General features: G+C 44.6%; 3 protein-coding genes across 8 annotated transcripts; all 3 read right to left on the bottom strand.

The window, feature by feature from the left end:
• Positions 1–5,406: 5,406 nt before the first annotated feature.
• Positions 5,407–45,234, bottom strand: LOC308046275 (ral guanine nucleotide dissociation stimulator-like 1; the record flags this gene model as incomplete). The annotated part of the gene is made up of 19 exons (XM_080354003.1): positions 5,407–5,525; positions 5,706–5,820; positions 6,495–6,647; positions 7,135–7,273; positions 7,693–7,782; positions 8,016–8,137; positions 8,612–8,644; positions 8,946–9,032; positions 9,360–9,444; positions 9,778–9,881; positions 10,306–10,521; positions 11,173–11,297; positions 12,448–12,632; positions 13,077–13,154; positions 13,977–14,185; positions 14,829–14,939; positions 15,569–16,066; positions 33,295–33,539; positions 45,063–45,234. 19 exons carry the CDS (start codon positions 45,232–45,234, stop codon positions 5,407–5,409), a joined length of 2,886 nt encoding a protein of 961 aa, XP_080210129.1.
• Positions 45,235–52,391: 7,157 nt separating this feature from the next.
• Positions 52,392–84,947, bottom strand: TXNDC11 (thioredoxin domain containing 11). Its single transcript, XM_080354289.1, has 13 exons — positions 84,779–84,947; positions 81,134–81,208; positions 80,644–80,860; positions 79,720–79,817; positions 77,728–77,857; positions 69,733–69,826; positions 67,595–67,707; positions 66,239–66,439; positions 61,789–62,572; positions 58,371–58,516; positions 57,465–57,574; positions 56,269–56,349; positions 52,392–53,495 (listed from the first exon to the last, which is right to left on the bottom strand). Exons 1-13 carry the CDS (start codon positions 84,922–84,924, stop codon positions 52,868–52,870), a joined length of 2,823 nt encoding a protein of 940 aa, XP_080210415.1. The 5' UTR covers positions 84,925–84,947; the 3' UTR covers positions 52,392–52,867.
• A 410-nt stretch (positions 84,948–85,357) lies between these two features.
• Positions 85,358–118,696, bottom strand: ZC3H7A (zinc finger CCCH-type containing 7A). 6 transcript variants are annotated; one of them, XM_080353749.1, is made up of 23 exons: positions 118,561–118,696; positions 111,572–111,675; positions 110,502–110,541; positions 109,486–109,683; positions 108,827–108,985; positions 106,583–106,663; positions 106,455–106,496; positions 105,641–105,668; positions 104,855–105,135; positions 103,727–103,934; positions 102,729–102,793; positions 101,276–101,468; positions 99,405–99,566; positions 97,837–98,033; positions 97,523–97,620; positions 96,313–96,494; positions 93,434–93,510; positions 92,754–92,887; positions 91,305–91,410; positions 90,704–90,812; positions 88,676–88,809; positions 88,159–88,322; positions 85,358–87,282 (listed from the first exon to the last, which is right to left on the bottom strand). In XM_080353749.1, the coding sequence occupies exons 2-23, from the start codon at positions 111,637–111,639 to the stop codon at positions 87,093–87,095; spliced, it is 2,916 nt and encodes a 971-aa protein (XP_080209875.1). In that variant the 5' UTR covers positions 111,640–111,675; positions 118,561–118,696; the 3' UTR covers positions 85,358–87,092. The 6 variants fall into 6 exon arrangements, 5 of the variants coding, with proteins under 5 accessions (XP_080209875.1, XP_080209872.1, XP_080209871.1 ...); XM_080353746.1 differs by having other exon boundaries at positions 103,727–103,931; positions 118,561–118,672; XM_080353745.1 differs by having other exon boundaries at positions 111,572–111,672; positions 118,561–118,571.
• Positions 118,697–125,702: the final 7,006 nt, after the last annotated feature.

Genomic DNA, 125,702 nt, shown 5'->3' with positions numbered 1-125,702 from the left:
AGGGGATCGCGTACAGGGGTTCTCTTGAACACGTTGCTCAGCTTTCTCAGCTCTGCTTTGCGTTTGCCGAGTGATTTTTATCAGAATGTTTTCACGACTGCTTTTGCAGACCATCCGATAGCCTGTTTGGAGTGGGTTTGCTTAGGAGAAAGGCAGGAAGGTTTTGAAGAACAAATGGTATTAAATAAACTCCTGTTTTATTTCCCTGGTTCTTCATGTGTGCTGAAGCAAGTTCCAGTGGCTCTGCTGATTGCTTTTTTTTGAGCTGGTATATCGTAAATAAATTTAGCAGCAGGGACCTCTGTTGCCTGAGCTAAGAGATATTGTTTGGGTGGTAACAGCTGTAGCTTCCACCTGTCCTGGTCACCTGGGGAGTGACACCTGAGAGGATCTGGGCTGTGCTGGTTGGAGATGCTGGAGTTACACAGCCCAACAGCAACGAGAGGGTTTATTTCGAGCAAGGTGGGATGTGGAGGCCGGGAGAACAATTTGGTGCTTAGAGAAGACGGGGCAAAGGCAGCGGCTGCCCACATGGGACCATGATGGTTGGACGATCCAGATACCTTTCAGCCAGCAGCAGGGACTTCAGCCCTGAGAAAGCAGGTGGTGATTTGGGGCTTGAGACTTCTGCATCACCAATGGTCAGATGGTAACTTGGGAACCCACTTGCAGGATGCCTTTGCATGTGTGTCCTTTAAGTTGTCAGGGCCAGACTTTGGAGATGCTGGATCATCCTCCAGATTCCAGAAACACCTTTTTTCCCACCAGAAACAGGCCTTTCTGAACAGCAGCTTTGTTGTCAAAGAAGGAGGTGGTCATGCTAAATGGTAGCTCACGGAGTCTAGGTGCTGCAACATCACATGGAGGGTTTTTCTAGGTTGCAGATGCTCAGCCACGGGATATTTTTGGGCAGCTCGTCCCAGCTGAGCTGTGAATCTGGGGCTGGTTCTCCAGCCTCCCTACCTGCGTGGTCCAGAGGGCAGGGCCAAATCAGGATGATCCCCAGCCATTTCGGGGCCACTGTGATCACTTCTGAACCCTCTTGTTTCAGATGGTGAACAGGGAACTGGAGAAGACGCTTGTTATTGAGGACGATGTCCGCTTTGAGCACCAGTTCAAGAGGAAGCTCATGAAGCTGATGGATGACACTGAACAAGCCCAGCTAGACTGGGAGCTGATGTAAGTCACTGGCCCTCGGGAAGCTCTGGGCACGCAGGGGACATGAGCAGCAGAGATGGAGGGTGACGTTGGAGCGCAGGGGAAGGTGGCAGAGGCTTCTCGGCGGCTCTTCCCGTCAGGACGGATCTGGTCCTGGGCCAGACTGGTGCTGGGGTGCCCCAGCTGTGCTGGGTACCGCTGGTGCGCTTTGTGGGCAGTGTTGGTCATCTGGAGACGCTGCTGTGACAGAGGAACTGCCACAGCTCAGTGCTGAGGCTCGGACTGTGTCATCTCAGCTGCCTTACCAAGTCTTTCGCATCTGTACCGCCCGCTGGGGTAAGATTTGGATGTCTGAGAGTGGTACAGGGTAGAAATGTGTGAGCCTGGTCAGGGATTGCTTCTTGGATGCGCCCTTTGTCCTTCTCTGCTTGACATGGGCAGTTGTGCGCTCCTAACTGCTGCAGATTCTCATTTCGGTTCCAATTTCTGTGGTCTTTCCCCCCTTTAAGCTACATTGGCCGGAAAAGGATGCAGGTGCAGGAGCCTGAGAAAGCAGTTCCCAACGTCATGAACCTGGTGGAAGCTCATTACTCGTTCTGGACCCTGGGCTACGCGATCTCCTTCCAGGGGGCTCAGAAGCTCATTGGAGCGGAGCCTTTCGGCAGGATGCTGCGGGTAGAGGAATTTCTGCCAGTCATGGACAACAAGCACCCGGTGTAAGTAGGTCGGATGTCTTCATTACTCGGGTTCACGTGAGCTTGGTCTTGCTGAATGATTAAGATCTGGTTCGTAGATTTGTGTAGTGTATATCATATGTGTTGATAGAAAACTATCGCTGGCTTCCCCTCTGCAAGTCGCAAAACTTGCCCGATCTGCACGGGCAGCGTCCACGCCGCGTGGTGAGTGTGGCGAGCGGCTGTGCCGTGGGGGCATCGCTCTCTGACAGCTCCTCTCCTTCCCTCCTCAGCTCTGGCTTTCCGAGCGGCAACCCGAAGCCGTGTGAAGCGTGGTGGAGCTCGGCGATGCTCCAGATGGCGGCAAGGCGCTCGGCGTGGCCTTCAGAAGCGGGACGTGTGCGGAGCGGGAGCGGCCAGCGCGGTGCCGGTGTCAGTGTGGCAGGAGCAGCGCGTGTGTCAGCACAGCTCTGGTTTCCCGGCCCTTCCTCTCCTGACCTGTCGTGATCCCACAGGAGCAGTTTCTCCATGAAACGGCCCTGGTATTCCTCACGGTTCTCCCCGCTGGGGCTGGAGAGGGAAGGGACAGACACGCCGCGGAGTTATGTTTGACTTTGATTTCCCTAAGTAGGGCAGTAGCAATTTATTAAAAACTACTTGACGCCACGGGTGGGGTTTTGGCTTTTGTTTGTTCGTTTGTTTTGTTTTGGGGTGTGTGGGGTTTTTTTTGTTGACTTAGGAAGCGAGTTATTAATAGTACAAGGGGTTTGACGGTTTCAGGGGCGGGAGGGAAAAAAATTAAGGATTAAAATGTAATGAATTAGATGAATGTGTCCATTTCATGGCCTCAGTCGAGCCGACCGTTCTTCCACCTGTACGTGTGTGTGTAGGTGCAGTGATCTATTTATTTCCGTCTGCAAGACCCGGTGGCTGCCCAGCGGTTCCACAGCTCTGACAGGTGCTGGTTCTCTGTCTGCGCTTTCAGCTCCTGGGCTGGTGTTGTCCGGGCTTGCCCTGCTCAGAACTGACTGTGTTTTGGAAAGGCAGGAGCCAGTGCAAACCCGTCTGCGCTGTTCTGCTCTGCTCCCCTGTCCTGTGCAGCGGCTCGTGGCTCCGCTCGGGCAGGGCCGTCCCTGCGCAGCCTCTGACGGGTGTTGCACCCGCAGCCCCAACGCGGAGCCGCCTCGTGTGGGGTCACGTGTGAGGCTGTAGCTCTGGAGAACGAGACGCTGTCAGCAGAGCTGAACAGGGACGTTCGCTCAGCTGCTTCAGGAGTTATGGTGTTCTCCTTTTAGTGTGGGGTTTGTCCTCTGCTGTGGAGCACGAGGGCGAAGCCCCCGGAGCCCCGGCTGGTGGAGACCCCGCAGTGAGGGGTGACAGACCCGGAGCCAGGAGCAGTTTCCCCAGGGGGAGCAGCAAGTCGAGCTGCTCACACCAAGGTCACAGGCGGGGTTGGTGCACATCACCGTTTCTAAGGCTGTCACCATCTCCTGACAGCTCTCTCTGTGCTGCTACAACAGGAGAAGCGCTGTTGTACCCTCAGTATTCAATGTGGAATTCCTGGTGCGCAAATAGGTTGTGTTTATCTGAGAGAAATGGATTCAGGTTGTGTTGCTGTGTGCTGTCTCCCTGGGTAGTTTCAGTACAACCAGAAACAAGAGGCAGCTTAAATTCGGGGTCGGCTTTTTGCCAGGAGCAAAAATGCTGTGATGGAGACAATGGGGAAAAGGTGGAAACTCTCACAGAGTCTCAGAGAGGGAAAGAGATTAACGCAGACACTGATGAGTGGGAAAGGTCGACATATTCATTATTGAAACATTAAAGGTTACATAGAGAGTAAATGTTACATAAAGATCAAATATTTAAATACATTAACTCCAGACACAAATTAGTGGTAGAGAGTTTATCTATTTATTAGAGAAACATTAAATATTATACAAAGCTCAAACATGATATAAAGATCAAACATTAAAATATACTAACTCCAGACAAGAACTGGTGGAAAAACATTTGCATATTTATTATATAAATATTAAATATTAAGTAAAGACTAAATAGAATGCAAAATAAAACATTAATATATATCAGCTCCAGACAAAAATGGGTGGAAAAACGTTGAAGTATTTATTATATAAATATTAAATAAAGATGATGTATTATCTAAAGCTCAAATATTAATATCTATTAACTCCAGATCAAAAACTGGTGGAAAAAAGTTTACATACTTCTATAGAAACATTAAATAATATATAAAGATGAAACATGATATAAAGATCAAATATCGAACTATATTAACTCCAGACAAAAATTAGTGGAAAAACGTTTACGTATTTATTATAGAAATGCTACATATATATAAAGACTAAGTATTACATAAGGATCGAATATTAAAATATTTTAACACCAGACAAGAATTGGTGGGAAAAAAGTTCACATATTTATTATATAAATAAAGATTATGTGGTATATAAAAGCTCAAATCTTAACATCTATTAATTCAAGAGAAGAATTAGTGGAAAAAAGTGACGTATTTATTATAGAAATGTTACATATATAAAAAGACTAAATATTACATAAGGATCGAATATTAAAATATTTTAATGCCAGACAAGAATTGGTGGGAAAACTTCAAGTATTTATTATATAAATATTAAATAAAGATGATGTATTATATAAAGCTCAATTATTAATATATATTAACGCCAGAAAAAAAAGGTAGAAAAAAGTTTATATTTTTATATATAAACTATATATATAAAATATGAAGCTGAAACACTATATACAGATCAAACATTAAAATATATTCACTCCAGACAAAAACTGGTTGAAAAAAGTTGATATATTTATCATATAAATATTAAATATTATACAAAGATCAAATATTATATAAAGATGAAATAATGTATCAACTCCAGAAAAAAATTATTGGGGAAGGTCTATGTACATATTAAATAAATATTAAATGTTAGTATATTAAAATATTAAATAAATATTAAATATTATATAAAGCTCAAGTATTATCTAAAGATAAAACTTTTAAATATATGAACTCCAGAGTAAAACTCGTGGAAAAAATGTTTATATACTTATTACATAAATATTAAATACTATACAAAGCTCAACTATTCTATAAAGATCAAGTATTAAAATCTATTAACTTCAGACAAAACTATTGGGGAAAGTCTATGTACATATTAAATAAAGATTAAATATTAGTACATTAAATTAAAATAAATAAGAATATTCTATAAAGCTAAGCTATTTAAATATAGTAACTCCAAGCAGAAATTAGTGGAAAAAAAGTTATATAGTATTGAATGTTTCTACAGCAGTATGTAAAGATTAAATATGATAAAAACATCAAGTATTAAAATACATTAACTGCAGAAAAAAATGGAAACAAGTTAATATACTTGTTATATAAATATTAAATATTATACAAAGCTCAAACCTTATATACAGGTCACATATTAAAATATATAACTCCAGACTAAAACTGGGGGAAAAGAAGTTTACGTACTTATCATATAAATAGTAAATCTACAAAGCTCAAAGACGATACAGAGCTCAACCATTAACATCGATGACGCGCAGGCTCCTCCTGTGCTGCAGCTTTCCTCCTCAGGATGAAATCGAAGTTGCCCTGGGTGTTCATGGCGTAGAACACGTTCGCCTTGGGTGGGATCGCCAGCTCTGCAAGAGAGGGAGCAGAGCGAGCGTTACCTGGCGCACTGCTCAGCGCGAGGGGTTTGTTCTCACCGGCAGCTGTGACAACGTGTCCACGGCGTTTCTGACGTCGCTTCGCGTGTTACTCTGGCCGTCAAAACGCAGCAGAGCCGTTCAAGCAGCAGCAGCAGAGTTCTGCTTCCCCACCTTTGTCCTCGGAGATGATCTGTACCAGCTCGTAATCCTCAGCCGAGCCGCACTGCAGGTTGTGCTTCTCCAGGGCTCTCTGGATGACAGCAGGAGCCTTCTCTTGGTTAGTCAGCTGCAAACAGAGAGTTGCAAGGAGTCGGTTACTAAGTCCTAGATTCTGCCAGATACTAAAACATGCTCTTTGGGACACCTGGTGGTTGATTTAGTTGAAGACAACAGACACTGTTCTAGAAATGGAGCAGGAAATCATAGCCTCTGCTCTCCAGAGCACCCACTTGCAGAGGTGAGACCTTGTTCTCAGCAGCCAGCGAATCCACAGCAATAGCTGCCCCAGCTGCTGTCTGCAGGCATCCATTAACCCACAGTCTCCTGTGCTAAACACTTTCTTGATGTCCTGCAAGGATTCTGGGCCTTGTAGCTGGGTTTGCTGGGAAAGGGGCACCTTCTGTCACAGCTCACACACCCCAGTGCTGAGCTGGACACACAACAGCCGGCGCTGGCAGAAGAGCAGGGGCAGCAAAGCCGGCACTTGCTCAGAGTGCTTCACTTGGCATTGTTGATCAAATACAAGCTTCGATTTCAAGACCAGAAACCTTGAGAGATGCTCTTTGCAAACCTCTCACTCATCCCCTGCTCCACATGTTTTGATTTCTAACATTTGTCACTTTCCCTGTCAAGGAGATTTCATAAGTGAATAGGTGTTTCCAAAACTAAAAGCACCATGTAAGTCACCTGGGGTGAAAACATCACCCACAGTAACAGCGTTTTGCTGTTCCCACCACTCACCAGGATGCTCTTGTAGATGTTGCCACTTCTGTCCTCTTCTGCGCTGGTCCGGATGATGCAGCTCTCTCCGTTCTGGCGGTTGTAAAGTGGCAGGGCTGGAGGCGCTTCTTTAGAGGTAACGGGAGTCACAGAGTCGGGGCACTTCTTGGAGCACTTGTCATCAGACGGCAGCAAGGCGGGAGACGAGATCAAACACATTTATTACCATTTAACTGAAAAGATCCAAAGGCTAAAGATGACACTCTTCAGCACAACAGCCTTAACAAGGGCTTCAGCAACCCAGTTAAGGCAGTTTAGGTCAACAGAGCAGAGTCTGTAGGACAAAGCTCCCTGGGAACGGAACCCAGCCCAGACAAGGCTTGGTCTGGGCAGCTCCTGGCAGCTCAAACCCCAGGGCTGGCGAGCTCTGACCTCACCTGCTTCTCCCTTGCTCAGCTGCTCCGCCTGCCCCACAATTAGGCTGGGCTGATGCAGATGAGCTTTCCCCCAAAACTGCCTTTCCCAGAGCTCAGGTCCCTCCATTCCACTGCACGCAACGCTCTAGTCAAGACCCACAGGCTTGGGCAAGCGCCTGGGGCCGCCGGCAGCGTCAGCAGCCTCGCACGGGCTGTTGGTGCTGAACACAGGGCCCAGGCCCTACCTTGTGCTGAGGCTCCTCGGCAGTGTCGCTGGGAGGGACGATGGTGACGGTGCTGTCCCCAGAGCTCCCACCTGGAGCAGGTTTGGGCTGCGCGTTGACGGATGCGCTGTGGGCGCTCACCCTCAAGCCCAGCAACGGCCTAGGGGAGAAAAGAAAGCACAACAGAGCTGGGCTGAGCAAAGCTGTCACTTGCTTCAACAACCTGACCTGGTGGTGTGTTCTCCTATCTCGAGTGGCCTATTGTTTGTGCGTGTAGATCAAATTAGACTCTATCCTTATTTACTCTGTTTTGCTACTGCAGATTTGAATTGAATATCTAATCCAGCACTAAAATTGTTCCTTTGTCTGACACCTTAGGGTTATTTCTAATGTCTTTAGTCAATAATCCTCATGACTTCTTACACCAATAGAAAGAGACAACAGAAATACGTGTTTCTAGCTGGTGGTGTCTCCTTACAGCACTGCAGTGCTCTGGATCCCCAGCCAGGTTTGTCAGCTGGTGGTTGATTTATTCCAGTTCATATTCACACACCAAACCCCCCTCCCCGTTGCACTCACAGTCTGAATCTCTTCACCACACTCTTCTGAGCTTTGCCCGATGCGATGCTCTTGTCAGCGGCTGCTTCAATTTCCCGTGACAGATGGAAACTGCAGAACAGGCAATACCATTGTTAAATATCTCAGAGTGGCCATAGTTGAGCAGCCCTGGGTCATGCCCACGTCCCAGAGGGTCGCATCCCCACAAGGAGGAGGCAGCTCTGTGCGTGTGTGTTTCCACTCTCCGGGAGCAGCTCCTGGCAGCGCAGAGCTCAGGGCTGAGAGAACCTGAACCTGCCTGCGGGGCAAGAAAAGCTGCTTCGCCAGCCGGGCTGAGACCCTACCTCTCCTCATCACTTAAGTGCCGCTGCCTCCTAAACCACTGCACGAATTTCTCATCTCGTGTCATGCAATAGCTGTTACATGAGGACTGCAAGAGCTTAATTTGGGCGATTACGTCAAATTCCTAAGAAAACAAATAATAGAAAAGGAATTCTAATTAGAAAAATAAAGCCAGTCTCGTTAATACACTGAACGCACACAGCAACAGGTCCAGGACAAACTGAGTTTGACCCGCAGGTCGGTTTACGTTGAAGAAGCGACTATTTCAAGAACCGCTGTTTCAAACAATGCAGCTCTGCAGCTCACCCTTCCCGCTCCCCCCTGCGTGGCCAGAGCAGCGCCCAGAGAGGAATCCCGCTCTGTACGGAGCTGGTTCTCAGGCACTAAGCAAGGGAAATAACTAGAGGTGCCTGTGATGACAGCAGAGCCTGATCCTCCCCGGCTCTGCACGTCGTGCGCTCACACTCACACTTACAATCTGCGGTAACATGAGCGGCTGCTGGATACGCCCGAGCAAAGACAACAGGCCTCGCCAAGAGAACGCTCCAGCAGAGCGCGTCAGCAACTGACCATCACAGAACAGTCACCGGCCACTCACCCTTCGCCGCTTCTCAAAGTTGATCAGGCCGCCCTGTTGGAAGGACAGAGAAGGGATCAGAGGAGAAGAGCACGGGCTCGGTTGGAGTTGATCACAAACAGGATGAAGTAGCGACACCAAGGGAAAGGCCAGAGCTGCCCTGACCAAAGGCTTCTACAAAGACCTGTTTCCAGCTCTAGGATAAACCACGGCACTCATGTCCCCGAGTCTATTTTTCAAATAGATTCCTCTAGTTTTAAGAACTGCACTAGAACCCAGTGGAAGATGCAGGACCAGACACAGTGTCTGGAAGGGAGGGAGGATATTTAGGATTCCAAACATTGCCCCAAATTACCTCGAGATAGTCCTGAAGGGCTGTGTCCAGCATGACCAGGTCTGTGAGGAAGGTACCCAGGTAAGGTACCGTGCCTTGGGTGACTCCCTGCAAACGGGCAGAGCAATGGGGGATTAATTGACTGAGAAATAACAATAAAACAAGTGCTCTTGTAAATGATGCTTTCATGACATCACCCTCAGTATCTTAGCCAGTGGTTCGTCTCTGTACAGAGCGGTATAAAGGCAAAGTGCCCATTCGTAACTCATCTGCGTCAAATCTCGCTGTGCGGCACCTCTCGCCCCAGCAGAAAAGCCCGGGATTTACAGACCCGTCTTCCCCAAAGCAGCGCATACGGGAGTTCATTGGTTAGGAACAGGGCTGAGCTCGGCTTTGGGCGAGATCACAAGCCTGGCAACTCAAGCTCATTCCCACCTTCATCAGCAGCTCCCTGCTCGTCGCAAAGTTGTCGCAGTCGGAGAATATTTCTGAAAGCTCTTCGAACAGCAGCATTATGTCCCTGTACAGGAAAAGATGAAATCATTTAAGTTGTTTGTAAGCACTCTGAATCAGATCACGGTACTATTTTTTCCTCATGAATTGTTAGCAGTTGGGCACATAAAAGATAAAAGCACCAAAACACATCCCGTGACACGCTGCACATCTACCAGGAACCTTCCTGGGATCTTCTGGGGCTCCCAGGCCCTATTTGACACAAAGAAATGCCGCAGGGATGCTGACCCTGCTGAGGGTTCTCAATCACGCTGCAGGTATGAGATTCTTGGAAGAAGGTGGATCAATGGGTACAAAGAAAGAGCACGGAGCTTTTTGCCTTAGTCTGGGGCAGCCTTACTTTGGAACGCAGGCCCAGGTCTTCTTCAGGCGATAAACAGAGGTGGACTGCAGTGCGGAAACAATGGCCTTCAGAGACGAAAAGCTGTTCAGGATCCTACATTGCTGTGAAAGGAGCGGTTAGAAACACAGGAGCATTAATCGTCAGCATCACCAATAGTCAGTGCTCTTCTGTCTGCCCCGTGTCCTGCTTGCTGCACATTCTCCCTGCTAAGCGGGCAGCTCCACAAAGACTGAGCCTCAAAAATATCACTCCCCGCTCCAGCCACCAAACACCTGATGGGCTTTGGCATTTACATCTTGTTTTCCTCACTTTTGTCTCTTTGTGGCGATGCTGCCCAAACTACAACAGTGAGGAGAGGAAGAGCAACGCTGCATGTGCTGTGACAGGGACAGTCAGTCAAAACCAGGGAGAACGAGAGCTCAGCTGCTCCCTGGCCTGGGCCCAACGCCAACAACCCCCCTCTCCCCTCCCAGCTCCACGGCACCCGCACAAGGAACGTTAAACAGCCGTGAATAAACGCTTTACACGGGCGATACGGATCCACTTCTCCAAGATCTTCGCTTGTTGCCGTGGCTTTAATTCTCTGGTCTGTAGGACGGTGCTGACCACGCAGTTGGCGACGGCGTTGAACTGCGAGATGGTGGCTCTGATGCTCTGTGCCAGGTGTTTGTTCTCTTGCTTATCCCTGCGGGACCAGATGCAGCCCAGGCAGTGGTGGGGCACAACGTTCTTGAAGAGTGTCTAGAGGGAAACACAGGTGTCCAAGTCAGCCTGGATCGCTATTGCCCACAGGAAGAAATGCATGTTCACAGTACAAACTGGATCTGAATCTAATATGGTATTAAAAGGGAAATATTGATTTTCTCTTAGTTTAAAATATACACTTTGGTATAACTCTTCAGGCCTGATGCCCTAAAAGAACTGCCAGCTACACAGTCCTGGCAAAATAAGAGACACCTTTCTATCACTTACATTACCAAGGGGAAAGATTTCTATATAATGATATTTTTGAAAGAGACTGATACAAAGAAACCAAATCTGAGCACTACAGTTAAAAGTACTTATACATCTTCAGGTGAGGTAGCCTAAAATAGAGTCAAAATACGCTATTTCTGAGGGGTCAAATATTAAACTTTGCAAAAGAGGCCACACAGTCTACATTCACACTGTAAAAAAGAAGACAAAAACCTTCAGAAGAACTGAAGGAAAAGCCCAATGAATGAAGCAAGTTTGGATAACCAAGCAGAGCTGTGCTCTGTGTCCCAGCAACAGAGCGGTTCTGGAACGCTAGACTTACATTGATCTAAGTTAAAAAATAAACAGACAAACAAACAATTAGAAGCCCAGAACTATTTCCCCGAGCAGTTCAAGTAATACGTGTGACCTACATACCGCGTCCATGTATGTCAGCTGTTCTGCCACCAGGTCTTCTTGGAACAATGAGAATTCTTCTGCACCGCTCATGTCCCGTTCCTCTTCGTCATCCAGGTCGCAGGGAGAAAGGCTGTGGAACGCGTCTGGCCAGCGTGGAAACACGAGTCAGTGAATTTATACAGAACACAATTAATCAAAGCAGATATTTGAAAAATCACTACATCTAATAGCAGAACATGCAAAGGGACCTGCCTGGTGTAACGGCCGAGCTGTGCTGCACATTTTAGTGAGAAAGATAAGGACCGGAAGATTAAATTGGCAAAGAGAAGGTAGAAGAAAAAGAAACAGGGAGAACTGAGCTGTTCAGGGTCTCTTAGCTGAGAAGTGCCTTAACCCATTCACTAGCCATTCTTTGGGAATAAAAAACCCACCACCCCCCCACAACAATTCCTTATTAACACTGCAGAATTTTGATAATCTACTTGCCAGCATTTATGCTTTCTATAGTCTGAAAAACAGCTGAACTGCAAAGAGACAGGACTGCAATTATACCCCCAAAATATTACGCTGAGAACGCCCTTCTGTCCAGATTTCAAGGGAAGAGGAGGAGAAGGGAGACAGACCAGTTGGAAAGTTAAAACATGCTTTGCTAGTAGTACTGATGAGGAGAGAAAGTAATGCAAAATATACAAAACCAATCGTGGCTCCAGCAGCTGCAGGACAAGCACCCGGACGCCCTGGGCTGGACTCGGCAGTAAACCAGAGCTGGATTCAGGGCTGCAGGGCCTGGAACCAGGCCTAGGATCGCAGGCAGGCTCCTCTTCAGATGCCGGCCATGGACGAGGAGAGCGAGACCCTGGTGATCTCCCAGTTCTAGATGCTGCACAATGTGGATGGCGTGCAAAACCTACCGAGCCGGTCACTTTGGGTCACCAGTTCTGGCCACCCCTCCCAGCAAGTCCGCCCCTCTCACGGGATGTACAGAATTGACCAGCAGCCTCGGCTGCCGCAGCACTAAGTCTAAACCTGGGCCTTTTCTGCACGCCAGTCCTACCGTTATGCGCTCCAGAGCCAACAGGGTCTGAAAAACACGCAGCCAACGTGAGAATCATGCACGTAGAAGAACTTAGTCCCTCCACTAAAGCTGGAAGTTGATTCCAGTTCCAACTCACATACTACGTGAGCTCTTACGACCTTTCGGCTCACGGCACTGGAAGCTTTGTGCCCTGGATAAGGGGATGTGTCAGGGTTGTCGCTGGGAGAACACACAGACAGCAGAGGAAGGTACTTTACCATCATTCTCCAGTTCTTCTTTCTGGAACTGCTCCAGGAGGTTCTGCGCCCTCTTCTCTGGGTCGGAGCCGGGCATGTTCTTCTTCAGGTAACTCAGCACCTTCAGCAGACACACGTAGTCAGGCGGCTCTTGGAAATCCTCGGCACATTGGTCGAGCCAGGCTTGTAAAATCGATGCAATCGCACTGTGAGCAAATTCAGAGAGAGCACATGGGTTGTATGCAGCAGGTATTGATGCAATCCTATGGATCTGTACCTAATACAACAACAGGAACGCTGAGCCATGCATCCCCCACGTGAAGGCAATATGGAGATTTCCGTGAGCATAAAATTTAATTTGTTCTTTTTATGCAAGAAATATTATTAAGATAATACTTCATAGGAAACTAAAGGCTGCTTCTTCAATTACACCTTGAGAAACCAGCGCGGTCATTCAAAAAAGTAAAAGATTTGCTCTGTGTTGTATTATTGGATGTGTTATGAGACAGCTGATACTCGGCCTTTACACAAGCTCCTTGAAGCACACAGGGCTGTGATTTGTCAAAGGAAACAACAGCTCTGCTGCCCACGTCCCGCTCCAGCACCGAACCCTGACTGGGGCTCGCTGGGCGCTGCAAAACCGAACTTACGTCCTGAGCACTGTGCTGGATTCGGGCGAATTCTGGTTTCCACGCTCCTCAGAGCCCGAGATCTCCAGGTTTCCGTATCTGAAAAAATGAGATGGCTGCTTAGAGGAACCGCTACTGAGCAAAAGCAAAATCCCAAATAGCGTAATCCATATGCAGTTGGCATAAACATATACAATTGGCATGAAGACAAGGGCTTCATGCTGGACAATTCCACGGTGGCTGGGGACGCTGAGGCGGAGATGAAGGCTTTGCACATGTCCCCGTGCACTGCAAAGCAAACTCAGACTAAACCAGGCAAACCCGTGGTGCCTCTGACAGGAGCGGCGCAGCCACAGCCATAGGGAGCTCAGCTGGGGACACGGAGCCTCGAGAGACCTGCGAGGAGAGCCCTGGCGGCAGCTGGAACAGCTCCTTCCAAACCACACCTTGCACCTCCTTACGTACGGGTGAGGAGGAGTTCATGGGACATCTGAGTGTGAACATTTTAATGGCTGCTCAGAAAACACCACAAACCCATCAAACCCAGAACTGACTGCAAGACGGAACAAGAAGGAATCTATTCCAGGTGTGACTTTACGGCCCACACATATTCTGGTCTTTTTTTAAGGGAAAAGCTGTATTGATTTTCTTGTGTCGGTCCCACTTTGGTTCCTTAGCGCTCAGACCACGCACACTTTCCCCACTCGGCGCTTAAGCTTTAATGAGAGTTGGGATGTGGGCAGCGTGCATTTACACATGCTGTGTTTATGCTGAAATCCCGAACTTTGCGGGATTCTTGACCTCTGTCCATCAGGTTATTAACTCCATGTCCACTAAAAGTAGGGGAAGAAATTCCTGTCAACGTCCCCCTGTCGTGTATAACAAATGATGGCTCAGTTTCCATTCTGTCCCGCCTCTTACCTGTCCAGGAGCAGCTCCAGGACTGTGCTGGTGGAAGCAAAGGCCCTGTACGTTGAGAGGAAGATGTTGATGTATGTAAAATCCTTATCTGCAAATGCCGTTGGAAGCGTCTCCACCAGCTTTTCCAAAGTTCCAGCTTTCAGGGCCCTGCTTTTGCACGTCTCGTCCGGGCTGACAGTGTGTTCTGCAGGTAACCGGTCCCCTTCAGCCTACAAGCGGAAACAAAGACAAAGCACAAAACTCAGACAGAAGCCAGAGCCCCGACACAGCCTGCACAATGAAACACAGATTCCATTCCACCTTTTTACAGGAATAGTCCATCTCTAGTTACTAAACAATTTTGTCAGTTTTGGCTTTCCGAATACCAAATGCTGTATCAAATACTGGAGGACAATGAAGACGTTTCTTATTTAAACAGGCAAGTGCTTCCAGTGCTTAAGCTGTAATCTCATGGTTGGCTTTTAAACTGACCCTTCTCTCCTAACAGGGCCAACCATTCAAAAACCCCGGATGCTTTCTTAGCATCAAGAAGTTTAAGAAAGGTTTATTAGACTTCTTGCAGCATGAAAGATCTAAGTTCCTTCACTTACTGGTACCTCTACAAGAAGTTACTAAGCAAGATTTCAAGCTCCTCAGTATTTAAAGGAATTGGTAATAAAGCCCAGCTCCCTCAAATTGAACAAAACTTTATATTACTTTCAACATGGGTTCTATGATATTTTCACAACATAACATGGAAGTTCTACCCACTTGCTGACCCTCTGGCTCAAACTGCCACAGCTGCACTGATTGCAATGAAGTGAGGACACTTGAATCAGCTGGGGACCTGGCCACCACGCCAGCTCTACTTACCCCGAGCCATCTTGCTCCTTCACTGTCAGGCTGCTGGATCTGCGCTCTTCTCAGGGGGTCACAGTCAACAGCGCCTTCTTGTGCTTTTTCAGCTCCATCCTCAGTTGTGCTCTGCCAGGAAAAGGGCAAAGAGAAACAAGTCAGAGAGAAAGGAACATGGTCCCTCACAAGCGCAGGCTGCAGACACCAGCATGCCGACACCAGCATCTCAAAACACCTCAACAACACCCACTTAAGTCGCCACTTTTTAGCTGCCTTTAGTTACCTGGGGTTTTTGGACTTTTAACTGAAAGCACAGAGGAGCTGAGAGCACAAATTACTGCACAAGCCCACGAAAGAGGTAAGAATTAAACCAGAGAGTCCAGATCTCCTGAACCCCAGCACTAACAGCCGCTGTATTAACATGCTGATACATGTTGAGGAGCAAAGCACTAGAGAACTGAAAACAGACGTAACAATTAACTTTAGAAATACATATACTGGTCCCCCTGCAACCACATAATGTTTTTTCGTCATACATGCCACTTGAATAATTAAAGTTTCAGGGCTTTACTAACTACCACAGCCTTAAGCACAGCAACAACTCAATTAGAAAGGATTTCAGTGCAGTGCAATCAAATCCTGATTTGGGGAAGCTGGGGTTTGGGGTTTTGGGGGGCTGCTTTTCTGTTTGTTTTTATCTCCTTTATCTCTAAAATATCCCCTAGTCAGATAGAACTGTCTGCACACCAGTGACTTGCCTCTTGAACGCTCTGTGGAACCTCCACATCTTCCCCAGGTTGGTTCCTCACATTGTCTTCCAGGCTCTGTGGAGTCTTCATGTCTTCTTCAGCTGGCTTGCTTGGAGTCTCCTCTATGCACTCCGCAGTCTCCACGTGTTCCTCTCTTATCTTGCTTGGACTCTCCTCGTTGTGCTCTGGAGTCTCCATGTCTCCCTCTGTTATCTCGCTTAGAGTGTTCTCAATGCACTTTGGAGTCTCTGCGTCTTCCTCTGTTGTCTTGCTTGTAGTCTCGTCATCTTCCTCTCTTGTCTTGCTTAGAGTGTGCTCAGTGTGCTCCGGACTCTCCTCAATGCCCTCTGGAGTCTCCACATCTTCCTTGGTTGGCTTGGTCACAGTCTCCTCAAGGCTGTGCAGAGACTCCACATCTTCCTCGCGTGTCTTCCTCCTGGGTGTCCTCCTCCTTGGTCTCCTCCAGCATCTCCAAACAGACAGGTTCCGAAAGGGGAAGTTCCGAGCCTGTTAGAAAACAACGGAAAGGCACTTTTGAATTGCAGATAGCAACACATTTACTTTTAATGTCCTTGCAAAAGTACCAGGACAAGATCATATGAACCCTGATCTTTAGGCACTATTACAATGCAAAAAATAGATCGTATGACAGAATAATAGAATCATTTTGGTTGGAAGAGATCATCGAGTGCAACCATTAACGCACCCCTCCCACTGCCCCATGTCCCTCAGAACCTCATCTACGTGCCTTTTAAACCCCTCTAGGGATGGTGACTCCACCACTGCCCTGGGCAGCCTGTTCCAATGTTGAATAACCCTTTCACAGAATCACAGAATGTCTGGGATGGGACGGGACCTCGAAAACTCGTCCAGTGCAATCCCCCCATGGAGCAGGAACACCCAGATGAGGTTACACAGGAAGGTGTCCAGGCAGGTCTTGAATGCCTCCAGAGCAGGAGATTCCACAACCTCCCTGGGCAGCCTGGGCCAGGCTCCGGCACCCTCACTGATAAGAAGTTTCTTCTCAAATTTAAGTGGAACCTCTTGTGTTCCAGTTTGTACCCATTACCCCTTGTCCTGTCACTGGTTGGCACCAGGAAGAGCCTGGCTCCATCCTCCTGACACTCCCCCTTTATATATCTGTAAACATTAATGAGGTCACCCCTCAGTCTCCTCTTGTCCAGCTCCAGAGCCCCAGCTCCCTCAGCCTTTCCTCACACGGGAGATGCTCCACTCCCTTCAGCATCTTGGTGGCTGCGCTGGACTCTCTCCAGCAGTTCCCTGTCCTGCTGGAACTGAGGGGCTACAACTGGACACAAGATTCCAGGTGTGGTCTCCCCAGGGCAGAGCAGAGGGGCAGGAGAACCTCTCTGACCTACTGACCACCCCCTTCTAACCCACCCCAGGTACCATTGGCTTCCTGGCCACAAGGGCCCAGTGCTGGCTCACGGTCACCCTGCTGTCCCCAGGACCCCCAGGTCCCTTTCCCCTACGCTGCTCTATAACAGGTCATTCCCCAACTTATACTGGAACCTGGGGTTGTTCCTGCCCACATTCAAGACTCTACACTCGCCCTTGTTCTATTTCAATAAATGTTTCCCTGCCCAACTCTCCAGCCTGTCCAGGTCTCTGATGGCAGCACAGCTTCCAGTGTCAGCCACTCCTCCCAGCTTGGTGTCATCAGCAAACTTGCTGACAGTCACTCTGTTCCCTCGTCCAAATCATTGATGAATATATTGAATAACACCGGCCCCAGCACTGCCCCCTGAGGCACTGCACTGGATACAGGCCCCAACTGGACTCTGCCCCATTGACCACGACTCTCTGGCTTCTTCCCTTCAGCCAGTTCACAGTCACCTCACTACCCGATCATCCAGACCGCACTCCCTCCCATTTCCCAACAGCCAACCTGAGCCTCCCCCGGCACAACTGGCGGCCGTTTCCTCCCGCCCCGTCACTTGTCACTCGCAGTGTCACCAACACCCTTCTCTCGGCACTCGGAGCTGCCCCCCCCCGCCCCGTGTCCCCCGCAGCCCCGTGGGAGGGCGGGCGGCGGGGCCCGGCTCGCTCATACCCGTCCGCAGCAGGGCCCGCAGCTGATCCCGCACATGGCGCTGTGTCCGCGTCCGCAGGCAGCGCTGCTGCCGGCTCCGCCAGTCCCGCGCTCCCGCTCTCTCTCTCTCGCACCGACCGCTCGCCCCGACGGCAACGGCGGCAACGGCTCCGGCGGCACCGCGGCGCCCGGACGCGGCCTCGCGGCAGCACGTGCCGCCCGCCGCCGGCCAATCGCAGCTCGCCGTCGCTCCGGGCACGCCCCCTTGCCCCGCCCCCAGCCCGCCTGCGGTCCAAGCCCTTGCTCAGCCGGACAAAGCGCTGGGAACGGGACAGACGGACCGAGCCGGGAGCGTGCGGATCAAACTGTCCGTGGAACACAACTTGTGCTGCGGCAGAGCGGGGGACGAGCGCTCCGGAGCTGCTTCACACACGCACCACATGCTTGGATTTTACTGCTGGCCCTTGCAAACGCAAACCAGACCCGCACTGTCTGACCAACACCCCCTGCAGTTCATTCATTTGTTGCCCTCGAGCAAGTTCCGCCAGATACACGTAAACAGTCCACGGGCTACAAGCACAACTGCAGCCGGGCTGTGGCTCCTATATACATCCCAAATGGAATATTCCATCCCAAAGGAATCCCAAATACAGCATCCTAGATACAGCATCCCAGATTCAGCATCCCAGATACAGCATCCCAGATACCCCACCCTAGATACAGTATCCCACATACAGTATCCTAGATACAGCATCCCAGATACAGCATACTAGGTACATCATCCTATATATAGCATCCTAGATACAGGATCTAAGATACAGTATCCCAGATACATCATCCTAGATACAGCATCCTAGATACAGCATCCTAGATACAGCATCCTATATACAGCATCCTTGATACATCATCCTGGATACAGCGTCTGAGATACAGAAGCCCAGATACAGCAACCTAGATACAGCATCCCAGATACAGCATCCTAGATATAGCATCCTTCCTACATCATCCTGGATAGAGCATCTGAGATACAGAATCCCAGATACAGCATCCTAGATACATCATCCTAGATACAGCATCACAGATAGAGCATCCTAGATACAGCATCCCAGATAAAGGATCCCAGATACAGCATCCTGGATACAGCATCCTTGATACATCATCCTGGATACAGCATCTGCCATACACAATCCCAGATGCAGCAACATAGATACAGCATCCCAGATACAGTATCTTAGATACCACATCGCAGATATAGCATCCCAGGTACAGCATCACAGAGCATCCTAGATACAGCATCCCAGATACAGCATCCTAAATACAGCATCCCAGATACAGCATCCCAGATATAGCATCCCAGACACAGTATCCTACATACAGCATCCTAGATACAGCATCTCAGATAGAGCATACTAGGTACATCATGCTATATATAGCATTCTAGATAGATGATCTAAGATCGAGCATTCCAGATACAACGTCCTAGGTATAGCATCCTAGATACAGTATCCTAGACACAGCATCACAGATACAGCATCCCAGATACACAGTCCTAGATACAGCATCCCTGATACAGCATCCTAGATACAACATCCTTGATACAGCATCCTCAATACACCCTATGAGATACAGCATCCCAGACAGAGCAACTGAGATACAGCATCCCCAATACAACATCCCAGATACAGCATCCCAGATACATCATGCTAGATACTGCATCCCAGATAAGGCATTCCAAATACAGCATCCTAGATACAGCATCCCAGATACAGCAACCTCGAAACAGCATCGTAGATACAGCATCCTAGATACAGCATCCTAGATACAGCATCCCAGGTACAACATTCCAGATACAGCATTCAATATACGTCATCCGAGATACAGCATCCTAGATACAGCATCCCAGATACAGCATCCTTGATACTGCATCCTACATACAGCATCCTAGATACATCATCCAAGATACAGCATCCTTGATAAATTCTCCTAGATACAGCATCCCAGATACAGCATCCCAGATACGCCATCCTAGATACAGCATCCTAGATACACTATCCTAGATACACCGTCCTAGATACAGCATCCCTGATACAGCATCCTAGATACAGCATCCTTGATACATCATCCTGGATACAGCGTCTGAGATACAGCATCTCAGATACAGCATCACAGATAGAGCATCCTAGATACAGCATTCCAGATTCAGCATCCCAGATACAGCATCCCAGATAAAGGATCCCAGATACAGCATCCCAGATACAGCATCCTAGATACAGCATCCCAGATACAGTATCCTTGATTCAGCATCCTAGATACAGCACCCCAGATACAGCATCCTAGATACTGCATCCTACATACAGTATCTGTCCTGGTTTTGTTAAACACAAGTTTCTTTTTCAGTGAATTTTGCCTGTCAGCTAAAGCTTCATATTAACTGCATTTTCCTGGAGAACCAGACACATGTTTTGGTAAAACCTAGCAATGAAATGCAAACTTATTGATAAGCATGGATGGACATCTCGCGAGAGGGGCGACGAGGAACAACTGACCAACTGTGTATAACATTCCATTCACGTGAATACTTCATATAAAATAGGAGATCACGAGGATCTCGTCCCTTTTTTCCCTATGGCCGACATTAGGAGAGGACCTTGCTAGTCGTCCCTGCGAACTGAGGTCTAGTGAGAGACTGAATCCAGCTCTGGTTGGCTGTGGAGTCTAATCCAGGACTTTGGGTGCCAGCTCTGCAGTTGCTGAGACTTTCAAGATTGGGTTTTGTATATTTTGTATTATTTTCTCTATTCTTATTAGTAGCATTAGTAAAACATCTTTAATTTTTTCAACTCTCTTCTCTCTGTCCTTCTTTTTCTCTCCCGATCGCCTGTCTTGAGTGGAAGGGGGGAGAGGGAGGGGCAAAAGGGGGAAGTGGGGGAGAAGAGGGGGTTAACAATACATCTGCCAGGGTTTTATTGTCACCCCGCAATCTTAACCCTCGACAGTATCCCAGATACATCATCCTAGATATAGCATCCTACATACAGCATCCTAGATACATCATCCTAGATACAGCATCCTTGATAAATTCTACTAGATACGGCATCATAGATACAGCATCCCAGATACAGTATCCCAGGTTCTGCATACTAGATACATCTTACTAGATACAGCATCCCAGATACAGCATTCCAGATACAGCATTCCAGATATAGCATCCCAGATACAGCATCCTAGGTACAGCAACCCATATACAGCATCCTAGATACAGCATCCCAGATACAGCAACCCAGATATAGCATCCCAGATACAGCATCCTAGATACAGCATCCTAGATACAGAATCCCTAATACAGCATCCCATATACAGCATGCCAGATACAGGATCCCAGATACAGCATCCCAGATACAGCATCCTAGATACAGCATCCCAGATACAGCATCCTTGATACATCATCCCAGATATAGCATCCCAGGTACAGCACCACAGAGCATCCTGGATACAGCATCCCAGACACAGCATCACAGATACAGCATCCTAAATACAGCATCCCAGATACAACATCCCAGATATAGCATCCCAGATTCAGCATCCCAGACACACTATCCTACATACAGCATCCTAGATACAGCATCCCAGATACAGCATACTAGGTCCATCATCCTATACATAGCATCCTAGATAGAGGATCTAAGATAGAGCATCCCAGATACAACATCCTAGATATAGCATCCTAGATACAGTATCCTAGACACAGCATCACAGATACAGCATCCCAGGTATAGCATTCCAGATACACCATCCTAGATACAGCATCCCTCATACAGCATCCTGGATACAGCATCTGAGATACAGCATCCCAGATACAGCAACCTAGATACAGCATCCCCAACACAACATCCCGGATACAGCATCCCAGATACATCATGCTAGACACTGCATCTCAGATAAGGCATCCGAAATACAGCATCCCAGATACTGCATACTCAATACAGCATCCTAGATACAGCATCCTAGGTACAACATCCTAGATACATCATCCTAGATACAGCATCCTTGATACATTATCCTAGATACAGCATCCCAGATACATCATCCCGGATTCAGCATCCAAGATACAGCATTCCAAATACAGCATCCTAGATACAGCATCCCAGATACAGCATCCCAGATACAGCGTTCCAGATACAGTATCCTAGATACAGCATCCCAGATACAGCATCCTTGATACAGCATCTTAGACACAGCATCCTAGATACATCATCCTAGATGCAGCATCCTTGATACATCATCCTAGATACACCATCCTAGATACAGCATCCCAGATGCAACATCCCAGATACAGCATCCTAGATACAGCATTTCAGATACATTATCCCAGATACAGCATCCCAGATACAGTATTCTAAATACAGCATCCTAGATACCGCATCCCAGATACCACATCCCAGATACAGCATCCCAGATACAGTATTCCAGATACAGCATCCTAGATACAGCATCCCAGATACAGCATCCCAGATAAACCATACTAGATACAGCATCCTAGATACATCATCCTAGATACAGCATCCCAGATACAGCATCCTAGATACAGCATTCCAGATACAGCATCCCAGATATAGCATCCCAGATACAGCATCCTAGGTACAGCAACCCATATACAGCATCCTAGATACAGCATCCCAGATACAGCAACCCAGACATAGCATCCCAGATACAGCATCCTAGATACAGCATCCCACATACAGTATCCTTGATTCAGCATCCCAGATACAGCATCCCACATACAGCATCCCAGATACAGCATCCCAGATAAACCATACTAGATACAGCATCCTAGATACAGCATCCCAGATACAGCATCCCAGATACAGCAGCCTTGATACATCATCCTGGATACAGCATCTGAGATACAGAATCCCAGATACAGCATCCTAGATACAGCATCCCAGATACTGATACGGGGACTAAACAGTTAACTAATTAACACTTTAAAAAACTAACACTTGACACTTAAAGTACTAAGCCTACCCCACATCACTCAACACACTTAGAGAGCCGACCCTTTAACCCACATCACTATTGCCCAGCCTTGCTTAGCTCTGTGTAACTTATTGTACAGAAAGCAGGATGTCACTGACGCCCTGCAAGGACAATAATCCTTGGTGCATGCTTGGGTGAACTGGATTACAGAAACTGAGGCACAGGACAGGAGATACGCCAGTTTAACCCACTCAGCAGTCTGAGTCCCAACCAACTCATCACCAAAGGTGACCGTGTACAGAGAAAGAGGACCCGGGGTCACGATCACTGTGCAGCTGCAATCAGGAGGATCCAGAGCTGGAGACTGTGGAAATGGTCTCCTGAAATCATTGCAATAAGAACCGCCTTCTCGGGGACAGGTTCTGAATATGTACAGGCGTTCCTAGAACTGTCATGAATATGCAACATTTTACTGCATTTAACCAAGCCAACCATCAACGCTTACAGGCAAGACACAATCTCTATGACAAGCACACAAGTTTTCGCCCTCAGCTGTAGATCAGGGACAAGCTTGCGCAGAGACGCCCTGTTGCTCTTTCGCGTTAAGGCATGATCTGTTTCGTTTCTCTTGTAGATCGGCTGCTGAGCTCCTTTCCTTGGGCCACTGTGAAGCATTTGCCACAGGTGAGAAGTAGCTAGGAGCAGCATCCAGTTCTGCCTACGACTGTCTTTGCTCCTTTACTAGCAGAGCTCCCGTGCATCTGTGCGCGTGAGAAATGCAGGACTGGGCAACGTCGTGCGACACGCGGAGCTTTGCCAACAAACGGCGCAGCTGTGCACTCACTCCAGCTTAAGCACGAATGGAGCCTGCATCAAGGCACACGCAAGTGGACAGACAAACGTTTGTAGACACACGTGCTTTCACGCACACGGTCGTCCAAGTACAGGGACGTATCAGCAGGTACCCTCCAAAAGAATATTCTCGTGCAGCCACGTATGCGTGATGCAGTACGCCAGCCATCAACGGACGTGTTTACCCTCAAGCACGTCAGTACGTTTCGCGTACGTCTTTCTCTCCATAGATGGGGGTGGGCGTGTGCATGTGTGTGTCCAGGCGTTTGCTTAAGCTTCAGTGTGTGAAAAGGTAGGTGCTTTTCTCTAGCTGCGTTCGCGCGCACGAGGTGGTGGGCGCACATACCTGGGAGCTTGTGGAAAGGTTTCTGCTTGGTTTTCAGTGGGGAATCGTGTGTGTTCACGTGGACAAACAGAAGGCGTAGCAACTAGGTTCCAGCGCAGAAAACGCAAGTTTTCCGATGCTCTCTCTTTCTCTCCCTATACCGAGTCGTGTATAGAAACCGCTAAGCCTGCGATCGGCAAGTAAGCTACCACGAAGCATGCCATACGGAGAAAATACCAACAGATCCTCGGTCCACACATTGTTTCTGATACGTGCTTGAACGCAAATACCTTCGTGCTGCTGTGCCATAAAAGACGTCCGTCAGAATAGGTGATTGCGCGCACCGGTGCAATTGCTTTGTTCTACATTCAGTCCTGGTATGCGGGGCTTTCAGAACTGGCTCTGTGGAGTCGTCTGCGGAAATGCCGCTGTCGGAACATGCACACTCGATTGTTTACCAAAATATAGGCAGACACGTTTTACCACGTTGTTCAGCATGCAGAGAGCTACGTCTGTTCCGAAGAGACAACGGAAACGCGTGTGCACGCACAGAAGAAAAACCCAACCAGGTGCCTTTGTGTGAACATGAAACAGCCGTCTGTACACTCGCAGACACGGGAACATGCATCGATGCAGTCACACAGCCACCAGCTTTTGAGCACAGGCTCTGCTGGTTTTCACACTTTTCAGGCACAATCCCAAAAGCCGCGCACAATGCAGTTCATTCGCTAAATGTCGATGAGACTTTGGAGAATAAAGAACAGGTCTCTTGTGGCCCAAAGCAGTGAGTCCTTGGCTGTTTTGGCCGTTTCAGTCGGGGTCTCAGGCAGAGAGGTGGGAGCAGGGCTGGGAGGTGCAGAGGGTTGCCCTTGATGTTGCTTGAGATGCTGCCCCAGATGAGGATGGACTGGACAGAGAGGGAGGGAGGCGCCGGGAAGGGTGGCTGTCCGGCACTGAGCGCGTCTGTCAAGGAGGGCTGCTGTGGTGCCAGAGGCTGCGGGGCTGGAGCAGTGCTCCTGTGCCTCTCACTACTTACCCGCCCCTTCCCCCCTGGCCTCTCCCTCTGTGTATTTTTTCATTCCCTGTTCCTCTCTTCCTCTCCATGATTGTGCTCTGCTGGCTGTCCCTCCTTTCTCTTTTCTCCAAGTCCCTGTCTCTCTTTGTCAACCGACCTTTTGTCGTTGCCCCAATTTCCTGCTCCCTGTGCCTCTTTTTTTCTGTCTCTCTCTGTCCTTCAGCCCATCGCAGCTTTTTCCTTCTCTGTCTCTTTGTCCTGATCTACAGCCCTCTCTGTTTATCACAGTCTGTCTGGGCTGTTCCTTGTTCGTTGTCACTCTCTGCCTGGTACGTCTCCCTCCCTGTGCTTGCTTGCTTCCTTCCTTCCTTCCTTCCTTCCTTCCTTCCTTCCTTCCTTCCTTCCTTCCTTCCTTCTGTGTGTCCTTCCGTCCTTCTCTCCTCTTCACTCTCACTGTGGTTTTACGTCCTGCGTCCCACCATCCCTGTTCTTCTTCCTGTTCGTCTCCTCTCTCCCTGTCCCTCAAAGCTGCTCCCTGACTGGTTTGCCCACCTCTTCCTCCTGACACTTCTCTCTCTGTCTCCATCCCTCTGTTCTGCTCACCTTCCCTGGTTTTCTTTCTCATTGTTGTTATTCTTGTCTGTCACTCTGTCCTGTTCCCTGCCCCGTCATTTCTTGCTATATCCTCCTGTCCTGCACCCCGCCCCTATGCCCACCTCTCTTCTTTTTACTCCTCCTCTGCCTCGCTGCCCACCCCAGGTGTTTTTCCCATCTTGTTCCTGGTCTCAACTGTTATTTTTCTTTCTCTCTCCTGCTCCCTCTCACTCTTTCTGCATCTCTTCCTCTTTCCCTGCTGCTTCTTTCTCCATGGCCAGATCCTTGCTTGCCTCTTGCTTTCTGTCCTTTTTTTCTTTTCTGTCTTTCTGTCCTCTTATAGGTCTGATCCTTTCTCACTGTACCCCCTGCCCAGCTGCTGCCCCTTCTTTCCTCTCTCTCCCGCTCTGGTTTTCCTTTCTCCATCTCTGTCCCCCTGCCCACCACAGTTGTGTTTTATCCTCCAGTTCTGTCCTGCCCACTGTTCTTTGCTCTTCCTCTGTCACTCTGTCCTGCTCCCTGTGTGTAGTTCTGGGGCTCCCCTGGGGGGACAGGGTCACCGCCAGCCCGGCTGGGAGGTGAAGCCGGAGACAAAAGAGACAAAAGGAATTCTATAAGAAGGTACCAGCCAATGAGCAATTGCCAACACTTGCATGTAGAGCGCGTGGACTGTGCATGCAGCCAATCACGTTACTGTATGGAGCGTGCAATATATCATTGCAAGGCGCGTGGACAGGGCAGCTCTAGTATAAAGCTGGCTCGGTCCAACAATAAAGCTGAACTCTGTGAACATCATATTGGTGTGTCAGGTTCCATCTCTCCCGTGCCAGCAACATTTTGGTGAAGCAATGTGATACTTCATATGGAAGACGACCCCGAAGTGAAGAAGCGAGAGGGCCGGCAGTGCCGGCCAAGGTAAGCTGGGCGCTCAAAGAGAAGCAGAAAGTAGGCCTATGGCGAATCAGGCAGCGCGGGAAACGTGGCATCCGTGGAAGAAAAAGTGATAGTTTAAAATATTCCGCAGCTGGCTGCACAAACAGAAAGAAACTTGGAGTGAGATGCCGTCGAGCATCTCCTACAATTTCACAACGGAAGGGGTGTGCTCGAGCTACGGACAAGCTTTTTTCTCCCGGTACATGGGGGAGACAGGGACTGAGCTGTGGGAGGCTGTCACGGGAGGGAGTCGGAGCGTGGCGGGAGGTCAGGCAGCTGGTGGAGGATGTCCCAGGGGAGCCGGAACTGTGTGCCGCTCCCCGCCCCACTGCGAGCTGCCCCAGCTCTGAGAACTCTGAAAAGCCAACGCTGCTGGTTTGCCCCGTATCAGACTTGGAGTTTTGGGGAGGCAGTGAGCCGCTTGCACCCTCTGTGCCCTTTGAGCCATTACCTGACGACGAACGGCAGCAACCAGCAAGTTACAACAACCCCGAACAAGTTAATCCAGCTGATGTTCCTTTACCAAAAGAGCCCATGGGTCACCACGATGGACAACAAAATCACCGTGACTTCTGGGATGAGGGACACTTGCAGAGCCTGAAGGACTTGCTGGGACAGCAGGAGGTGCAGATGCAAGAAGTGTTAGAGGCAATTAAGCGGTTAGATGGGGGTAAAGTGCGAGTAAAACTTCACAGTTAATAGCATACAAAAAGGCATCAGATGCAATTAAGGACGGGTTGGAGGCAATTGGCAGGGATTGTGAAAAACGGGGAAAACAGGATCGGGAGGGGGTGGATTTGGACCTCACTCCTGAGGAGCTCCAAATAAAAAAGCAGCGAATACAAAAATGGGCAAAGCAGTGTGTAAAAGACAGGATGTGGTCAATAAGGGAAGCAGACGAATATTTGCGAGCATAATATGGAAAAGGGCTAGAGACTGGGTCAGCGGATATGCGTCGACTCACTGATCCACAAGGAAACACAAGGGAATTGTACAGCAGTGACAGTGATGACGATCCGGGTGCTGCTCCTGTGCGTCAGGGTAGAGATATTCCTCGAGATCACTCATAATGCAGGGCAGCGCTGGCACGGGGTAATCAGGGACGCAACCATTGAAGGGGGTTATGTTACTTGGCAGTATTACAGCAATGCTGGTGTATGTAGATAATAGGGGTGTCACAGAGGCCCCCCGAGGTTACTTTAAGGGACAACAGGGTCCAAAACAACTTGTATTAAACCGGTGAGAAACATGGTTAACACTCCAAAAGTGACTTGAATACAGGTTCGGATATCAGTTGAGGAAAATTATTAAGGGTCAGCAACTAACACAACAGGAGGTCCACAGAGTGCATGCACGTGGCTTCACCAGAACAATGCCGGAGCCGCCCTGAGTCCGGGCAGAGCCCACACTTGCCTGAGCACGGTGTGGGGTTATTTTAAAGGGACACACGTACTCGTGTTGAGTACGGAAAGTGTACACTCGTGATTCTGCGAGGGGAAATTTATAATACACTCGCAATCCTGTGAGGAGAAATACACATGCAAATGTGCACGGAATATTACACGTGCTTATGTGGAAGCACAGGAGGAAAATACACTCGCAATTCTGTGAGGATTAATTTATACACGTGCTCGTATTGACCACGGAACGTACGCGTGCAAATGTGCACGGAAAGTATAAATACACGTGCAAATGTGCACAGAAAGCAGATACACTCGCAATCCCGCGAGGGTTAATTTTACTCACACCGTGGCGCAAGGCAAGCGGAGTCTCCGTCCCGGGGGCAGCGGCTCCCGGCGGCAGCGGCTCAGCTCGTGCTCCAAGAGATCCGCGCAAGGGGCGGAGTCTCCACGGGAATCCCGTTTTTATAGGCTGATCAGATCTGACTGTGGGCATTCCAGAAGCTTCTCTGCACCCCACACTGGCTGTGGGTGCCCCTGAAGCCTCCAAACATCCCCCACACTGGCCGCGGGCGCCCAGCGGCTCCCTGGCACCTCTGCGCTCCCTTCTCCCTTCTCCTGTCTCTTAATGGCCCTGGCCAGGGGCTCTGGGGCCAAACAGAAGCAGCTGTCAGGCTCAAGCAGCAGAGAGAGGGAGATGTGTCTGCTCCTTCCATAGCGAAGGAGGGAGGGGGACAGAGGGAGTTTTGCATTCTGCCACAAGGGGACAACGGCAGTGGTCTCCTTTAGACTGGAAAACAAGCAGCTGCAGTGCAGTAATGCAATATGGTATGGATAATAAACATGTGATGCAGCTAATAAATTCCTTTTTCAAGGGGCAAGTACTAACTCCGACGGATGTTCGGGCATTGATGGAGTTATTACTTCCCCCAACGGGGTATTTGATGTTCTTGGAGTAGTGGCAGGGGAAGGTGGAATTGGCAGTATTAGAAAATGTTAGTTTACCAGCTGATGATCCATTGCGATGAGCCAGCATGGACCAATTACTCGGTCGTGGACAATATGCGGATGGTGCCACTCAGGCAGCGCTTCATCCAAGGATTTTACATCAAACGCAAGGGCTTGCCCTGGCGGCAGTGAAAGAATTACCAAATATAGGTACCCCTGTGCCACCCTATTCTACGATAAAGTAGGGTCCTGGGGAACCCTATATGAAGTTTGTGGACCATTTAAAAGAAGCTATAGATGCTTCTCCTAACCTGACTCCAGAGGCAAATCTGCTGTGGGGAAAGATTTGGCCGTGATTAGACCTCAGAAGCTTACTACGAAAGCAGAGGTAGCAACCCTTCACAGTGCAATGAAATTGGTAGCGGACTTGCGGTGGATAAGAAACGTTGTGGGAATTACAAATACAGATTTGCAACCATTGTTTAGTCTCCTTCGTGAGGGACGAGACCCCCAAGAACCACGGTGCCTTACACCAGCAGCACAAAAAGTGCTTGCGCAAATTGCAAGAAAAATTTCACAGAACACGGCTCAGCGGATGAGATCAGAATTGCCTGTTGCCCTTTATGCCTATAACACCAATACGGAGGTGGCAGGACTTTGGGCTCAGTGGAGTATGGAAGAAAAGGATCCGCTGTTAGTATTATAATGGATATTTCTAAGCAATCAAAACCAAAAAAGCCGTCATTGAGAGGCGGGAAGCCATTGCCCAAGTGGTAGTGAAAGGACTAAGCCAATATCTGACCTTGTCTGGGTCGTACGTTGCTAAAATTGTGATCCCCATTTCTCTCAACCTGTTTGAACGGATCCTTCTCAAACATGACGATTTTGCCTTAGCTCTTACCTGGATTCCAGTGCAGGTGGACAATCATTATCCACTGCATCCCGTATTTAAAACCAACCTCCCCCTGGAGCCCGTGTCAGTTGTTAGTGAGCGTCCATTAGATGCGATAACCATTTTCACGGATGCAAGTAGTCGCTCAGGCAAAGGAGGGTTTGTGTGGTTTGAGCAGGGTCAGTGGCATTCACAGACTGTTATAGCTGAAGGATCAGTTCAAATGTTAAAGTTGCAAGCGGTGATAGCGACATTACAAAAATGGCATAACTGCTCAATTAATCTGGTAGTAGATTCCCTTTATGTTGTGGGAGTTGTACGAAGAATGCACAGAGCGCTTTTGCAGTGAGTTTCCAACCCCTTGTTGTTTGAGGCATTATTAGATTTGTGGAACGTGTTAGATTATAGGACAGCGCCAGTATTTATAATGCATATAGGAAGCCACTCTAACCTACCAGGTGGTCTAGTTGAGGGAAGCAACATTATAGACAAACTCGTGGCGGTGACCACGTATTTCCTTTTGAACAAGCCAGACAAGCTCACGAGTTCTTCCATCAATCCTCAGCATCGCAGTTTGCCCTTACCAAGGAACAAGCTCGATCCATTATTGCAGCTTGTCCCGACTGTGCCTGCATAGCGCCTCTGCAACAAAAGGGAGTGAATCCTCGGGGCTTGCAGACAGGCCAATTATGGCCAGACTGCTATTACTGAATCTGCACCATTTGGCCAACAAAAGTACATTCATTTGTCCATAGATACCTGTTCAGGGCTGCTGTGGGCTACAGCTTTGACCTCAGCAAATGCAAAAGCGGTAAAGCGTCATTTTTTACAAGTGAAACTGAAATGGAACCTGCTGTTATGCACCATATCAAAAATGTCAAAGATTTTTCCGAAAATGTACCTAAGGTTAGTGCGTTTAATCCAACAACACAGCAATAAGAAGGTCCTATGTCATTAGTAACCTGGGGAAGGGGATATGCTTGTGTTTCTACAGGTAATCATAAAAATTCGTGGATCCCAGCAAAGTGAGACCTTGGCTAGCTAACAATGAAGAAACCTCTCTGCGCTCCTTCCTGAACACGCACCCTGCCCCTGTGTGCATCTCTGTCCGCATCCCGGTGTGCGCAGTTCCCCATCCCCATGTCTAGTGGGCTTTCTTCTGCTGCTGAGCTCACCTGCTGAACCCCACTTGTAAAGGGAGGGTTGGTTCTTTATCGTGGCACCACCGTAAGAAAATGGAACCAATGAAGGTTCTGTTTAAAAACCACAAACACTGTGGTGTTCAGCACAGTCATGAGAGGAAATACACATGACAGGGCATCGTAAAGAGAGGTGTAAATGTTGGCTGGCAAATGACAATAGCTTTCTAAACACACTGGAACAATGTTGAAATGTGACAGGTCCACATATGATGTTATTTTAAAATAATACCAGCAGTTAATAGTGGCTGTATGTTTGGGTCCATGTGCTGCCTTTAACAAGCTAAAAACAAGCCCACCTGGCACATGAAATGAAAGCGCCTCTTGGCAGGACCTCCCCACGCGGCATCAGCTCAAAACATTTAAACTCCTACCGTTTTTTTCAAACTTAAACTTGTTGGTGTGTTATTTCTCATTGCAGTGAGCTGTCGGCAAGCTGTTACTGGCAGCTGTTTTCTGTAACTCGTCTTTTCTCTGCTGATGTTCAGCTACCACTGAAACCTCATCACATCGCACCAGTTATTGAAAACCTTTTATTGCAAGCAAAAAGTGACATAACAGAGCTGCAATGTTTTCTGCAAGGCATTCTGCCGATATTTTATAACTGATACATGCTGCTTCTGCCAGTCAATTAAAAATAACTCAACATTTTTACTACACACAGACTAATTAATGCCGGTTAAAAATAACAGTTACAAAACAGTTTGGTTTGTATCTGGCTTTTCTTCAGTCTTTGTCCTGGGCCTTCCCTCAGTAGAACTGCTGCTAAGAGGAAATAAATGTACATTAATAACAGGTGAGACACACACACCACCATCTTTTGTAATAGTTTATAAAACGGCTTTTGCTTCAGTTCTGAAACTTTTTTTTGTTTTCAGATGATCAATTAAGGGAACAGACGAGAAAGGATGAGCCCACTAGCTAAGATTATGAACAAGCAATTAATTTAGTATCTTCCTAATCAATTAATTTAGTATCCCCATGAGGTTCAACAAGGCCAAGTGCAAGGTCCTGCACCTGGGTCGAGGCGACCCCTGGTATCAATACGGGCTGGGGATGGAGGGATGGATGGATGGAGAGCAGCCCCAGGGATGGACTTGGGGCGCTGGTGAATGAAGGACTGGACATGAGTTGGCCATGAGCACCTGCAGCCCAGACGGCCAAACACATCTTGAGCTGCAGCAAAAAGAGTGTGGGCAGCCGGTCAAGGGAGGGATCCTGCCCCTGTGCCCCGCTCCGGTGAGACCCCCTGCAGTGCTGGGCCAGCTCTGGGTCCTCAGCACAGGACACACATGGACCTGCTGGAGAGGGGCCAGAGGAGCCCCAGGAATGACCCGAGGCTGGAACAGCTCTGCTGGGGACAGGCTGAGAGAGTTGGGGTGTTCAGCTGCAGAAGAGAAGCTCCGGGAGACCTTAGTGCACCTTTCTGGACGTAAAAGGGGCCGATAAGAAAGATGGGGACAGAGTTTTGAGCAGGGCCTGTTGTGACAGGACAAAGGGCGATGGTTTTAAACTAAAGGAGGGACATTCAGGCTGGACATGAGGAAGGAATTGTTGGCCCTGAGGGTGGTGAGAGCCTGGCCCAGGTTGGCCAGAGAGGTGGTGGATGAACCATCCCTGGAGACATCCCAGGCCAGGCTGGACGGGGCTCTGAGCAACCTGAGCTGGTGAAGATGTCCCTGTCATGGCAGGGGGGGCACTGGGAGCTGGGAAGGTCCTTCAACCCAAACTGCTCTATGATTCTATGATTCTATGATTCTATTCTACATTTAATTAACAAAGACACAAGATAATCAGATTGTAGACTCGTCTCATCTGGTAATTCTTTCATGTCCTACGATGTCTAGCAACGGTAAATAAATTAGATATACATTCTTATTTCAACAGCAGACAATTATGAAGAGGTATACACAACAGAAGTTTTATCCTCATGCCCCCGTGTTCTTCTTTAGAAAAACATACATTTAAAAAACTTTTTAGAATAACAAGACACTATCTTAAGTCTCTAGCAATATCTTAAATGTTAGAAGTTTGCTTTCTCCTGCTTCTTTAGGTGCTGAAGCTGGATTTGAAGGAAGACATTGAGGGGACCCCTCTAAGAGTCAACAAGCAGTGAATAAGAACAGGGGAGAAAAAAGAGTCCCGAAGTAAGGGTCAAACACGTCATCAGTGAATGAACCCTGTCAGCTTTCTGTGCAGTACACACTACTTGCTTTCTTCAACAAAATGTGTTTGTGACTCAGGAACAGTTTAGCAGGAAAGATCGCAGGTTATTCCGTTATTTTGCATTAGATTTAGCTGTTCCCTTCATTCGTCACCATAAAGCATTTTACATTTTTGGAGGTGGAGGGGAGGAGGAAAGAAAGAAAGAACAGGGAAAGAAATGATGAGGTACCTGGTGTAACCTACAAGAACTGAACTAGATCCATCAGCTGCTGTTACCCTTATTCGTGCTTTCCCCTCAGCTTTATCCTGTTTAACTTTACTACTGCTTGCCTTGGGTTTCCCCGCAGGATCTTCTGCAGGAGGCACATTTGCTCCTCTCACAAGATTTTCGCCACTTTCTTGGTTCAGTTCAATCTCGTCTGTCTTTGACAACTCCTTCTTCGCTTTTTTCACAGGAGGTTCCATTTGAGGAGAATTTTCGCAATCGGTGTCCACCGTCTCCTGGGAAGTTTTAGCTGCTATTATTGTGTCGTCTTTCTTAGGAGGAGCAGCCACTTCTACTTTCAACTTTGTCTGGTCATTCTTTTCTTTTGGCTCGTCCTTCTCTGTTCTCTCCTCTTCAGACCCTGGTTTGAAAAGAATCAAATCTGCTTCCATAGGCTCATCTCTTACAGGGGTGGCAGCACCTCTGCTCGGGAGCACGAACAGAGAGGCTGTTTTATCGTCTCCTGCTGGAACTGGCTCTCTCGGTGTTCTTGCACCTTCCAGCAACTCAGCACTGCGAAATCCTTCATTCTCATTGCATTTTCTTCTCTTCTGGTGTCTTTTCTGTTCATTTCCTTTGTCATCTCCCCATGGATATTTCACCTCTTTCTCTTTTGATTTTCTAGGATCACTGATGCCAGGCCTCTCTCTTCCAGAAGGTTCTGCACCGTAATGTCCAGTTATATTATGACTTCTGTGGCTCTGCCCACCAGGATAATCCTCCCTGTTTTCACAAGCACACGCTGAGTTCTCTTGTCTGCTCCCAGGTGGACCAAACCTCTCAGGAGAAAAGTTCTCTCTGTTTACTGCACGTGGAGGTTGAGCAGCAACAGCACAGCCCTTGTAAACCTCGCCATACCATTCTCTATAGTTCCTTTCCCATTCTCTGCGTCTTTCCTTTTCAAATGGATCTCTGACGTCAACAGGTCTGCCATAGTAACCTTTCATAGAAGATGCTGGACCTTCTGCGTTCCTGTTAAAATACTCCCTCTCTCCTTCCCCTTGAGGCACAGTCCTTTTAGTGTGAAACTGGCCTCTAAACACCGGAGACCGTGACCATGAACGGCATCTTCTGCATGAGCGAGACCTTGACCGGCAATGATGACGTGACCCTGGACTAGAACGACGGTCACGACTGTTTGCTCTGCCTCTTCTTTGACACGGTGATCGGGAGTGGGAACGAGACCGGGAATGACTAAAAGATCCAGAGTTGGTGCGAGAGTGGGAAGAGCCTGGTCTTGACTTGGAGCAGGTATACGAACTTCTGGAGTGAGCTGGAGCATCATAGGGAGACCTGGACCTTCAATAAAACACAACACACACACACACAAATGAAGTTGATTCAGAACAGCTGTTGACTTAATGCTACTGCAAATTTAAGAACCTGACAACAATTTCTGCTTAAAGGACCCAACAGCTGCTGCTTCGTTCATCTAAAAACATACAGGAAGGGAAAATCTATTTGCACTCCTGTCGCAGGAACCACCACCACTGGGGGTTCATTTAAGGCGGTGTGTGCTGGCCTCTGCTGGTACACGAATGTGCACATTTCTAACTACTCAGCAACTACATGCAATGCAAATCATTTTTGCTGCAGTAAGAGGCAAAAAGAGCAAATAATCACTGCAGGCACAGGTCTCCTTTCTTCAAGACCACTGAAATCAAGCCATTTAAAAATTTATTACCACTTGCATTCTCCACAACTATTTGTGCATTATTACTTCATTATAAACCAGCTTTTGCCTACGTTACGTGTCGTGGCCTCTTTTAACAGGTTACAATAGTAATATATTGAATTTCTGTAGAATACCTACAGTTCCCAGCCTGGTCGACCACTGGCTGAGCAGACTGTACTGGCTCTCACTGCCTGACCTTTTTCAGTGGAGAGAGGAGACAGAAAAAGCCCATTCAGTTTATCTGAAGATAATGTTAAAACATAAAGTTGTAGTTAGTTACCATTGGTGAGTATTGATTGTCCTTGCGGGCCCAGGAGACTTGTCAGTGCTGGCTGTCTCAGTGCAGGAACCTGATAGCCCTTTGAATAAACACAGACCGCTGGAAAACAAGCTCTGCTAAAATACAAGAATCACTGCATATTTTGAAATAAAATTTACCTGCTCTTCCGACAAACCCCTGCTGGTCAGAGAGGAGGGTTGAGAAAGTCCAGCGGCGCTCACCAGAGCAGCAGGAGCTGTAACCACATCAGCCTCGCTACAAAAAACCCGAATTTACATCATTCAAACAGAGTTCTGAAGTGCTGCTTGAAATATCAAGTCCAAGGTAAGAAATGCTGGCTACTGTAAAAGGAAAAAGAATCGGCACCACATTTACAAATGTGAATTTGGTTGATTCCAAATGAAGCGCTGAGCAGGGGTCTGTCTGGATTAGTGGGAGTTAAAGAGAAAGCTCACTGCAGAAACATTTTATTAAGCTTGCTGCACATGAAAGGCCGAGAGTAGGTATAACCCACGTGCTGAATCTCAGCTTTGGAACATGCAAGAACTCAAACTCTATTACAAAATGCTGATGTGCTGATTCAGAGCCTGCCCTAGAGGTTCTTTTGGACTGTGATCTTGTGTATTCAGTGGTACAGCTGAGCTTGACCGGCTTCTGGGCAGAGCGCCTGTCTGCATTCCAGGTGTAAAGGTGAAGGGATATAAGCCCTAAACAACAGTGCAGATTTTTCAAGTGTTTTCATGTGACTTCACTGGATCGCAAACTTCGACTGTCACGTTTGTCAATACTTCAAGTTTATAATGTTTCAATGTCTATTATCCAAGACGGTCCGTAACTGAGTATGACTCACTAAAGAGAAATTAATGCGCTCAAGCAGGTTTGACATAACTAAACGGTTATTCTAGGAACTGCTAAGCACCCAAAATCAAAGGGCTCCTGAGGAAAAAAGGTTCCTCCTTCGCGGTAAACCCGGACTGAATGACAAGAAGTACTTCTGAGGAAACTCTTGCATGAGGCAGCTTCCAACTGATCAAAGGGTCCTCATTCAAAGTAAATGAAACACCAGAGCTTCCTCAGCTACCTGGAACTGCCACTATTGGTACACAAATCACTAGTGGAGAAGCTCAAGAAGCAGCAGAATCTAACTTCAGTGTTTTGGTGTCTTTCACATTCACTGTAAAATTACACCTGCATGTAAAAACTTTGGTTAAGCTACAGATGTACTCACCGAAAAGGTCCAGGGAAGGGCAGGGACACTGCTGGTGGGACACCAGGGACAGTGACAGAAGGCAGAATTCCTGGCAGCTGAGCTGCCCCAGATGCCTGAGTAGGGCCAAACGATGACAAAGCAGCAGAATGAGAAGACACAGAAGCTGATGGAGGAATTAGTGGATCCTTCTGTTTGGAAACTGTCAGACGGAGTAGAGGTTGCGGGTTGCGTGTCACTGGTTGTCTCACTGGTGGTGGTGGCAGCTGCTGCTGCTGCTGAATCTGTTTACTGTAGCCAGTGCCATTTTTGAAGTTGTTCACAGCCTGGGGGCACAAAAATATTTAGAAAATGTACTATGAAAATTCAGGAGATACATGAGCAAAAGCCTCCAGAGAGTAAAATTACCTGTGTATTCCTCTAAATGCTGTCAATCCTAAAATAAATCAACATATGGATACATGAACACATCACATCAAACACTGATATTAATGGCTGATGACTCGGAGTGTCTGTAAAGAACTTCAGTGTTGATACCGATTCTCAAAGTGAGGCGATCGTATTGAACAGAAGCGTGACCTGAATTTGACAGAGTGTATCTAAAAAGTTGTCAGCTTCTTAACAACAGATCATGTGTTTGAGATACAAATTTAGGCTTTCTCAATGTGGCCTTGCTTAAGGAGATGTAAATTAATATTTTCTTTTCCAAAAAGACTTTTCTTACAAACCATTTACGTAAAAGTCGTCATGTTACCTGGCGCAGGAACTTGTTGGCAACTAAACTATCAGGAGAAACATTTGTTTGATGACACACTGGACATGTGTGTTCCTCAGATTCTAGCAATGCTGTTCTAATACCTGTGAATAATAAGACGTATATAATTAATGGCTGAATGTGGTCTTGAATTGACAGTATGATAAATATTGAATAGCGTAAAAAATGTGTAGTAAGCAGCAAATACAGTTTTGATATTTCACTATTGCAAGAGTTGAAGATTTAGAGTAGGCTGTGTCCTGTGTTTTAATTAGTCTTTTTCCCACCATCCAGTACAGCGAGATGTTACCAACCTCAAGGTTAACGAATATAACACATCTCAAGAAAACACGAGCAGCTTCAAGTTCTGGAGGTTTTAACCAGCTCTCCTGTGGTGAGGAATGTGGATTAAATGCCGACTGTTTGTTGCAGAGCACAGGAAGTCACCAGAGCTGGCTGCGTGATTTTGTATCAGAGAAAGGGCTGTGGACAAACTAAATGCATTCAATATCCAACACTGTAATGACCTGCACAGTTCTGTGCTCTTCTCACACCCGTCCTTCCACACGGAAAGATGGTTTCAATAGATGTGTAAAAAGGAAAATAAGCCTTCTGCCTTTTTTTTTCCTTTATACTAGAAGAGTCCTTTCCTGTTCCAGGTATCCTTAAGTGTTAAATAGAACAGGTAACAAAGTCATCTCATTATCTCCTATTCATGCTTTCAGAAGATCAGATGTGAGGATTTGAATTAACAAACATGGGAGTAACACTCACATTCGTCACAAAAGCTATTTCCACAGCAGGGAATAACAGCTGCATCGGTCATGACATCTTTACAAATGAGACATAACAACTCAGCTGGAACATGATCCTCATCTGAGCAGGAGGAGGAGGAGGAGGGCGGCTCCGCTGGTAGGAAGGGAGGCTTTTCCTTCTTTCCTCTCGCATAAGCTTCCCTGGAGGGGAGTGGGGAAGGAAAACAAACAAAGTTAAAGACGGTTAAAGGAAAACTTTCCCAAGCTTTGGATTTTATGAAATGAAGACAGTAGGTGGAATTCTGCTCGCTCCACATTACCCTTCTAAATGTAAGCATTTAGTTTAAACGACTTTTCTATAGCCACAAGTCTAGAAGAGGGATAGGGTACCTGTTTTCCTTCTGCAGAACTCTCTCATTCATTGGATCAACTAAGAAATCTGCTCAGACTAGAAAAATCATTTTTTGCTGGCTAGAAATCAGGTGAAATGAATCCCACCTCCCTTTGCCAGAGGGTAAATGTAAATTGCAGGCTCAGGATCACATTAGTCGCCAAGTAACTACATTTCATAAATGAAAGAAGTCTCTGTCACAGCTTCTACAAAAGGAGAAACATGACAGAAAAACCAGAAGTGCTACCAAGTGCATTTTAAAACAGCCAATTTTCTTAGATTGTAGCAACAGAACGTGTCTGTTTCACACATGAGATTGGGAACCGATGAGATGGGGAGGAAACCTCAGCCCAACAGCTCTTTGATAAATTTTTTGAGAAGTCTTCAAAATATAAAACAGAAGGAAAAGAAGCACTCAGGCGTGATTTCTCTTGTTCCCTTTTGGGTCAGTCTGATTCATTCCATACTTACGCATTGATAGTTGGTATTATATATTTTCCCGTGTTTGTCAGCATAGCACCCTTGGTAGTGGGATCTTTCACTTCCATCAGGAAACTCCTTGGTATTCCTGTGCTCCTTTTCATTCTGGGAACAGGCTGAAAATTTTTGTCCTGTTAAGAAAAGAAACGCAGCCATGTCTTGTCTGAAGTCCCACACTCAAAATGACATTTCAGTGATTACTTGAAGCAGCAAAAGTCTCTCATCCTCTTCTATTATCAAGAATAAGGGTTGACTAAGCCCTTGCAGGCAGGCTGTCCCAAAGGCTCGAGCCGTGCTTGAACTCAATCGACATTCTTTGGCTTCACTTCAGGGTCTTTAAGGGTGAAATATCCCTTAAGCTCACCAGCCACTCAGAAAAGACACAAACCTGCATCTCCACCAAAGCGCAATTCAGAGCGAGAGCTTAATTCAGTGCTCGAACCAGTCACTGCAGAAACTCATATTCACCGTCTGTACATGAAGGTTGAATTGGTACCTCACACACATACACTCAGTGGCTAAACATTAAATGACATGAACACCGAACCAGAGACCTGTGTCATTAAACCATGCCCATATTAAACAGACAGGTTCAACAGAAACATCTTGATTTTACGCTATATACTAAAAACTGTGAACTGCCATTAAAAACACTTAAAACCACAAAAATGTCCAAAAATATTGAAAATGTATAAAAATAAGCATCAGTGTTCACAGAGAAAGATCTTTGGACACATTTAATGTCCATGACCTAGAAAATCTTACATTTATAATTCCAGGTATCCTTGAATTTTGAAGGGCTTTGCAACAATGTCATATAACTGCCGTATTTTACCCCAGTTTTACTATGAGTATTCATGCCTTTGTTACCTACCTGCCAAGGTGAAAAAATTACAGGCTAAGTGGCACCACAAGTCCCACACAATCTTACCCCGTTAGTTGGGCAGTTCCTTATATAGTGGCCAGGCTGTCCACAACGAAAGCAAGTGTATGATGGTGGAGGCGGGCCCGAGTTTTTCTTCACGAAACTAAAAGGATTTGGGGAAAAAAGAAAAAGGGATGCATGTATTTCTCATGTTAAAACAACCATCTCTACAATTTTTCCCTCATCGTCAGAGAACAGACGACCAACACTCACTTGACTGGATTGTATGCCTGGCAGGACTGTATCATCATGGCTTTTATTTTCTCTTCTTCGGAAGCGTCGGTTTCAGCCAGATTGGCAGCCTGTTAAACAAGTCCTTATTGACACACACACCAGAAACACATTTAAGCCCACACAGCCGGACAGCACCGATCAGCCCATCCTGTCAAGCGCAGCACAACTACTAGAGTTATCCAGCTATAGATCAAAGTATAAGAAAATACTAAAAATACTAAGCAAATACCTTTTTTTTTAAAGCATTTGACAAGAATGTACATATACCTTAATAAGCTGGGCCATACGTGCAGAAGAGTCATCAATCTGTTCACAAAAAATTAAACACATTTGTTTTACAATCAGAACACAGCAATAGTTCACCTCTACCGTAGTCTGACAGTCTGCACTATAGCCCCCGAGTGCCAGTGCAAGAGGCATTTCCAATCCAGTGAGATTTGTATTTGCTCAAAACAAAGTCCAAACCCCAGCCTGAGAGTGCCCGTGTGGATAGAGAGAAGAAGTGACGAGAACCAAACTCGCTCGAGATCAACTTAGTGCTCCAGGATATGTCAGAGAGTGGCCCTTGTCAAACGTCACAACTGCTTCAAAGTCACAGGGGTAAGGAAGCTGTTGATTTTCAGCTAAAAAGGATTAAAACTCTGGAGACATTCAAAACCCGCCTGTTTGGAAAGCAGTTCTATGGCCTGCAGGCAGAAGTCGGATTTCTTAAAGGTGATAGCACTCCTTTCTACTCACAGGAAATAGAGAATTCATGTTCTATTTCGTGTGTTACAAACATGCTGGTGTATTCACAGAACCAGAGTCACAGAATAATTTTGGCTGGAAGAGACCTTTAAGATCACCGAGTCCAACCATTAACCCAATGCTGTCAAGTCCACCTCTAAACCACGTCCCTAAGAACATCATCTGTACATCTCTTGAACACTTCCAGGGATGGCAATTCCACCACTTCCCTGTTCCAATGCCCCACAAGCCTCTCAGAGGAGAAGTTTCTCCTCTTACCCAGTCTAAACCTCCCCTGGCACAACGTGAAGCCATTTCATCTCGTCCTACCCCTTGTGACTTGGGAGAAGAGACCAACACCTTTCATGCTACAACCTCCTTTCAGGCAGTTGTAGCGAATGATCAGGTGTCACTCAGCCTCCTGTTCTCCAGGCTAAACACACTGTGCTGTTTGCTGTGTTGAATCAAAGACATTGTGTTCACAACATGTACTGTGTTTTACTGTAGAATATATTAAGTCAATGTTTGGAAAAGTGAAACAAGGCTACATTGTTTAGAATTCAGTGCAGCGTGTAGAAAATTGTGGTTTTACATACGGCTTTTGATGTTGCACTCGCTGGCTCCGTTCGACTTCTAGAAGAAATAAAGGAGATCAGAACTTAAAATAAAGCTCTTGTACCCAACATGAGCCAGTGGAAAGAGATTATAAAACCTCAACATCAGAACATCAGGTTCTGATAGTCTAGGGAATGTAGAAATGTATTCACATACAGAAACTGTTCTCCCTCAGTACATGCAGTGCCACTAAAAACACCAAACCAATCCAAACCCAAAATCCCATATCTGCTTTGTCACAACTTACTCTAAGACTGACAGATACAGAACACAGCAGTGTAAGAGGAAGTCCTCAGATATTCTGTCTCTGAAATATGAAGTCTGTACTACAGTGTTGTATTTTTACATAATCAACCATCAAAATATGAAAGGAACTGTTGCCAATCTGTATATCCTGAGTATAACAAACAGGTACCAGATACAGTACTTCAGTTTCTAAGAAAGAGCAGTGATAGACACCTCATAGTGCCAGTTTACTTTAGTGAAATAAATCAGTCATATCGCAAAGAAATAACAAAATATCAGCAGCACAGTCTTCAGAACAGTGTGTGTTTGTGGAAGCCCAAGCACCGTGTTCAGATATCTACTATACTACCCATGAAAGCGCCAAAATACTGAATATGTTACATAGACTGTGTTGACTAAAAATAGCACTAGAAATGTCACCTGGAAGCACTTTGGAGGATTTTCTGTGACTCAGGAACCCTGTGACAGAAAAACAAAAAGGTCTTAATTGCCAGAATTTTATTTAAGATCCCATTAAAATTACTACAGTCTTTTAGGAAATATTGATTACATTGGGAAACCTGCTGAGATTCCACAGACTCGTTGAGCTGTATCTGCGTGCTACTCATCATGAACCAGACACGCAACCATCGACAGAGGTAACAAATCATTCACCCAAGCATCCCATGAGCAGAGGCCATTCAGGTCTGCTGGGGAGTTCATGTACAAACAGAAAGGCTCAGGCTTCCTGCCGCTGCTACAACAGCCCCAGGCTCCCACTCACAGCCACAGACCTGAGGATGACCCAGCACAAACAAATACTCCAGATTATCACCAAGCAGAAATGGAGGATGCATGACAAGACAGCACGAAGCACACGTGTTTCAGTTAACCCCAAAACAAGGCCATGTGTATAAGCACAACGCTATGGTGTCCAGAATTACTAGCTAGTGCCCACAAGCACTGCAACTCACAAGCCCAAAGTTTACGTGCACAGCAAATGCTTCATGGGTACCAGGATGCTGCTGCACTGTTTGTTCGAGACACCCTGTAACTCACCAGTCTACTTTATTTATTGAGAACCAACATAAGAAGGACATGGCAAAACCACAAGCCAGTAACATCTACTAATTGTGGTTTTACAGTGTCTGTCTTATGTGGAAAGGTTGGAAAACACGACTATGCAAACAATGCTAATGTAGCTGATATAGAACTGGTATGAATACAGAAATGGCAGCAATAACCCTGTAGTCAGGATTGTGTTTGAATAGCTCTAATTTTGATTAACACACCTGATTCTCTGTCATACAGAATGAAAACCTGGAGCACAGATATCAGCTCAAGGTAAGAACAGACATGGAAAGATAACTGGTAACCTTTGGTAACATGCTAAAGTGCTTACTGAGTTTCAAGTTTGGACACGATCCACTATTCGTTCATCGTACTTGCACAAAACGCAACACACTTCAAGATATCGTCCTTTTTCTCTTGCCTGACACAGACACTGTCTTTGGGAAACTAATAGGAATCATTTATGAATGAAACTTCTTGTTTGGGTGGTTTGCCAGCTGGCAACCCTTGGTCTTCCCTCTATTGCTGGTATGCAAAACAAACAGAGGTGGGGCGTAAGAACACCTGCTATATCCCTCCCTACCCAGCTGCAAGAAATGGTCAAACACGGAGAATCAGACTTTTCCAAGACAGGAACAAATTAGAAGTTTACATTACAATGCATACCTGTCCTTACTAGAAAAGCAATAAAAGCAAATGCATATAATAAGGAATCTCTCCACATAGAGGAATCAGTATACACAACTTGGGTCTCAGAAAAATCAAACCAAGAAAAAACCCATTAGAAGGATTTTAAAAGTTAGCATACTGGAGTTGGAACCTCCTGTCCCAGCTGGCCTGAGCCTGTGAGTCGCTTTGGGACAGATACATTCAAATCTACCCCATTACAACAACAATTCACAGCAGCTTTAGCAAGCAAGATACAATCTGAATGCCTCTGTAAACTGATACCAACACAAAAAGTGAACACAGTGAACTCCTGACAAGGAATCAATGCTTCATGGGCACTCACACATCATTTGTTTTGCTGGTGGCTTTAACTGCTCCAGCAGGGACTCTTCTAACAATCACTGATGAGTTCTTTGGAATCAGGGCATTATCTTCTGTGTATTCTGAAAACAACATAAATATAGAAAAAGACATCAGGCGGTTAGTAAGAATATATATTCATATGTTATAATAGATATTAACATATTATATATTAAATAGAACTATTACATAGCACTTCAAAGAATCCCTTACAGATACAAAAGCAAAATTTTAGATGTGATATCAAACTTTCATTATCTCAACACACTAACAGTACATTTCAAGTAAGCTTCAGATTTGATAATCAAACACAAGCAGCAAAATCTTTTTCAGTTTTTAAAATTGTTTGAATATCAGCAGCAAAATGGTCTCAAACGTCACTAAAGGAGAGTCTGCTAATGCATGCGGTTCTTTCCTCTTCACAGACACGCTCCTGAAAATATTTTAAGTATCTGTAGAGAAACAGCAACCAACCCTTCTAAGGCTGAAGCTACAGGTTCTGCAGTGAACATTCTATTCTGTTTAAGTTTTGATACATGAAACAGGAAGAGGAAAAAAGCCAAACCAGTAGTGCTCATTTTAAGGAAAAGATTGTTGTAAGAGTGCCACAGAACCACAGGGAAAAAATGATTAATGTTTATGGAATGAAAACACTTTACAGTTTGTTTATTTCTGAGAAGTCACATCCCAAAGCCTCCAAGTCTCTAATCACATTCAAACGTATCAAGATGGCACGTGACCAGACTGAACTACCATACTAAGTAACATGAAACCATTATCATCTCTGAGAATCAAGCACCGTATCTAAGATTTAAAAGTTTTTATGACTTTTCTAAGAACATTTCTTGCATGTATTCACCATAAATGTTCTGCCATAAAGCTTCAGTACTGTCCTGACATCGTTAACACGTAGTGCCAGGAAAAAAAAGGTAGAAATCAATGATGAAAGGATGCTCAAGTGCATCTGAAGGACAATATCTTTGGTGTAGAAAAGAAGTTATATTAACAAGAAATTCCAAAGTATAATTTAGATTCAGAGAACACTCATGTGCAAGATGGCTTTAAAGGCTCTGCTTAGATTTAAACTCACAGAGAAACTCTTGATCCAGATGTTGCTGGTGAGCGGTTTCAGCAACAGCCAGAAAACCAGTTTTCCAATGCGGTGGATTAAAACAAGTCAAAGGCAAAATTAAGTCACCAAACCCAAGCCATCTGTTCTATTTCCATCACTTTCAGCTTTCTCCTCCAGATTTCAAAGAAATATATCCTCTCACATTTCATTATCATTTTACCTGGAAGAATCCCTGGAAACCAAAACTTTTGCAAGCACTACACATCGCACAACAACCGCGCATCCTTCCATGCCAAGTTGTGTGTCTAAACACAGGTCAGAAGGCAGTTGCCAGAAGAGCAACTACAAAAGAGCAGCTCTGCAAGGCCCCAGCACAAGCCACAGCGACCAGCCCTGGCCACATCACATTATTGCTTCCCACCCCGTGCCCACCGCCCCCGAGTACCTTCTTTGGTCTGTGCGTTGGTGACCAGCAGGTCACACTTGGTCGCCTTCAACTTCTTGCGGGCCCTGATCTTGCACTTGAGCTCGCGCAGGGAGATATGGAGGCCGTTGAAGGTGACTGCTTCGTAGTCCAGAGCGGCGAAGAACTTGTAGTAGACACGTGATGTGCCCATGGCCGGGTGCTGCTGCTCCGCGACAGCATCTACTGTGGCAAACAGCGCCCTGGCCCCCACGCTGGGTTTGCCCCCACGGCGACAGCAGGAAGGTCCACCGAGGGCTTTGGGGCGAGCGCTGCGGGCTGAGCCCGAGCTCACAGCCCGGGCAGGCGCACAGGAGGGAAAGGCTCCTGCGGCCTCGGCTCGGTCTCTGCTCCCTCTCTGTCCCGCAGCGCTCCCAGGCCCGGCTCAGGCGCCCGTCTCAGGGTTCTGTTTGGGGGTTTCCTGGGACACCAACTGCAGGGGTCACCAGCAGCGCCTCACCTGCAGTCACAATGGCACCGCGCACCCCCTGCGCATTCCACAGCCCGGTGTGCTGTGACAAAAGGGCCATGTCCTGTCACCCCCCAGGCCTCTCACAGAATCACACAGAATCACAGAATATTAGGGATTGGAAGGGACCTCCTGAGTTCCAATTTGAACCCATTGCCCCTTGGCCTATCACTGGTTGTCACCAAGAAGAGCCTGGCTCCATCCTCCTGACACTCGCCCTTTATATATTTGTCAACATCAATAAGGTCACCCCTCTTCTCCAAGCTAAAGAGTCCCAGCTCCCTCAGCCTTTCCTCACACGGGAGATGCTCCACTCCCTTCAGCATCTTGGTGGCTGCGCTGGACTCTCTCCAGCAGTTCCCTGTCCTGCTGGAACTGAGGGGCTACAACTGGACACAAGATTCCAGGTGTGGTCTCCCCAGGGCAGAGCAGAGGGGCAGGAGAACCTCTCTGACCTACTGACCACCCCCTTCTAACCCACCCCAGGTACCACTGGCTTCCTGGCCACAAGGGCCCAGTGCTGGCTCATGGTCACCCTGCTGTCCCCAGGACCCCCAGGTCCCTTTCCCCTACACTGCTCTCCAACAGGTCATTCCCCAACTTATACTGGAACCTGGGGTTGTTCCTGCCCACATTCAAGACTCTACACTTGCCCTTGTTCTATTTCAATAAATGTTTCCCTGCCCAACTCTCCAGCCTGTCCAGGTCTCTGATGGCAGCACAGCTTCCAGTGTCAGCCACTCCTCCCAGCTTGGTGTCACCAGCAAACTTGCTGACAGTCACTCTGTTCCCTCCTCCAAATCATTGATGAATATATTGAATAACACCGGCCCCAGCACTGCCCCCTGGGGCACTGCACTGGATACAGGCCCCAACTGGACTCTGCCCATTGACCACGACTCTCTGGCTTCTTCCCTTCAGCCAGTTCACAGTCACCTCACTACCCGATCATCCAGACCACACTCCCCCAGTTTAGCTGTGAGGACGCTGTGGGAGACTGTGTCAAATGCCTCACTGCTCCATGTCCCTCCTGTCACCCCCCAGGCCTGTCACCACCCGGTCTCCCCTCCTGTCAGCACCAGCCAGGGCAGGACAGCCTGGGGGAGATGTGGCGGGCTTTGCCGTGTGGGGCTCTGTGGGAGATTTGAGGCATTTTCTTGAATAGAACCGACATTATATGGAACTGAACTGAACAGGCCTGTGAGGCCTATGTGACCCAGAAGGGAGCAAAATCGCCTCCATGTCTTACGTGACCTCGTGCAGCCTTGAGCAAGTGAAGAGCAGTCAGCAAGTCACCAATTTTGTAGATACTTTTTGCTTAGCACTAGAGCTCCTGCAGATTTGTAACATCCAGTCACTCAAGAGTTTGCGGCGCGTGAACAGCAGCTCCTGTCCAGTTACATGCAGTCTGTAAGTGCGGGGACAGGTCAAAAAGATACTTAAGGAGAATTGCAACAAGCAATAAACGGCTTCTCTGGAGTTCACATTGGATTGTGTGGAGTCCGTGATTCTCGCCCTCGCAGGGCTCTGCTGCCCGTGCCACTGGGCCACCAAAGGGAGGGGACATCTCAGGGGGTCTGAGTGCATCTTGTTGCATGTATAGAAAGTTCAGTCCAAGAAGCCAATGACCATTTGCGTTTATCGCCATAAACCTATGTGCTGCCCAAGGGTAGCACGTTCACAGTTGCTTGAACTCTGGATCCAGAGGAGCAATGAAAACTGAGGAGTGAACCACTGGCACTAGGAGGTGCCCAGGACAATATTTCTTGCTTTCTCAGTCATCACAGTTGCTGCTGCCACTGCCCTAGTGCCTGAGATCAGGCCGTGAGTTATGAGGTCTAGCGCTGCTGAGTAATATGCCCTGGCTCGCAGACATTTCTGGGCTAACTGGCTATTCCTTCCTGTTCATGTGAATATAATAGAAAGGGTTTGTTACAGTCTATCAGGGCTAACAAGGGAGCTTCCACGACTTCTTGGTTTAGATCTTCAAATGCCTTTCGGGTTTTCGGTCCTCTATATCTAGGGGACAGTTATTTTTGCTATTTGCGTCAGTTTGTTTCTCCTGTTAATAGTGATTTGGAAGCAAAGATTTCAATTTTGTAGCCTTGCTTATAAGCCTGAGGTGGAATATGGATTGTACATATTAATTCCATAACTCGACGATAGCCACAGTCCAAAGTACAGCAGAGGAGGTGAATAAGCAGTAGGAACAGAGGGATGGACAGGAAAGTACAATAGAGGAAGAAGGACATGGGAGAGAGAAAGACAAGGAAAAGGAGCAGGACACACATTGTCAGAGAAACACAAAGGGAGAAGGACAGGGTGACACAGAACGAGAAAAAGGGTCAGGTAGGCAGCACAAAGGGAAAGAGGAGACAACAAGAGACAGGGAGCAGACACAGGTGGAGGCAGAAAAGCCTGGGCTGGGCAGCAGGACAGAGACGAGCAAACCTCAGCACTGGGCTGCAGAACAAAGATGAGAGAAATGACAGTGACAGGGAGCAGGACAGAGTGACAGAGAGAGCGGAAAAACTGAGTGTGAGCAGAGAGAAGAGTAGGAAGGATGGGGAGAGACAGGGAGAAAGACAGAGAAACAGAGAGGGAATGAGAGGGGCAGGGAGCAGCACAGCTGGAGCAAGAAGGGAAAAAGAGATGGGCAGCAGCACAAATGGAAGAAGAAACAAAGACGGGCAGAAAGCAGGACCAAGGGATGGAAGAAGAGAAGAACAGTCATGGGCTGCAGGACTGAGATGGAGGAGTTCAAAAAAAGACACAGGGAGCAGGACAGAGTGACAGAGGAAGAGCAAAGAACAGTGGGCAGGACAGAACTGGAGGATAAAACACAACTGTGGTGGGCAGGGGGACAGAGATGGAGAAAGGAAAACCAGAGCGGGAGAGAGAGGAAAGAAGGGGCAGCAGCTGGGCAGGGGGTACAGTGAGAAAGGATCAGACCTATAAGAGGACAGAAAGATAGAAAAGAAAAAAAGGACAGAAAGCAAGAGGCAAGCAAGGATCTGGCCATGGAGAAAGAAGCAGCAGGGAAAGAGGAAGAGATGCAGAAAGAGTGAGAGGGAGCAGGAGAGAGAAAGAAAAATAACAGTTGAGACCAGGAACAAGATGAGAAAAACACCTGGGGTGGGCAGCGAGGCAGAGGAGGAGTAAAAAGAAGAGAGGTGGGCATAGGGGCGGGGTGCAGGACAGGAGGATATAGCAAGAAATGACGGGGCAGGGAACAGGACAGAGTGACAGACAAGAATAACAACAATGAGAAAGAAAACCAGGGAAGGTGAGCAGAACAGAGGGATGGAGACAGAGAGAGAAGTGTCAGGAGGAAGAGGTGGGCAAACCAGTCAGAGAGCAGCTTTGAGGGACAGGGAGAGAGGAGACGAACAGGAAGAAGAACAGGGATGGTGGGACGCAGGACGTAAAACCACAGTGAGAGTGAAGAGGAGAGAAGGACGGAAGGACACACAGAAGGAAGGAAGGAAGGAAGGAAGGAAGGAAGGAAGGAAGGAAGCAAGCAAGCAAGCAAGCACAGGGAGGGAGACGTACCAGGCAGAGAGTGACAACGAACAAGGAACAGCCCAGACAGACTGTGATAAACAGAGAGGGCTGTAGATCAGGACAAAGAGACAGAGAAGGAAAAAGCTGCGATGGGCTGAAGGACAGAGAGAGACAGAAAAAAAGAGGCACAGGGAGCAGGAAATCGGGGCAACGACAAAAGGTCGGATGACAAAGAGAGACAGGGACTTGGAGAAAAGAGAAAGGAGGGACAGCCAGCAGAGCACAATCATGGAGAGGAAGAGAGGAACAGGGAATGAAAAAATACACAGAGGGAAAGGCCGGGGGGGAAGGGGCGGGTAAGTAGTGAGAGGCACAGGAGGGGCGACACGGCCCCAGGGGCCCGGGACTCACTGCAGCTCTGACTCTGCGCTGCCAGGCAAATGTTCCTGTTGGGGCACTGCTCCACCTGCTGGTCTGTCCTTTCCTTTCCTCCCTCCCTTTTCTGTAGCTCCAGTCGCTTGCCCGTCCTGCACCTGAGAGAACACACGGGTGTCCGGCACCTGCGGGAACGGCGGCTGGAGCAGCCCCAGCCCGGCTCTGCTGCCGGGACAGGCCGCGCTGTGGCCGTGGGACCGGGCAGGGCCGTGCTGGGCCGGGACAGCTGCAGGGGGTGGGCTGGGGCGGCTCCGGAGCTCTGGGCTCGGGTGCCGCTGCCTGTGACCCCCACGGCTGGGCCCGGCCCCTCCTCACCCGGGAGCGGCTGCAGCACAAACTGCGTGTCCAGCAGAAAATGGCGCCGGCAGCCCCGTGCCCGGGACTGGAGCTGCCAGCACGGCCCGGGGCGCCCCTCTGCTGTCTGACCCTGCGGGGACACCGGCCCGGCCCCTCATGGCCCTGCCCGGGGCTGCCCCGCTCCCAGAGCCCCGGGGAGCCGGGACGAGCAGGAGCCGAGCGGGACAGAGCGGGAGGGAGCGGCGGGGCAGGGTGAGGGGTGGCGGGAGAGGGACAGAGGGACGAGGAGAACCCCGGAGTGTCAGGGCTTGGAGGGCCCTGGAAAGCCCATCCAGTGCAATCCCCCCATGGAGCAGGAACACCCAGATGAGGTTACACAGGAAGGTGTCCAGGCGGGTTGGAATGTCTGCACAGAAGGAGACTCCACAACCCCCCTGGGCAGCCTGGGCCAGGCTCTGCCACCCTCACCCCCAACAAGTTTCTTCTCCTCTTTCAGTGGAACCTCCTGTGTTCCAGTTTGCACCCATTGCCCCTTGTCCTGTCACTGGTGTCACCAGCAGAGCCTGGCTCCATCCTCCTGACACTGCCCCTTTCCATCTTGATCCCCAGGAATGAGTCCCCCCTCAGTGTCCTCTTGTCCAGCTCCAGAGCCCCAGCTCCCTCAGCCTTTCCTCACACGGGAGATGCTCCACTCCCTTAACAACAGGGGGAGCTGGGCCGGGGGTGGAGGAAGGAAAATCCCGGTGAGGAGCCGGCACAGGACGGAGCGGGAAGAGCTGGAGGGGACGGGGACCGGGGGTTGTGCTGGGTGACCCTGGCTGGACACCGGACCCACCCACGTGCTCCGGGACGGGTCGTGGCCCTGACCCCAGGGTTTGTACAGCCCTGTTCAGCCTCCTGCCCCAGGTCCCCCAACCACAACCCACCCCAGCACTGCCCCATGCACACGCTGGTTCATGTTCAGCCGTTGTCACCAACACCCCCAGCTCCTTTTCCTCCAGGCACTCTCCAGCCGCTCTTCCCCAGCCTGCAGCTTTCATGGGGCTGTTGTGACCCAGGTGCAGGACCCGGCCCTTGGCCTTGTTGAACCTCAGACGGTTGTCCCAGCCCATCGACCCAGCCGGTCCAGATCCCTCTGTGTGGCCTTCTCACCCTCCAGCACATCAACACTCCACCCAACCTGGTGTCATCTCCGAACTTATTGAGGGTGCTTGTCAGGCTCCGTGAAAAACCTGGTCACATGCACACTACTCACCAGAAAATGCCCTGATGAATCTTAAATTAGCTTTGTTTGCAACTGCAGAAACTGAGAAGTTGCACTTTGCATCAACTGTGTAGCCTAATTCCTCTATGACAGGATCTGATTCACCTGGCATAATGTCCATTGCCAGCAATGGACACAGGGATATATTGGTGTGAGGAGACTATTAGCACTTTTTTTGTTACCTGACTGTTTAGCTGAGCCTATTTTGATGGAGCTTCTACTGTAATGTGAACTACTTTACCACTGTGAACTGTAAATAGGCTGTCAGAAGCTTTTTGCTTTGTGTTCCAGAGCATATTCTGTGATTCTGTGATATAGGAATAATATGATGCAACTGTACATAACGCACAAGGGGTCTCCTGCAGCACAAGTGTAGGTGGGATTCCAGACCCTCAACACCAAATCTGCAGTGAAAGCTTGCTTCTGCCACTGACTCGAGTGCACAGCCATAGAAAAGTCACAGCTCTTCCTCTTAACAGTTCATTGGACTGATACAAGATAGCAAAGGCCTTCCAGATGCATACATCGCTTCATTCCCTGCTATGGGAACCGTACAAAGATGTGTTAAATGTTTGGGATCTCAAAGGTTTGGAACGAGGAGGAACAAGAAGACTGAGCCATGGCAGCTTACATATTCTAAAACTTAGGGAAGGCACACACGCTCTGAGGCCACTCACCTGTTTTCTGTGACTTTAGCCACAGCTCCTTCTTGCCTACCGAAATTTTTAAACACTTAATTGCCTAATAGAAAAAAAAAAAAAAAAAAAAGGAAGCTACTGTAGATCTGCTCCCTGAAATAAGTGACAAATAATGGATGGAGTCCAAGTTCTTCAGCTCTACAGGAAGCATTAGACTTGCTTCTTGTCCCTGTACATATGGAATATGGAATTATTGAATAACATAGGCCTAGCAAGCTTGCTTGAGAAGTTTAACTACATGCAAGACAATAACGGCCTAGCCAGTGAAGTCCTGTCCCTTTCTTCTACAGTAAGATGTTTACTTGCACTTTTAGTGCTACACTGGTCTTTTAAATTGAAGACTACATAATTTGACGCAAAACTTAGCGCTGCCAGTAGCAAAAAGCTCCTGCTGTTGCCTCTCAAGTACACTATGGGTAGAGCTGATTGAAGGCTGTTCTTCCCCAGCACTAGTCCCCTGAGACTTGCATGGACAGCCAGACCCACACACTTAAACTGCTGTATTCTATGCCTCTTACAAAGCAAAGAGAACAGGATTATTTCAGTAAGACTTCCTTTAGTTTTCAGTAGAGAACAGTTCACACATGGCTCTTGCAGGTTTCAAGACAGTCATAACTTGTATACAAAAGTGATACAAAGTGCTGAAGGTCTGGAACAGAACAGTTTTGGCAAGATGACTTTGTCCATTCAAGTTTACTGATTACATGGATGAAATATCTCTATTTTAAAATAAATTCAGCAAAGAAAACGCAGTGTAAAGGGCAAACTTCTGAAATTATGGAAAAGTATAAATCAAAGGTCTGATTGCTCTTCTAGCAGCCGTCCAGTGGAAAAGAACTGGTCCTTAGTCAGAGGTGCTGCCCCTAAAAATCAGCATCTTTTATTTAAATGGATAAATATTTGCAAGTTAGTGCAATAGTAAAGTGCAGAAAGTGTTTTCCATATTCCTCTTCTCTTTAGATGTGGGTATCTCATAAGTTGTTCAAGTATACAAAAATATTCCATTTGATTTTTCTTTTTCTAAATCATGTGGGGGAAGAAGTCTTTATTTACAATTGATTTCAATAAAATTTGCATAAATACCTACCCAACACTGCATCATTTGACTTTGTGTAAGCAATCATTCTGTCTTGTTTCCACTACTGTGCTCTGTCTCTGTGGTACTGATATTATCAATCCTTTTTTCCTCTAATGTGGCAGTAGCTGTTGAAACTGATACAGCATTATCTTCAGAAAGTGTTTGCTCTGACTGAAGGGATTCTTTAATTTCATCTTTGCTCTGTAGCTTCCCTTCCCTCGATGCCACCAGGATTCTCAGTAGAGCATTCTCTTTGAGGAGGTTTTCTGAGGCATCAGCTAATTCTTGAAGCTTTTCAGCCATTTCTAGCAACTCCCGATTCTTGCGGTCGTGTGTGGCCTGGAGCTGCTCGCTGTGGAGCTGCAGAGTCTTGTGCTGCTTTTCCAGCGCGTGTTTTTGCTGCTGTAGTTTCTGCTCCTCTCTCCTGGCTTCAGAAAGCTGTGCTTCCAGCTGCTCCTGGGCCTGATGAAGGGCACCAATTTCCGATCTCAGCTTCTGGATTTCTCTCTCTAAGTGGGAGATGCGTCCTTGCTGCAGAACTGTCTCCTTCTGCAGGCATTCTTTGGTACAGGGCTCCGATGAAGAGAAACTTGAGTGATGCAAAATAAACTTAAGGAGATTAGGAAGGTTAATTGAAAAGTCTTCAGGGAACTTCACACTTTGTTCCTTCCTAGAAAGACACAACAAGTTATATTAAAACATTCAGATAGGTAAGCAATGATAATTTTATCTGAACATCTACTGTTCAATTCCAACTTGATACCTTGTGAGGTTTTTTTATGATAATGGTTAATATAGCAGCTAAGAGAAACGTGAACTCACACAATAAAGACAAAGGACACAGTATTTTGTCTTGGTGAACCCTTTACCCTGTATTTCAGTCTGGCTGCTGTAAGCATCTCTGCACTGGACTGGTATTTGAGAGCAAAGTTTTCTGTCAAATTTCAAGAAACAGATTTTACTAAGCATCCTAATTATGGGCTAGGAGCTTGAAATACATACTGTAGCATCACTGTTGGGAAGGTGTGATCAGAGCATACTAATGTTAAACATTAAAAGCTGAAGGAGAGCATTCAGGTGTTCCTAATTCTACATACATTATTAGAAGTTGAATCCAGATGTATAAAGCTGATGGGGAATGACTATTTTGAGCGTATATATGTTATCCTGGAAGAAGCAGCTTAATGAGTGCCAACATCTTTCTCATTCCTTGGCCTGTGAAAGGCTGGATGCACCTGCACTGTGTCCTGGCACCAAGCAGAGGTGACACACAGGCCTGACACTGAATTCTGATCCTCCCCGCTGCAGAGAGCAGGTTCAGGACCCTTGGATGTGCCATTCCAGGTCCCATCCCAGTCCTACATATATTAATGCTCTCCTGCTCTTTTCCATCCCTAACTTTACAGTTCCTTATTCTCCAGACGCATCCTTGGTGCATTCCTCTACCTTTGTTTTTGTCCACCCATTCATGTCCTTCCTCCAGCTCAGCTTTCCTTCATTATCCCAAGAAATTATTCCCAGTCCCAGCTGTCTCCTTGAAACTCCACTTGCCTGTCCTACACTCTTATTTCTTGGCTGTTCCTCCAAGATTTGCTTGCTATATCCAGTTTCACTTCAGCAGCATGTCACACCTTGTTTTACTGCTCATCTCCTCTAGATATTCTCCTCTGAAGGTGTTAAAACTGCTACAGAAACTTCATCTGTTTTAAAGAGACAATGCAAGGCTTCCAGAACGTACAATCTGCTGCTGTTCTGCGAGAATCCCAGCGCTTGTTACTGAGTCAGAGTGAAAACCAAAACGTTCTGACAATGTACATAAATCCTCGTGATGTAATTCTGTAGTAGCTGTAAAAGCAACACTCTGCAATTTTTTGTAATTGCTGCTAAAAAGCATCAATAACATTAAGGAAACTAATGACAACTAAAGAATCTGCGCTACTTCAACAACAAGAAAAATCTTTTAAAAAACTGTATTTATGCCCAAGTGAAATACTGAAGTAATAAGTGATGTTTTAAGAAAGAAAAAAAGATATTTCAATAACCACAGTGTTAGTTCACACAGGAAGTTCCTACATGAAATCACTTTAAAGCATGGCTTTCACTTGAAGGCCATATCACACCCTATGAAATATTCATAGATTTAAAACCCCCACACCCTTAAGTTTAAGAAACGCTGCAGTCCAACAGCTCAATAAAGCCCCTGAGGTATCTGCAACAGATCTTCCAGCCAGGCAACATGACAATCTTCCAATAACTTCCATACTATTTCCAAACAATTTTCAGAATGTTTCCATTTCCAGTACATTTTCTTCCTGTCTCATATTTCTGCTTCCTCAACCACCTTTTTTCACTCCATCCCATATTCTCTTCCTACTGTATCATAACATTCACAACAGTTGTTTGGGTTGGGTTTTTTTCCTTCATATTCTTTTAAGGCAACACGATGTCACTGAGCAAGACTAAGGGCATCACGAAAGCAGGAAAAAGAAAGTAACGCTATATTCTGATCTATCAGGAATGAAAGCACCTCTTCTTTCATGTATATTTTATAAACTGAAATTTCTTTTAACGTGAAACTTCTTTCAATACAAAAGGGAACATAACTGGCATATACATGAAATACAAGAGATGAAAATTTAACTTTTATTTTATTAAATCAAGACAAGATATGAGCTCTCTCTCTAGGTATATCTCTCTATGTATTCCTATACTGTGTAAAAGCAGAGATTTTGCTTTAGATATTAGCATCTCCTTTAGAAAGCTTATACAGACCAGAAGCATTCCAAGTAATTCTCTCTGCAGCTGTTAGACTCATTCTCAGCTGGTGGAACAACTTCCATGGTTTCTGCAGATTGCCAAAGAATCTGATATCCAAAAATACAGGGCCAGCTACACATCTCTAATGTCAGGATTGGTTTCGCTTTCTTAATGAGACTAAGCTTGGGTTGGGTTACTTATTCTCCACTATAATATTGAGATCTCTCTTAGCTTACCCTATGAGAAGTGATTAGATACAAGTTGCACTAGATGCACGTTGTATCACCACCTACATAATTTCTCTCCCTTCTCCTCCTCCTGAAGTCCCTCATTAATTTATTTAGATCACACCAAAATAATAATTTTAAATACAACCAAATAATAAGGAAAATTAACTAAAGAATAAAGCTGGTAATGCTGCTGTTAATGAAGGAGGAGTTACAAACAATTAAATAATGAACTTTGGAGAGAACATTCACTATCCACATACCATCAGCTATCCATGTCTGTTGGGTCTGTTTGTTGTTGGTTTGTTATTTTGTTTGGCTTTTAATTGGAATATGCATAAAGTATCTATGGAAATTAATTAGTTTGGCTTTTCTCTCTACCAAGACAAGTAAGCAGATAATTGTTATAACTTAGTAAAATGAAAGTTAAAAGCCCACTGCAAAAAATAATTACATTACCTCTGATGAGGAAAAAATAAAATGGTTGGGAGACGGTCTGTCATAAATTCCCATGGGAGGTCGTTTCGAGTGACATCAATTCTGTTAAGAAAAGACACATTGATGAAGAGAACAGGCAGATACTGAAGTTTTTTCTATTCATTAATTTGTTTCTCAAGTACAACTCTATGAGTATTTTCCCCTCAAGCAGTTTTGGAAGTAAGTTACTTTGCTTCTTCCAAGGACAAGGACATTCTTAAAGGCCCAGTTTTTTCTAAAGCTCTACACAGAAAGGAACACAAGATTTTCTGAATGAAACACCCGTTCAATCGCTCCTTATGCTTTCCTCTTCATTTTTAGGTTTTCTTCGATCACGAATAAGATTCTTATTAATTACAACAATTTTATTACAGAAAAAACCACAGAGAAGCACATCAGCAACACTGCAGGAAAAATAATGGAGCAAATGAGAGAAGTTCAAAGTCAGGAAAGAGAATGAGTTTAGACTGGAGAGCAGCGTCACATCTGTGGGAATAACGGCACAATTATAAGCGGGTGATAACTCCAGATTTTAACTGTTTTTTTCTGCTATGCACCTCATGCTGCCTCCTGGAGTAACTTCGGTCAGAATGAAACAAGGATGCAATCACAGCAGATGTTGTAAAATACATGAATAAGAAAGCATAGGTGAAACCTTAAAAACCCTGGACACGCCAAACAAAAACATGTCTTAGATATTTTTAGACATTTTTATATATATTTTTATATAAATATATATGTTTGTCCCTGTGCTGCATGGGGCTCAACTGTCCCCAAGGTTAACCCACAACACCATGTGTTCTGCCCACCTCCAATAGCTTCTCAAATACCACACTATAGAATGTAATTATTCACTACAAATTATCAGAGACACGGGGGAAAATGATTTCCTGCCGCTGTTGTATTGATTCACATCCTGAAATTAGGAAGCTCCAAGGTTAATTGCACTGTTTAAAAATTCGTTTTAATTAAACTGCGTAACTACTGCAGTGAGGTTGAAAACCACCAAATTTATACAGAGGAAAACAAAATAATGCATTCAAAGAAAAATGAAGAGGACATTTGCATCTAGTATTGCAAGACTGTAGAGAAAAAAAAATATAGATATATATTTTCCAGGCAGATGACCTCAATGAACTTACATTATTCTAGAGAGACAAAATTAGAATCTCTTTTACCTTGCCACAGTGAAATTGTCTGGAGGCAAAAGCCGAGCCAGTTGAATAAAGATGTGATTAAGAGAAGCACAGAATCCACACCACTGTGCGTAATAGAGCAGCAAGACATTCTGGAAAATGAAATGGAGAAGAGTTTGTTCAGTTATCTATTGTAGTTAATTTGCAGTAAAGGAGGACTAGTCTTCAACACAACTACAACTTGGAACCTTTAAAACGTGAAAGGAAATGATATCCTAATGTCAATCAACTTTATTATATTTCCTGATGCTGTTTGTCTACTGAGTAAACACACAAAAACTCTTCGGGAATTCTCTTTCCATTAAGAGAATGACAAAACAAAGAGGATTATTTAGATTATTCAGTTTAGGAAACTTAAGTGAAAATGCACTAAACCTTAGTACACTTCGAGATTCTTTTGGGATCTTAAATGCATATGTATTTAACAGTGACTGTGTACTTCTTATAGGGGGAGAGAAATAAAGATGTGGAGACTCCTACTTTTTGCCTTTAACAAGCAAAGCAGGCGCTGGAGCTGCTGGAAACCAAATGCTGGGGATTCACACGCTCACTGCGGCCCTCAAAGACAATGGATATTAATCCTCATTATCACTTCTTTAAGAAATTAAAGTAATTTAACTACTGTTCAGGATGACATTTCATGTAAAGCAATTGCATGGTGTGCAATTTGAAAGCTTTTACCTCTAAGAGTTTGGCCGTGTGCTTTCAAATAATGATTTAGGTTTCAAATGTTTGGGGGGGGAGGTTGGGGGTTTTTTATTTGGTTTGGTTTTCTTTTTGTTTTTTCCTTTTTTTTTCTTCCCATTCTGTTCACTTTGAAATAATTTCCAACTTTTTAAAAAGGTAACATATAGAAAAAAGAGAAGCTTTTTGAGTAACGAGAGGTACCTTTTCACTCAAAACCACAGTGTGGCGAAAGGTGTTGGTCGTCACCTCGGTGATGACACGCTGGCCGGGAACACGGACCCAGGGCTCATCAACAAGATGCCTTTCCAAGGGACTGTAGAGAGCACTGAAATTCTTTATGAAGTTTTCTGAAATGAAATCGATACGTAACAAAGTTATTTCAGTCTCACAAATACGTTATTTTGGCAGGTTTTACTTTGGAATTCAGAAGAACTCGCAGAGAAAATACTAATTCAAACCTGGTTAAATGGAATTGATTTTTGAGTGTTTCGCATTAACTCTTGAGTAACCACCGCTGAAACAAAGACAGAACTTGACTGTTTCTTTGTTTGGCTCGTTACAGTCTTTTCACATCCCACACTACTCTCTCATCTTGCTCCTGTTCCTACTCAATGTACTATAATTGCAATTCTCTTCCCTCCTCATCTAACCACACGCATGGTAAATTGTAAACAGTATCTTCTCACGGTCTTTCACTTTCTACAAAGCACTCAAGTATTTGGCCCTTCTCTTGAAGGCTCCACTTAATTTCACATTTATTTGCATTTATTCCTTTATTTTTAATTACTTTCCCTGTAATTCTCTTTTTGCTTCAGAATATGCTATACCCACGGCCAATACGACTGGTCACCTTTTGCTTACCAGTGACCTCTTCATTTAACTTTCTCCTTAGTTTTAAAATATGTAACAAGTAGCTTGGCCAGTAGTAAAAAAGCTTCAAAACCCCCAACTACCTTCAGCTACAGTCCAGAGCCTGGACCATGTTCTCTAAACTGCTGTGAGATATCCTTTATTTCCAATTTAGACAGAGAAATATAACTCTAAGCATTACAAAATAAGAGTATTCAATAATCAAGATAAAAGGTACAATATAAAATACACTAAAAATAATTATTTGATCAAACAGAAGCACATTGTGCTAGTATTTCCAGTCTAAAAACTAGGCCCAAGTAAAACTGGCACTTTTGTACGTACATATAAGCAAAACACCAGGTAATCAAGTTTATCTCTGAAATGCAAACAGTAGTACATTGAATTTTATATCTACCATCCAGCATTTCATTAAATTCTCACATTAGAATAAACCAGATCTCCATATTCCTAGATCTCCATATTCAGAATATCTATGCATGGTAAAGTAATGACGGGAAGGAGGGGGCTAATTAAAATACACACTCCTGAATTTTTAGAAACTATCTGTAAAAACTGTTAAAGGTATTAAACACAAAGCTGTTTTGTTATTTTCAGATATCAGGAGGAGGCTTGAGGAAGTAAAATGAAATGGTAAAAAAGCCACAAAACCCAAACTCAGTGTTACTCAGCAGAAAACCCCTCATCACATGAAGGAAATCCTGTGACCTGAAAACAGCGTGAGACAGAATGTACCCGGCACAGAAAGGGGAAGGAAACTGTTATCTCCTCACTCTGATCTTAATTTTTGCTGAGCATCTTTTCTGGTCACTGGGGATTCTTATTTTCCCCAAAGGGTCTATGGGGGGGGGCACCGGACTGTCTGTTCTTACATTGTACATACCTTTGTACTTACGGAGCTAGGGCAAAATGGAAATGTAATTAATGCTAAAAGAATTATACTGATATACGTTCTTGAACAATTAAATACTATGTTCACCTGAATTTGCTTCCACATTTATTTATACTGCTAATGTTAGAAAACTATGCATTTGCTGCAGGTAGACTCACTTTTGCACATCCTCAGGACAGGTTCTGTGTGGTTAGGTATACTGTGTCTTCTTTAATAACTTACAAATAAAGTGAAACTGTGATCGTTGTGTTGGTTTTTGTTCATTTGTTTGTTTTTCCTGCTCCAATTCAGCCAGGAAATTGAGTCTTGACAGATTTGGCTAAACCCACTTCAGAGCTCTACCATTAAAACACACAGATTTTTCAAAATAAATGTAAAACAATGTATAGGTTGGCTTCAGAAGCCAAGGGGAAGGGATGGGCTCTTCTGATAGTTTAGTATACAGAACAGCTGAGTGAACACCAACACCAACATACAGATGTTTCCACAATATCAAATATGTTAGATGCAATGTAACTTTCTTTTTTCTATGACATTTGATGTATGAAGATTAGTTCTAATATCATCCAAAACATGATTCTACTGCTTGGTTAACTACTAAATAAATAACAATACATTATGATTCTCAGAATCACAGAACGGACTGCGTTGGAAAAGACCTCAGAGATCATCCAGTCCAACCCTTGGTCCAGCTCCAGTCCATTCACTAGATCAGGGCACTAAGTGCCATGGCCAATCTCAGTTTAAAAACCTCCAGGGCCGGTGAGTCCAGCACCTCCCTGGGCAGCCATTCCAATGCCTGACCACTCTCTGCACAGAATTGCTTTCTAATCTCCAGCCTCAATTTCCCCTGGCAAAGTTGAAGCCCATGGCCCCTTGTCCTGTTGCTGATGCCTGGGAGAAGAGCCCAATCCCCACCTGGCTAGAATTGCCCTTCAGGTAGTTCTAGAGAGTGCTGAGCTCACCTCTGAGCCTCCTCTTCTCCAGACTAAACAAGCCCAGCTCCCTCAGCCTCTCTCCATAGGGCTTGTGCTCAAGTCCCTTCCCCAGTCTTGTTGCTCTTCTCTGGATCCACTCCAGCACTTCCATCTCTTTCCTGACCTGAGCGGCCAAGAACTGAACACAATACTCCAGGTGTGGCCTCCCCAATGCAGAGCACAGGGGAAGGGTCACTGCCCTTGGCCTGCTGACCGCGCTAGTTTGGATACAGGACAGGATCCCACTGGCCTTCTTGGCCACCTGGGCACACTGTTGGCTCATGTTGAGCTTCCTGTCCATTAGTCCCCCAGGTCCCTTTCTGCCTGACTGCTCTGCAGCCACTCTGTGCCCAGCCTGGAGCTGCAGGGGGTTGTTGTGGCCAAAGTGCAGCACCCGGCACTTGGCCTTGTTGAACTTCAGCCCACTGGAATCAGCCCACTTTTCCAGTCTATCCAGATCCCTCTGCAGAGCCCTCCTGCCTTCCAGCAGGTCGACACTCCCTTCCAACTCGGTGTCATCAGCAAATTTGCTGATGATGGTCTCAATCCCCTCATCTAAACCATCAATCAAGATGTTCAACAGGACTGGACCCAACACTGACCCCTGGGGACACCACTAGTGACTGGCCGCCCGCTGGATGCAGCCCCATTCACCAGCACTCTCTGGGCCCGGCCCTCCAGCCAGTTCTTAACCCAGCAGAGAGTGCGCTTGTCCAAGCCAGGGGCTCCCAGCTTTTGCAGGAGTATATTATGGGAGACAGTTGACTACAGCCTCACTTTAAAAGCAGTCATTTTCAAAATGGCATTACATTTTTCATTCATAAGCTTACTTGGAAATTTCATTTTCCTATTTCAAGCATTTGTATAGTGGATACCATACCCAGTGTAGATCCAACAAGTGACTGATTCTGATCCAGGACATAGTGCACTTCTTCCTTCAGGTCAACAATGGCAGCAAATTCCTTAAGGTGAGCAGATCTTGAGGCTCCTAGTCTCTCTGCATATATCCAAAAAAGATTGGAATCCAGTAGATAGAGATTCAAGGTTTTGTTGGTCCTGCAGCTCAGACCACTAATGTTAGTGCCACTTACGTTAAAGTCAGGAATAAAGCAATTCCTGTCCTCAATGTGAGGAATAGAATGTTGGGTGTTACCTTTCTTCCCATGGGAAGAAAATGCTACTTTGGGGGTCTGAAAGATGGTCTTCTCAGAACTTATGAAACTTAAAAAATGCCTGTTTACCGTCCTGCAACATGCAGTGTAATAGCTAAAGGGACTATAGAAACTTAAGAAATTGCTGCATTCTATGGTATTTGATATAACTTGAAAAAAGGTGTGTTCCTGGAGGTAGAAAGAGTCCAATGCTGCTTCTATCTCTAAAAAGTTACAGTGTGGCATGTGGACTTTATTTGGTTTGACACCGAGTGTCTGGTTAATGCAAAGCTCACAGACATTGTGAGTTCTGGAGATTGAATGCCACTGCGGAAGCACCACTGTGTTACAGCATGGGTACTTGGTAATTGAAAGCGTTTCTGGTAATTCCATATGTGCATCTGGTACAGAGGAATCAAAAGCTGGTGAATCGGTGTCTCCTAAGTGCTGAAGATCTGGCTCAGCTGCCTGGCTTTTATTACAGCTGTGGTATTCCAAGGCCACTTTAGTAATCTACAGGAAAAAAATAAAATCAAAATTAACTGTACATAATTCACTCAAATGCAGTTATCTGTTCCAGGATTCACAACATATATGCAATAAGAGATGGAATTTCAGAGGCATTAAGTTGAATACTCCTCTCCTTCATTCTTAGAAAAAATTATAGGAGGCTCTGAATTGATAACAAAGTTAAATTTTCAGCTATTTCAGCATGTAAGAATTAAATACAGAGAACAACAAAAAGCCACTTAATTTTTTTTCAGTCCACTCCACTGATCTCAAGGTCCTCTTTGCATCATATTTACCCTAGTCCAATAACACTACATTTTAAGGTTAAATCACAGAATCACAGAATCAACTGTGATGGAAAAGACCTCAGAGATCATCCAGTCCAACCCTTGGACCAGCTCCAGTCCATTCACTAGATCATGGCACTAAGTGCCATGGCCAATCTCAGTTTAAAAACCTCCAGGGCCGGTGAGTCCAGCACCTCCCTGGGCAGCCATTCCAATGCCTGACCACTCTCTGCACAGAATTGCTTTCTAATCTCCAGCCTCAATTTCCCCTGGCAGAGTTGCAGCCCATGGCCCCTTGTCCTATTGCTGATGCCTGGGAGAAGAGCCCAATCCCCACCTGGCTAGAACTGCCCTTCAGGTAGTTCTAGAGAGTGCTGAGCTCACCTCTGAGCCTCCTCTTCTCCAGACTAAACAAGCCCAGCTCCCTCAGCCTCCCCCCATAGGGCTTGTGCTCAAGTCCCTTCCCCAGTCTTGTTGCTCTTCTCTGGACCCGCTCCAGCACTTCCATCTCTTTCCTGACCTGAGGGGCACAGAACTGAACACAATACTCCAGGTGTGGCCTCCCCAATGCAGAGTACAGGGGAAGGGTCACTGCCCTTGTCCTGCTGACCACGCTAGTTTGGATACAGGACAGGATCCCATTGGCCTTCTTGGCCACCTGGGCACACTGTTGGTTCATGTTGAGCTTCCTGTCCATTAGTCCCCCCAGGTCCCTTTCTGCCTGACTGCTCTGCAGCCACTACATGAAGTATTAATCAGTACAGGTTCCTGAATTTCCATTATTATCCTTTTTCCTCACCTAACACATCATCAAAATACAGAACATACACACATTGCTTACACAAGAACATTTTTATATGAATCATTATAATTATCAAAGGGATGCTGAAGCATCCAGGAGGTGCGCTGCATTAAGATGTGGTCTATAGCAACAATCTTTAAGAATTCATTGTTAGATGTTTTCAACCTGAAAATGCTCACATAAACACTTAAAAGAAACTTGACCCCTCATATTATAACCTAATCTAAAGATTTTGACTATATGCATAGAGAAACACATGAAGAAATTATGAACAAAAATGTGATAAATCTAATTTCAGCGAGCTACAATCAGAAAATAAATTCTGCTCTTGACAGTCTCGTTCTTTGCAAGTGCCTCACAGTCCAGTGGTTTCATTGCTCACTGAAACCCACAGGACAGCTGCAGCAAACATCTCCAGGGTAAACAAGCTGCATAATATCTCTCTATCAGAGTGAAGACCAACTGGAATATTTATTATTTCGCTTCACATTGTGATACAGATAAACACTTTCGTTTAGTAGAACAAAATCTGAAACTGAACATCTTCTGTTGCACTGATTTGATCTAAGTAAGTGGTACCTGTTATTAGAATGCTGGATCTGTGACAAGCGTCTCTGAATTAAGTCTGCCAAAACCAGGACAGGTTAGTACAAGAATAACTGCAGTTCTTTTCCAGTCTTTCCACAAAGCTTTCACCAAACCTACCCTGTAGCAGTGTAGTTTTTGTTGTGTCTATTTCTAGCTTGGCTAAATATTGTACCATAAGTTATTTTCATTTTTTTTCCTCATTGCTTCAGACACTGCAATATTAATTAGGCCTCAGAACTGAATCCTGCTGTTCGTCTGCCACAGCTGCTGGTTTCTTGTTCCACGCTGTCCGCAGTGCTATGTGATCACCACTGCGACCTGCAGCTGCTGCGATACTCAGTGGAACAATGGGGTCCAGGGGAAAAACAGCCCAGGGGAAAATAAATAAATAAATCAGCTACATTTGTTTCCCTGTCTCATTTGCTACACAGCTACGTGAACTCCTGCCCTAAGCAGTTCATAAATGAAAACAGAGGAAGAGAAAACTGGAAGGTGCCTAAGGGATGCACAGGATGTAAATGTCAGATTAGTTCTAAGTAGTTTTTCAGTTGGGTTATATTGCAAATAAGGGTGTCTGGTTTACTGGAAAGTTGTTTCTTCCTTGTGTAATCACCTCTGGAAAGATGGGAGAAGTATTAATAGAACAGGGTGGACAAAACGCAAGTTCTACAATACTCAACTACATTCACAGACTCACAGAATCCCAGAGTGTCAGGGGTTGGAAGGGACCTGGAAAGCTCATCCAGTGCAATCCCCCCATGGAGCAGGAACACCCAGATGAGGTTACACAGGAAGGTGTCCAGGCGGGTTGGAATGTCTGCACAGAAGGAGACTCCACAACCCCCTGGGCAGCCTGGGCCAGGCTCTGACACCCTCACCCCCAACAAGTTTCTTCTCCTCTTTCAGTGGAACCTCCTGTGTTCCAGTTTGCACCCACTGCCCCTTGTCCTGTCACTGGTTGTCACCAGCAGAGCCTGGCTCCATCCTCCTGACACTGCCCCTTTCCATCTTGATCCCCATGAATGAGTCCCCCCTCAGTCTCCTCTTGTCCAGCTCCAGAGCCCCAGCTCCCTCAGCCTTTCCTCACACGGGAGATGCTCCACTCCCTGCAGCATCTTGGTGGCTGCGCTGGACTCTCTCCAGCAGTTCCCTGTCCTGCTGGAACTGAGGGGCCACAGCTGGACACAATATTGCAGGTGTGGTCTCCCCAGGGCAGAGCAGAGGGGCAGGAGAACCTCTCTGACCTACTGACCACCCCCTTCTAACCCACCCCAGGTACCATTGGCTTCCTGGCCACAAGGGCCCAGTGCTGGCTCATGGTCACCCTGCTGTCCCCAGGACCTCCAGGTCCCTTTCTCCTATGCTGCTCTCCAACAGGTCGTTTCCCAGCTTACACTGGAACCTGGGGTTGTTCCTGCCCAGATTCAAGACTCTACACTCGCCCTTGTTCTATTTCAATAAATGTTTCCCTGCCCAACTCTCCAGCCTGTCCAGGTCTCTGATGGCAGCACAGCTTCCAGTGTCAGCCACTCCTCCCAGCTTGGTGTCATCAGCAAATTTGCTGACAGTCACTCTATTCCCTCGTCCTAATCATTGATGAATATATTGAATAACACCGGCCCCAGCACTGTCCCCTGGGGCACTGCACTGGATACAGGCCTCATTCTTGCTCTTTCATTTGAGCCATGTCAGCTAGGACAGAAGACCAGAGATCACTATCTCTCACACAGCACTCACCACACAGGGAACCCAAGGAACGGAGCTGGGTGCTTGTCCTAAACAACTGTTGACATGAGACAAAGGCACATTGTGTGAGGTGCAAATCCCTTAAGGGAGTTGTGGTAATATGGCTTGAGAAAATGTTTTTAAACAAAACCGAATACTTGGAATAGTGAAATAAAATGAGGTACCTGTCACAACAGAGCTCAAAACCCTGACTACAGCTCTCAAGTTCTAGTAGTTGTGAAGTAAAAGAATAATTATTTCACTTACTTCATCTAAAAGAGGATGAATTTCTGCTAAGGGATTGTAAGGTAGAAATATGAGAAGTGCTGGTCCTTTCTTCAGCTCGTTGTTCAGAAGAAGGCTTTTTCCACCATGTGGTCTCAGCCAGCGTATGAGCATCTCTCGGTTTTCTAGCGCCCACTTGCAAATGTTCTCAGCAGTGTAGTTCATGATGTCATTCGGATAGATCTTCAAGGGGGAAAAAAGAATTATTTGTCCTCACTAGGCTTAGTAATGCCTGAAGTTCTCAAATATGGCATGCTTGGAACTCTCCTCCTAAATTTAATGACACTATTCAGCAAACTTCAGCATTACATAGACCCTTTCCTTTTGAGAAGTCTTTCGAAATGTTCATCGGATCATACTAACACACAATCTTTCATGTAAAAAGTATTCTACCAGGGAAACTCCCCTTTCTTTTACTACATTTTTACAATCTTTACTTTTCTTGCAAGTATAAATTTTCCTTATAAGAGCTCAGTCTCTAAGTTGGTACCATCACATATCTTGTTTAATGGCATATTAGAAAACTTTTTCCCACCACTCAATATTAACTCATTTTAAATTAGTCTTTTAAGACCCCAACATCTAGAAACCGCATTTAAAACTGATATTTCTTATTACTGAATGCAGGGAAAAGAAATGCGTGATATAAAGTGCTCACAGCTTCTATGGTAATTTTAATAAATTAAGTTTATCTTAATTCATTTGCACAGACAAAAGTAGTTTTATGTATTTACCAGTAATTGAACCTGGGAAATCCATGTTTTCCCTAGTCTCAACTGAACAAAATACATGTTATTTCATCCTCACAGAGCTTCCACTCATGGTACTAGTGTGGACAGATAAGGTCTCCACGCCAAATAGCCAATCTGAAAGTTGTTATTTTCAGTCTTAGTCTTACAAAACTGAGGCACATATTACAAATTTTTAATTAATTCAATTTGCATGATTTTCCTAATCAGTGTAATGTCATACTTTTAAACCAAAATGCAAGTTTTCACTATTCCTACCAGCTCAACAGAAAATCTTTTTGTCCATAGCCTTCTAATTCTGACCCATGAAAGAGGTAGAAACTTCGGAAAAAGGCTTTGTGCAGTCATGTCTGAGGTGCTCGGGTTTTTTGTGGTTTGTTTTGATAGAAACAATCAAGCTGGGTCTAAGCTATCGTTTAGAACAGCCGCTGACTGGTAGAATGGACATGTACTTTACTGCACAAAAATACTGTGCTTAAATATCATGTATCCTAAAGCTCCATGAGACGCTTATTCATGGACTACAAGGACAGAGCTTCAATCTCCATGTGCTGTCTCAGAGTCACCACAACGTAAATTCAATACTCACGAGAGATGTGTTGACATGTCTGTGCAAATACACGCTGCCTGAACGCACCAGCGAGATCTCCTCTGCAACGCGTTTATCTGTGATCACTCCAAAGCGTATTGTCCCAAGGTAATCTGAAAGGGCAAATTTTCAGTTTTTAAATGCAGTTATACACACTTGACTTCTCTCCTGAAAGCCTTAGAACACCTTCAAACCAAAATACACAACACTGCTAGCTGGTGGCCAGTCACTAGTGGTGTCCCCCAGGGGTCAGTGTAGGGTCCAGTCCCGTTTAACATCTTGATTGAAGATTCAGATGAGGGGATTGAGACCATCATCAGCAAATTTGCTGATGACACCGAGTTGGGAGGGTGTGTCAACCTGCTGGAAGGCAGGAGGGTCTGCAGAGGGAACTGCATGGACTGGAAAAGTGGGCTGATTCCAATGGGCTGAAGTTCAACAAGGCCAAGTGCCGGGTGCTGCACTTTGGCCACAACAACCCCCTGCAGCGCTCCAGGCTGGGCACAGAGTGGCTGCAGAGCAGTCAGGCAGAAATGGACCTGGGGGGACTAATGGACAGGAAGCTCAACATGAACCAACAGTGTGCCCAGGTGGCCAAGAAGGCCAATGGGATCCTGTCCTGTATTCAAACCAGCGTGGTCAGCAGGACAAGGGCAGTGACCCTTCCCCTGTGCTCTGCACTGGGGAGGCCACACCTGGAGTATTGTGTTCAGTTCTGTGCCCCTCAGGTCAGGAAAGAGATGGAAGTGCTGGAGCGGGTCCAGAGAAGAGCAACAAGACTGGGGAAGGGACTTGAGCACAAGCCCTATGGGGGGAGGCTGAGGGAGCTGGGCTTGTTTAGTCTGGAGAAGAGGAGGCTCAGAGGTGAGCTCAGCACTCTCTAGAACTACCTGAAGGGCAGTTCTAGCCAGGTGGGGATTGGGCTCTTCTCCCAGGCATCAGCAATAGGACAAGGGGCCATGGGCTTCAACTCTGCCAGGGGAAATTGAGGCTGGAGATTAGAAAGCAATTCTGTGCAGAGAGTGGTCAGGCATTGGAATGGCTGCCCAGGGAGGTGCTGGACTCACCGGCCCTGGAGGTTTTTAAACTGAGATTGGCCATGGCACTTAGTGCCATGATCTAGTGAATGGACTGGAGCTGGACTAAGGGTTGGACTGGATGATCTCTGAGGTCTCTGCCAACCCAGTCCATTCTGTGATTCTGTAAAGGCACAGAATCTTACTGATCAGCATTTGCCAACACTGGTGACTGAGGCAGAAGGAAGGTGACAAGAGCAGGCAACAAGAACAAACATGTTTTCCTTCAGCACACAATGTATAGGGCATGTTAACCTAAACCGTCTAATTTCTTGTTTTGCTTATTAAACATAGAATCTGGTATCACAGATGCACCTCGCTATGCGCTATGACATCTCAAAACCCGACATAAGATATAGATATAAGAAAAAGGTATGAACATTGACAGTTTAAGTGATTAACATTTACAGTAAATATATACTATGCAAATACATTTTATAGTAGTTCTATATTTATAAATATGTACACACAATTGTATGCTTCTCATCTCTATGTTGCAAAGAACTGCCCCAACGTATAAACAGGGAAATTACTGAAAAAAACGTAAGAGAACAGGCTCTGTATCATATACCAAGTCAGTGGCACAGTAAAAATCAGGATAATGCCATCAATGTCCTTCACTTGATGACAGGAAGAAATATCCATAAAATGTGCTAATCTTAACCTTACACACATTCTATCCAGAATTTACGACCTGGGAAAAAGTTATTAAAGATATGCAAAGTTTGCATGTGTAAATGGAAGAGGTTTTGTATTTTAGATTATTAATGCAAAACAACAGGGGCACAAAGCCCTTTCCATCATACCACCTCGTACCAGCTCTGTAACTCCATCCAGGAAAGTGCTTGGTCAATATTTAGTGACTGTGATCAACAAAGACAAGTTCATCCCAATGCCCCCGAACCTGACTGTAATAACAGTCTCATAACTACATCAACATCAAGGAACACTCAAAAGGGAATAATTCCCGAGTTACAAAATATTGCAAAAAAAAAAACCTACTTAAGACCCAATATATAACTCATTCACATATGACTAAAATAATGAAAATGGAGCTTTTACCTTTCTTTAATGAATGTAGTGCTGATGTGAAGAATGTCAAATAACCAGGGGGTTGAGGTGAAGCATTGAACTCAAAATAGCCAAGAACTCCAGGCTGAAATAATAAGAATTAGAGTTAATTAGTTCTTCTCAAGTATAAATATATGGGGCACAGCAATTATTTGTCTACAGTAAAACACAACAGATTTTAAAAAGACGATGTTTACTGAAGAACAGGTACTTTATGCTGCAATAAAAACTTTATTGAAAGACTGAATAGAAATCAGTTCTGAAGCTGTCATTCAAAAGCTACATATGAGAACGGGATTTTATGGCTGAAGATGTGTAAGTTTCAAACCGCATATTTCCCATATTAAAGTTCACTACAAACAATTAATATTTCCTTTGCAAATATTTCAGAGACAGTTCCAGCACCAACATAAGAACCATAAGCATCATAAATATTTCTTTTAGAACTGGAATATCAAATATAATTTTTCAGAGTATAAGTAACTTAAACTGTAGCACTTCAATTGTTCGCTATGTTGCACAGAATTAGCAGCTACATGTGAACTCACAGATTTTGTGTGTAAATAATTGAATTGTCAAGATCATGCCACCGTTGAGCTATCGCTCATTGTAAATTCGTGCAGTATATCCTGCAGGAGTCAGAGACCAGCTGCACAAAAATCCTGAAAGAGCCCCATATCCCACCTGCATACCCAGGAAGTTCCTCAAATTGCCCGATTTAAAGGACTCGTCCCTATATATGCCTATTGGCTTTATCAACTATGGAGCCGGAATGGCTTCACATCAAATTCCAGAAGAAAATCTGGGAGAAGCTGACTTGGAACAGAGAGGTGCACGGTCTTTAGACTCCTCTTGTTCCAAAATCTCAATTAAGTTTCGGGTTTAAATTTTGGAAAATATAATCCATTTAAAAATATTATTAATTATGGGTTTTAATACATGGCTCAAATTGGTTTAATAAACTTTGAGGGCGGATTAAGTGATGGAATTTGGTTATTTTCTGTTCTTTATTTCCCAGTTCCACACAAAACAAGAGCACTCAGGGACTGCTGCAGAACAGAAGATTTCAGACTCACCCATCATCCATCTGTGTGGCAAATATATTCCCACGCAAGTATTTTCATTTGGCATTCCGCTTTATATTTTTGCTGAGATTTACATATAACATTTTTAACTGATTTTTTAAAAAATGAACACATATTTTGCCTGGTACTGTCATCAGTGCTATGAACTCAGTTATTCATACCAGCCAGATGAATTGAGCTACTTCAGCTGATTAGCAATCTCAAGATGTTAACTTATAACAACATTATCCATTCCAACTAATGACCTATTATTTCTAGGAAGGAATTATTCGTCATGAATGAATGCTAAACACAAGATCCTTGTTCACAAGCATTCCTTATGAGGTACTCCAAGACAATTTTCAAGGATAAAAATGAGACACAAGCAATTAGTGAAACTTCTGCAATAACAATTGTAAAGAAGGAAATAAAAATGTAAATAAAACTGAAATAATACAGCAAAATCATGGCACTCATCCTTTTTTCAACAATGAACAGGTTAGTAATCAGTGTTCATGTTTTTCTCCGAGTGCCACATTAAGACAATAAAGAGAAACAATCTCTGGTAAAAGCTTGCAAAGCATTCAAGTGAACCAAAGTAAGGAGACAGATAAGACGACCAAGATTTTAGTTCCCCATTTCCTAGGACCATTGTTGAATCCTGTTACTGTACAAAACAAACTCATGGCACCAAATTCTGAATGGAAGAAGAGTCAAAAGTGCCAGTAAAATGTGACAAGAAAAAGTGAGATCTAGAAACCTTTATGAAGTTGATTCCCAAAGGTGATGTTGTGATTCTGCCAGTCCTGTTGTACACTCACAGCAGCCTGAGACTTTCAGATCATGAAGAACAAGATGTTTCCATGAGACATTTTTGGAAAACGCTTTTTCAATAAGAGAAAAATGTAGTGGAAAGAATACATAATGCTATATGCCTGATCATTAACCTGGTTAATTAATGTCCTTTTAATGATCATAATTAAAATTTCCTCCTTGTTACAGGCTGCAATTATACATGAGAAGAATGTCTAAAATGCTGTGTTTCTTTTCTAAAGTACCATGCAAATTTTCCTGTTGTCCATCAGAAGAGATCCATTTGCTAATACAAACCACTCTGCTCATTTTAACAAAACTGAACACTTCTAGGTGCCATAAAATTCACAAGGAATCTTGCTCCAGCAAGTGATATTCAAGTCTTACAGAAGAGATCTCTCCATGTAAATAGTTCCTAGTTCAGAACCCAAGTGTGCTGAGAGGAGCTCAATGGCAGCAACTCCCACTCCCTTGCACGTAAGAACCTCCAAACCACCAGTAACTGCGGCACCTGCATGCGGCTGATGTGGCACCTACGTCCAAGCTGTAAAGGACCAACAGCTGCTTCCATGCAACCATCTGTATGGGATTATGGTTAATTACCTTCACACAGGCAGTTAGGAATAATCACTTGAACAGGATTTACCTTGCTAATGCATAAAGTGGGCGGATAAAATACTGGAATGTGACACAAGGATAGTTTAAAGACACCATATCAGGAGTGTTGGCGTCGCTAGACTGGAGTTGTTCTTTCCATAAAACAATTTTCAGGATCTGTCTCAAAGCAAGTGAACAAACCTAGTGATGTCAGTAGTGAACGGTCATTAGCACCTTCTCCTAATGAAACTCATAGATCGAAATACAAAAATCTTTAATTGTAGCGTAGCCTATTTCTTGCTTCGTGTCTACATCAGAGGAATGGAAAGTGATGTGTGATGCCAATTAAATCAAATAACAGACTTGACAAGAGTCTCAACAATTACAGATCAGCAGGTTCACAGTAACTTTAAGAATGAATAGAGATCTTCAGGTGAGTAATTTTAATTGGAGAAGAGCCAGCAATGGTTTTATTACTATCAAGCTTTTATTACTATCTTTGAAGGAAGGAGCAAGTGTGCAGATGACTGATCTACTCAATGCAGCATACTGGAATTCCCCAAAAGCCCACAAGAAGTTAACAAACACACTGCAAGAAACTAAGGTGATAAGGAATAACATGGAAGGTTCTTTTCAAGATGAGTAGAAAAGTGAAAACTATGGGTAGAAATCATTGGTCCTCCACAAAGACAGCCAGCTGGGATGTGTACTGCTGCTCATGTAGTTCAACATTTCTATGAACACTTTAGAAAAGGGAGAGAAAGGTGAGGAACAACATGTGCAAAGGTCATTGGGAATCACTGAAACTACAGCTGACTCGGAAGACACTATTAAATGACTATGTGATGAAAGAGCTCTGAAATTTCAAAGCCAACAAATGTGAAGTAATGTGGACGGAGAACTGAAAAAGCCCCACAGCTACTGATTAGCTTTTACAAATAGATAAACGCTTTTACTACGCCGTTATTTCTATCCCGATTTGTATTTATTTATATTTATGTTTTGGCTATATTGCATTGAGATAAGGGAGATTTTTATTACTTTTTCAAAATATCAGGTGTGTGCTGGCAGGCAATTCCTGCCTCACTTCATCTGTGAACACAAGAAAGAAAACAGCAAGAGGAAAGGAACATGTTATCTCTGGGGACCAGAAGAACCAGTATTACACACCACTAATTCTATACCATAGACATGCAGAGAAGAAACTGTTAATTGATATTACATTACTTAAACGTATTAATCTGTTCATTTTCTAACAATGTTATAAACATTGTGCATCCAGAACTGAATGCAAACCCTCACGTTCCCGGTTAACACGCGCACCAGAGCGCCCACACAAGAGTAACTGTGAAGTCCAATGCACCTGTGGTACCTGACGGTGCCTCCTCTCCTCAGGCCAGGAAGTTATGAGGTCACCAGGCACATCCCGTGTTTTCGTAAGTGAATAAAGCTTTCTGTCTAACTAGAGAAGCCGCACATTTTCCTTCTCTGCGCCTCAGAAGGACGAGGCCGTTTCTAGTAGCCGGGCTAGTCAGATGAGACACGAGACATGCCAGTGTGGATTAAAATGGAGCTATTACATCTCTGCAGTTACGAACATAAAAGAAGTCTGATTATAGGTACTTCCAGGCACCTGGAGTTATGGCAGGAACTTCGTAAATTTCTCTTGATGTCATTTAAATCTTTCTATACATTCCAAGATTTTAATTGCTTTCCAAAGGGGATTTTTCCCCTTGCTCTCAAAACTTCAATTCTAATTCTTATCCAGTTCTAGTTTTGCACTAGTATACTTCCACAAAAAAAAAATTAAATTAAAAGGCACAAAAAAAACCCAAACCACAAAAAAATCCAAACTACAAAACTCACACGTAAAAAAATGCAGAAGCTGAATCTTCTCAGCTTTCGAGTCTTCACAATTTTTTCATGTGGTTTGAGCGCCCTTTTGTGAGGTCAATACAGCACAATACACCACCTCACGACAGCCATAATGTGGCTGAAAAATGGACATACCAGCACATAACTAAAAACAAGTGCTCTCACATGTAGCTGGATTCTGTTCATCAGTATTTCATTTGAACACAAGAGATCATGCTGCTAGATTTCAGTAACTCTTCGTGCAGTTCAACTAAAAAAACAAAGCTTTGACTGTTTATCTCGGTACTTTTACAGCACTCCTTATTTTGTGCATGCTAACGTGTTATAATGGATTTCAATATCCCACTAAGTGTGAGCAGAGCTCCTGGTTTTCTTTGCTAGATGCTTTTTCTGCCAAAAGCTGCCAATGGGAATTCGAACAGAAGATTAAAGCACCAAAAGCTTCACAGACTAGACGGAAAAGGGTATCTATGGGCTTGAAGTCCTAGCAATCTGTAAACTGACAGGCAACAACAAAATACTCTGGAAACAAGAGAAGGAGGGTGCAGGAGCTCTTTTAAGCATGGAAAAATGTGCTGAGATGATGCCCTGCAAAGGAACCACTCACCTACTTACAAACATATCGCATGCTCCAGATTACGCATAGTGCCATCCTTGGACAGCGAAACAAAACAATGAGGACAAAAAGTGAGTGACAGGCAACTCCTCTGCCACCTACTGCTTCCTCAATACGGGAGGCCCTGGCACAGAGTAGAACGAAGTGGTGAAGGAACAGAACGGATCAGCTGCAAAGGGGTTCCTTCCTACTGACATTTTCCGTCAAAAGTAAATAGCCCTAGCAGAAGTTTGCGGAACCCGTTTCCTAGCAGAACACAGGACTGAAAATGACACAATGAAGGTGACAAATCTTTCAGAAAATATTCTGAGCTTCAAATGAATTATTTTTTCAATGAAGAAAATCAGAAAAAACCTGATCAAGCAGCAGCCAGTGGTCAATATGCATAATGTTCTATCCTTTACAGTCTTTTCTCCTTTCCCTTCTGCTAAAAATTAACATTTTTAACATATAAAAGATCAAGAATTCCAGGGAGACACTAGCCAAGGCTCTCACAATAGCAATTAGTGTGTGCCATGCACGCACCCCTGTAACCTGCTCCACTCCTCAAACTTGCCAACTTAAACAAAGAAGTCGCTCCCTCGGTTGTAACTTCTCCTACAAATAATATAAAGTTCATCAAGTTGCATGGCAAACATTAGAAAATGTTCACATTTCTAACTGCTTAAAATGATGAAACACTGTGTTTCTTTCTGGTTTAAAACTGACTTCTCCTTTGTGCCTGTATCTGTTTCCCTCTTCATATCCAATTCTTTTCTTAGGTCTTCTCTGCATCCCAGCTCCTCATCACTCAGCAGTTGCTTTTCTTCTCGCACTCACCTGGACGTGCACTGGCCAAGGCCATGTTCTCTGAACACATCTCGCTGCATGAGCTGGCTGCTATTTTTGTATCCCCTTCTCCCTCTCTTGTTCAGCTTTACAGAGGCGAGACACTGAGCACCTAGTGCCACAGCCTGGGAAACAACCTCAGCCTTAAACAGCTGTGGGGCAGCAGGACAGACCAGACCCTATTATGACCATGAGCCAGCACTGGGCCCTTGTGGCCAGGAAGCCAGTGGTACCTGGGGTGGGTTAGAAGGGGGTGGTCAGTAGGTCAGAGAGGTTCTCCTGCCCCTCTGCTCTGCCCTGGGGAGACCACACCTGCAATATGGTGTCCAGTTGTGGCCCCTCAGTTCCAGCAGGACAGGGAACTGCTGGAGAGAGTCCAGCGCAGCCACCAAGATGCTGAAGGGAGTGGAGCATCTCCCGTGTGAGGAAAGGCTGAGGGAGCTGGGGCTCTGGAGCTGGACAAGAGGACACTGAGGGGTGACCTCATTAATGTTTACAGATATATAAAGATATATACAGATATATAAAGTGTCAGGAGGATGGAGCCAGGCCCTTCTGGGTGACAACCAGTGACAGGACAAGGGGCAGTGGGTTCAAACTGGAACACAGAAGGTTCCACTGAAAGAGGAGAAGAAACTTGTTTGGGGTGAGGGTGGCAGAGCCTGGCCCAGGCTGCCCAGGGGGTTGTGGAGTCTCCTTCTGTGCAGACATTCCAACCCGTCTGGACACCTTCCTGTGTAACCTCATCTGGGTGTTCCTGCTCCATGGGGAGATTGCACTGGATGAGCTGTCCAGGTCCTTTCCAACCCCTGACGTTCTGTGGTTCCACGATTATATTCTTAGTCCATTTCAGGAAAAAGAACGAAAAAATGCTAAATGTAAACAGAGATTGGGCATTTAGAGCCACAGAATTTGAAAAACAGGAAGGGGGAAGTTTGAACACAGAATTAAAAATATCTGTTCATTTGCTAAGCAGTATTTTAAAAAATATTTTCTGGTTCGCCCCCTCCATTTGTCTTTTCTCTTAGTCCTTTCCCAATGGAAGTGCACCTCCTACTGTAAAGCAAATTTATGCTCAATGACACTACCCAGTTACGTTTTGCAGCCTATCAAGAAATAATTCATCTACCACAGACAAAAAACCAAGCACAGCTGTTTTCAAATCTCTATAGGAGGCAAAAAAAAAAAGAGGTTTAGAATGGGAAAACTGAAGCAGTGAAAAGGACAACACAGTTGTTTGTGATCACAGCATCAGAGACAGACACACAACTCACCACTCCTGACTCCCAGTCCCCACTTAAAACACTAAAACTAAACTGGGGGATAAACCGGAGCGTGAGCAGCACCTGCGCGTGGGGATGGTCGGAGTGCGGCCCCTTCGGCTCCCACCAAACGGCTCCATCCTGCCCCTGCACCAGCCCTCGGAACACGCACCAGTTCCAAGAGAACTCTGCTTGAAGCCCCTCCTGTGTTTTGGCCCCTACTAGCACCACCTGCATCCATTTGTTGATCAGGTTTTCTGTTCTGCTCTAATAGCCCGAGGTTTAGGAAAATTACGGCATTTCTCCATTGTGCACTACAGAAACGAACAGTAACAAAGGGATTATAAATGGTTCTGTGCTAAGTGCACTTTGTCTAATCGGAAGACATTAATCCACTAGTATTGCCACCAATCCTGGCACCTCTGAACACAACAGACTGGAAATTAATAAAACACAATGATTGAAATTATGAAGTGACAGTAATCAAATTGGTTAGGAGCTGTTATTTCAACTGATTTCACATTTGTTTTTACTTATCAGGAAGGTTTAATATTCCTTTAAAAACTAAAGTAATGGTTATATATTTCTCAAATGCTTTCCCAACTTATACTGCGGGATTTCTGTGAACAGATTTCTCCCTTATTTCTTGTTCTTCCGTAACTTTTTGCTGAGGTAACAACTTTGATTGTTGTCTCTACATACGAAAGCACTGTAAATTAAAAGCATCGCTAAATCATAAGAGTCACTATACAGGGAACCAACATTATGAATTTGTCATTTCATATTTTTATGATTTTAACAAATTTACAGGGCACTGACTTCAGGATCCTGAAAATAAAACTGGTATTTTGGAGCAGATCAATTTTAATTGTGAAACAAGTCAAACTCTTTCTGAACCACAGTGGTAAAGCTAGAGAAGAGAGACAAGTACCTCATAATTTGAGAGGAAATCTAGTAATTTTGATCGAGACGAGATGTAGAGTAGTGGTGTCATCACCCGGCGAACAAACTTTTCAATATAAACAGCACTCATAGGGCCTTTGTATTCAATTGGTCCAAAACTAGTACCAAAAAAAATAATAAAACATTAAGACTTAAATTAGCAGTAGAGTCCTATCTCTGCCACCCCCGGGAGGGAATTACACAGACTCAGCTTCCAGGGAACTGCTCCCTGGGTTAATTAGCAGTGGCTTCTGTGACTGATGGAGGAGCTGAAATTGCAGCGACTCTAAGGCAGCACCTATGGGCAGATGCAGCGTGTTGCTGGGGACGAAGGGACAGAGACCTCCTCCCAGTCCCATTAAAGCAGCTGGTAAAATGCAGGTATGGATTATAAGATCATACATGTAACTTTCTGCTTTGTCCAAAGTGACCTGAAAATGGAGATCTGAAAAATGCCACTATTTTCACTTGATTTTTTCAAATCTTTACAAAGTTCAAACAGTATCAACCTGAAAAGGTGCAGTATTTTAACAGAAGACTTTTATAAGTAGCACCCAATAAAGCAGGGACTTTCCCGTCAGGCCACTGATGAACACTCAGTCCACAGATCCAGCTGATCCAACAGTTCACACCACATTAAGCGGTGCTAAAACAGAAGGCAGGCTGGGCCTTGTGGATGCGATTTCCAGAGATTATTCTCCTTCATCCCCTTGAAATCCTGTATCTGATTTCTTATCATTAGGTTGGACAAAGCATCACAGTCCAAATGAAACCAAACACAAAAATCATGAGGAATTAGTCCATTCCCACTTAATAATTTAATGCGATATATCTTTTAATATACTTTATGCTCACAGACACTCTGAAAAGTATCAAACTCACACTGATACACCTATATTCAGATGCTTGGAAGTGGTCTTCTAGTGCCCAGTAGATGATTTTAAATTCTATGCTGGCTTTTACAAACCTGTGTCTACATGCTCTGCTTCAACGTGGCATGTGCCCAGTACATGACGCCTGAGGTTTAATATCTCAGGCATGAGGGGCGGATTGCCCTTTGGGGTTTTATCAAGTATCTATATGAATTCACATCTCATCTCCTTGCAACTCTGTTTAAGGTTACTGATAATATCAAAGTGTATCCATCTAATGTGTAAATAAGTTTAATGCAATGTACACCCAAGTGGGATTGTTTTTATTACAGTTTGAATTATGCCAGTGTCATCTGTATCTGTTCCAAGTTCAGCTGACAAAGACAGGGATTTTTCCTCCTCAATACATAAATCCCTCCCAAAAACCAGAATCAGCCTCTGTAATGGAAGAGCTGCAGTTCAAAATTAGGGTATACAAGTAAAATGCAAGTTATATACTACACAGCATCCAGCTCTATGGTGTGTTTTCTTACCTTCTGCTCCACACAGAGAGAGAAAAAAAAAAAAGGATAATAAACACAAATACTAAAAAACAAAAGTGAGATTATATAAAATGTTATACAATGGCACCTCAACATTTGGAGCATAAAAAAGTGAGCGTAAAGTTCAAATTTAGAAGAAAGTCTTCAGTACATAGTGCCATTTAAATATGCACTTAAATTCCACTGAATTCAATAATCCATAAACACGTTGTTGCTGCATCAAATAAGGACCAGCTGATATAATCCATCCACAGAGCAAGCAGACAACTGCAATTAATACAGAAATCTGAATTACTTGCTTCTCATTAGAGGCAGAACTTCCAGGAGATGCACGGGCAAAAGAAAATTTCCGTAAGGACAAAGAATTGAGTAGCATGTCATTTAAGTCACATTTACAGCCTTTCTTGACATTCAATAGCATAGGGATGAACTTCACCCAGAATCTCCTCATCTATGACTATTTACTATAGCCATAAATAGAACGTTTTCAAAATTCAACATTTTATACAATCTCTCTGTTTCCCAAAACAATAACAAAACCCCCAGACTGCAGGTGTGAAATCCTACCTCCGATGGTATAAGTGTATCACAGGAAAATAAAAGAAATGCTTCTGCTTCCTGCATTTTCCCTGGTTCCACCAGCAATTTACAGCCACAAACAGCACCTGCAGAGCGGGTGAAAATTCACAGCTAACAAAGTAAACAAAGTACATTACTGTGACCTTCTCTAACTTGTGCTTTTCCTAAGCTGTTCTATCTGCTACTTGCAGCGTTTTTGCAACTCAGTATTCAATTTCTGCCTCTCTGAATTCTATCACACAAGACTTTTGACCTTTTGGTCACTTTTCTTTCTAGTTTTTAAGCTTCCTAATCGAAATATTTCAAATTTACTAACTTAGTCATGATCCATATTAACTACTTTTTCTGCAGAGTGGAGCTCAGTGAGCAGAGGTTTAGGACTTGTAAAGTGTTCCCAGGTAACCAACTGCTGGAAAGCAGTGCTATAGCTGCTGTCTGATTAGCTTATCTGATTACCAGTGTCTCCAAGGACCCTGGAACTGTTTCGTCTTCAATATATGGACCATAACAACATACAGAGAGTCTCAATTTAAAGATATTATGATAGACTAAGTTTCTTAAGAGAAATTAGTTTGACCAGTAACACCAATAACGTAAACCAAATACTCAGGCAACTCCCTTAAATTTCAGTCTGAAAGGAGGTGAATAAATCCGAGAACATTTTACAAGAAGAAACTTGCAGAGTTTCCCATTCAGGAGCAGAAATAACAGACAACTAAGCAGGAATCATGGGTTTTCTCCATTTATTCTAACACTCTGTATGTGAAATTAAAATTAAGATGACTGGCTGAGTTATCCTAGCGTGAGCATTCAAGTCCTACTGGTTCCCATGGGATGACAGAAACCAGCGTTGGTTTAGAGATTAAAAACCTATCAGGTCATGTTTAAGATTCATATATTCTCTAGAGTTACCTGGTCTGACAACCTGCTGGCCACGTGTTCTATTTCTTCTCTTGCTGCAATGGACTGGCCACACCATGGCGCATAAAAGAAATATAGCACAACTTCTGCATCCTGACGAAGGTGATCTGCATAGTCCAATTGTCCCCGAAAAAGATCAATGACTGGAGATGTCGTGGAGAAGAAATTCACTGGAAGCTTCGCTGGCATGGTTACATCTTTCGCTCGGCTGCAGGACGGAAATGAAAAGTGGTTATGGAGATTGGGCAGCAGTAGTTCAGAAAGTGGGCTCAAAGCCCTCATTTTTCAATCTTAGCAAAGGTCGTGCAATGTCAAAATTTAGAAACTGATGCAAACACCTACAACTTACATTATCTGAGTTAGTGTCATGAGATACCGTACAAGCCTGAAGATCACCCTTACCACGCTCTGATATCATGCACTACGTTTACGGGTATGTTAGCTCACACTCATTGCTGGTTGCTGTAGACAATAACATTACCAGGAAGAGTGATTTCTTTGGATTTCTTCCCTGGCCTCATCCTCTTTTAACACTTGTACTCTAGGTGACAGCACCCTGATAAGAGAAGAGACACTGGTCATAAAGTCTTGTGATGTGACATTTATACAAACAGAAACTACTACCCTGCCTTACACTTGGCTTTATTCTACACTTCTAGTCTTTTATATTGTATTAGGAAAAAATACCTAAATGTGTGTTAGTTTATTTTACTCATTAGAACAAGGACTGTAAGCTGTTCGGGCCATGTTTCATCTTCGATATATGGACCATAACAACATACAGAGAGTCTCAATTTAAAGATATTATGATAGATTAAGTTTCTTAAGAGAAATTAGTTTGACCAGTAATACCAATAACGTAAACCAAATACTCAGGGCAACCATTTTCTATGAAATCAGCAAGGAAACAATGCAGACTCAGCATTTCCAAGGTGCTCAGAAGCTGTTATGATATAAATTGTCTTCAATGCAAGTGAATGATCTTATTGTCTTTTTTATATTTTCTTAATTCCGAAATTGTCCACTAGCTGTATTTATACTAGAGCAAATCAGATGAAAAACTGGGCTGCACCATTGTAATGCTCAATTTTACCTGGTTCCTTATGTGACAGAAAGTTTTAGGAACCTTGTATCACAAGGTAAAATGCAAAATAATACAGTACAAACAAATTTTTACCTGATATTTGATCCTTCTCAGGTTACAATTTTAGTAATAGTGATAAAACTATTGATTCTTGAACACTGTCAAACTCACACATTCCGTAAGCTCCTAACAACGTAGCCACACTTCCGAACTTTACAGTTATTCTGGTTTGTAAGAAGAACCTTTGTCTTCACAACACAGACCCACAAAAGCCACAAATCTTCTCTCATTTCCAGGTTACTAAGCACACACTTAAAGCTCAAGCTTTAAGAATCACTCACAGGATGTTTTCTAAAGGCTATGGAAATTCTTAATTTGTATGTAAGAGACGATATTTGCTTCAAAGCTCAGGATTTTAAAAATATTAGCTGGTCCCTCATGTTTACAGTTCATTGATTGTTAATACAATTAACAAAATTATGTTTTCGCACAGTTCCTTCCATGAACTTCCACCTTCATTCCTCTCCTTCTCCCAGTCAGTGACCTCCACCAAATTAAAGTGGACAACTGGGTCAAGAGTTGCGTCGAGTCAGATGAACACAGAACGTAACAGCATAAGCCTCGCAAATGAGACACGAAATTGGCTCCAAATTGCAAGAAAGTAAAACAGATCAATGGAAGTCCCATGACGTGAATGAGTCAGGACCCACATTGCTACCCTCAAACATGAACAAAACTCTGGTAATTATTACAAAATAAAGCACAATAAATCAACCACTACCAGCTGCTTAAAACTATTTGGTCAGTAGTGTCTCCCTCCGCAATACCAAATGAATAACAGAGTACTTTTAGATAATTTCCAGGTTTACAAAGGGAATAGTGATGTAAAACACTAAAAATTGCAGAAGTATAAACTGAGGATTGCGTAATAAATGATTATACAAACATAATATCATTTGCTGTTTACTAAAACACCGACTGTGTTTTTTTACCTGCTGCACAGAGCCTATAAAAATTTAAACTCATTTCAAGAGAACAATGTGGTAATAAAGGAAAGGATGTGCAAGTGTGTATATCATCAGTCCCTTTGAGCGGAAGGTCCTCAGAGTCAGGTTGTCTCAAAAGACATTTGCATAGTGCCAGAAATAACTCGGGTTCTAAACCACAGGCTTTCCATAATAATGCATGTTAGATCAGGCTTCATTTGGCTATTTCTTGAGCCACTATTATAATCCTGCGATACCTCAGATCCCACTAATGGATTGCCTTGTAGTAAAGGAGTTTTCCCTTTCCATGGTTTTTATCCGCTGGCCTCAGGAGTCACACACGGTCAGCACAGGAGCCGCACTGTGGCGCTGAGACTTGCTTGCCAACTGTACCGACACGTGATGAGACACTATGTACTGTAGTCACAGTTAACATGCGCAATTAACTGCCCTCCAAATTGCACACGGAATTTTTACAACTGAATTTTCTATATTTGTGACAGCAACAGAATAGGGAAATACTTTTCTGACACTAGTTTGTCCATTTAACTAACATCTGAAAAGCCAAAACCCTTTAATCAAACTTCCTGTAGAGCAGAGGGAGGCAAGAAGCACATTCCAAGCACATTCCATTTGTGAGCTTTCAAACACCGCTAACAGTAAAATGAAAGGAACGTGCAGGTTTTAAATAAAGCAGAGCAGGAAAACAGAGATGATTAAATTCAGAAATCCTCCACCATACATTCAGTAATACAGCAAGAGCTTTACACTTCCATGTAAATGATGTGGTCACTGTGAGGCAGAGGCTGCTGGAACAGAGGCGCTGCTGCTGCACAGCAACTCACTAACAGACCTACCATTCACCCCAATTCAAACAATATATCCTCTGCGCACAAGTGAGAAAATAAGGCCTTAGTGTTTTCCAGAAGCATTACCTGCATGCTGAGTGTTTCTTGGAATAAAAAATTGTCAGATCCTGCAGAGCACGGAAGTAATCAAATCCTTGTAGACTTTTGCCACTCCCAAAATGAAACCTCAATTGCAGCAGACGTTCTTAAATTAACACAGCACACCCTGAAGCACGTAACAGTCACCTTGACCTAAAACCCGTCCAGAACACTGAGATCCCAGTTGGGGCTCCAGAAACGTTTCTGTGCCCCCAGGAGCCACAGACACCGGGCTCCCAGCAATCGGGAACCAAAGAGACTTTTGCAACCAACAAAGTTCCAGCTCCCAAGAGCAGCATCACCACACTGGGAAAATAAAATAAAAGATTTTTAAAAAGCAAAGCACCCTTCTGTCTGAAGCAGGTGCAGGTAACGGGGATGTTGGCATTAACACATGAGCCAGAAGAGACCTGTTGTGTCCCCTTTGTCCCCTCATGCCAAGACAACCGGCTGGGCACGCTGAGGAAAGGGGTTCAGCCCTGGGCCCCTCAGCCCTCCTGTGACAGCGTGAGGTGCGAGTTCTCCTCCGGAGACACATAACACAGCTTTCTCAACAAAGCGCCAGCCTCCCCGGTGTGTGTGCGCCCCGCGCCCGCCGCCACATCCCGACACCCTACATACGTGTCCTAACAACACCGCCGCTTCTCTGCCGCCCAGACACTAGTGCGGGGACCGGGGCCGCCGCCCGTGCCCCGCCAGCCCCTGCCCGCCGCGGGCCCCGGGTCCCGCCGCGCCGCGGGCTGGGACGCTGTGCCACCACACGAGGCGGCCGCCGTTGCCACAGGGATCGCGTGTGGTGGGCTGGGGAGGAAGGTCGGTCTGTCGGTCTGTCTGTCCGCCACCCCAGGGACGGCTGCTCCTGACAGGGCCCGAGCGCAGCGCGAGGAGACGGGCGGCGGGAGCGGGAACCCCCGGCCCGGCCGCCCCGGCCCAAGCCGCCGCGGCACCCGCAGGCCCGGGGCGGGACCCCGCGGGCGGCTCTGCCCCAGCCCGCCGGGCTCCACCGCCTCCAGGAAGGGCGCCGGACGGCCGTGTCCCTCGGCCGGGCCCCGCGTTCCCCAGGCCCGCCCGGCCCCCGCCCGCTCCCCCGAACCGCCCCCCGCCATTACCTGCAGGTGACTTTGAGGGCGACAAGGAAGGCGCAGCCCAGCACGATGGCAGCGCCGCACAGCAGCTCGGGCCGCCGCGCCATCTGCGCTGCGCGGGGCCGCAGCCGAGGGGCAGCCGAGGGGCCGGAGCCACCGCATAACGACATCACCCCCGGCCCGGGCGGGGTGCGGGGCCGCTCCCGCTCGCACACGTCTGCACCGCCCGCCTGTCAGCCGCGCCGGGGCGGCCCCTTCCGCCCGCCAACCCGCCGCCGACACGTCGCGCCGCCCCGAGCAGGCGCACAGGGGCCGGGCCCGGCCCGGCTGGGGCAGCCGGGAGCCCGGGGAAGGCGAAGGGAAGGCAGGCGGGGGGAGCGGGTCTTCCTGTGGAGCCGCCCTCGGCCTGAGGAGAAGCCCGTCAGGAATCCCTGAGCTCGCCTCGGCTGCTCGTCAGGACGTTGTCAAACTCCCCTGGCCGGGACCAGCGGGAACAAATCCCCCGGTAACGCCGTTTCTGGCAGCACCGACCCCACCCGGAATCATTAAACACTTCACACCGTCCATACAGAACAAGGATTTCATGTTTAGTTTCGTCGAGAATTACTTCCAGTAATTTACAGAGCACTTACATTAAACAATGAAAGCATAAAATTTAGAAAACAATTCAGAAAGGCACACGATACAACCAGGTTTTGTCACAGAAATAACAGTGTCCATCATACTCTATTTCAAGCAGATTATTACAAACAAGGTAAAAAGTGAGCGCTGCAGCAGGTGCTGTTCCAAGCACCAAGCCGATTGATCGCACACCCCATCCCAAGGAACCTCAGCCCGACACAGAAGGAACAGCCACTGCAGCTTCCCTGGCTGAAGCAGAGGGTGATGTTCTAATACTCCTTGTGCTTTTATTTTGTGCTGTGAAAGGGGCACAGCAGCCAGGCTGGTCACGTGTATGGGTATCGCTGAACTTTGGTTCAACACCTTTTATACACACAATATATGGCCAGTGACTACATTCAAACTACTGAAGTAATTCTTAAAGCTCTTCTAATAATATAAGGTCAGCCAGCAACAGAAGAATATTCTCCAGGGAGAAGGGAGGCACGAGGGAAAAGAAGAATCCTAGCTTTAGCTAGTTTTAATGAATGATTGAAAGAAGCTTTGTAAAAAAAAAAGGAGGAAAAAACCCCACACAAAGCCATCGGAAAACCTGATCTGCAGAGAAGCTGGAATGCAGGAGAAGCTCCAGAACTGCACAGCCCAAAGGCTCCTCAGTCACAAGTCACCTCAGCCTGTGGAGGGGAATCAAAGTCCCACCCTGAGGGTCGGTTCATGCCCTAAACCAAAAGGCTGAAAACACGTCCCAGCAGCTCCAAAACGCTCGCCTACCTCCCAGGTTAGTTGGCTGGTTTTGTTATCTTAGTGACTGTGATGAGCTAAAGACAATACAGAAAACTGCAAACAAGCAGCTGGAGACACAAATACCAACTGATTCCCTTTTAAACTACGGGTGCTCAAGCTTTTGCTAATAAGCAAATCACTGGGTTGGTTATTTTTACAAAATCTCAGTCCTGAGAGGATACATGCAGAAAACAGCTTTGTGTAAAGGTCTCTTTATTACAGGCAACATTAGTCCATACAGTAATACACGATACTGACATACAAGTGTAATCTTTCAAAATCATCATTTAAACAGCAAAGACCAAGAAACAGAATTTTAACTACTTTGTTTTCAAAAATTAATACTTTTTTTCCTCCCAAGATCCTTTTCCGGTAAATTATATTGAAACATACAAATAGAGAAAAAAAATACCCATTCAACATATATTGCAGTTAAATGGTTGTTTTGTTTAAAATCTTTAATAAGAAAATCCTTTTTAGCAACCTACATATAGATAAGTAGCAAACTTTGTTTTAAACAAATCCTCTCCATTAAAAGATCTGAAGAATTTGCATCCGTCATTGTCTCCTTAGCCCAGAACACTCTGTTTTGTAATACCTTGATACCTTGAAGTTTTTCAACTGAAGGACTGATACTAGGGGGCTTCCAAGATATTATAACCTCTCTTCCTCCCCTTCTATTTCCTAACTGTCTGTCCAACAGAAGGTGAGTAAGCACATAATACTTCAGATTTTTTTAACCACCACTCTGTTTCACGAGAGCATAGACAGGTCTGCCCAATCCCCCTAAATCTACTATATTTTGCTGTTCAGGAGGAACAATATATGCCAATAAAAGCAGAAAACCTGCAGCTTTTCTGTCACATGCTTTTGATTATTGTCAAATTTTCTGGTTTATGCTTCCAGCTGATAACATGTATGTGTCATCTCGGTATTAGTTTAAATCTTTAAACAAAAAACTATATTTTCCAAAGTCATTATCGCTGGGAGCAATCAAGTGATCTTTCCTTGCTTTGCTGAGCTTCATTCTTAAAACTTGTCTTCGTTCTTCCCACTCACGGAGTTCAGCATTTCCATGGGCAAATTTACAGTTGTTGCCTTCAGTGCAAGTACCAGCCATATATCTGTGAAGACAGATTTCAAATAGTGTTTCCATAGAATTATCGTCATCACTATTGCATCGAGGTATTTTTATCTGGTTGTGTTTTTCAAATACACTACAATATTACGCACCAAAAAAATAAGCGGAGGAGTATTTAGTTTTTAAGTAAGACAATACTAACTCTGTTTAGCATTTGATTGTATTTTTCTTTCCCAGCTGTCAAATATTTATAGAGGACAAGAGATGGCTCTTTCTTTTCTGTTCTTCAGATTGCTACTTTACTGAGTAATTCAATGCTTCAAACCTTTAATTTCATCAGGTCAAATTATCAGGTAAATTCTTATCATATAACTCAGCTATATAAGTACTATTGTTAAAATATTTGACTCACTAATCACCCTTTGTTATCTAAATTTTCCCAGCAGTGCTGGGAAAAAACAACAGATCTTGCACGTGCCCTTCCACACGCTCCAACGATTTCCAGTAAGAAATACTCAATTTTAGCAAAGTAGTTTTGATGCTACCAACATTTCTACTTGCCTTAAAGCTCCCATATCCATGTCCAGCTGGGTATTTTTCTTGCATTGCACAGGTAATTAATATGCAGATGCCTCAGTAAACTTGTAATAATGCCAACAATCTTTCACATAGCTACAATAAGCTTGCAACCCTTTATTAACATCACGCGGGTAATTAATTTGATGCCACAACTCACCTTGTCACTCCCTGAGTTCTAACAGTACGTGTTAAAATATTGTCATTATTAGTTTTGTGTTGAAAGATGTATGCAGAGCAAGAAACATTAGAAACATCGTCTGTCAAAACTAGTTATCAACTTAATTATTTCTGCTATGAACTGTCATTTTTCAGCATTGCTGACATCTTAAAAGCCACATACCTATCACAAATGCTAAAATATCCGGTTGGAAAGCGATATTGCCAGCAGTTTTGATCGTCCTCAGTGTGGAAAACCTTCTCTTTATGCTTTTCAGAAGAAATGTGACCCTGCCATTGCTTCTCACTATTACAGTTCTTCCCACACATCCAGCAGTGAAAATCCACCTGTTTCACAGGGAATTTGAAAACAAAATATTAAGAATTCAATACCGTAAGCACAGAATTACCCCTAATACATTTTGAGTGTTTTCTTCACGTTGCTCTGTCAATTGTTGTTTATCTAAACAGCTACAGTTATCTAAGCAATCACCTGAAGTTTATGACCTCCATTGGCTGTAGAGGATTCAGAAGAACCGCCTCACAGCATCAGTTTAAGTTTGCATTTAGTGTAGCTAGAAATGATCTGAGAAAGCACCAAGAAAATAAGGACAATGACGCATGTTACCAACTGGGGGGCTGGAGCAGGAAAAAAGCACCCCAAGCCCCACATGTGTGAATTTATACCTCTGATTACTTACTGTCACTTCAGCATAGTCAGTCGGCATGTGAATTTGCTTCCCATTTTCTTTGTTTGCCTGTGCAGCTGTATCATCTCCTTTTTCTGGTTTTTGACTTTTTAGCCATATGTCATACAACTTCTCCAAGTCTTGAACTAATGAGAGCAGAAGCTAAAATAAGTAATTAGCAATTAAGGCAAGAGTTTGAGAATACTAGATAAATGACTGAGTATAATTCAGTCCCCACCTACTGCAAGAAGAGAAAAGGAAAGACCATGTAGACAGTTGCACAGTTTGGACACAGGAGCCTAGAGGAATCACAGAATCCTAGGATGTCAGGGGTTGGAGGGGACCTGGAAAGCTCATCCAGTGCAATCCCCCCATGGAGCAGGAACACCCAGATGAGGTTACACAGGAAGGTGTCCAGGCGGGTTGGAATGTCTGCACAGAAGGAGACTCCATAACCCCCTGGGCAGCCTGGGCCAGGCTCTGCCACCCTCACTGGGAACAAGTTTCTTCTCCTCTTTCAGTGGAAGCTCCCGTGTTCCAGTTTGAACCCATTGCCCCTTGTCCTGTCCCTGGTTGTCACCAGAAGAGCCTGGCTCCATCCTCCTGACGCTCCCCCTTTCCATATTGATCCTCATGAATGAGTCCCCCCTCAGTGTCCTCTTGTCCAGCTCCAGAGCCCCAGCTCCCTCAGCCTTTCCTCACACGGGAGATGCTCCACTCCCTCCAGCATCTTGGTGGCTGCGCTGGACTCTCTCCAGCAGTTCCCTGTCCTGCTGGAACTGAGGGGCCACAACTGGACACCATATTGCAGGTGTGGTCTCCCCAGGGCAGAGCAGAGGGGCAGGAGAACCTCTCTGACCTACTGACCACCCCCTTCTAACCCACCCCAGGTACCATTGGCTTCCTGGCCACAAGGGCCCAGTGCTGGCTCATGGTCACCCTGCTGTCCCCAGGACCCCCAGGTCCCTTTCCCCTATGCTGCTCTCCAACGGGTCGTTTCCCAACTTATACTGGAACCTGGGGTTGTTCCTGCCCAGATTCAAGACTCTACACTTGCCCTTATTCTATTTCATTAAATGTTTCCCTGCCCAGCTCTCCAGCCTGTCCAGGTCTCTGATGGCAGCACAGCTTCCAGTGTCACCACTCCTCCCAGCTTGGTGTCATCAGCAAACTTGCTGACAGTCACTCTATTCCCTCGTCCAAATCATTGATGAATATATTGAATAACACCGGCCCCAGCACTGCCCCCTGGGGCACTGCACTGGATACAGGCCCCAACTGGACTCTGCCCATTGACCACGACTCTCTGGCTTCTTCCCTTCAGCCAGTTCACAGTCACCTCACTACTCGATCATCCAGAATCTCTGGCTACTTATCAAGACCCATTTCTGCCTATTTATGCAGATGTTACACATTTCTAACAGGCACCCCAAGTACAGATAACAACTGTGCCACTGTGTTTCAGTACCTGAATTTCGAAGCACTAATCTAAAGTGTGCTACAGTCCTTGGTAAATTTAATCTATTATTATTTAATCTATTATTAAATTTAAGCTATTATCATTTACGTCATTCAGCACTTCCAATTTTCAATTATTTCTCGCCTGTAACACTCCAATGAGATAACAAATCAACGTCAGAAACTGAATAGTAATTTCCAGGAAATCCCCTGGGGGGCAGAATTCTTCCGTGAATAGCTTATTTGATATCAACAGCATCCCAGTGCGTGCACATGGCAACAGAGAGCATCAACACCAGCTGAATGGTTCAATATACTATTTCAAAGACATCTAAAAAAATTTGATACAAGCCACTTCATTGTTAAAAAACACATCAAGCAACAAATACATCACATGGCTATCTTTATTTCATATTGGTTTTGAATACCCAGTCTGGGCTTATCCAAATTTAAAGAAAAAGGCACCTGCAAGGTTTACTACAAAAGACAGTGAAAGAAACTGGATTAAAAAGAAATTGAGGAACAAGAATGAAAAGCAGAGCAGTGAGATTTACAACGTGCTAGATTTACTCTTCTACTTACTGCTGTTCTCCTTCATATAGGTCCACATCTCTCTTTCCTCAGGACTGTGAGCAAAGGAGCAGTTTCCATCATACTGACATTTCTTGCCTGAAGCAATATGATTGCACAACTGCAATGGGAATTCAAAACAAAAATCAAGATAAAGTAAAATGAATGATACTAGAAAATTGTTTTCAGTCTTCACTAGTTTCTCCTCCCAATCAGACACTTATAGCACCTGAAAAATCATGTTTATTTTATTTTAAAAAATCATATATTGTAGTTTGAAAAAGCAAACTCCTGGAAGCAAGTACTGGGACTGGTTTTTGTCTCCAGATTACCAGACCACAGATATATTCCACCTGTTTCTGAAATAGTCACTGGAAATAGTAAGAACGTAGTTAAATAACTTAAAAATTAACTTCCACTGATCAGAAAGCATTTCAGAAGTAACATGCGACTCGTTGCTTTTCTAAGGCTGGACCTTGTACAACCGCTATGAACATCTTCTCACCAGCTCCCAGGGGAATTTCTGCAGAACTGATGAAACCAGCCCTATTACCAGTATTTTCCAGTTAGTCTATTTTTTTATAACTAAAATATTAGTTTTGGGTTAACATACATCAAATTGCAGAGGCACTTGTTTCTTTGCGGGGAGGGGACGAATGGTCATCCACTTCTTACGTTCATTAGACATGACGAGCACCACACGGCGATCTTTGGTCCATCTAGAAAGCAGGCATTCAACGAAAGAAAATACTATTAAAAAAAGACACACTGTGTGAACAGAAACAGAACCAGGAAAGCCCTGAAAGGTTCTTTATAAAGCTTTCATCATATATTTGAGATTTAATTAAATTCTATCAAACCTTGACCGTAACTGCAAATTAAAAAAAAAAAAAAAACCAAAAAACAGAAAACCAGACCCTGAAGTGTTTCTCATTACCAGTTGTGGCAGAATGCAAACCTCCCTCTGTCCCCCTCCCTCCTTCGCTATGGAAGGAGCAGACACATCTCCCTCTCTCTGCTGCTTGAGCCTGACAGCTGCTTCTGTTTGGCCCCAGAGCCCCTGGCCAGGGCCATTAAGAGAGAGGAGAAGGGAGCGCAGAGGTGCCAGGGAGCCGCTGGGCGCCCGCGGCCAGTGTGGGGGATGTTTGGAGGCTTCAGGGGCACCCACAGCCAGTGTGGGGTGCAGAGAAGCTTCTGGAATGCCCACAGTCAGATCTGATCAGCCTATAAAAACGGGATTCCCGTGGAGACTCCGCCCCTTGCGCGGATCTCTTGGAGCACGAGCTGAGCCGCTGCCGCCGGGAGCCGCTGCCCCCGGGACGGAGACTCCGCTTGCCTTGCGCCACGGTGTGAGTAAAACTAACCCTCGCGGGATTGCGAGTGTATCCGCTTTCTGTGCACATTTGCACGTGTATTTATACTTTCCGTGCACATTTGCACGCGTACTTTCCGTGTATAAATTAATCCTCGCACAATCATGAGTGTATTTTCCTCCCGTGCTTCCACATAAGCACGTGCAATATTCCGTGCACATTTGCACGTGTATTTCTCCTCGCAGGATTGCGAGTGTATTATAAATTTCCCCTCGCAGAATCGCGAGTGTACACTTTCCGTACTCAATACGAGTACGTGTGTCCCTTTAAAATAACCCCACACCGTGCTCAGGCAAGTGTGGGCTCTGCCCGGACTCAGGGCGGCTCCGGCATTGTTCTGGTGAAGCCACGTGCGTGCACTCTGTGGACCTCCTGTTGTGTTAGTTGCTGACCCTTAATAATTTTCCTCAACCCATATCCGAACCTGTATTAAGTCACTTTTGGAGTGCTAAACCCTGTTTCTCACCGGTGTAATACAAGCTGTTTTGGACCCTGTTGTCCCTTAAAGTAACCTCATGGTGCCTCTGTGACACCAGTTTTTAACAAACTACAAAGAGATGACTGTGTTCTGCTTCAATATGGTTTTTTGATTCCTTGTCTGACTCTTTTAAAGCAGTACTAAAGTTTTGCAACAGAGGTTTTAAATGGCTGACAAAATGGTAAAAATGTCCCTGTTTGATCTTACTTACGGGTGTCTTGCCTTTGCACTACAATATTTTTTGTTTCTGTCCGGCTCATTAACTTGGCCATTTCTCCAGCACTGCCCACAAACAAACTTCATCTTCAAATTAAGTGTTCCAGATTTCATTTGGTTCCCAAGGATCTTAAGCCAAAAAAATAACAACAACAATAAAAGGTATTTTGTATTTGCAAAGAAATCCATACATAATTATTAATTACCCCCTACAATAGAAGTTTACAACACGTCCAGAAGCAGATGTTACACTGCACGCCTTGTAATAGTTTAGCCTGTAACTTCAAACTGGACATTTCTTAACAAATGCGTTTATTTAGCTTATTTCTGATTTAGGTATATGTAAGAAGTCATGAAAACATACATAAACTAAACACATAAAAGTCCTACATATCGAAAAGATAATTAATTGCCCCTATGGCAGCTGTCTTTGAAATTATATTTAGGTTTTATGTGCCACCCGTGACAGAATAAGCAAAGCAAAAGGGAATTGCATAAAAGCCAAGCAGGCGTTTTAGTGTAAGTGGAGCAAGCCAAAGAAAACCTACACTGAAACAGATTTGAAGAGAGCACTAAGAAAGTAATTTCTGAAATAAGCGACATTATACATGGACATAGAAAAAGAATCATCACCAAGGGCAGTGCAGAATTAGTGCAATCAAAAAATGAAAATACCTGTGACCCATGTGCACTCGCCTCCACGTTCTGCCAGTGTTTCTTGGATTCTTGAACGATGGTATCATGTGAAATACCTGTAAAGAAAGAGGAAAAGTTCTTGAGCGCTTCTCACTGTTGTCCCAAAACTGGAATGCTACTAAAGCCCCAAAACTTTTACCTATTTTTCTTTTTATATATTGCATACATACACATACATTTACATACACACACAAAGAATCTCATGAGGGGCTCCAAAACAGAAATATTGTATATATCATCACATTGAAAAGCAAACTTAATTTTTTTTAATTATCAATTGCTCAAATAAGGTGCACCTTTGAGTATTTATTTAAACATAATGTACTAAACCTCTAATGACAGTCTAATTCGAAAAGCTGCATTGTGTTATAGACCACAGAAAAACGACCCAAAATCCAAGCTGACACACTAGATTGTCCCTGCCTTCTTTACCAAGGGCTTAAACAAGCCTTGCTAATTAGAATTTCTTGGGGAATTTATTATTTATTATTATTTATCCCTTTATTTGGGGATTGCACATTTCCCTTTTTCCTCTGTGCATCACACCAACCCAACGTGATCACTTGATACGGGAAGTACTGCTGGCACACACAGCAAGGCAGGAAGAAGGAGCAACCCTTGTGTGGTACAAATTATTTACTGATAAATTAGCGATTTAAAAAAAAAAGAGGGTCGCGGAGAGCTTGGAACTCACGACCAAGGAATGAACAGAGACATCGTGTTCAACAGCATCGGGTAGAAACGAAGTAGTAAAATTTTTTATCCTCAAAGAAGCCAAGAAAAACAAGCAAGATCAACAAAAGCAGCCTCAACGTCCTGTGCGGGCAAGAACAGAAAAATACCTAAGATTTATCAAGACGTACACTACTGAGAGCAAGAGTAGTGAACTTTGCCAAGTCTTGGGAAACGGGAGAGGTGCCTGAGGACTGGAGGAAAGCAAATGTCATTGCAGTCTTCAAAACAGGCAAGAAGGAGGACCCGGGTAACTATAGACTGGTCAGCCTCACCTCCATCCCTGGGAAAGTGATGGAACAACAACTCCTTGGTGCCATCTCAAGGCATATCAGGGATAAGAGGGTCATTAGGGGCAGTCAACATGGTTTCACCAAGGGGAAGTCGTGCTTGACCAACCTCGTTGACTATTATGAGGACATAACAAGATGGATGGATGATGGCAGAGCGGTGGACATGATCTACCTTGACTTGAGTGAGGCATTTGACACAGTCTCCCACGGCATCCTCACAGCTAAACTGGGGGAGTGCGGTCTGGATGATCGGGTAGTGAGGTGACTGTGAACTGGCTGAAGGGAAGAAGCCAGAGAGTCGTGGTCAATGGGGCAGAGTCCAGTTGGGGCCTGTATCCAGTGCAGTGCCTCAGGGGGCAGTGCTGGGGCCGGTGTTATTCAATATATTCATCAATGATTTGGACAAGGGAATAGAGTGACTGTCAGCAAGTTTGCTGGTGACACCAAGCTGGGAGGAGTGGCTGACACTGGAAGCTGTGCTGCCATCAGAGACCTGGACAGGCTGGAGAGCTGGGCAGGGAAACATTTAATGAAATAGAATAAGGGCAAGTGTAGAGTCTTGAATCTGGGCAGGAACAACCCCAGGTTCCAGTATAAGTTGGGAAATGACCTGTTGGAGAGCAGCGTAGGGGAAAGGGACCTGGGGGTCCTGGGGGCAGCAGGGTGACCATGAGCCAGCACTGGGCCCTTGTGGCCAGGAAGCCAATGGTACCTGGGGTGGGTTAGAAGGGGGTGGTCAGTAGGTCAGAGAGGTTCTCCTGCCCCTCTGCTCTGCCCTGGGGAGACCACACCTGCAATATGGTGTCCAGTTGTGGCCCCTCAGTTCCAGCAGGACAGGGAACTGCTGCAGAGAGTCCAGCGCAGCCACCAAGATGCTGAAGGGAGTGGAGCATCTCCCGTGTGAGGAAAGGCTGAGGGAGCTGGGGCTCTGGAGCTGGACAAGAGGACACTGAGGGGGGACTCATTCATGGGGATCAAGATGGAAAGGGGGAGCGTCAGGAGGATGGAGCCAGGCTCTGCTGGTGACAACCAGGGACAGGACAAGGGGCAATGGGTGCAAACTGGAACACAGCAGGTTCCACTGAAAGATGAGGAGAAACTTGTTCCCAGTGAGGGTGGCAGAGCCTGGCCCAGGCTGCCCAGGGGGTTGTGGAGTCTCCTTCTGTGCAGACATTCCAACTCGCCTGGACACCTTCCTGTGTAACCTCATCTGGGTGTTCCTGCTCCATGGAGGAATTGCACTGGATGAGCTTTCCAGGTCCCTTCCAGTCCCTGACACTCTGGGATTCTGTGATTTTCTGACTCACTATATAAGAATATCAGAACATCACTAAGCTAAAAGAAAGGTTTAACTGCTAAAAGACTTTATTCTTCTACTGGGTGATGGAGGGAAAAAATTATATAAATAAAATATTTCAAGCTTTTCTTTCAGTCCTCTGTGAAAAAGAAATCCGATCAAGATCTTCCAGACTTTCCGGGTTTAAAATAAAAGCAAATCTAGTTTGACTGGAGTTTAATATCTGCTCAAGACTCTTTTAAAAAGAGGAGGTTTTTTTCCCCAGAATTTTTATTTCAAGAAAAAAGAAAATCTGATAATAATGAGCAGTTTGGCCAGTGTTTATTATAAAAACCTTGCTGATTTTGAAAAGCTAGTAGCCTACTCAATACTTTTGATCATATTTACATTACTCTTCCTTGCATATGCTGTATGAAAGTTTTCAGCAAATTGTAAGTGATTGCTCTGATCCCAAGTAGCTGGTGTCAGAAAGGAGTTGGGTCAAGGAAGAAGTGGCACTGCAATGAAGAGGAAGAAGAGCATTTTACCAAACATACCTGTTTCCTTTTGCATTATCCAGACTTTAAGCTCTACCAGACTGTGAGCATAAAAGCATTTATCCTCCCGTAAGCAGCCGTAGTGCACCTCGTGTCTGCACAGGTCAAGCTGACATCGAACTTGAAAAGGGCGGATTTTGGAATATTTCACCATAGTTTCTCGCAAAATGTGGACAAGGCACCTGTTTGAAAACAGTCACTTTTAGATATTCCTTAAAATTACTTTGTTCTTGTGTGGAAAAACACATAAAATAACCATCCCTCCTCATAGCTTGTTCAAATGTCTTTTTATCACTTTTTACTTGAAATCAGAAAGTGAAAGAAGTAGCAGCTAATGATCTTTTCTAGGCTGAGTAAACCAAGGGCAAGGAACAGTACTCTTGTGAAACCCAGAGGTCCCTCTTTGCAAAGCATGACTGAATTCAACCCAACTGGATCACTGGTTTCCAGGAGGGAAAGCATTTCATGTCCTCTTTCGTTATCCGATCTCATTACAAACACAAGTGCTTTTTTATAGAGCACCACTGAGGAAAGAGTTAAACGCACCACGGAGCAGCCGAGCTCTTACAGCTCTGGTGTTGCCTCAGTGCAGGGGAGTGGAATGTAAAACAAGCAACTAAAATGCTCTCATCATATAAAAATGTAAGTTTATGAGTTCTCCAAAAGTTACTTGACACTATTACACACTCTGAAGTCTTTGTTAACTTGTGAAGAATGATTAAAAGACACCTTCCTCTTACTATTTTTTAATCAACTGGATTAGTAAGGATGATGGTCTCTCTCAGATGTGGTAATTAAGGTAAACCTGTTCTTACCTGAGTTAAAGCTACAGCAAAATAAGCAAAATAGACCAAAGGATGAGCAAACTTATGAATTCCTATATTAATTTAACATCGCACATTTATTTACCTCAAAGCAGGTCACCAGGCAGATAAGCTATTAACAAACTGCCACCAAAACCAGTCAGATTCAAACATGAGGGTGGATCCCACTCATTTTGAATACATGATGAAGAAACGGTTCACTTTCCATTTAGTTACATGAGACAATCCTTGTTCAGTAACTTTGTCTCATCGATACCACCAAACATAACAGTCAGTTGCCAAGGAGAGAAGTTACCAACAGGTAAGAAATCAAAGTCAGTGTTTTAAAATTCCCTGAAACCTTTGCTTTTCATTTGAAACTTAAAGAGATGGTATTTCAGACATACTTGTTATCTTCAAAGTCATGCATAGCAGGGTGAGAACAAGAAGATGAGTTATCCTTGTTCCTTTTGCTTATTATTCTGGGTTTGTGATCAAAACATTTCTGGAATACAAAAACAGGTAATTACAGAGTCTGTATTTCATACATCTAAAAATATACCTTAAAGGTTTTAACACAGACTTCAATGAGTGTCTAATCTAAAGCTAGCCAGATTATTACTGACCATGCATTGCAGAATTTACAAAACAAAGCATTTCTTCCCAGGCAATTTTATTCTCTGTTATCATTTTTATTGTGTCATTAGAAATAAAGCAGCACCTCACAAAGAAACATAAATAATCCGTGATGTTCTTGAAGAAGTCGAGACACGGTCAAGTTGATCTTTCCATTTCCTCCAAAAAGAGCTTCTCGATTTAAAGCCCCTTTGCGCTCCAGCGTCCACACATCGATCTCCTCTTGGCAATAGGCAAACGTGCAATGACCTGGGTATCTGCATTCCTCTTCAGCAGCAACATCTGGAACGGTAACATTGAATATGATGTTGCTTTTACACAGCTGTTACTAGAAATTCATCTTAAAGCTTCCCCTATCTGCATTTCAAATGTTTTTCATAAAGAAGCTACGCCTGTTGTAAATGGGTCACCGAAGTCCGGCAGACAGAAGCAAAACCTTATGCTGAATGACTTGCTGAAAATGTGAGACGGCTCAGAAAGGCTGAGGCACCACCTCCCACAACTGCCCTTGTCTGGTTGAAGGCAACAACGCTGAGAACCCAGAATACCCTTTGCTTAAATACAGTCAGATGTAGTTGTAAATTAATCCACGAGGCATCTTGCTGTCCTGGTTTTGTTAAAAACCAGACCGGTTCTCTTTCAGTGATGTTTCTCTCAGCTCAGCTCTTCTAGGTACCTGTACTCCTCTGAGTTTCAGCTGCAGATTTTTCCTAGGATGCTGCACTCGGTGCTGACAAGAGACCAACGGGATGCTGAAGAAGCTCCTGTTTAGATTTATTACTATGGTAGCCAAGAAAGACTGACAAGTTTTCCCCGTTCCGTTGTGAGAGGGGCGTGTTTGAGGAGGGGGGGATGAACAGGTGACTAGAACTGACCAACGGAAGTATTCCATCCCATCATCGTCATACCCCTATAGCAGAGGGTGATCGCGGGGTCTGTCTCTCTTCGCCCACGGCCACATCCAGAGAGGCCCCTGTCTGTCTGTCTGTCTGTGACCCGCAGCCCCCAGGCCCTGCATCCTGCACCAGGTTCCGTTTGCTGTGCAGTCCCGCCCGTGACTGCCGGGGCCTGAGCTGCAGCTGCTGGAGCCGCCAGCCCCGCAGCCCCAGCTCTGCTGTGAGTGACGCCAGCGCCACAGCCAGCACTTAGATTGGGTCTGTAGAGTTTGTATATATTCTCTATTTATTAGTAGCATTAGTAAAACCCTGTAAAACTCTCCAACTTGAAGTCTAAGTCTCTCTTCCTTTCCTCTTACCTTTCTTATCATATTTCTGATCTAAAGGAAGGGGTGGCAGTAAATGAGGGGATAACAGGGAGTGTCTGCCACGGTTTATTGCCGCCTTGCCTAAAACCTTGACACTTGCTTACATGGTAAGAAGAGGCAGAAGTCTAACAAGAATGCTTTGTTGTTGTTTTGAATAGTAATAGACCAGCACTTGGAAACAAAGTTATTCCTGATGAAGTCCTGGGCATTAATTACATTAACAGTCAAAATACGGCTTTCCTTATAGCCTTTGAAAATATAAGCAACCCAGTGAACCTCCTTCTCCACCTCCCATGAGTGCGAATCAAAACTCATTCTATCCTTCACTGTGGCAAAGCGTTTGGCACTTTGAGTGCAGGCATTAACATTTGACTGTGTAGAACACTTACCTTTACATATATAATATGGTCCCACATACTGTGTCTTTGTAGGTCTTGGACGTATTTTTTTCCATGATTTATCTTCAGAGTTTTTTATTCTGCCAATTAAAATATCCTTCTTACATTTATGTTCTAAACTGGGATGGTAAGCGTAATCCAATAATTTGGGACCTGAAACAATCCCAGAAAATTGCTTACATTCGCATAAATTGCAGTATACTTGAACATTTCCATACACAGCCTGGCACATAAGCCCGAAAGCAAAGTACACAAACACACTGTATAGAATTCCTACTTGCACCAGCAACTCTGAAGAGGCAAAAGTCATTAACAGCCATGTTGAGCAGAACAGGAAAGAAATGAATACTTACTAAAGGATCAGTCTCAGCAAGAAAAATAATACAAGTTATTTGGGGAAGGATGCTGCATTGCAACCTTAAAATTACTTCGCGACAGCAACAAGTTGCTGCCTTTTTTCAAATCCCAAAGTATACGTTTCCTTAACACTAATTTAAAGCTTAAATTGCTTATTTATAAGAAGTCAATGCAAACAAATTCCAAGGATCGGTAAATTGCTCTCTTAACCTTCAACTTCTATTGTATTAGAACAGTTATGGTGTTCAGAGACAAAACACGCTAGGTAAGAAGTACACACGTGCCAAAAATATGAATGCCAATCCCAGAACTTTGTGATTTTGGCAGCAAAAATATGTCTAAACTCTGTCTTTAGAGTGACCCTAAAGTGAAGATTTTATTACCACTAATGTTGAGAAATCAGGGAGTGAGGCTGAAGACGAGCAATGCTCAGGGGATTTTGCTATTTAAGGGACTACAAAAAGAGCATGACCCAGTTCCCCAGGGAAGCAGCTGATGGAACAGAACAATTTCAAATGTAGACAGTGACAGCAGGAGACGCTTGAAGGCTTATAGAGATGCAAAGAAACAGAAGAAAAAGATGCTTTGATACAAAAAGTCAAGATAGGAATATGCTCAAGTAGTTCTACCAAAAATTTATAGCTCCTGCTTTTAACAGAACGTGTTCTATAGTTTTTGTAACATCACTTTGTGGATTTTTCTTGTAAAAATAACTTTAATATAAAGCTTCTTAAAATGACAATAGTCATCCTACAAATGTCTTGATATAATTCTTTAGAAGATCCATTAGGACGCTGCACTTTATTAGTGTATCAATATCAACGATACCTATGACTTGGAAGACAATGCTTATTTTTAAGATTAGTTTTAATAAAAGCCATTGCCCCTAGAATACAGCTCTGTTCAACAGCAACAGCTCAGGCCTAAGATTAGTTATGTTCAAGCCCAATACTGGTTAAGATCCTTTGTGTCAATACAGTGGAGTTAATAATTACTCAGGTTTGGAAGCCTCAGGATTACGATTTAGAATTAGTTTGAAAAAACAATAGAACAGACGGGATGTGAAGGTTACCAGGTACTTTGAACTGCGGTTCAATTCCCCGGGGCCAATCAGAGAGAGCACTGCAAGTGTTTTTTAGTCTTGAGCAAAGGTGTCATTCTTCACAAGACCCTGGGGGCTGGGAGGAAAGCGGATACAGAACGTGAACGACCTTACGTAGTGAACCTACGGGCTGGGGAGAGCGTGTGGCCATTTGGGGCAGTTTTAGGAATGGAGAATCTATTAGGATAGGAAATAAAGACAAGAAGAAAGATAAAAGAGCTGTTGAAACATTTTACTGGTTCCTTAATAGCAAGATCGTACTACATCTGCAAAGAGCAAGTCAGGGTTAACACTGTTTAGAAGCCAACGGTGCTTTAACTTATCAACATTACAATTTGAAGTGTATGCTTTTGAATTAAAAAAAGAGAAAACAAAATCCAGTAGAGTCCAAAAAGCCCCTTACCTTTTTTAACAAAACATAACTGGCAGGCCTGTCTTAGCTCGTGTGTGCCTTCTAATGGGTTTCTTCCCGCAAGTGCTGAAGATACTGGTATATTAGCAGTTGCACTGCTAAAAACATTTGAAAAGTCATTTCTAGTTTGGCCTGCAATTCCCATGTAATTTTCAGACCCAAACAAACTACTAGGGCCATTTATCTGTTGGAAGAAAGCACGTTTCACTCGATCCATATAATTTAATTTATTTACAATCAAAATTTAACCTACTGAATGTGGTTTTTTTAAAGCATAAAAAGGACTACACAAAAAAAAATCAATAATACAAACTTAAGGACGTGTCTAAGAAGGGGAGACGCAAAAGCTGTATACACAGCTGTGGCAGAATGCAAACCTCCCTCTGTCCCCCTCCCTCCTTCGCTATGGAAGGAGCAGACACATCTCCCTCTCTCTGCTGCTTGAGCCTGACAGCTGCTTCTGTTTGGCCCCAGAGCCCCTGGCCGGGGCCGTTAAGAGAGAGGAGAAGGGAGCGCAGAGGTGCCAGGGAGCCGCTGGGCGCCCGCGGCCAGTGTGGGGGATGTTTAGAAGCTTCAGGGGCACCCACAGCCAGTGTGGGGTGCAGAGAAGCTTCTGGAATGCCCACAGTCAGATCTGATCAGCCTATAAAAACGGGATTCCCGTGGAGACTCCGCCCCTTGCGCGGATCTCTTGGAGCACGAGCTGAGCCGCTGCCGCCGGGAGCCGCTGCCCCCGGGACGGAGACTCCGCTTGCCTTGCGCCACGGTGTGAGTAAAATTAACCCTCGTGGGATTGCGAGTGTATCTGCTTTCCGTGCACATTTGCACGTGTATTTATACTTTCCGTGCACATTTGCACGCGTACTTTCCGTGTATAAATTAATCCTCGCACAATCATGAGTGTATTTTCCTCCCGTGCTTCCACATAAGCATGTGTAATATTCTGTGCACATTTGCACGTGTATTTCTCCTCGCAGGATTGCGAGTGTATTATAAATTTCCCCTCGCAGAATCGCGAGTGTACACTTTCCGTACTCAGTACGAGGACGTGTGTCCCTTTAAAATAACCCCACACCGTGCTCAGGCAAGTGTGGGCTCTGCCCGGACTCAGGGCGGCTCCGGCATTGTTCTGGTGAAGCCACGTGCATGCACTCTGTGGACCTCCTGTTGTGTTAGTTGCTGCCCCTTAATAATTTTCCTCAACCCATATCCGAACCTGTATTCAAGTCACTTTTGGAGTGCTAAACCCTGTTTCTCACCGGTTTAATGCAAGTTGTTTTGGACCCTGTTGTCCCTTAAAGTAACCTCGGGGGGCCTCTGTGACAGCAGCACAGACTGCGCATGTAGCAAGACATGCTTTTTTAAGTAAAAATTAAGATCTGTGTTAAGCCAACAAGGCATTAACATTTGAACTGATGTGAAAGAAGACGTGAAAAATACTTACAAACAATGCGGAATTATTGCTGCTAAGTGTTGGCGTTCCATCCCTAGAAGCTGAATTTGAGAGGTCTAAAGGAATAAAAAGAACTTTTAATTATTTCATTCCCCAAAACACGCTATGCAAAAAATTATTTCTCATGCCTGCGAAGCAGAAGTATCAAAGCTTTGGGGTTTTTTTGACAAATACCAAAGTTCTTTTTGTTTGCTCAAATTATTTTTCCAATGATGTAAAAGCTCCTTGTAAACATCCGGGCTGAAAAATCACTAGGAAATCATCTCCAATATAACCGTCCGATTACCAGCAGCAGTAGCTTCACAGGCGTATGCTGAAGCAACATGAAGTACGTGTGCAGTACAAAAAGGGCAGATAAGCAACACCTGACTATCAAAAATGAGCAGATAAAAGAGGGTTAAAAGGATTCTCTTATTTTAAATTTTATTTTGTAAATTTGGCTTTGTTCTAGGGAGACCATGCTCCTGTAACACTGGTTAGTAGAGACAAACCTTTATTTTAATCTTCTTTAGTTCACTGGCTATTTGTATCTTGTTATTTCACAGACCTGATTTCAGTACATAATGATAGTCCCTAGAGTTTGAATGCAAACATGCAATACTGGTATCTTTTCAGAGTACACGGTTATATCAGCCTGTTAGAACTTTTTGATATTGCCAAATCATCAGAAGTGGTTTAAACCATAAGAACACCTTTATTTTATATAAAAAAGTCTGAAGGGACGCGATTCCTTCTTTATACTTATTCACCTGAATCAAATAAATTGTACAACAAATGCAGCAAAACTGAACAGAGTGAGCATGCTTATGCAGATGCCAAGTAAACAAAAGCTTTATGTATAAATTATCAATACTCTCAAAACTTCTGAGCACAGATCAAATGTTAAGTGTTAAATATTACTGAAGAGTTGTGAAAATCCATACGTTACAAAGAGCAACCAGGTGGCTCATGCACAACTCTCTCTCGCCATATTAAAACTCATTTCTTACCTCTTTTGGGGTCACTGATTGAAAAGGTGCTTAATGGTGAACAAAAGTTTTCCAGTGAAGAAGCCAAAGGCTGCGGAAAGATTTCTGAAAGAGAAGGTGAAGGAACAAACCCTGCGCTAACTGGCAGTGTCCCCAGCAAAGAGGCAGAGAAGGGTACAGTGGGAGCTATGCTGCCTGCAGGAATAGGTCCCCTGGCTCCTGGAGTCTGCTGGGAGAAGAAAAAATAAAGGAATTCAAAAAGAATGTTCACACACAGCAAAAAACCCACCCAAGAACACAATGTGCAATATCCTTTCTTTCAGTAAAGTTTTTGCGAAGTTTTTATATACCTATTATTGCTGCCAAGTGTTGGTGTTCCAGCCCTGGAAGCTGAACTTGAGAGGTTTAAAGGAACAAAAGTTCAGCCACTTCTGCTCCTCCATCAGAGCTCTCATTCTGACTAACAGCTGAGGAACTCCATAGCCTTCCCTGTCTGCTCTAGCTCTGAACAACCCTGGCATTTACAGCAATTATTCATCTGCCTCCATTTCTCTAATATCTCTTCTAAAAAATATAAAAAAATAGACTAGTAATGGTCTAACTATTTCTTGTTACCCAGGAGGTGGATCTGCATGAAGCTCTGACTGCAGAGACACGAGGGAATGCACTAGAAGACCACAGCAAAACTTTTAGCAAAGTTTTACCATAGTTAGTGCAGTTACAGGGTGGGCACTCCAACACGCTCTCAGGTTCTGAGTGGGCTCGTTTGCACCACAAAAACATTAATAAATACACAGTAGCCCAGACTTCATACATCTACTTTTCACAGTCCCTCCTGGCAGTGGTATCCCTCCCGCTATGGTGGTGTCGGTAGTAGTGCGGCAGTATTTCTGAATTAGCGTCTCTCCCCAGCAACCTCGCTCAGGTTTTCCAACACATAAACCCAATGTAATTGTCCCTGGAGCTCTGCTGGGTCCTGGTATCTTCACAGCCACATTTGCAAGAAGCTGCACCTGAGACTCAACCCAACCATGGAGAAACGGCTCAATGTTACTAGGAAAGTTAACTCACATTTCACCACTTGATAAAAACACCACAATGTCCACTCATAAGGACAGTCTTTTGAGAAAGAAAACCAAAAAATCTTACCATTACACTTTCATCTGGGTCAGGCACAGAATCAAGTAATTCATCAAGTTCTTCCCCAATAATTATATCTCCATCTCCACAATCTAAACATGCTTCTGGCATAGAGAAAGAAACATTCCCTCCATTTGCCAACACTGCGGAAGGCAAAGAAACCTTTTCCACTTGAAGAGGCATAACAGAAGATAACGATGCTGCAGGTACTGACGACACCTTAGACGCTTCGGAAACAAAGCTGGATGGAGAAGCAGTAGAAACCATCTCTTGCTTCTGGTCAGATAAATCTGAAAGAGGTAAGATGGGAATCACTGCAACTTTTGTCCGAAAATGTAAAACTATCTTGTGTAATTCTGACAATGTGGGAGGGTGAGGGAGTAGAAAAACATGACGAATGTTTAAGCAAAACCACATGAAATGTTTCCAGCTTCCACTAACTTCCAATTCATATGCACTTATATCTCTGTTTATTTATTACTCAGACTAAAAAAAACAGGAAAAGTTTCAGACCTGATAGTTTACTAAATCTTTGGCATATTCTCCCCTCACTATTTTTCCAAGTTAAAGAGACAATCACTATAGAGCAGTTACAATTATATCAAGTTGAGGAGACCGAAAGGAAATCTGCTTCATCACACAAATACGTAGTTTTAGAGATAAGATCAGACTTTTTACCATCGCTCTTTCAAATGACAACAAGAATTTTCATAGGAAATTCCATAACAAATACAAGTAGATCTGCATGGCACATCTAGCTTCCTGGCATTAATATGGCAACACGACAAGACTCACCTAACTCAATATCTTCTACAGAAGAATTCTGTAAGTGAGAAAAAAAAACACCTCTCAGCGCTTTGCACAAGTGCCATTAAAATTTTTCAAATACATAGTTACAGACTGAGCACTTAAGTCCTCAAATGTAGGTTTTATAAAATTTGACATTTATGAAGTCTATTGGAATTTAATGGTCAAATAGGTGTTTAGATAAAACATCCATTTGCACACTGAAATCCACAGTATCACTGAAAACCTGCAGCCAACTAGCCAAAGTGAGAGTGACGCTTTAGGGAATTAAAGAGTCTAAACAGTATCCTAACTGAGCTGTTCCTATTCATTTACAGCTAAATTGTCTATATTCCTGTGAAAAAGTCTGTAAGACAAAGATGAATACCTCTTCATTACTGCTCTTCAGACACATTACAAACAGCAAGATAAATGCAAGTTCAGGTTCTAAAGAAGGTCGAATTTGGACAAATGCACAAATTAAAGGGCACCCTTCACTTTGATAACTGTCTACAAAATAAAATAAATACATAAACAAGCACAATAACTATGCCCTTGCCTCAAGATGTTAAAAGTAAATATATTTGTTGCATTGGCTTTAGTTGTTTAACTAGCGTTTATTCTACAAAGATAACTTGAGTGATAATCTTAGGTCCCAGTCTGCCATAAATACACAGCAAAATGGAACACAAAGATAACAGCACCCTGACATCCCAAATAACAGCATCTTCTATCAAATGGCACTTGCACAACTTACACTTCAATGTCATCAAATTATTATTAGTTTAAGTTCAGATGGCGCTTGGAACATGTAAAACTGTACCTGAGCTGACACATCGCTAGAAACTGCATTTGCGGAGGGTGGCTGCAATGAAAACGTACGTTCATTAAGTACCAAATTGATATCAAGAGGGGGAAACCTTGGTGTAAAACATTAGAATAAAATCTTACCTTTGCTCTTACATATGCTTTCCTTATTTTTAACCCTAGTTTTTGAGCTAGTTCCTGGGTAAGCTTAATCACACTTTCATCCTAAAAGACAAAAATTCATAATATACATGTATTGTCTTCTAGCCAAGACATCTGTTCACATCTCAGTCTATTCTGATGGGGCTGTAAGCTAACACTGAAAAATACAGCTACCCTCAAGCAAAATGAATGCAATATGTGGAATATTTAAATATTCAGAAAACGGACAGTGTCCATTTGAATTTAAAATGATGTAAAGAGTTTTCCGACACTAGAGAAGCTCAGAGAAGTGGTGCGGTGTTGGTTTGGGTTGGTTGGTTGGTTTGGCTTGGTTGGTTTTAGTGGGTTTGGTTGGTTGGTTTTGGTTGGGGGGGGGTATTTTTGCCTGTTGATTTGGGGAAGGCAGTTGGTTTTTGAGGCGATGGGATCAGTTTGTTTTGACACAAATTGAAGGCCACATTTCTGGTTCCCATCATGTCAGCTTCTACATAACACTGCTGAATATTTAACGAGAACTCTGTATTTTGGCACCACATAACTAGAAAGCAGAGTTAAAAACCTGCTTGCATTTCACTCTGTCCTATAGTTACACTAACTATCCATTTAAATTATTTGAAGATTTCATTTTCAGAATGTGTCCTACAGCTAAAAAAGCATTCATAGAACTTATGTAAAGGGCATATAAACCTGAAGCGAAAACATTAAGATCTGGAGGTTCAAGGTGAGGATCCAAAGTCCACAGTTACACATTCAGATAAACTGCTATGTCTTTAGAAACACAACTGAAACCTTCTGTATATGAAGAGCTCCAGAGCTGTCCAGCCATTTCACCATCGTTTTGTAGAAAGGTGAAAAAAATGCAGCTCAGTGTTCTGTCCTGTGATCAGTCTGTTCCAGCAAAGCATATAAAGTTTCCATCAGCATTTTAGTTCCAATCAGGAATGCGTGTCTGAACTCAATCTCCTAATCATCCTCTCAGAACCCCAGAGAGTCAGGGATTGGAAGGGACCTGGAAAGCTCATCCAGTGCAATCCCCCATGGAGCAGGAACACCCAGATGAGGTTACACAGGAAGGTGTCCAGGCGGGTTGGAATGTCTGCACAGAAGGAGACTCCACAACCCCCTGGGCAGCCTGGGCCAGGCTCTGCCACCCTCACCACGAACAAGTTTCTTCTCCTCTTTCAGTGGAACCTGCTGTGTTCCAGTTTGCACCCATTGCCCCTTGTCCTGTCCCTGGTTGTCACCAGAAGAGCCTGGCTCCATCCTCCTGACACTGCCCCTTTCCATATTGATCCCCATGAATGAGTCCCCCCTCAGTGTCCTCTTGTCCAGCTCCAGAGCCCCAGCTCCCTCAGCCTTTCCTCACACGGGAGATGCTCCACTCCCTCCAGCATCTTGGTGGCTGCGCTGGACTCTCTCCAGCAGTTCCCTGTCCTGCTGGAACTGAGGGGCCACAACTGGACACCATATTGCAGGTGTGGTCTCCCCAGGGCAGAGCAGAGGGGCAGGAGAACCTCTCTGACCTACTGACCACCCCCTTCTAACCCACCCCAGGTACCATTGGCTTCCTGGCCACAAGGGCCCAGTGCTGGCTCATGGTCACCCTGCTGTCCCCAGGACCCTTAGATCCCTTTCTCCTATGCTGCTCTCCAACAGGTCGTTTCCCAACTTACACTGGAACCTGGGGTTGTTCCTGCCCAGATTCAAAACCCTCTTATCCCTGATATGCCTTGAGATGGCACCAAGGAGAAGTCGTTGTATCAGTTTCCCAGGGATGGAGGTGAGGCATTTTAGTTGGCATTTTGAAGTGTCTCAGGGAGCCAAATTAGATTAATTTGGGGTGAAACCACAATGAAAATGCTGCAGGATTGCATCTGATGCATTCTTAGAAAAAAAAAAAAAAATCAAAACAAAACCTCACAACTGTAGAGAATTTCAAACCACAACCAGTGGGTTTAGTTTGTATTACCAAGGTTTATGGCATTCGACCCCCACTGCGAGTTCGCTGTTTCTTTTGCTGAAAGTTGGCACAACAAACTGAGCTTGGGGCCTGAAATCCCTATCAGCCTTCACTTCCACAAGACAAAATAATTCATGGACGAATTAAAAAAGTACTTTTCTGCATTAAAAAAACCCAAACCTATCAAAAAACCTTAAATGGTCTTGGTGTAAATATATGTATTCTGCATTAAATCTTTAAAAACCATCAATATAGAATTTACCTACCTGTGGCACAGCAAGAGAACATTTTGCTACAGCATCATAAGCCTTTTTATAACTTCTCAGTTCATTCAAAGCTTTTGCTTTCCGGTAGAGAGCTCTGAAATTGTTTTCGTTCAATCTCAATGCTATCTCACAGTCTTCCAGAACTTTTTCATGCAATCCCTATGAGAAGAAAGAAAAAAAGGCACTCATCAGAACTATTAGCATTCAAATACCAAATTTAAACTGTATTAGATGAAGGTGTTGAAACATTATAAAACATTCCTCAAGGCCACTGCACTACGAGTGTTGCTAAGTCACCGGCTCATGCAACTAAAAAGCAGCAGGGCCACCAGTCATGGGAAATCCAATAACAGTTTTGAAGATAATTTAGCTCTTATTCCACAGAGGAAGCAGCACTCAACAGCATAAATGGATAAAAATACTGTTCCCTCAACTTCCAAGCCTAATATGACTTCTTAAATGATAATATTCTAGTATTAATAACAAAATATTGCAATGATTATACTTGTAAAAATAAGATATTAAAGAGCACAGCAAATCGATGATTCAAAACACCAATTCTCGAACCAACGCAAAGGGCTTTTCGCTCACTAGGAACCTTTTGGTGTCTCCACACTGCGTTAGTGCACTGAGAAATCCCAGTTTGAAGAGCAGCTTACCAGGTTAGAAAAACACGCTATCCTGTTCACGTGCAACTTCTCTAAAATATCATCAGAAACATGGATTTCTTCAGAATTAGCATAATCAGCTATATTTATAGCTTCTGTATAGTGACTCAGTGATCCTCTCCAATCGCCTTCTCGATATACATCATTCCCTTCATTAAAAAGATTTCTAACGAGCTCCCGTATAAATAACTGCAACAAAGAAAAGAAACACTCAGCAACAGCAGCATTTGTTGTTTATCTTCCAAATACCTTTGAAATATAAAACTTATACTTGTAACTTCACAGAATCAAAATGAAATGCAAAACTTTCGTTTGTATTGATATTTTTCTTCTGGCATTTTCCCAAGACCGTCTCTAACATTCAACACCACAATACAATATGTAAATAAAAGAGAAGGTAAACTACTGATCAAATAATTACTTTATATAAGTTAAAAAGACATCTATATTTCCCTACAATCTTTTAGCAAGCAGCAGCCCCAGCAATGGGTAAGGCAGCAGTGCACAAAGGCTGGTTTTGCAGAGCATAAGATACTTTTTTAATCTAAATGTGAACGATTGCATTGTTATCTAATATCATCTCAAATTCAATGAAACCACCTACCATCGGATAAAAATGCTCAAAAGATGAGTCTGAAAATATGTCAAAAATTATGCACAATAATAACGTGCAGAAAAACAAAATGTTATGAGGATTGATGTGACTGAGGTCCCTCTGTCTCACTTTTACTGTGCTGCCCTCAGAACAGCACACAGGTTTATCCAATGAATGCTCCAAATTCATCCCAAACATCGGAGAAAGAGCTAATCTGGGCTGCTAGATGAGTGAATTCCAGGCACCCAAATACCTCTATCACAAAGTAGTCCCCAGTTCCAATATTGAGCCATTGGAAACTACTGTTCATACTACACCACCACGGAAATGTTGATTTAGAAGAAAAGAATAAATATAATAAGACGGGCCCATGTTAAAAACCCGTCTGGAAATGCAAAAGTAATTTAATTACCTCATATTGTTCTTGCGTCCCTGGATAGGGCAAAGTAGATCTAGAAACAGAAATTACAACATTTATGTATTATTCACATTGCTTAAAAGATGATCCCATTGGAGAACACTGGTTCTAACTAAACACAGCCTCGCTGCAACAGGCACATCTCTAAATGTTGTTCTTTGCCTGCACCAAACAAGGCAGAAGTGCTGGAGATTAGTTTTGATTAAACAACTCAGTTTTCTTACTACTAATGACTCATTTTCACTTCCAGTTACATAGCCAGGCTCAACTCCGCTCAAAATGCATTAAGGTTTTGAATGCTTTGAGCTTAAAACCTCAGCTTTGTTTAAAACCTATTTCTTTCCTCTCCTACACTGTGCAGAACCAGATTACACATAAAACTGCAATCTTCTTGTAAGCATTATATAATGACAAATTATCTGCCAAAAGAAAACACCCTTTTTAATTAAGTCATACCAATGACACTACAGGAATTTTCTCTAGCACAGAACAAAGCTATTTACTTTTAACTGTTCGGGAAGAAAAATAGGAACCCTTTCCCTTCCCGTATGGGTTATCTGAGAATCTGTTTCTAAATAGCTTTTAAAAGGGCCGTTTTTTGAACCAGTGTGAAATTTCACAATGATTTTAAGCTAGCCAGGATCTTCTAGAGAAGAATTTGGCATTGATGCAAATGAAAATTAACTACTATTCATAAGATGATGTTTCATTAGGTTGAATTTTAGCTCCAGTGAGTTGAAACACACGGTGCTAAGCAAACCCAGCCCTTGAGTAGCAAGCTACTCTTAGGTGTAGCTGTCCATCAGGTGCATCTTCAGGGTATTGACATTTTCCACTCACCCAAAAAAACTCACTGCTGATTTTTCTCAAAGGCAGAAAGGAATGCCCTCCCACCCTCCATCTGCTGGGTTTAAGAACAAAGAGAGGGTCTGTATTTTCTTTAGGACTGTTCTCCATCTCCATGTTCATGTTAGCAAACACTCTGAGGAGAAACACGTGTCCTCCTTCCTCCGCTGGGGCTCTACCCAAGGGCTTTCCCAGGGCTGTCCAGCTCAAATACATACTCTATAAACTGGAGTCCTTTCTTAATGCTCTGTTGTCTAGCGCTTCTCTCTTCCGACACATTGGACATGTTATCCTGAACATCCACTTTTCGGATATGCCACTCCTCAAAAAGGAAGAGAGATAAAGGGCTGTTAGTGCACGGCAGGTTGCGTTTGGCCCGGAAGGATCCGATCTCACACCGACACTAATTCCATCACACAAACATCATCCTGCTCCTCAGCTGAAGGAACTCCAGACAAACACCGCAGGGCCCATGGCACCCCAGGTGAAAGCCCTGGGTCAGAAAACACCCTCGCTGTCAGCGCCCACCTTACAGAAAACCTTCCTGCCAATTTCTCCTTTCCCTTTGGTTTCCTGCTGACTCCACACCACGCAGACCCTCGGTAGTGAAAAGCTCTCATGCATCACTGCTAAACCCAGCCAAGGGTCCCCCCTGCCCTTCCACAGCCTTGGACTGCTTGTGTGTGTTTGTTGAAGCAGGAATAAACTCGAGACCCCGGTACATTTATTAATAGAATCCAAACTGTAAGGAATGTTTAAGGAAGAACAGTTGTTTTTATATAACTGAGGACCTGGCGCCTGACCCCAGCAGGGGGAAGGACCGAGACATGTCGGACTGTGAATCCTTAACGTAAAACACAGTCTCTTCCCGGAATATGTACTGCTACCTGTATACATACTGGTACCTGTATTTACAAGTTAATTTAGGGGGAAGCGTAGCCAAAGCACCAGGAATCCATATCTTAAATAGACCGATAAGGGGCGGGGTATTGTGTGCATCGGGATAGTCTGTAAACCCTGAAGCACCAACCAATGGGGAACAGGGGAGGGAAACTGCAGCCGGGATTTTGGGGGGATATAAGCAGGGGGTTTTGCCCTATTATGTGTGTCTGCCTTTAGGGAGAACACCCAGTCTTGCAAAATCATTATTAAAATATGCTTTGCCGAGAGATCCTGCCTGAGCCTATTATATTTGCAAAGTAATTGTTTCTACCACGAGCTCAGCTCTCATGCATCACTGCTAAACCCAGCCAAGGGTCCCCACTGCCCTTCCACAGCCTTGGACTGCTTGTGTTTGTTTGTTGAAGCAGGAATAAACTCAAGACCCAGTTATATTTATTAATAGTATCCAAACTGATTAGAAAACTACCATTAAGTCTAATTCTAGAGTCCCTCATCATCACTCAACAGCTACGGGGTACTTAGAAGCAAAATATTACTGCTTTAATAATATCTACCAGTTGACCAAGGTGAGAATCTTGGCCACTTTACCAGTAGCAAAGACTACCTACTTCATTAGAAAAACTGAATTACTTTAATGTAATTCCACATCGCCAACTTGATGTTTAAATCCAATGTAAGTAGCCCAAATCAGTGATTTTTTTTCTTCGTGTCTTTCATTTACTGGATTTACAAATAAGTCAAATAGGATAAAATGATCTGTATAACCTTCAAGATAAGGCTATTTAACGTATGCTTTCACAGCTGCATACGCAACTTACAAACACAACTTATTTTTGACAAAAAGAAATCAGTAGGACAAAGTCGTACTCTGAAAATACTGAAATTAAAGAAAGCCTCTTGAAGAAATACATATTTTTGTGAAGAAAGTGACTTTTTGTAGGAATTTATAGTTTAAAAACAAAAAATAAAGCACTGTGTGCAGTACATCTCTGTTAGTCTTGAAACTAAGATTAAAACAGCCAGTGGAAAAATGAAAACAGAGCAAAATAAACTAAATAACGCCCATCAAACTCAAGAAAATAGCAACTAAAAATAGAAAGCAGCCGGAGAAGATCCTCTCTCCAAATTACTTGGAATAATGAAACAATCCGATGAGCTTTCGGCTCTAATAATGTTTACAAACCTTGCCAAAGCGTCTTGAGCAAACCTATGAAGTCTGCACCGTTCCAAGCCATTCAGAGCCAGCCCTATTGGGACACACACCTAAAATGAGCATAAGAAACTGCGCCATTTTCTTAAGGTCACTAAGCAAACTGCTGGGCTCGCTCCAAGGTCCCCGTTTCTCTCCACTTCCTACCGCAACCGCTCAGAGCAGCAAGCTCCGAAAGCAAGAAAAATAAGAACCGGTCTGTAGATAAATATCATGGACAGCGACAATAGTTCAGTGACCTGGACTGTTCAGATATTGCTTGTTTGGGTATATAAATAGTGCTCAATCTACTCTCCAGAGAGGAAATAGCCATGAACACTTTTTGCAATTGTTTTTCATGTTATTTTAAGCACCATCTTTTCTTCCACAAGTTAGTAATACAAACTGTGCTTTTGGCGTATCTATGAAAGACTTTTAGTATAAGATAAAGTGAATAACAACAGCATCCCTATGAATAAATCTAAATACAAATGCCAGGAGGTTAGCTTTTATAACTCAAATGAGGGCTAGCGAGAGTAAGAAATGCTCATCCTAACCAAAGAAAGCAGCAATATCAGCACATGCTTTCCCATAAAAATAAATGTTATGTACAACATATTTTAGTCCCCTGAATTAACAACTGACAAAGTAACACCTTGCCAACAAAGCAAGAGTCTTGCAGGTGTCAGGATCTGGGCAAGTATTAAGATCAGCTTTACTCTGCTCATTTTCAACCTCAACACTCCACACCAACAACCTGCAAAGAGATGAAGAAAGTCCAGCACAGTAACAATTGCATCTATTTATCACATCTGGTGTAAATATTAAAGAATAAAAGATATATTGAAACCTGAAGGTGTGCAGATTCAGTTTCTCTATAACAATAAATGGAAATGCTACAAATTGGCAGCACAGATAAAAGAATATCTAGCAAGTGCTGAACATATGTGAGTGGTGTCATTTATGATTCAAAGCAGTCTTCTATTTTTTTCCTACTTACTCATCTGCATCAATAAGATGTTCAGGCAAAAATTATCTTTCCTTAACACACTCTAACAGTCACATTGCCCAAATATTTGATGATTCTGCAGAGGATTGAAAATTGTCTCAGAAAGCACCTCTACCAGCACATCTCCCATCCAAATTACTCTTAGATGCTTTCAAGCAATCAGAAACACGTTAGACTCGCGCAAGGCAAATAACAATCTTGGCTTGTAATGTCATACATCTGCTTTTAAAAGTTTTTAAAACCCCACCTATTTAGCAACAGCTTTTCTCCTCTATCTGCTGGGGCGGAAATATATATATACATATATTTTAATTGAAACAAATATATATATTTAACTGAAAAAGGGTGGATTAAGGGCTGGACAGGCTCCGAGCAGCCTGGGCTGTGGAAGGTGTCCCTGCCCATAGCAGAGGTGGGATTGGATGAGCTTTAAGGTCCTTTCCAACCCAAACCACTCTATGATTTCGTAATACATATATTTACATATATTTTAAAAGTTTAAATGTTGCTTTTAACTTCTACTAGAAAAGCAAAGCCTATAGTGTTGCTTTACCCTGTACAATTCACTGAAAGAGACAAGCGAAAGGAAAGGAATAAAAATAGTACGGGATCTGGGAAAACAAACAATGTCTCGGTAATTAAGGTCACAGGCAGAACTGCCTGTTGCATTAGATGTTATATTTCTATAATACAACTACTGCTACATGAGCAACTGGAGCTCAATCTACTAAATCTAGTAAAACTGGAAAAAAAAAAAAAAGCTGCCTAAACCCAAACAAGTTAAAGAACAATTTATACTGGTTTATCCTTATCACAGGCTTCAACTCATCACGCTTCACAAAAGCCGAAGCCAAGTGGCAGAAAGTACACTGCCAGTAGCCAATGTCACCTTCTCTGACAGACGCTGGGCTGGTCACACAAACAGGAGACGCGGAGGAAAACAAGTTTGTGTTTCTGGCACCCAGGAACACCTGCACTTCTCTCTTACACAAAGCCACTTATGCCTCTTACTGGTTATTTGCTTTTCTTCCAGAAAAGTCTGTTTTCTACATTTTGGTACTTCTGAGGCATTCAAGAGAAGTTTTAAAGGACATTCACAGTATTTAGGATATGCCTGGGATAATTCTTCAGGCACGAGGGCTTTGAACACAGCTGCTAGACTATGTCGCAAAGCAAAACTGATCTCTGGAATGCAAGTCACCCAACTCACACAAGAACGCAGACGACTGAGGTTTTCTGTAGAAGGAATACAGCAGGAAAGTCACACTGCTTCGGACAGTCTAGCCTTTCTATTTCTAAATTGCGAATCCAGGGAGCAAGTATGTACAGTTTGTCATGCACATGAGTTCCCCCAGCTGAAAACTGAGTTGTGAAGGTGAAGGAACCGGGCAGGACTAACCCCTCTCCTGCTGCACACACTTGTGCAAACAGCTCATTTAGAGGAGCAGGGAGAATGGAAGAAAAATGCAGAACGTTACCTGGGGAGCAGAACTATTAATACTACCAATAGGAATTATGACCTTCAGCTCACTGTTACTGTTCGTTATTGACATTAACAGCTCCAGCTATAATAAACGATTTTAATTAGCATTCTCTGCGCCTTCAGGCCTAACTGCTGACAACAACTGGAAGTCAGTGGTCCTGACCGCACGGCCTTCTCCACACAGCTGGAACTTAAAACTAAGTGTGGAGTATAGACGTGTTCTTTTAAAGCACAGAAGCACGTCCTCCTGTCATGCATCGCTGACTTCACTATTAATGCAATTACTGGGTTACAGGAATCTCAAATTAGATCTTTCTACAGTACAAAGCACATTCAAAATGTTATCATGATTGCTGCTGATAGATTTCTACCAGTCTCAGTGCTTCAGCTGAATTACGAATCTTGACTGGGATGCACGTCTAGTGAAAATCACACTGAGCAAAGAGACCTTCCTTTGGATCCTGCCACCCCCCTCTTCGTGACACAGGCAGGAAAGAGGGTAACAAACTCAAAATATTAAATCAACTCAGTCAAAAATTAACCCATCATCTACACCATCATATCTCAAAACCTCCTCAAAGCAATCAGAAGCTGTGAAACCAAAAGTCTGCGTAAAAAATCAAAACGTGAACAGTCCACCAATGTTTCCATATAGGAAAAGTGTAGAAGAGAGAAGTTACACACTGAGTCCCAGAATAAAGAGAATAATGCAAAGAGAATGGGAAGCCTGAAACAGAACAGCAGGAGTGAATACATGGTTAAAAGGCAGCCAGTATAAACCCCTTTCTCCTATAAGCAGCATAAGTGCCTCTCTGGTGCTGCCTCCTGCACTACCAGCAGCAGCAAGTGCAACATGTTCAGGTATCTGCATCCAAAAAGCTGCACTCGTGTAACTCCCCCCCGCCAGGGGCACGAGAAAGCACAGACATGTGAGGTGAGGAAGTGCCCTGACCACGTCACCCACAAACCGTCCCGTTGCCCCAGGTCCAAGCCAGCCAAGAAGCAAACTGGACATCGAGCACCTGCCCAACAGAATAAGCCTGACCCAAAGCAGACTTCCCAAAGCAATTTTATTGCCCATCCTAACCATCCGACAGTTTAAATGAATAATCACAGATAACAAACTGCAGTGCAAATTAAAGCATGGCTTACAGAGACTGTAAACTGCTCAACAGCCTTGGAGTGGCACCAGGATCAGGAAAGGAAAGTAGAAAATTTAGAGTTATCTTCCTCAGATAGCAAAAGCATGAAAGATTCATTAGTCGTGCTCATGCATCACTGGGCAATTATGTAAGACATTTCAAACATGCAGCATGCACGGCACACATGTCAATAGTTTTGAATTAATTCCTCTGCTTAATCTAACACTTCTGGTTATAATCACACAATTCTGTTACGTCAGCTCAAAAAGCCACTTAATAACACAGACATAACTCAGTTTCAGTTTTTATTTCTGTAAAGAGAAACAAACTTAACTGTTGTCAAAATGAAATATCTAAACAAAACAAAGGAAATGGAATTTACAGCTACAGTTCAACATCTACTCATTCCATATTTTGTTTTAAGTATTTAGCTCCATCTCCCCACACTCATTCCCTGCCCACAAAATAAGACATTGTTCAGAGCTTGTTTTCTATTTTTGTAGCTTTCCTACTTTTTTTTTAATCCACGAAAGAAAAAGGAAAGAACAAAGATGCTTTGTAAAGTCACTTCATTTCCCCAGGAAATTAAGGAGTGGGGCTGGAAGACTTTGCTTTATGGTTCTCCAAGACACTTTAGGAAAGAACAGATGTGAAATACAAGCTGAAGAGGGAGCATCTTGTCAATAAACCCAGGTTTATCAACAGAATCGGCACCAAGATAAGCTCTGGTAATCGAGTTTGATGACAACAACTGACAGCCTCTGGGGTTTTTTTCGTTTTCACTTCCTGTAACACAGTGATGACTCTTCTGTAACCAAACACCAACAGCGCTGCCAGCCGAGAGCGGCGGCTCCGCAAACTCAACAAGCGGCAGACGGGCTGTCGGTTCCTTCAGTCGGACGGACGAGAGCACAACCCACCCGAGCGGCGCGGGGCGGGACGGGCCCGGCGCACGGCCCCGCTCCCCGCTTCTCCTGTCAAGCGCCGGCTTCGCTCCAGTCACGGAGCAACAGGCGAGCCCTGGGAGGGCCCGTTTTCCCGGCGAGAGGCGGCTGCCAGCCGGCGGGCTGAGCGGGCCCCGGGGCCGCCGCCACACCGAGCCCCCCGGCGCCGCCGCCAGCCCCGCTCTGGGCCCGCCCGCCGCCGCCTTTGTTCGCGCCAGCTGGCTCCCGATCGCCGGCAGAAGCCTCACCCGGGGGCACCCGCGCGGCTTCTCCAGCGGAACCGACAGCGGCCCGAACCACCCGCGCCCGCCGCCCCCCGCGCGAGGCACAGGCAGCGCGAGGGCCGCTCCGCTCTCCCGGGGGGAGCGAGACGGCCGGCCCCGCGGCGGCGGGACGGTGCGGGCCCCCTCGGCTGGCGAGGGGCGGGAGCGGCTCGGGCCGGACCGGGAGCGGCCCTTCCTCAGCCGGGACCGCCCCGCCGAGCGCGGGACATCGGCGCGCGGCTCCTCCCCTCCCCCCCCGCCGCGCAGCCCCTACCTGCCCCTCGGGCCCGCGGGAGCGCAGCGCCGCGGAAGGCGGAGCCAGCGAGCCGGGCAGGCGACAGCGGCGGCGACAACGGCGGCGACAACGGCGGCGCCTCCCCCGTTCCGCCCTCGGCACCGCCGCCGCTGCCGCCCGCCCAGCGAGCGCGCCCCCTGCTGCCGGGAGGCCGCGGGGACAGCCTACAGGCGGCCTGACTCGATTGGCCGGAGCGCTAGTAGTGCGGGCTCCCCCATTGGCTCGTCACCCCTGTTTTGGAAAGCGGCACTTCTGATTGGTGTCGGCTCTGAAACTCTTTGCTGCTGATTGGCTGAGTGCCTCGGCCCGCCCCCTTTTTTCCTTTCAGCCGGCTGCAGAGCCCGCTCCAGGCCTTTCCGGCGCCCGGTGTGAGCGGCGTTACACGAATGGGTGAACAGGCAGACACGGGTGCGCCCGCCAGCTGCCGCCGCCCGGGACGCCGCTCCGGGCTGCCCGGCGCCGCGGGCCTTCAACCCTCCCATCGGCTCTCCCGGAAGCGGCCTGACGTGAGCAACCTGCTCGCGGCACCCCATGGGAGGCTTCGCGCCCAGTGACGTCACCCTCCCCGTCCGCTCCGGCGCGGGGGGCACTGCGCATGCTCTGAGCGGCCGCGGGGCCTCCCGCCAGTCTGGTGCGCGTGCGCCCCGCGCGGCAGCCGCCGGTGAGGGGACGAGGGGCTGGGGCGGCGGGACGGACGGAGCCCCGGACGCGCTGGCGGCCTCAGCCCCGCCGGGACCGGGAGGGGCGGCAGTAAGTGGGCGTTACCTCGAGGGTCGGTGACACGAGCGCGGAGCCGGGCGGCGGAAGCGCGCCCGCTCCTGGGAGCGGCCCCCCGGGAGTGCGGCCCCCCGGGAGTGCGGCCCCCCGGGAGTGCGGCCCTCCGTGCACCCACCTCAGCCGGGGTGTCCCCGCCGCTCGGCTGGGATGAGCATTTATGAACCCGGGAGCTTGTCGCAGCTTGTCACTCTTTATGTTGGAACTCGCGAAATGCGTTTATGAAAACTCTTCAGGCGGATAATAAAATGAGAGCAAGCTGCAGCCTTGAGGACGTTGTTTTGTGGTTATTTTCCAGCAGGAACGTTGAGCCGGGTCCCGCACGCCCTGCCCGGGGAGCTGCTGGTTGCACGTTCCCGGAATGTGCTTTAAATGCGGGGGGTTGGGCTTTTTCCTTCCTGACACTGGACATAGTGTTCTAATAATACTATTTCGTTTTTTCCAGTAGCATTAGCCATGGCAATGTCAGTGGTGCAGCTGACCAGTCTTGTACAGATATTCCCACAATTAATGTGATAAAAACATTTGATGGAGCTTATATGCTTGAACTGTATAAAGAAAAGCCTTCCAGGTTTTTACAAATGTAATATATAAATTATACTACCATTAATTGATCCTGAAAGGAATACACTCGATTAGCAGTTTATCAAGTTATGCTGGTGGAAGGTTCCCTGACCTGGTGAAGTGAACCTGCATTCACCAGTGTTCTGTTATTCAAGGAAGGGCTTAAACTGAGTCCTGTGTTCCAAAACCACCCAATCTGTACCCCAGGATTCAGTCACTGAAATACATCCTTGTTGCTCTGCCACCAGTTCACTGTGTCTTGTTGCGTTTGTGTCTGTTTTCTGATTGGGACAAGCTACAGCCTGCAAAACACGCAATTGTAGATTTTTTTAAAATAGTGCTTATTAAGACAGAAGAAAATACATATTCTATCATTTCTATTGCCTTACAAGTAGATGTGCTCCTTGGTGTTATGTTAATATCTTAAGATTTATGGTCAAGTGGTTTATCTTTAAAAATCCCATGTGAATTCCTTTGTGTAAGTGATATTTTGAGCTAAGGAAGAGTTGGCACTTAGAGAAACGGATATTAAGGCATTTATATTGCTACGTTTTGCAAAAACATGGCCGGCTTTTTAAACTTTTTCCACAAAAAGCTTATAAAGCAAAACAAGCAAAGGGACTTCTCTTGAACTCTGAAAAAAAATCAGAGAGGAAACAAAACAGAACCAGTCTCGTTTTTGTAATTCAAATGTTATAAAGTAAATTGCTGTGGAATCCATATTTATTATGTGCTCAGTGATCAGGAGAGTTACGTAAATGTGAATGATAGTTTTAGATGAGTGGCAGAGAAGTTTCTTAAACGCCTCTGTGTTATTATTTAATTAACCTTAGACTTGAGCTAAGCAGCATCACGATATCGTCCTACACAGATGGCAGGTTGCAAAGTTGTGTTTTGACCCGGTTCTCCAACGGCCATGATTCAGATATAGCTCATCTCCTTTTTGCAGGCAGTGATGCCCCAGCAGGGAAGGGACGTCTGTTGTCACAGGGGGCAGCAGAGCATTTGGAGAACAGCTACAGGGCGAGTTAAACTGTAACTGTTATGATACGAGTCTGATGTTAGCTATGAACATTTTCTGTTTCCTTAGGAAACTACTTAACATTTTTTAAATTAATTCAGGATTTCTTGCTTGCTAAAACACTGTTGGAAACTGTTCAAGCCAGTGAAACACCCCTGGGTTTTTTTCAAAGGAGTTAGTGTAGAAATCTATCAGTTATATCCTTTACATAAAAATTAAGTATTAGTCTACAATAGAGAGTATCTTTATTATATTTCAATGTCTTAATTGTAATCTGCAGCAAAAATTAAAAGCTAGTAAGTAGTCATTCCGTAATGCCCCGCTGTAACTTGTGGATTATTTTACTAAAGGGAAGATGATCTTCTTGGCTTCCACAGCAGCAAAATCACAATCCCATAGATCAGCAGAGGGCAAAAGTCCCAGCGGCACTTCCTGGGCTGCTGGCCAGGCCCGCAGTTTGGAGGAGCTGTATCCCAGGGGGTTGCTACAAGTTTATGTCTGACCTGACTCCAACAAAAATTAGAAAGATAACAATTATTTTAGGTCGAAAGGTTCAAAATTAGAAGGAACTTAGTGAATTAAAACTCAAGCTATTTCAGTGCAATATTTTAGTACACAGAAAATACATGTATAAGCAGGGCTAGTTGAAATTTGTTAATGCCAATCACCATCCTGAAAATCAGCTTAAGGCCTCTGAATAGCCTTATTTTATTCTATTTCATTTTCTCTCTACTCTTGTGTTACTCATTTGTATGTTATAAACAAGGATTGGAGATGAAGCTGAGGAAAATTATACCTATTTTCTGACCTATTCGCTAATAGAGTATTTACATCTCTCTTGTAACTAGCTAGCCCATTCTCATGAGCTTCAGCTTACATCAGGTCTTAATTTTATTGTTTTGTTTTCTGTAACCGTGGCTGCACTGGGTAATTTAACAATGTAAAGTATGTCTGGTTACTTCCTTTGGAAGACAGAGAAGGTCAGTGCATCCACTGTTAGCGTGAATCTTGGGAAGTGTTTTATTCAACATGTACTGCTTGTTGTAGCTGTACTTTAGATCTACACGTTTTTGTTATCTTCAATATCTTGATTTTTCTCCTCTAGTCCTGTCCTTATTTGCTTGGTTTTGTATTTATAGAGCTTAACTAACACAGATATTAAATGCTAGAGAATTCTCATGTAACTGGAAAGATGGAATATGGGTAAAGCGAGTTGATTTCTTTTCTATTACAGGTTATATATGAGGTTTAAATCTGCTCATAAAGAAGATGAGGGAGAGGGAAACAGTGGTTTATAATCTAACTCAGATTATTTTAGTAAATAACGCAGGCAGAATGGAAGAATATCTCTCTACCCAGGAAGGGTTCCCTGCCAGAATAGCAAAAAACAACTCTTTTTTTTTTTTAGCTTTGCCAAGATCTGGAAGTTCTCAATCTCTTAATGTAAAGCCAAATTAGTGTGAATTCTAGGAGCATACATTTAGTTGGACTTGTCCAGAGAGACCAGGGAAGTTACTGAGCAAGGTGCATGCTGACTCTGCTGTCTTTGCACATACTTAGCAAGCAGACTGGTCCAAAAGACAGAAGCCCATTTGTAGAGCAAAAGTTGTGTGGATGTCAAACGCTCAGCACCAATTCACATTTCAAGGGGTTTATTTTGGAATAGCTTTAGTCTGAACACGTGTGGAATGTAGTGGTTGGAGCACACCTTCCCATCTCGTTGTACCCCAAAGGAATCCAGGGCTGAGACAACTCTATCAAATGAACCAAAGCATAGTACACGTGGACAATCAATTTGGCTCACTTTTGAGCCAAACTAAAATGCTAACATGGACATGCACTTTGTCAATGGGATTGCTCTTACCAGGAGCCAGATTTTCTCTTTTTGCAGTCAGATATCCTAATCACAAGCTCGAGTGTCGCTGGTCTATGTTTCTTTCTCTGTCACTAGGTAAGAGTCACTCAAATTCTCTTCACAATTTCAACAAAAAGAGTCAGTAGTTGCTTATAAACCTCTTTAAGCTGCCAGTTGGATTATCCTTTTCGGAGGTGAGCTAAGTAGGTTAAATATCTTCAAAGCCTCTAAACTCTCATATCCTGAACGCTGTTAACATGTTGGCACTGAGGCTGCTTCCCTGCCAGCTTAGGTCAAAATGGGTAAATGTTGCGCCTCTCTGCCTTGCTTAACCATATCCATGTGGCTAAAACAGAAAGTCCCAAACGATCTATTGGCTCTTAGGAAATCTTAAACCATGGAGGAAGCTCCTGTCATTCCCACAAGAACCAGCCATCGCAATGCAGGGTTCTAGACAAAACGTTAATTCGTTAATTCCTGCAAACTGTATAAGCAGTTATTCATCAGCTGATCTTAACTGTCAGCCTTCTGCTAAAGGTCAAGCAGGCATCCAAAACTCAGGTTTAGAAGCACTAGCAAAAACAGCAAAGAATTTTCAGGCTGACTGACTATCAAAACACACTTAAAGAATTCATCAGGTTTACTTCTGACACATTCCAAGGAACTGGAGTTTCAAGTCCTTAACAGTAGTGTTTGCTTTTTGATTCATATCTTTCTACTTCACGTTGGAGAACATAGTGAAAAAACATAATGTCTCCTAAAACGTAGTGAAAAAAGACATATTACAAAACTAACAATTTTACAAATACACTGAAAAACTCTGACTGAATTTAAACACAACTTTAGGTGAGGAGTGGCCAGACTGGACTGATTCTTTCAAAGAAAATACTTTTGAGAGAAAAACAAAGGAGAATTAAGTTAGCTGATGCATTTGATCCAGCTTATTCCTGCTTATTGCAGGATTCAAAATACAACTTTTTCAGAGGGCAGGAGAGATGAGTCTTCCCAGCCCTTCTCCTCCCCTTGCTTTTCCAGGTAAAATCTGCACGTATCATTAATCCTTTATTCCTTCCTGGCAATCTTCATTTCAATTCTTGACTTTTATTGAGCAACAAACTGTCTTAAAATACAAAAAGGATAAATAAGTATATCCTTTATTTTTGTTTTGTAACTGCAGACATTACTGATAAGTAATGCTGCTGCTGCTTAAGAATTAAATGGGTACAGGAATATTGTGGCAATGTGTAGATCAGGAATATTGTTGTTTGTTGTACTAGAAGGATTAGTGTTTAAGGAAATAATGGAAGTGGAGCAGAAAAGCACAAGAATACTTTGGATGGGCTCTGAGCAGCCTGGGCTGTGGAAGGTGTCCCTGCCCATGGCAGGAGGTTGCAACCACATGAGCTTTAAGGTCCCTTCCAACCCAACCATTCTATGATTCTGTGAATGCTGCCATAGACACCCTAAGAAAGTATTTTCTTTAAAGAACCATACATTGCATCACTCCATCCAGCATCTCGGTATTCAAGCCGGTATAACTTTAAAATTATAGAATCTCAGGGATTTAGTTGATTTGCCACTAAAGCTGCTATATAAACAACACAGTCATTGGAAGTTAGTGATTCCATGGGGAATTATTCTGCATTAATTTATATCTGGAAAAATAAGGTTAGTGCATTTCTTCGTATCCGGAGGTGCTGGCATTCGCTATTATGTGTACTGCTCCAGAATTTGGGGAAGCAGCTGCAAACTACGGTGCTACCGCTGCCTCATTGAGTAGTGCTGGCGTGACTTCTGCTGTGAGCTGTATCATAAGCATCTGGGTCTATGTGAATTACTCCTATAAACACACGCAGTTCCAGAAGTGGTCAGAGTTCCATGGGGATGGACTAACACAATAAACTTCGTTTCACAGACTTCTAAGGCTGAAGTGTGGCAGAGAATCCAGACCAGTGGGTGGTTTACAGCAGCCGTGACAAATAATGGCACTGATGGAGCAGCAAGACCTTTCACAACAATCTCAGTCCACACAGGTGTTACAAGGCAGGATATCGGATACAGGAAGTAATGGAGAGATGATTTTAGGAAGCAATCACAATTGCAACTACGTTGCATGGCCATTAACAGAGAAGTTGCTCCAACAGGCAGAGTCCTGCTGCTTCTTGTACATTGGTGCTAATCAACTTTTCATTTATTTCATGCTCTTTTAATCTGTTTTGTAAAGCCGTTTTTGTGTTTCTAACCATTTGTGCTTCCACAAAATCTCAGTTTTCAGCTTGTGTGCTGTAAGAACCAAAACAAACCTTCAATGGTTCGGTTTTTAACTCGAATGCAGTACTCTAAAACGTGGCACCCCACCCATTGCCTCTATAGAAAAGGAGTTTCAAATTGACAGGAGAGTGAACATTCTTCCAAACCTTGGTCTGGAGCACGTATAATTATGCTAAGTCATTGTTAGAAGCTATTTTAAAAGGAAATGTTGCCTGCCTTCTGAGGCTTTTCTGTGTACATATGGTTTGGGCATGGCAGCCTTTCTTTAAAACTACAGCATTATTATTGTTGGTAGGATAAGCCGCACTAGCACACTTTAAAGCACAGAAAATAAGACAAGCAGTTAGGCTCTTCCACCTTGCCACTGACTTTGTATAGAGCTTCAGTTATCCTGGGTCTCTTTATTTAAACCTGTAAAACTGAGCTTTCAGTTTTTAAACCTATGCAGTTGTTGCAGTGACAATTTGTTCACATTAAAATCTAATTTCTTCTGTAAAGTGCTGAATCTCAGATACAGTTTTCTTTGTTACCTTTTAGAGGCAGCAGGAATGTACTGGTTTAACTTGGGATGGAACCTAATCTGTAGTAAATATTGTTTGATACTTTATTTATATTTTCTGAAGACGAAAGTTTCTC

This window comes from Nesoenas mayeri (genome assembly GCF_963082525.1).
Source record: "Nesoenas mayeri genome assembly, chromosome: 15".
NCBI classification, from domain to species: domain Eukaryota; kingdom Metazoa; phylum Chordata; class Aves; order Columbiformes; family Columbidae; genus Nesoenas; species Nesoenas mayeri.
This window is presented reverse-complemented; position numbering and strand designations above follow the sequence as displayed.

Bases quoted from the DNA above. Each gene is read 5' to 3' on its own strand.
- TXNDC11 (XM_080354289.1), bottom strand. From the start codon at position 84,924: ATGTCGTTATGCGGTGGCTCCGGCCCCTCGGCTGCCCCTCGGCTGCGG. The intron at 81,209-84,778 runs GTAATGGCGGGG...TTCTCTTATCAG, and splicing joins GCCCTCAAAGTCACCTGCAG to GGTGCTGTCACCTAGAGTAC. The intron at 67,708-69,732 runs GTAAAAGCTCCA...TTGCCCTTTCAG, and splicing joins ACTACATTCATTAAAGAAAG to ATTACCTTGGGACAATACGC.
- ZC3H7A (XM_080353749.1), bottom strand. From the start codon at position 111,639: ATGTCCAATGTGTCGGAAGAGAGAAGCGCTAGACAACAGAGCATTAAG. The intron at 103,935-104,854 runs GTAAGATTTTTT...TTCTTCTCCCAG, and splicing joins ACCCAGATGAAAGTGTAATG to CAGACTCCAGGAGCCAGGGG. The intron at 96,495-97,522 runs GTATGTCTGAAA...GTTTTCAAACAG, and splicing joins CATGACTTTGAAGATAACAA to GTGCCTTGTCCACATTTTGC.